We start from the raw sequence: 106,608 nt of genomic DNA, 5'->3' as shown, positions 1-106,608 counted from the left end.
AAATACAGCCTTCTGCCAGTGGCTGAGGAACAGACTGACAGATGGAGAGCACAATAATAGTAACAAGATGAATTAATAGGCTTTAGCTTTTGAGGAAAGACCTATAGAGGTATAGAGGTTTCATTCCCAAAGGGATGATTAGATGTGAGGAAATAAACAAAAGCATGTACTTCCTATCCTTCAGGTTTTAAGATGCTTATAGACCTGCAAACAGATCTAACACAAAAATATATATAGACAGAACAGTGCAGAACTATACAGACATGGTTTTATTTGACTCAGTAAATGGAAGTGATGCTTAAGCCACACATCATTGTCATCTAAGGTCCTATAAACATGAAACTAGGCTTTGAGGATTTGCTTACTCTCTTCCTCTCCTGGCAAATGCTTTCTAACACTAAATCTGTCTTTATAAAGAAAAGAAACAGAAAAACATCACATCTTGAAAAGTCATCTCAAACTGAAGGGAAGTCATACATGGAAAATGTAGAATTCAGTTTCCCAAAGAGCTTCCAATGCAGTATTTTTCTCAACATATTATTAATCAATCTGCATTAGAAAACATCCTTGATGTTGTGAAAGAGCCGGCCCCGCTCTTCTCAGGCTGATTGGCTGAGGCCCAGAGCTCTGGATGGAAAAGTCACATCACAACAGGAGCGGCCTGGCTGGCTGGCTGGCTGGATAAGGGAGCTCATAGGAGGGATGAAAGGAGCACACAGGATGAATGTGGAGGTTCTTGTCAGTGAAAAGTATCATGGCCTGTATACAATATGTTTTAAAGCACTGGGGCTTTTTGGCCCTCTGGACAAGTAAGTGCCTTTTCTGTTAGTGCTGTGTTGGTCCTTCATATAAGTGAATATTGTTTTTAACAGAAAATCTCATCTTGCTTTCTTCCAAAGTCAAAACATCTCTTTCCAGAACCTAACCAGCCTTATAAACAATAAGCTTATGTTCATATTTGCTTTTGTGGAGGCATCAGTTCTAATTCCAGTCAGTTTCGTAACCAGCTAAAAACTTCACACTGGAGCTTCAACGTATGCATTCACGGTTTAAAGGTAGAATTGACTATGACCAGACGCATTCCATATTAAACATATTGAACATATGAGACGTTTTACTAAATGCCCATTCATTTGTTTTACTATTCACACATTTTTAAAAAAAAAGTGTTTTTATGTGTTAAATACAACTGTTAAAAACAACTGTGTATACTACCTGCTTAGCACCAAACAGCACACTGGCAAAATTAGACTTTTAAGAAAATTGGTGGAGTATTGACCATCCAAGAAGCACTTTTCTTTTTAGATATCTAAGGGGATGGTGGAGACAAAAAACAAAGATGGAAAGAAAATATTGGTTTGGTATTGTGCTCTATCATAACATATGTCTTTGTATGGTATCACATCATATGGTATTGGTTAATGTTGGGTTAATGAATGTCTTAAATGGCAAATACAAAAAAAAATGTATAAATGAAGCTTTAATAGGTGTAATGGAGCAGTCTCTAATCTTTTTTTTTTTTTTTTGCCTTTTCTTGAAACCAGGCTTTGTATGTTGCAGTCTCTCAGTCTTTTACTTTACCTATCACTTTGGTAGAGAGAGTGTGCAATGGTTTCTATCAGAATGATTGAATCTGTGTTATTCAGTGTTCAAGACTGCAGGTGTGTACTCATGTGTTGACCATAACCCCTCACACAGCACTGAAGGCCTTCATGGTGATGGTTTTGGTAACACACAACGGCAGATGTGTGAGGATGAGGTCACTCACGTGCAGCCCTAAAGACTTACTGTGATGCAGAACCCTCTCACATGCACAAAGACCAGCAGAGGCAGAAGGGGGGGAGGAAGAGTGAGATAAAAGCAGGCAGTAAAGCAAAAAGGCCAGAGAATGAAACGCTGTTGAATTTGCTGTGCTGTCATGAAAAATACATCAAAGCTTTGCAAGAAATGAATTTGCATGAAATGTCTATTTAAAATATTAGTATAAAACAGCACATTTGTGGTAAAACACTAACTGCATAAAAGACAAACAGTTGAACCACAGTCTTGAGAGGAAAAGTAGCAGAACTTGACAACACACAGGCCCAGAAATTGAGTCAAATTAACAAGAGGCATCAGTGCAGTCCAGGAGACTTTATTTAAAGAAAGAATGGAAGTGAAAAAGTGGGTGAGTGTGAAATTAACTGGGACAAATGCATTGAGGGCTTATTTTTCTAAGACTTTCTTCCCGACTTCTGGAGACTGCCAATATTGCATCTGTTTCTGAATACAGCAGTGAGTGTGGAAAATCCCCTGGCAGGGAGAATCCTATCACACACAAAGACAAACACACACAAAAACACGGACATTAAAGCGGCAACTTTACCCTGACTTTATTGATATTGTGATCTCTTATATAACTGACTCTGACTTTGACCTTTTGCTCTCCAAGGCTTGCCCCTTCGTGCCACTTGATTTTATCCAGACTTCATATTCCGCCACATCTTCCCTGGCCTCACATGCCTTTTTCTTTCCTTCCCCAAGAGCGACCAACACTTCATGCCACATTTGAGGGTTTAAAAGTGATTGACATTCAAAGGCTGGTTCTTTTTTCAGAGCTGCAGTCTAGACTTTGAAACTAATCTTTGACACTCTTCTCGGTTATGTAGTCACCATTTCAAACAGGATTCAGACTCGTGAGGGCTCACGGCAGGTGAAAGAAGACGAGAAGAGGAAATGAGTTAAAAAGCCCCGTAAAGTCTACCCTTAGACTAAAAACTCATGCAGAGGCCTTCATGGAAAACTTTTTTTTTCTTTTTCAAACTACATGGACAGGACGTGAAAAATCGGCCTCTGAAAAAGTCGAGGAAGCTTTTGACCTCGAGTCTCTCTTTTCCTTCTCTCTTCAAAATACCTTCTGTTTTGACGCAGTCACTTTTTCCGTGCTGGTTTCTGCTCCTAGTTTTCCATGTGGAAATCTGTTTAGACAGACAATGAAATATAACAGACCAGGATGATGAATGGATTCTGATGGATTCTTGCAAAACTACAGACAACCTTCTCTTCTGTCCAGCATGATCTCATCATTTATGACACATGAATTCAGCTGAGAGTAGTTTTCAGATTAGAATAGCTCTCTATCATTATTGAACCTCATGGGTCATGTGATTATATGTTTTCTATCAAGATTCACAGTTATCCAAGTCAATCGATGTCAAAGGGAAATGGGCTTACTGTTTCATCAAACACATTTTTCATTAATCATCACCATTTATTTTGGTTTTGGAACTAACAAGACAACTTTAACACTTTCACTTTCGAGGCACCTGCACAATGATTCTAAAAATTTAAAGGTTGCTCATATTGAAGGCAATGTAGTGTTGTGGGGAATATAATGGTTGAAGTTGTTGTGTGAGGAATGACCGATAGATTACCGGTAGGTCAAATCTGTTTTCTCACCTCTGCACTCCCGGCCAAATGCTGCGTGTCACAGAAATTTTGAATTAAATCGGCAGTTTGAAAATGTCAAAAATGGTCCATAATGCTTTTTGATTCAAACCTTATTCATGGGAAACTAGGAGCTATCTGCAGACTTTTCTGACAGCCATGTGTTGCATTCTACAGACGTTTTGTGGACATGCATGTTAAACATAGAAATAGGCTTAAACTACTCAGGCCTATCACAGTGACCAGCCTATTGTTTTGTTTTCTAGAGCAGAAAATTATCCCGTTATCACAAGAAACTGTTTTGTCAAGATGAAAACATAAACAAGTCAAGATCTTGAGAAAACAAACAGAAATTAATTTGTTATCGCAGGAACATGGAGAAAATGCATGGCTGCATGTCTGCTGCCTTTGGCTTATGGATGAAGATTAAGTCTTTTTTCGGGAAAGCTCAGCTGCCTATTCTTTTATTTCTATTTCAAAAATCTAATATTTACTTTTTATTATGTACAAAAATACCAGACATGCATGTGGTTTTAAATTTCCAGCTATATTCCAGTAGCTCACAAATAAACTCACAATATTTTCTCAGATCCATCACAGGCTTTCTAGCCAGTCTCCATCACCCCACTTATACAGCTAGTTTTCCACAGTGTATTGTTAAAGGTTAAGAAGTGAAAAAAAAATACAGGCAAAGCTGAATGTGTTGGCTGTGTAGACCTGCTAATAGAATTTATGTCCTGTTCAACCTCATATGCACTCGCATGCAACAAGGACGAATTCACAGCTGAAACTCTGACGAAGAAATACGTTAAAATATTCACACTTTTCCCTTTTGTTGAAGGCCTGCTTGACGGTAGAAAGGTGTGTTGTTAATAGTCTCAATGATGATGGAGATCAAGGCAGCATGTCCACATTCTTACAAACAAATGAACAAACCAGAGAGTTGGTTTAAAAACTGTCTTTTTACATCATCTTATCATCAAGTAATTCTAAAAATATACACTTAAAATATATGTTATCTGATTTGACGTTTAGAATAATGCAATAGGTTTATTTTATTGTCTCTAGTATAGCAATTATAAACAATACTTAATCTCTTTGCGTTCAAGTCTCGGTTTATCGTTGGTACATTCATTATGATAAGGGTTATGTCATAATGTGTTTTTCTTGGGTGTAAGATGAATGTATATATTCTCTCCAGAAATCATTTGTATCACAGGGTAAAAAACATGTTAAATCAAGTACACTATATATGAGTCTTAGCTAGAGTTTAAAGGTGAATATTCTACCTCCTTTTTAAACAAACTCAACACATTTACATTCACTAAAGTGATCTTTTGGTGTTGTATTTTACACACATTGATAAATCTGAACTTCTCTCATCTTTTCAGCAACGTTAAAGATGAGAGACGGTCTTTTTTGTTTTTGATTGCATCTTTCTTACTCTCACCCTTCACTATTTTTCAAACTGGTGCTAAAGGCTCTGTGCACATCAGCTAACTCTTCAAAAGTCAACAAGTGATTTCTATACGAGCCAATACTTTGTCAGGATTGTTCTATATTATGTCTATTGCCAATTAGAAACAGATGCCGTATGTAGAGACAACACTGCTAACAGCCAAAGTGGAGGTAGATGGAAAAATGTTCTCCATTCCGTCTTTATAAAAGCCAGTTTCTGTCTGTTATTTTTGGAGGACTCTAAATCTTCACCTCTTCTTTCATAACAGACAAGTCTCTCTCTCTCTCTCTACGTGTTCTCACAGCTGGTAGGGCGACACATATCTCCAATTTGTCAATAATTTGTACTTTAAATTGTGTTTATATTTCAATAAATAAGCAGAAAATTGTAATTCTAACTCTTGCCAGCTTTTGAAACCAAAGAAGCTGCCTGTCTTGCATGTGTCTCTCTCTTTAACAAATGGGGTTTTTGTTGGTTTGTGGAGGGTTATTTTTTTAACATCGTTTTTGGAGTACTGTGAAGCAGGTGTGCCTTAATGCCAGGCAGAAAGAAGATCTGCTGCGCACGAAGGCCCCTTATTGCATTATAATACTCTTCACTTCTTTATAGAATTCTTCCCTCTGAAAGTGCTTGGCCAGAAAGTGCTGACTCTCTGCAAAGGATGCGCAAAGGCAGCCAAATTTTGTCTGCTCGGCTTGCCTGATGTATTCCAGTGGGAATATTGAATCAGAATTAAAAAGGCTTAATTGCAATGACGAATGATGCAGAAATTAAGACAGATGGACGTGGAAAGGGAAAATAAAGGCAACAAATGATTTCCAAACAACTTTTAAACAAGTTGTCAGTGTTACAAAGCTTCAACAGCTGCTCTGGTGTGATGTGAAAGCCTGTAAAATAAAACATGAAACAATGCTGAGGTGATGTTTATGAGTATAAACAGTTGCTATTGATATAAAGCCAATAAATAAAAGCATAACAGGTCTGCAGTTGTATCCTTGTATGAGCAACATTTGGCAAAAAGGCATGCCTATCTTTTTTTTTTTTTTTAAAGGAAAAGCAAACGATCAGCACTGTGTGGATTTGTCAGTCTTGGATCAATTCCACATAAACCGAACTGACCCCAGGCCTACAATTTTTCATCACACAGCGCTGCCTTAATAATGTCCACAAGCCTTCAAACTCTCTGGTGCGGTGACTGTTACATAACTGTGAAGAATTAACCAGACACAGTCACACCCTCTCTCTTCTCTCAAAAGCACAGACTTTCTTAAAGGGAGATTTTTCAGGTGAAAAATGAGACACTAACGCAGATAGGAGCGGCCGAATCACGTCGAGCTGATGAAATATGCTGCTTACACCTATATGTCTTTCAAGCTCCGGAGGATGCTTTTCTGTCTCTCTGGTCCTTTAAGTAGCCATGATGAATCAATCTCCCTGTCAGGATGAGGTACTAAAGCTTCCCACAAAACCCCACTCCCTCAGACCCACTGAAATGTCTGGTTGCTGGCTCTCAGCACCAGATGGAGACCTCCTTCTCCAAAGTACTCAGACTTGGGCTCTGACCAAAACGGGTTGCCCTGAATAAAGCTCCATCGCCATCTCCGCCAGGAACAACGGACAACTAATGCTGGAAAGTTTTACCTCCATAATGTTGACACTTCACTTCTTCTACTGGCTTTCCAATCCAAATGGGATAAATGACAGTGTGTGTAGGGTAAAAAGCACAAGCAGTCAACATCAGGGGAACAATGTGGGACAACTCTGTAAGGCTTAACTTAGAAACGTGATGACAAAGCTGCAACGGGTTAGAGAAGAGATTAAAGATGTTGACCTCCATACAGGAAAGAGTACGAATAGCTTGGAAATTCTTATTCACTGCATGTAAATTACCAGTATTGATACTTCAGTACAAGTTTGAATGATGAGAGTAGAGCACATATTTATGATATAATACAAGTATAACACACATATCCCTGTAAGATGAAATAAAGACCTGCATGTGATCAAGCTTTATTTCATGTAGCTTGGGGCCTAGCCCCTGAAGTCTGTTGGGATAGTCTACCTCTTCGAGATTCGAGTCCACTAGCTGCTAGCTGGTTTCCAGGTTCTCATCTTCACAGTATACAACACAGTTTCTGTGTTCAGAACCACAGCAAAGGTTTTATCGGCTGATAACAGGATTTTTTTTTTTTTTAGGTTTATGTTATTTTCGTTCTTTCCCAACATTTACATGAATTTTGAGACAACATGTGCAGAGTTATGAAAGAAAAGAAAACCCACTAATTGGCGATATCAGCCATACAGTGTGGGATAGGCCCACACTGCCCACATTTATTCTGAGAAAACAAAAGGAGGTGAAACAATCAGGTCTCAGTGTATGCCTGGACACTCCTACAGTACTGAGAAGCTTCACCAACAAGCAAAGCATGTTTATCCCACCATATGTGTATCTAAGTGTGTGTTTGAAGGCATCTAAACAAAACTGTCATACTCGTTAGAAGTTCTTAAACGTGTCTCTACAACATTATCTTGGTTTACCGTGTGAGTCCCAAAGGTATACTTGGATATGCATTCCTGGCGTGCCTGATGGAGCCTGAGAATGGGATAGGCCAGGTCCTTGAATTTGTGTGTACTTTTCATTCACAGTCTTATGCTTGAGATGTTACTTGTATTTTTTTGGGAAAAGCCCTAACAGAGAGAATCAGTGGAAAGTGAAAAAAAGAGATTTTAGAGGGTTAAACTCAGTGAATGAAACATCTCTTCACTTCCAGGAGTTAAAAAAAACATGATCTGGATCAGGCTCCATTTTTCTTTTACAAGCTATAGAAGAGGGAATTTATTTTTTGGCACACTTTTATTTTGTGAAAGTAGGCCACTTTTTGACAGAACATCAACTTATAAATCAGGAACACTTCCTTTTAAAAAAAAAGAAAAAAGAAAAAAAAGGCAAGAACAAATTAAACTTCTTTGTTTCTTAAGCTCTGAAAGCAGTTCTTTGTCATTCATTCCTAAATGTCTCTAAACTAGGTATCAATAGTTTTTATGTTCATACAGGCTTCCTGCCACATTGGTATTTTTATATATATTTGACCCACAAGGTCTGTAATTGGGTTTAACAGTCATCATCAATGTTACAATAGTCAAACTACATTCATAAATAATATTCCAGTTACGTTATTGCAAAGGGTTTACACGTGTTTTCATTTAATTGATGAATTCACTAACCTAACTGAGTCTGACAATGAAAATAATTTCATGCAACCAAAAATCTGCTGAATCCAAACCCATGATTCAAGTCTGGTCACCATGTGCTCGAACGGCTTGAACTCACAGTGTCTGCTGAAAACCTTTTCACCTTTACGTCCTAATATCACCAAGACAAAAAGGCTGAGCTCTCACGACTGTCATATAAACTGTAACTGGTCGGTCCAAGTCACAGACAGGAAACTAGCTGTATACCTTACATTCAATTGTCTTTAATATTGACTTGTCCTTAATATCATTTGGAAGGAAACATTTTTTTTTAATGTAAAACAAACTGGTAAGGTAGAGCAGATAATTGCAAAACCTTTTAAAAATCTCATTTTAAAAAACTACCTGAGAAAGGACATAACATTTCACTGTCATACATTTATTATATTGATTTCAAATGTACTTTTTTGTGAAACATCTAAAACTTGCGTACTCTGAAGAGTCAAAGACAAAATATAAACTATGGAAATACTGCCCTCTTCTGGAAACACTGCAGAATGGTAGAAAAGATGATGCAGTCCACATTAAGATGTCAGAGAACTGCACAAGCTTTTAGTAAAAGGTCCACAGGAAGAAAAAAAGAATCCCCTTTTTGTATTAATCAACAAAGAAGGGGTCATTACAAAGAGACTATGAGGTTGTGTGTGTGTGAGATAAGGATGATCAATCAGAGCACATAGAAATAGAAGAACAAACCACACACTATGAAGCTACAGTTGAAATCTTGTAATTTTATTACACTACTTCAAAAACATGGACTGCATCACATTGTGTGTTTTAGTGATTTTTTTCTGATAGAAACAGAGTTCAGTGAATATTCACTCTGATCACTGACACCAGGTTTACATGTATGGCAGACAACATTTGAATGATATTCAGGACAGGCAGCTTTGCTAGGTGTGAAAGGAGGCCAGCTTGTGTGCTTGAATAAAGTCTGAAGGTCGGGCTCAGACCTGAGATAAAAAGCACTTGCAAAAATATTTTGGTTTTACTTCCACCTGGTTATGTGCATGATGTGAAATGTGTCACATTGATCAGAATCTGAACCAATAAAGACAAAATTTACATTTGCAGCTGAAATTGGAAAATCCGAACTCTTGCAGGTCTGACGACAAAATATACCACTGCTCATAAACTCTATGCAAGCATAAACTGAACATGACTTGATCCAGGCCCAGGTCAGGGTGAAGGATGTGACTGGGGGTATTTGAGGATTTGTTTTTATTTTTTGGCAGTCTGGAGACGCTCGCTCACATTTTCCCAGTTAATGACATTCCAGATAGCCTTAACATAGTCCGGCCTCACATTTTTGTACTGAAGGTAGTAGGCATGCTCCCACACATCGATACCAAGCAGGGGGATCAGACCTGAGGGTCAAACAGATGAGACAATCACACTGATGGATCTCTTTCAAATGAGGATTTTGAAAAATAAAGAATAAAGCAGGAAGAGTTGAAAGATGTTTCAAACTGACCTGTAGTTCCCTGCAGGGGATCCTGGTTAGCACAAGCAGCAATACGCAGCCTTCCACTCTCCTTGTCGTAGCCCAGCCAGCCCCAGCCTGAGCCTTGCACAGCCACTGTGGCAGCAGACATCTTCTCCTTCATCTTCTGGAATGAGCCAAAGTCCTTCTTAATGGCCTCCATCAGCTCCCCTGTCAGGTGCGACACAGACAAGTGCTTCATCTGGGCAATATAAGAAGTTAAGAGCAAGACAAAAAAAACCCTAAAACAACACATGTTTTTAAGGCCTCATTTGAATGTGTTAAGTTTGTATTGAGTTAATCATCTGGAAACGTGTATATGGTATCTTCATTCTTTAAGGCCTTGTACAGTTTGAAGTATCTTCAAACTGTACAAGGCAGACAGACTGAAGAAAACAAAATGAGAAGATTGCACAACCTTTTAAGGTTAACACATAAGACCTCCTAAAACCTTGACCAGTCTTTACAGTTTGAAATAGTTAAATAGTTATACATTAGATTGGTGGCTGTAGAAGGTTTATGTGACAGTCAATTGTGACCAAATGGAGAAACAGAGATGGTCGAGCACTACTAGAAACTCCGACAACAGTCATGCATTGCTTAATGCAAGCCGAGGTCATCTTCAGAACAAAGCCAGAAGGGGGCATTAAGAAAGACTTTGAAGGGATTTCTTCATTACCCTGTGGCTCGCCACCACTATTTGGAGAGAGGTTTGTCCAGAAGATAGTGTGGTTAACGTGGCCACCTCCATTAAACTTCAGAGCGGGCTGGAGAGAAACCTGTGCGTTCACATCTCCTACAGGTCAAATACATTCAGGTTAATACAAAAACATCAGATTTTTTTTTTAAAGTAAATGTTGGCATGGCAATATATAACAAAAATGTACCATGATAATGATCATTCAGATAACATGGTTATATATCATTTATTTATTAATGAACGCTTCTCTATATCTCCTATTAGAAGTATTTTGCTGATTGGTTCATTTGTACTTGAACCTTTTGCTAGTGCCTCCTGATACTTCTCTTCTGTAACGTTAAGGTTGTTGACGTATGTGGCATGGTGCTTGCTGTGGTGCAGCTGCATTATCTCTGCGTTGACATGGGGCTCCAAGGCGCCATAATCATAAGTCAGGTCAGGCAGCGTGTGCTTCTGCCTTGAAGCTGCTGCCTGGTTTATGGTTTGGCTGAGACTGGCTGCACACCTGAAACAAAACAGACGAGAAAGAGCTGAGTATAACATACAGACACACACCTGTCTGAGTATTAACTGTTCAAGTTTTACAAACATAACAAGACACAAATATAACTTAAATATCACAACATTAGCCTTTTGGGGCCTTGCATGGACAGATAATCAGTTAGCGTTTCAACAGTTTGATAAGCCTTGAAATGACCCAAATTCCTAGTGTTAAAGTTGAACTAACCATGCAGTAGTTTTGGTTTGCTCCAAGTTCGCTGCTTATTGTTAAGTGTGTATAAATAATAATAATAAAAAAAACCCGGCATATTACCAAGACAGGAAGAAAGACATGACTGTGCTTTCGTCAAACAACATGTTTTATTTGGTGCGCCACAAGCTAACCTTGATAAGCTCCAAAACTAAGTTAGCATCCCTTCTAGCTAATTGTTAGCTGTGAATAAACAACTGACTCAAGTTCATGAGCAAGCCACCAATCAGCAGCTGTCTTTACTTTACTTGTTATTCCATCTGAAGTTAGTAGTCGCACTAAATCGTAAATTGGTATCAGCTTTACCTGCGTATTTGACCAACTCTGCAAAGCATGCTCATGGTAGTGCTCATTGGATAGACACACACTGCTAACACTGCCCTTGAAATGTGCAGTATGACAGCACAGCGGACCGTACCATTGTCACCGTGCGGGGGGTGGATAAGTCTGTACAGGCATTTAAATAAACTCAACCGCAACTCTTTAAGACACTTGCAATTTATTAAACATCAATTACAAATATGAATTTTACGTCTTTGATTATATTGTGATAGACTGCGACATTTTTAAAGTATTGTATTATGTACGTTATTCCCCTTCCTATTCACTACGTCTTACATTTAGCCTTCTGGTTGTTGTTTTTTTACGTGGCTTGAAATGTGCAAAGGAGCCTACCTGAAAGCGTTATTGTATATTAGATAGTTTAAAAATAATAATAATAATAATAATAATGATGATGATGATAATAATAAAAACACATGATTGTAGATACGATTTCTATATTAACACTACATCTACAGAATACATCACAAAGGAAGAAATAACTAAAACAGCTATAGTAAACTATGTATGTGGACAGTATTAAAAGGCTAACTTAATCAAAACTAAGTACATTGTAAAGTGTGACGTCTCTTCTGCCTAAACGTAAACGAACCCAGAGATCGTCTATGCTAAACCAAAATAATCACTCAGGTGTAAATCTAAACAAATGCAACCATATGACAAGTGCTAAGAAAACACGCAGCACATTGTTTCTTTAGCCAAAAAAAGGACAACGTAAATCTGAGTATCCGGGACCTTTCAAAATCTAATTCAGAGACGTTTCTCTACAAGTTGTATCTTTCGTTTTGATTATAATGGAACTGTGGTTATGAATTACAAATATTATCTCGCGAGCCATTGTACGAACATATTTAATGGACACAGCAACAGCAAAGAGCTACAACCCCTGACCATCGAAATCACTTTTACTTTAAGTGATTGCCGTAATCCATCACAAGTTGACGTAATTATGAATCATGTTCTCAATAAATAATACTTATTTATAAATAAACAGCCGCCAGTTATTTAAGTTATCGGCATTTAAGATCAGAAGCATTGTTGTCCCTAGAAGTGCTAATTCAGTCTCATTCGTGTTTTAGGATCAGAAATTCGCGCGAGGAGTGAGCGCTCTTACCCATCTCTTTCCCATCTGTGGTTATGCTCTGCAGCAAGGCGAGTGCAGCAGCAGCCGCTCGGCCTGAGAGAGAGAGCCATCCTGTCCTACCTTCAGTGACGAAGATGATGGTGACCACGCCGAAGCGAGACAACTACATATAAATTGATCGCTAACTTTTATTTTAGTTTCACCTTTCCCCCCCACCTTTAACAGCTGTAGAAGCCGATACTATCGAGAAACATCGAAAGAAGAGCGGGTCTGGTAAGTGTTTCGGATGGCTTTGGGGCCTGTTATCTGCAGCCAAGAGCCCGCTAGTTTCAGGAAAAGGAGCGCAAGGGAGGGAGTCATTTCCTTCACCGCCATTTTGTGATAACAAGGAGCCGAAAACAGATCCGAGAATTACTCGCTTGCCAGGATGTACTTAGAGCAAATGCTGTTTCATAGCTGTGTTTTTTAAATGCGTCTGTTTATTTTTGCCCCCCTCCCGGATGCTAAATGTTATTAGCCCCCGATACTTTACCTCGGGTTAGCTTATTTCTGCTGCTTGCTATCCATCGTTGCCGCCTGCCACACCAGCTATCATAAGACCAAACAGCTTTTATCACCGATAATACTAACTTCTGTGTACTCGGTGTGGTCGACCACTTAGTCCCCAGATACATTTAACTTAATTGCAGGTCAGAAAACGCACCGTTTATGTCACTTTAGTAAAGTTGTCATGCACGTTTTATTGAAGTGCGTGTGATGCAGACGCGTTAAAGACGTGATCATTGATGGATTTATCTTGTCTTTTTCTTCTAGAGGCAACAATGACTAACGAGGAGCCTCTCCCAAAGAAGGTGAGACCCATTTGTACATAGTCTCATGAGTTCCTTCAGGTATGAATATGAGCATTATTAATTTAATCTACTTGTTTATCTAACCAGCGTTTTTTTGTCTTCCTCCTTTTAAGGTTCGCCTCAGTGAATCTGACATGAAGACCCTGGCCAGAGAGGAGTTGTGCACAAGGTAAATAACAGCTCCACAGGTGCAGATTTCTATTTTTTATTTTGCAGCTGATAATCTTTTTACATGTCCTGCTCCCCTCAGATGGAAACAGCATGAAACGTATGTCCAGGTCCTGGAGGCCAAATATGCAGAGCTATGTTGTGAGTACATCTGTGCCCATATGTCCTCTTACATCTTACACATTGTCAGTTTTTTTTTTTTTTTTGGCAGCTTGTGAAAGGGATGTTTCACCTAATGCGCTTTCTCATCTCTCTCTCGCTTTACCATCTCAGCCAATGATGTGACGGGGCTGAAGGAGTCAGAGGAAAAGCTCAAGCAGCAGCAGGAGTCTGCTCGAAGGGAGAACATCTTGGTCATGCGACTTGCCACTAAGGAACAGGAAATGCAAGAGTGCACAGTGAGTGTCTATTTCCCTTCTGTTTGTCAATCCTTTGGGGTTTTTTTAATTTAGAAAACTTAAACCAACAGCGTTGGATAAAGATCGACGTATTATACCCTGTTATCTGTCATGTTGTAATATTGTGTATTCATAGCTCTATTCTATGGCGAGTCTGTGGCTGCAGCTTGTTGTTTTATTTTTGAATGGCTTTTACAGATGCTCATCAAAGGTTGCCATGGCAACTGGGTTCAAAAAGAGCACCAATGTAGACCTGGATACACTATGTGCAATGTTATGAGATTGCAACATAAATCCTTTTTATTTGGCTTGAAGAGCTCAAACAATCATTGGTTTATTCTACATGTAATCGCCAAGTTATCTCGCCGTTGACTGACATTTAATGAGACAGATCTACTCTATGCTTCACGGTGTATTCAGTCAGTCTAGTGGAATGTAGGCTAAAGGTAAATGGTGCCAGGAAGGGCATCCTTCGCTCTGATCAGACTGACAGCTCAGTGGATCACCTCGTGGCTTTAAGGCAGCGTGCGCCATTCTCTCAGGGCAGCCGAGGTGAACGCGGACAAACTGCCAGGTAGATGTTAAAAGGCTGTTTCACTCTGTTGTCACTTCGATTTTAACAGCTGAGCTATCTAAGGCGTAGGATCCTGTTTTTGACTGAACTAAGTTGATGTTCTCAGGCGTGTTAGTTTTTGGCCTTTTGCATCTTGTGAAAACATCGTCAAATAGGTTGTGTGTTAGACGTCGGGGTCATCGTGCATGTTTGCGTGTTTCAGGTGAGTTGTTGTACGATGGATATGAACTGTTCTGTCCTTCATCGAATGATGTTCGTCTGCTGGTTGTGTTCGGGAAAGCTGCTCTATTGTGAGTAGGATTCAATAGATGGCTTTGGCGTGTCATAAGATCAAACATGAGAGCTGTTATCAGTCATGCAGTGTTTTTAGTTTGCATTCATTTGAATTCAAACCAGATGCAGAGTTTTCCAGAGAGCTTGTAGGAGCTCTGCAATTACTCTGTAGCGGCTTGTTCCTTTTCTCTCGATGCTCAGGTTTAAGAAGACATGTGATAATATTGAAGATTAGATGACTTTATACCATAATATTAAATCTGATCTGGGGGAATTTGACTAATGTCATTCCATCAGCTGGAGATTGATCAAAACTTGTTACAGTAGGGAAAAAAACCCATCTCCAGTCCTTAACACTTGTTTGTTTCATCCTGCAGACCCAGATCCAGTACCTGAAGCAAGTCCAGCAGCCGAGTGCGGCCCAACTGCGGTCATCCATGGTGGACCCGGCCATCAACTTGTTTTTCCTCAAAATGAAGGCTGAACTAGAACAGACTAAAGACAAACTGGAGCAGGCCCAAAATGAACTGAGTGCCTGGAAATTTACACCTGATAGGTAAAGACAATCAAAATAACCCCCCTCCCCCTCCCCCCCAAAAAAAGTCAAGACTTCCTCATGCCCCCCACCCTCTCTCTCACTGCAGGCATGCAGGAACAATGGTGGGGGGGAAGGCTGACAAATGCTGTACTCACCACGAGACTCAGACTTTACACAAAGCTGTTGTTGTACTCTCGCACTGTGCCAGCTACATATCACATAACCTAAAGAGAAAAGACAGTTTGGTCAGGTGACACTTGTGTTTCAGCTCTCTCTCCCCTCGTATCCCCCTGACCGTCCAAAGGGCCTGAAGGAGTCCGGACTGTTCCTGAAGAGGTGGTCACTCACTTCCCAGCACGGATATGCCCTCCCCGCACCCTCAGCCCAAAAGCAGACAGTTCACATATTAAGTAGGGGGGTAACGGTGGAGGGTGAGTCAGGCAGGGAGCATCCCTAGCCTAAAAACAGCAAATTGAACATTTTAAAGACAATACCCGTACTTTGGTTTATAAAGACATTTAACTGTGGATTTACACCACACGCAGAGCCCTCTAGTGTGCCCGAGAAGCGTAAAGACTTTCTGGAAAGTCTAAAAACATGGCAGTAATATGAGGACAGTTTCTAGTATATAAAAGTAAGACTTTTGGGGGAAGAGACTCTAGAAATGATGTGGAGACTCTGAGCGGAGCCAGATCCTCGGTCCACAGAGGGCCGTGGTCGAGTCGCCAGGGTCCTGTCGCCTGTGTCTTTTGAACATGGGCCCACTCACGGTAGAGTGTATTTACATGTTTTATTTTGTGACTTATTTCTTTTTATTGGCATTTCATTTGATCTTTTCTCTTGTTTCTCAGAAACAAACACTTACTGCAGTGTGTGTGAACCCAGAAGCATGATTGGCTATGTTTGTTTGTTTGTTTTTTTTGTATAAATATTTGTACTTAAATGATAATTCTCCAGATAAATACTGAAGCACACTGCTGTAGGTGCACTGAGTCCTGTTTATAACTTGTAAATGCAAATGTCTTTTTAAAAAGTCTTGTTCTGAGTTTTTGGAGAATGTATTTACATTTATTTGTATTTCTGTGTATCTCTGTTATTGACCTCACAATCTTTCCCCCAGCCTATCATGTTAGCAACTGACGAGACTCTCCTGTGTTTTCAGAATGAAAACTATTCAGGACAGGTTTTTTTTAATACATTGCTGTTTTTTTTGTGTTTTTTTTTTTTAATCTAATTCATACTCAGAGATAGGACAGTGAGAGCTGAGCTGGTAGTGTAAAAACAGCTGTTAGCTAAAAATCTTGTTTTCCAGTCCCCTTCAAAAACTTCTAAAATAACTGCTTCTCTTCAGAGAGTGCACACATTATCTGTATTGCATTTCTTGATTACAGCCAGTAAGAGTAACATCCATGATCTTTGATCTGTTTTCTAAGCTGTTGTCACTCCTGATTGAATCCTTCAGCTTTCATGGGATCACTTCAGTTACCGTTAATGTTAAACGTTTCTTCAGGCCACTTGACCACCGTCGACATTTACACACCAAATAGATTTGCGAGTTGAGTCTAGTTTCAAACGTGTGTGTTTGTTTCTTAAATGAGGCATGTAGATTTAAAGGTTTTATACTTCATGAATACATTCACTGCTAATGGGGGGGAACAACAGTTGTGCTGGACTCTTGGAAGTGTTGCATAACCCTGTTGTGAAGTGAAATCAGCACGTGACGCTCTTTGTGATTTTAAATGTTTAAACACTTGCATCTGTGTGTTTAAATGATGACTACACAAAAAACCAGTGCTGGGTGATGGAGTGCACGTTTCTCTTTGCCAACATTCACATTGTTGATCTTTAATTGTAGGAATCCGTGGTGTGTTATTCTAATACAAGTGTCCTACGTGGTTTTTTCATTAACGTTTCCGTTAAACTCAGGGATCAAGCCAGTGTCTTTGAACTTTGGTTGATCTTGGGAGTTGCAGGATTGCTGCTTTTGTTTTGAAGTACTCTCTTTTCTGAAATACACAAGCTAGTGTGTAAAGTTAGTGTTTAAATTGATGCTTTAGTTAGAAGTGTTTTGGTAATTTTGGGGTGTTTAGGCCTTTTAGTATCTTTTGATATGATTACCTGATGAGAGAAAAGGTGTTTTGAATCTTAAACAAGAAAGCTAATCTATTTTGCCAGTGACTTCCTGGTGTTTTTATTTTCACTTGAGCTATATTGGATGTGATGAAATTCCTGTTTTTTACCTTATAGTAATTGAAGGAAGGCCAGCTTAGAGAGATACTGTTGACCCCTAGCTTGAGGATGAGGCAGTTAGAAGAGATGCGTGGCGTTTTCAGCGTTTGTGCGTGTCCCCTGGTTCACTGTGTGATGTGAGACTTGTTTCCTTTACAGCCAAACGGGAAAGAAACTGATGGCCAAGTGTCGAATGCTGATTCAGGAAAACCAGGAGTTGGGTAGGCAGCTGTCCCAGGGACGCATCGCCCAGCTGGAGGCCGAGTTGGCCCTGCAGAAGAAGTACAGCGAGGAGCTCAAGAGCAGTCAAGACGGTGAGAGCAACCCGGCTTTCATTACTGATTGAGCTTGTCGTGTTTATCCTGTCATAACGCGCCGCTGCTAATTTGATGATTGACTTAGTTTTTTTCTTTTCCCGATGGCCTCCTCTACCAGAGCTGAACGACTTTATCATCCAGCTCGACGAGGAGGTCGAGGGGATGCAGAGCACCATCCTTGTCCTGCAGCAGCAGTTGAAGGACTCTCGCCAGCAGCTGTCTCAAAACCAAGGGGCCTCAGCCGGAGCAGGACCAAGCAGGACTTCACCATCCGCTTCCTGCTCATCCGCCGAACCGTCCACCCAGCCAGAGCAGGCAAGCGCAACCCCTGATCCAATGGGCAAAGACTTCGGGAGGGTTTCCAATGGACCAAGCAATGGCAACTCATCCCAGAGGAGCGAGACCACTACACCCAGCCTGTACCGGGAGGTCAGCAGCACAGAGGAAGACTTTCCCATGTCCCCAATGGTTTCCAGCCCAGGAGAAGCTGAGACCAAACTGTCCAACCACTCCGAGGAGGCATCAGGGAGTCAGACTGCTGCTGGGCGAGTTGGAGGACCTGTGGGTTTCGGGAGCCAGTTGAGCGCAGGGTACGAGAGCGTGGACTCTCCAACTGGCAGCGAGGCATCATTGACTCAGCACTCGAATGACACAGACTCCACGACCGACCCCCATGAGGACAAGGCTGCTGTGGTGACCAAGGGCACCAGGACTGCAGGGTCACGGCACACTCAGAACGGCCTGGACTCCAGCATGAGTGACACCGCAGTTTTGTAATGTACTTTCACATCCACTGTCTATTTTTTTTTTTTTTTTTTATAATATACAAACAAGGCAACAAATGCATAGTCTGTGATGCAGCACTGCTGTCCAAGACGTTTTCTTTTCACCTACCATCCCTTACCTATCGTGACGCTTCAGTCACATTTATGTTGCTAAACAGGGATATAACAAGAATGGGTTAATGTTGAATCGAGTGGATGTATGATTAAAAAAAACTAGTACGTTTCATTCTGCTGTTAGTTTGAGCACGTCTATGCCGTTTTTGTTTTTGAGCTCTTGACACTGAAATCAGGCATCTGGTGTTGTAACTCATCGTCAGTCAGTATAATCACTGAATTACAGTAGCTTCGCAAAATTCAAGGGTCATTTTTAGATGTTGGCCTGTGTTTTTTCTTTTCATTTTTTTTTAAAAGCAATTTTAATTTTTCATTGACAAAAAAATGGTGTTCAAAAGATCCAGTTGAATTGTGAGTAGTTTCTATGCGATGTTCATATTATTCTGACTTCAGTCCTTTTCATGTACTGACCAAATACCAATAAAGATTTTTAATACTACAGTGAAACTTATCTTTACTACCCAAAAATATATCAGTATGAACATTCAATGCTCGTATAAGCCATTTACTCAGCTTAAAGTATTAAATGTCTGTTAATGTCAACTGAGTGAAGATTGAGTGGATTTTAACAAAAGAAGCACGAAACATTTGGCCTGGTTTTGAAGAGGGTTTAAGTATAATCATGTTGTGAATCTTAAATGACATAATACACTCAAACTCTTTATGTGGGGACGTATTGAATAAAAAAAAAAAAAAAAAAAAAGATACAGGGAAGTAGTACACATGCATTTTTCTAAATTTTATGTAAGAACTATGTACAACTACTATCAGCCATATCAGTGTCCCATAGTAGATACATCTGTAATGATTTTATTATGAAAATACATGGAATATAAAACGTATGAATTTATATTGGGAGTCTGTTCGTACAACATTTTATTTCAAAATTTCAGTGTACTGCAAATGAGTAGGAAGTAGAGTCCTTGTGATAGATTCAGCACTCCTCCTAAACGCACGGTGGCGCTGTGGTGCACACGACAACGACTTGAACATAACTCACAGTGACGCTGTGACAAGCAGGCAGTATCAACCTATCAACCAACAACGTAGCACACGCTGTGTGGACATTCAGGAACAAACACACTGAAGGCAAAGACTGCAACTTCAACTAGACTTCTATCCATCAAAATGAACAACGGACCTGTCGTTATCGTGTCTGCTGCGCGGACTCCAATTGGTAAGATAAATAATTCAATAAAAGCAACAAAAAAAAAATCATTTAAAACAGTTTGCAATCCCTGAAAAGTGCTTATTTAATGTGTCCTCTGCGTTGTGTTTTTATTAACTGCGATAAAAATGAATAATTATTGATGCTATCCTGTTTCTCTGCATAAACCTGGTCTTATTAATTGTTTTTTTTGTCTGTGGTTGGTGTCATTTAATCACATTTTGTCAATGTCTTGCGGAGTTCTGATTGGTTTGTTAATGTGTTCGCTGTATTCTGTGAGCACTGATTGGCTGGCTGTCATAGTTCCACGTAGCACGAGCGTGCTTCCATTGGTTACCTACCGTCTCACGGCAAGCTGGGCGTGTTTCATAGCCATGATAAAATACATTTAATTAGACAGCTCGAGCACTGTGTCTTGGTGTATTTAGAAAAGTCTACTGCAGCAGGAATATCTTATATGACATATCAGCAACTTCATCTAAGAAACGTGAATCCCAACATGCATGCATTGCAACGTCCAGTTCCAATGACCAATATGGTGTTTTTAAAATATAGTTTGTTTAAATTCTACCAATTCCCTTAAAACATGTAGACTATGATTATGGCAGCATTAGTTGCATGTATGCATTACTTTAATTAATGCCACAGAATCCAACAGTTTACAATGTACAACAATGCACAAGGTTGAATTTCCCCTCTTGTGCTCAATTGTATGTTCACTGATCATGATCTCTTTATGGCCAATCTCCCACAGGGTCCTTGAATGGAGCTCTGTCCACAGTGCCTCTCCCGGACTTATGTTCAGTGGTGATCAAGGACGTCCTGAAGCGGGCTGCAGTGAAACCAGAAGAGGTCTCTGAGGTTATCATGGGACATGTCCTAACAGCAGGTGAAAGCAGCTCTTCGTATAGAAGTGTGGCAGAGGTCCTTCATGCATGTGTATTGTTTAGTGTCATTCTGCTTTGATTTTTGAATTATTTTTTTTTTGTTTATTCATTTTTTTAATATCTATTGTATGTCTTAGGTAATGGGCAGAACCCGGCACGTCAGGCAAGTGTTGCGGCTGGTATCCCCTATCCTGTCCCTTCCTGGAGCTGCCAGATGGTGTGCGGCTCTGGACTGAAGGCCGTGTGTCTGGGAGCTCAGTCGATTCAGACTGGAGAGTCTGCCATCGTGGTGGCAGGGGGCATGGAGAGTATGAGCAGGGTAGGCTTTCACACAAGGAGTGACTGGGAGGAATATTACATGGATTTAACTGTAATTAGATTAAAGTAAAAATGAAACCTGATCTTAAGTATTGATGCTGCAGTTAGTATCTATCTGAATGTGACCAATAGGTGTCAGTAACAGACCATTGAACTTTGAATATTACTAATTTATTATTAATTACATAATTTATGCAGCCCTGATAGTGTAACATCACTGAATCTAAATTTAACATTTACAGTGATGCCTTTTGATTGTCCTTTTTATCCCCTTTTAGATTTGTACAGACTTCTTAGCTCAAGAAAGATTTTTTCAAGTATCCAATTAAGTGTCAGAATCTTAATCCTGCTACATGTATTGTTTTGGGGAAAAAATAATTTCTTAAGGGAAATAAATGTATTACCTGTGTTCCTTAAAGGCTCCTCACACACTGCAAATGAGATCCGGAGTGAAGATGGGCGATGCCTCCCTGCAGGACTCCATGGTGGCTGATGGCCTGACAGACGCCTTCCACGGCTACCACATGGGCATCACAGGTGTGCATGGCGGAGGATGTATATTTAATGTGCAATTATCACACGTCTATGTATTTATTGTAATGATATAATAACTCCCCAGCTGAGAATGTGGCGAAGCAGTGGGCAGTGACTCGAGAGGAGCAGGACCTCTTTTCTGTCCAGTCCCAGAACAAAGCAGAAGCTGCGCAGAAAGCGGGCCACTTTGACCGAGAGATTGTCCCGGTCATGGTGCCGTCCAGAAAAGGCAAGGAGCTTTAAAGCCAGTTATTTCACCATGTCACATCTGTTTCAGAAAAATGGCCTTATAAGTCTCTTATGTCTGACATCTGCAGGTCCAGTGGAGGTGAAGGTGGATGAGTTCCCCCGTCATGGCAGCAACGTTGACAGCATGTCCAAACTCAGACCCTGTTTCATCAAGGACAGCAGTGGAACAGTCACTGCTGGAAACGCCTCAGGTTTGAGCCTCAAGACACATGGAGAGATTTCTTACAAGGCTTAATCTCATCTAAACTTATAAATATGTTTTTCTCTGTACTGTAGGTATTAATGACGGAGCAGCAGCAACCGTCCTAATGAGTCAGTCGGAGGCTGCAAGGAGAGGTATTAAACCCATGGCTAGAATTGTAGCGTGGGCTCAAGCTGGCCTTGACCCTTCTATCATGGGAACTGGACCAATACCAGCCATCAGGAAAGCGGTGAGAAGTCAGAGGCACCTTCATGTAAAGAATAACTGTTGAATTCGTCCTTGTGTTTAATTACTTCTCTTTTTTTTGTCTTTGATAGGTTGATAAAGCAGGTTGGAAGCTAGACCAAGTCGACCTATTTGAGATCAATGAGGCATTCGCTGCTCAGTCTATTGCCGTGGTCAAAGAGCTCGGGCTGAATGTAGACAAGGTATGAACAAGGTTTTTGTTTTGCTAAACAGACAAGTTTCATTTTCACCTTTTATGCATTTAACTCCAGAATCAGACTACTGTACATAAAAGCTTACTGAGTTTTGCCTTCCCCAGGTGAATGTGTGTGGCGGTGCCATTTCTCTGGGCCATCCCATTGGCATGTCCGGCTGCAGAGTGCTTGTGACCTTGCTGCATGCTCTGCAGAGGACTGGAGGCCATAAGGGAGTGGCATCTCTATGCATCGGAGGAGGCATGGGCATCGCCATGTGTGTGGAGAGGGAATGAGATGGGACGTGGGTTGCACTTCAACAAGTTTAAATGGATAAGGGATACTGAAATATGCTGCAGGACGTAATATAAAATAGTTTACTAGGAGTCATTGAATCACTGTACCTGAGGCAGAGAGGATTGGACTAAATGTGATTGCTGGAACTCATCCAACAAAAGCTTTTCTCTTTTCACTGTGAAGTTATCTTAAACTCATCTTTCCTCAGGTTCTAGCTTCTTAACAGGGGACCTAATGCAAAAGGATTTGGGATGTAGGACCTGTGTATGCCGACAGCTCTTAACATAAATCAGTAGTACATGTTTTTCTTTTTGCAGTCATGTAGAAGATGTGCATAAGTCACTTTACTAAATGTGGTTTGACCTGCTTTCAGTTGTGCACAACTAAAATAAGTAAACACTAAGGGCCTGATTCCCTAACAATGGATTGCTGCAAGTATTATAAATAACAATTGCGCGTCATTAGCTCCAGCCGTCTTCTCCGTCTCAAAGTCTAATTCACAGCATTAGCGCAAAATGTATTCAGGCGCAAACACCCAAAAAGGTGTCCTTCTCCGTCCAGTGTGCTCGTTTTGAATTTGATTGACTAACAGTAACAACGTAATATTTACAGACTGTATAAACAGATCATTTACTATTTATTAGTAAACCGGAGAGATTGTTTCTGATCACTGGAGATGTTGCGAGACAGCCCTTATAAATACTGTGGAGCAGATACCACCAGTTGTCAAAAGCGGTCTTAAAACCAGTTGCTGTGAATCAACAAGTTTTTGCAGCGATTACTTGAATCACTCGGACAGTTACTCCCCAAATGGTTAAATAAAAAAGGCCCAAACATCACTAACGCACAGACGTCGATTGTCCGTTTGGCAGGATCAAAAGCTGCACATCTCAGTGAATCAGGTCCTAAATATAAGTTTGGCTTCATGGGGTCCAAGTATGGCTATATATATATATATATATATATTTTTTTTTTTTTTTTTGAGCTTGCTCAAGCTCATTTCAGTCGTTTGTTTCCATTGGTTACCCTCACCTTGTGAAAACTGATATACATTCCTCTTGTTCCGATCCATTGTGTAGAGAGCAGTCTTTAATAAAGTGCCATAAAGGTTCATTAACCTTGAGCTTCCTGTACAAAGCTAGATGTTTATGAAAATGTTCCCTGTCATGTCACTGTTCAACATATCAGTAAAGAATGATAAGCCATGAAGTCTTCTGAATTCATTCATTAATCAAAACCTGCAAAAAGGACATGTAGCCAACCTGAATTAACAAATCAACGGCCATTTACAACCATTGGAGCTTTATTAAGTGTCCAAAAGAATCTAAATCACGTACAGTTCCTCTGTGAGCAAGAGACAGGGAGTGAGAGAACAGTAAATAGGCAAAGTGCACAGCCTACAGTAAAGCAACAGTCATGAAGAGCTCCTAATGTATAAATACAGACAATGAACCTCTAGACCAATCACAGCTGCTTAGCCCTGCAGAGATCCCGACTGCACGGCATCCTGGTACGACTGTCCGCCCTCTTTCTGCTCTGGGAAAAGTTTGATGAGGTCGTCGATACGGAGGATGGTGATGGCCGCCTCTGTGGCGAACTTGAGGCTCTTTGTTTTTACCATAGTGGGCTCATACACTCCAGCCTGACGGTTGTCCCTCGGCTTTCCGTTGACCAAGTCCAGACCGATCCTGCAAGACCAAATAGTGTTCACATACAGCATGGTCCACATACCTCGAAATGTTAAGGGTTTTAAACTGGCTCAATGTCGAACAAAGTCCTTCACATGAAAAGGATTTTACATCTCAACTTTTCATACAAATAAAGAGGTCAAGACATAACTACAAACAAGAGTTGTCTTTTCTAAAGCCTATCTACCAAACGAGTCGTTTTCAACTTGGTAGCCAAGTGTATACATCGACTCACCACTTGAGATTCTTGCGTTCAGGATTCACTTGAGCCTCATTGTGGAACGCCCGAAGCTTAGCGACCAGATCAGTCGAGTCCTGTGCTGCGTTCACAGCCAGCGTCTTGGGGATGACGAGGAGCGACCGAGCAAACTCTGCAATAGCCAGCTGCTCCCGAGAACCCTGCAGCAGCAAAAGTGAAGACCAAAATGTCAGCATGGGAGACACTAGAATACAGCCATGCTTAAACAAGCACCACACGGCGCAGGTCATCAGCTCACCATGCTGGTAGCGTAATTCTCAAGGTAGATTGACAGAGCGGCCTCCACGGCGCCTCCTCCTGGCACTACAGACTTCGACTCCAGCACTCTCTTGACCACGCAGAGGGCATCATGCAGCGAACGCTCCATCTCGTCACACATGAAGTCGTTGGCACCGCGCAGGATGATGGACGCTGATGTGCGAGCTTTGGTACTGTGTCAATCCAAAAGTAACTCCGTTTAGACAAACGGATCATGCAAATCACAATTCATCACAGCTCTTAACAGAACTATAAGCGTGAATAACTAGCACCGAGACGTTTGAACCGTACGGCTGTGCTGAAGTAAGTCAAACAGAACTGTGTGCAAAGTGCAAAACATTGCAGTCCTTACTTTTTAACAAGGATGAGCTCATCATCACAGATGCGTTCCTGCACGACCTCCTCAGCCATACCGAGCATAGTGGCTTCAAACGTCTCCTCTCCCTCCAGATTGGTCAGAGACGGGCAGATGGTTGCTAAGATACAAACATAAATAATGTCAATTATAAGTTTCAACCTCTGAACAGAAAAAAAACTAGACCGAGACCTTAAAAATGGAAAAGTAAGTTTGTTCAGCCTACCTCCTGTTGCCTTTGCGATGCGTTTGAGGTCCCTCTTGAGAACCCTCCTCACTGCCATTGCGCCGACATCCACAAAGTACTTCAGACACATGTCATCAATGCCACCGGTGGTCAGGATAACGTTGGCACCTGCTGCCAGAATCTTCTGGATCCTCTCCTTGGTGATATCAGATTCTCTGGTGCAACAAACGATGATGACTCAGTTTCACTGGTAATACTACATCAAAATATAACACTTCATATACATCTATACAAGACTGTCCAGCCCACAGTACTGGTGCAGCTGCTCAGAAAGAAAAAGCTGCTGCCTTGACTCGGGCTGCTTTTGTTTTCTCCCACGCGTATCACTGTGTAAACTATTGATTCAGCATCACAGCAAATTTAAATGGGATGAAACTTGTGAGCAGGTGAAAAAGATGTTGCCACCTTTGCCTGATCTGGTCAAGCTTCTCTGGGTCGTTGATGATGATCTGGACTCCCATCTTCATCTTGGTCTTCTGCAGGCTGAAGTCCAGGCACGCAATCTTGGCGTTAACAACACGCTTCACCATGCCTTCGTATTAAGACAAAACAATTGTCAAAAGTCGAGTCAGTCGAGTGCACCGTAACATTATAATTACATTTTAAAACACATCCTTCTACTTGGTGATATTATATTGTCTGGTTAGAGAAATGCCACAGCTGATAAACTACTGTGTCTACATTCTGTTAAGCCAGTTTACTGTTTCCCACGCGTATCACTGCTCAGGCCATCAAGTGAGGCACGGCAGCAAATTTAAATGGGAGTTTAAAAAAGAACTTCTAAGGCTGTAGGAGAGACATCACAACACAATCGGGTAAAAAAAAAAAAAAAAAAAAAAAAGTCACATTTTACATTTGAAATATTCAACTTAACTAACATACCTTGTGAGCCGACAATGCAGTTCACTGCATAACCATTAACAAGGAAGCTTTCTTTCTGGCTGCGGCCGTGAGCTTTCAGCACATTGACAGAGTTGATGGGATACTTGGCCACCCCCTTGCCGTCCACAAACTTCACAGCCAAGGTAGCATCGACCACCATGTTAGCAAAGAACTCTGCATCACTGAGGGCTTGGTGTTAAGGCAGACACAGGTGTCATCATTTAAAGAAGACGTAATCAACTACTATGAATTGCATTCACAAGCAGGAAGTTGCAAGTCTTAAATCAACAATGCATGCGATGGACGTCGGAAAAAAAAAAGGATACACCCCAATGATTTTGGAGGACATGGAGGTCTTGGCTGCATTTATCAAGCACTCTCTGCCCAGGTCATCTGTTCCAATTGTGAGATTCTCATTGATGTAGCGAACTGCCTCCCTGGAAAAAAGAAAAGTTTAGTGTTTATAAAAATAAAAAAAACCTGCTTAATAAAGATCCCTGATAAAGAGTCGTTCTTAAAGTTAGCATCTTACTTGCAAGCCAGCCGATATCCACTGATGACTGATGTCGGGTGGATCTTTTGCTTCACCAACTCATCTGCACTCTTGAGCAATTCTGCTGCAATAATCACCTGGAAGAACATCAGATGTACTTAGTGAGTGAAATCTGAGATGCCATCCATATTATAACTTTTAAAATACAATATATTCATTTTCACACTGTGCCATCATTTCATTAGGGGTGACAGAAATGGTGCTGCTCCACCCCTTCAGACACTGAAGGACAATTTCTCTATCCTGTTAGCATAGCCAGACATCCGTTATAAAGGGCAGATGCATGGTACTAAAAACAGGACATCACTTCTGTATTAAAATGTAAGGTGTACAGAGGAAAACAACCAGCAAAGTTTAAAATCAACAATCATTTTCACTTTGAGTTAATAAATGGCAGTAAGTCAAAGCTCTGTCACCACATGGGGGCAGCTGTTGTCCCCCCCACTCACCACAGAAGTGGTCCCATCTCCGACCTCCTTGTCCTGCAGGTCAGCTAGTTCACACAGGACCTTGGCAGCTGGGTGCTCCACTTCCAGCAGCTTCAGGATGGTGGCTCCATCATTGGTGATGGTCACGTCCTGTTTAAAAAAAAAGTGAGAGATTAACAACTCAGACTAACATTGAAACATGTTGAAAATGGTGATGTAGCTCAGTAGTAGAGGGCATGCATGAGGTCCTGGGTTCAATCCCCAGCATCTCCAGTGATCTTTAAAACATTCTTTTATTTCCATTACAAATGCTCAAGAAAGCTCTCAACATAACATGCTCGATCAATATTCTGTTCTCTTATCCATCACAGCACTACAGTTACTTTATTATTTCAGTATTCATCTATTTATATTGCTCCAGTACACCTTTAGTCTCGTTTCATTATGTGCCTTGCGCCACTATCACTTTATTTAGTATCTGCCTATCTTAGCTCTGTTCACTGCTGCATATGTGGCTGTTTAGATCATATACTGAAGGTTTACAACTTTAGTCCAATCACTGTCCACTTATTCGATCTTTTGTATCTAACTTTGTAATTTTACATTTTTACTTTGTACTTACATCTTGACTCCTTATTCTTTTATTGACTCTTTATCTTTGGCTAAACTTTTAGTATACCTGCACTGTCGTTTATTAGCTGCTCTGTATACCTTGAATTTCCCCCCGGGGACAAATGTTTTTTTTTTTTTAAAAACTCAAAGTTAAATATGACACACACCCCAATGTCGTCAACCAGCATCTTGTCGAGGCCGACAGGTCCGAGGGAGCTCTTGACGATGTTAGCGATGGATGATGCAGCCATAACTGCAAAGACAAGAAGGCAGCTGTTGAAAAAAGAGACCATTTCTCTCCAATCACAGCCAGTTATTTAGTATTCAAATGCACTGATTTAAAACATAATACATGTCTTGTCATTTTATTTAGTGGGGTACACAACGTTTAACCACACCCTCAGACCATGACAATGTTCCTCTATCCCATTAGCATAGCCTTCCATTCAACGAGACGGGAGTGGAAGGTACTAGGACGGGATGCAAAATCAACACTTTGTTATCATTGTTGGAGTAAGATGTCGGACGTGGAAACATAGCAAAACTGGACGGTGCTTATACAGAACAGCATCGGTAGAAGAGGCGTGCTTTAAAATTAGTTTGCTAGTCTTAGCATTAGCCACACGTGCATGTCGCAGACAGTACATTAAATCAATTCATCCGTTCATCTTACGTTGCAGATAAAAACTACGCAAGGTGTAAAATAAACAAAAAGAGTAGTAGAAACTTAACTCACCATTCTGAGTACGAACAGACTCTCCAGATGTTCTCTGGCCGAGCACATTTAGCGGACCATCTAGTAGAGACATTTTTAGACCACCACACGACCAAGAAGAAAGGAAGTGGCTCGGTGCATTGTGGGTAAACCGGCATTAAGAAGAAGCGGAAAGTTCGAGAAGAAAATGTGATAAAAAAAGAAGCTAGTTTTTCAGCAATTATATGTTTGAATACATTATTCAATAATCATTTTCACCCTGAAATAGTCTTAAATAATTTCAGAATATAATGTTTTTGTTCTATTATTTGTATATATACTACATTTCCCATCATGCCTCACCCTCTTCTTCTTTGATAATACGTTTTGTTGTCTATCGAAGGCTGACATCGCTCCCTCTTCTGTTCAGTGGAAAGATGTGTAGTCCAATGACTGTAGTAGACCATAGTAGACCAGATTGTTTTGGGGATGTATATGGCATATGAAATGCATGAGGGGGGGGGGCATCACGTTAAACATAACGGTACACTAGTGGTACCGTAGTGGTACACTAGTTAATTAATGATTCTGTTGTCATGTACATTTAATTTATCTGTTAAAATGTATTCAATATAAACGCGTCCTTGATTTGGTGGCAATTATTTAAGTAACTTTAAAACAAAGATGTTTAAGATAGTATCTGATTATTTTGGTTGCATTAAATAAAATCTTTATATTTATGTAATTCTAAATTAAGAGCATTTTTAATGAATCCAATTCAATAGAATTAGCCAGTTTTTACTTGACGAGCGCCTTTTTTCTGCTTTTGAATTCAGCAGCTATTGTCTGATCACAAGACAAAGTGCGAATAATTTAACTACTTTTTTTTATACTGTAATGTTAATGACCATTTGTGGGTGTATGCTGCGCGTAATATTTACAGTCTATGATGCTACATTACAAAACAAAATTAGCAAGCAAAGTAATCCAGAGACACACTGTTGAGGTAAATGATGCATGTTATGTTAATATAGGCTATAGATAGATAGATACTTTATTGATCCCGAGGGAAATTCAAGGCATTCAGTAGCTGTATACAGACAGGCAGGACACAAGACATTAGTTACAATACACACCCGCTGTCCCCTCCCGTCTGTATGCAATAATCCCCAAACAAGATTTAGCAGCACCTATGTGACTAACAGTAAACATAATTACAGTTTGAACCTTAAACTTATGTAGCATAAATGTACATAACCTGTGAAGGAGAGAAAACGTGTGCTGGTTAAAAGAGACCTGTAAACAGTTAAAGAGCCTTAGAAACAAAGTGCTGACCTTCTAGAAACTAGTGTTGTTTGTGCATGTACAGAGGTGTTTGAGGTAGTGCCAGAAGTGTGAGTACAGTCATTAAACAGTCAATGCAGACAGTTAGGGATGCAGATTAAAGTGCAAGTTGAGCCATTATACTGCTCAGCAAGATGAAGGAGCAGTGATTAGCATTAAGTGTCCAAAACAATAAGGTGAAATCAACATTAAGTGTCCAAAACAATAAGGTGAAACCAGGAGTGATTAGGGTGATTATCATTAGAGTATTCAACTATTGAGGAGCAGATTAGCATTAAGTGTCAAAGACAATAGAGTGAAACTTGACCTAGTTAGGGTGATCATGTCAACCATTAAAGATGTAGCATAACAATACAGTAGGATGAAGCCAGACACAATTAGGGTGATTATCATTAAAGTGACCAGTGCTCAGTCAGGTGACTATCAATGTGCATTAAAGTGTCCAACTGGAGACTGACTCTGAGGTCAGCAGTGCAGATGAGGAGTGAGAAAAAAATGAAAAATGACTCCAGGATTCACCGTGAGCTTCTTCTTCATCATACTGTGTTGTACAGTATTGTACCACAATATCAGATGATATATATATATGTGTGTGTGTGTGTGTGTGTGTGCAGACACATTTTCCTCGTAGACTACCGACCTACTTTTATGTGGTTTATTTGACATAGTCATCCATTAATGCCTCCAGAGTGTGCATAAAATCAACAAAAGTGTGAGAGAGGCAACAATCACATTTGTTAAAATCCCCTAAAGCATGATGTTAAAATCCCCCTAAGCATGATTTTTACAGCTCTTGGAAAAAATCACACTGTATTGCTGTTAATTGCTGTTAATTTTAAAATACTGATTTAATAGTTAAAAAGTTAAGAACTGTAGTTGGCAATGCATTGTGGGATGCTCACCTTGAAGTAACATGACAAACGCCCTAAATAGAATAATGACGTTTTAAATTACAGGACACTACAGTATTTTTGAAAAAGTGGGTGTTGCGTGGTGAACTTGGAGCGTGGTCAGAAATGTGGTACGTTAGGCTGTTAGTCTTTTATTCATGCTACTGAAGAAACCCTCCTACTCTAAATAGGACTTCATGCATGTCTGCTCTTTTTCTCTGCTGCCAGCTCTTCACTGTTATTTTACAGTACTTACTATTTAGTGTATTGCTGGCCTGGGTAGTTGGTAGAAGACTAAATTTAACACATAATCTAATCAAAGAATTATGAAGCCCAAATGTTAGAATAATTTAAAACCAGGTGTGCTATTTAAAAAAAGTGGGGGGAACTGGTTAAGCTCAGTGGTTAGCGCATGCACACATTTAAACAGGCTTTATTGCAGTGCTCGCTTGTTATGGTTCATGTACTTTCCCATACAAAAATTCAATAGAATAGCATGGTTTGAACTCAAGTCAAGCTGCATATAGACACAACCCTGCTGTGATTTCAACTCTGAAACCTCTTGCTGTAAGTTAACTGTTCTTTTTGGGGCCATTAGAATGGACAGAAAACATTGATAGGAGAGAGTGGGGCATGGCATGCAGCAAAGCACCGAGGTCGGATTCCAAATCATGGCTGCTGCAATGACGACCTTGGCCTCTGTACATGGGGCGCCTTGAAGAGGTTAGCAGTTCTTGCACTATTCTACTTACCCGTTTCTGTATTTACACTTTCACTTCAGATCAAGTGTGATTGAGACTTGAGAGGGAGAAAGCCAAAACATTCAACACACAGAGTGAAAGACACTACCCGTGTTTTGAACCCTGAACCTCTTGCCTTCTCCTCCCTTGTTGTACTCAGTTACTTTTTAAAGCGTGGTTAAAATTCAAGCATGAGGAAGTCAAATCATTCAAGCTTCACATAAATGGTTTGACTGATTTATCCACTTATTTACTCAACTGGACTGTTCCCTTTCTCTCCAGTCAAATGATTAATATTTTATTAACCAATCAATATCAATAATAGTATAGAGAAAGTAAGTTAGTTCATTCAGCTTCTTCAATGGCCTCTGTAAACTACATCTGTAGTTACATGACCGGAAACACATTCTGGCATTTTGTGGCCTGAAAACAGTATGGAATTAATGTAAAATAAATGTCATAATCAATCCAATGGTTGAAGAAAGTTCATGAACTGGCATCAATTAATCAGTGCAGCTCGTTTATTTCTTACTGCTCAAGCTGTGAGAATATTTTTAGGTTGTGTAAAAAATAGACATCTATGCTTTAAAATAATGCAAAAAAATCTATTCAAAATAATTGTTGGATTCACTATTTCTTTTCACAACTGAGTATCTGCTCTCTGAAACACATTGTCTAATGATAAATAATAGATGACCGTCATCTTTAATTCTGGTCAAACTTCCTGGTCTCTAGTCATTAAAAGGATAAACAAAACCATGATATAAAAATATATAATAGTATAGAAACCTGTGCATTCAAATAAACAAACAAGCAGGTGTGAGTTTAATCGGCATTTATTACCTCCAATACATTGTTTTGTTGAGCAATGACAACTAGCCAGTTAAAAAAAATACACTCAACTTAAACATTAAAGCATTATAAAGCATACCTATGGCATAAAAGAATAACTTTCCTAAAATGTACATCTTTACAAAGTGTTTACAAATCAAACGTAAAAAAGACAGAAAAGTGCAAAACAGCGTCAACGAAGACAAACGATCCCCACCTGTGAAACAGAGGACACAATGTAAAATGAAAATAGAACATACTTCATATTCCTAACTTGGGTTTTATGCATATTTCCTGATGTCATCAGTAGGCCGTGATATTGTGCTTTTGTTTGTGTGTCAACTTTTCACGTGTCAGAGTGATTTGGAACTTATATTAAGCAGTGCGTGATCGGAAACCCACTTTTGAAAATATTCACAGTATTTGATTCAAATTGTGTCTTTGCCTCTTAAAACGGAATAAAACCTTCTATTAATAAATATTTTTTATTTTATTTTACATTTCTTGTGTTGCTTTATGTGAAAGCAGACATGGCTAAAAAACAAAACAATGAAACTTTAAAATAAATAGGACAACTTTAGTCATTTTTGTTTTTGAGAAAGTTGATAAATCCTTAATATGCACCAAACAAGGGGGGAAACAATTGTGTTTAATGAACCATACTGAAGTGACCGAAAACAACAATACCCTCTCTGTGAATGTGGATGTAGTAGAAGTAGTGAGACACCAGTGTCCAATAACATAAACAAACTGTTGACAATCCACTTGGGAAAAAATAAATCATATACACCAAATACAGTACTGTAACCTTTTAACCAACTCTCCCTGATCCTCTCCTCCATGGTCCCTCTGTAAAACTAATTTAGCATGATTAAAAAAAACTCCACTCTTGAGATGCACATTTTACTCGACATTGCCTCCTGATAATATTACATCATCACATGACGGATAAACTCACAGGTTGAATATAAAGGTGAATTCCTAATATTGCTGATAGATTACCTAAAATAGAAGCATCTTCTCCTGATTTTAAAGCGTGATGACACCCTGGGTGACAGGTAGAGTGAAATACAGTTGTTTCAATTTAGTCATAACTTAACCTATAAGATGTTGTTGAAGCCAATATGTATTTGTTTACAGTTGCCTCCTTTTTTTGGTACAATTAACGTTATAAGAAGCTGTTAAAAGTGACAATCCAGCCTGTGCAGAAGACTTTTAAGATAGCAGATTTAAATTGCTGCTTGTTAAAAGCTGCTTGATAGTGTAAGCACATTAATAAAAACTCTAGCCACTAACTGCTCCTTTAGAGGCTAAGATGAACTAGTGCTGAAAATGCAGTTTAAACCACCATAACAGCATATTAAAAGAAAGAGCTCAAAGAGGTGTTCCTGACATGAGGAGTTCGAGATACTCACATTTTTTCATTCTTGTTCTAGTTTGGGACATTGGGCACATAATAGATTCTGTATCTTACAATCAGTACCAGATATTCTGAACTACTGAATCTGTACAACAGTTGATTGGCACAAGTCCCACCTGCAGAATCAACTGCTTAAACTCAAATTATCCCTACAAGGCTTACACATGATGCTGTAAGATAGATCGAACTCTCTTGATTTCATTCAGCCACAGAGACTGCCTCTGCTAACAGCCGAGACCATTTTCAATTGGACCACTTTTTGCTTCCACATCCCAGCAAGATCTCTTTGATAAATACACAAGAGGAGTATTTGGACCTGGAAGTGCTAAGGCAGCTCACATGCAGATTGATGTGGCGATTTAAATGTTAGTAATACTCGTGTGTTACATTTTTAAGCCCTGTCACAGAGAGTTCAGGAGTTAAAAAACATAATTATGTCTGTGCCCGATGAAGGAAATAGCTATTGATCTTTGTTGAGAAATATTTGTGTGATATATTTAAGTGATGTGAAGAGATGAAGGGCATTCAAGGTAAAGCAGCAGTGTCCCTTGTGTTGCTATGCTTTGTGTTTGTATTTGGCTTGTAGTCGTCCGGGCTCAGGCGAAGCTGCTGGAGCTCAAACACTGAAACTTCTCTCTCAGAGACTGGACGATTTTAGGTTGGTTGTGCTGCGGCTCGCTCCAGAGATACTTCTCCAGCTGCTCCCGGTCGAGAGCACTAAGCGGGTCACAGGAGCGCACAGGTGTGCACGGCAGACTCTGGGAGTGGGCCAGACTCCGGTTCTGATTGGAAAGGACTGCAGAGCTCCCGTCTCGCTGTGTCAACCTTTCCTGCTGCTGCTCGCTCTCGTCCTCTGAGCGGATCTCTACATAGTCATCGTCATCTTCCCCGTTGTCCTTAAAATTAGCCAGGTAGTTCTGGGTGGCGTTGAGTATGCTCAGTGCAGAGGCTCGGTTCAGGACCACCACCTGTTGACCGTCGTGTAAAGTGAGGTCTGAGAGTCCTTTGGTGGAGCGCTCTGGGAGGCTACTCTGCCGACCAGCACGGCCCAGACTTGGACCATGGAGTCTGTCAGTTGATCGATCCATGGTGGGTCCGTTACATTTGAGTCCAGATTGGTTCTTCTCCTGCTGTTGGTTTCCCAAAGAGCTGACTGACTGACTGTGACCTGGCGTTGAGGACTTTGTGGACGGCAAAGACGGAGCGTTAAACGAAGGATGTCTCTTTATGGTACTGTACACATGCTCTTCTTTTTCGCTTGGTGCTGATATGCATGAGCTCCATCTCTGGGTCGGTGGGGAGTTCGGAGAGGGAGGTAAAGACTTCAGAGACGGGATGGAGGAGGAGGACGTAAGTCCGCGATGCGGGGTAGAAGACACCCGAGCATCCTCCCCTTCACTGGATGAAGAGATGAAGCTAGCCAGCTCCCCATTGCTGTATGTGGAGTGGAGCCAGTCCTCCTCCAAAGAGGTCTCAGGCATGGACGGAGAATAAGGCAGCCCTGGATGGGAATGATGTGGGGAAACAGACGCCTGACCAGCTGTACCAGAAGGGTCTTTAAACATGACCTGGTCATAGAGCTGGGAGTACTCAGCTATCCTGGCACCTAAAGAGGGAACAGAAGAATGTAAGTAAAGAAACTGTCTGTATGTATATGTATTACAAGAATTTTGCATCTGTTTTTTAAATTTGCAATCATTTCATTTTTTTTCTTGCTAACATTTCTGATCGTTCAGTTCAGTCACATAACACAGTCATGAAAAATCCACTTTTACAAGGTTTTGAACATTTATTTGGGTAACCCGAGTGTCATTTGACCCACACAATTTGAAATAAATCCATCCAGTCATTTGTGTGTGGCCTGCACACGTCTTACCATACAGAGAAAAATGCTCTGTTTCAAATTTTCCCAGTTTGTGACATCACCAGTTGTATTTCAGTAAAAGAAAAAAAAAAAAAAAAGAAAAAATCCCTTCCCTTGTTTTCTCCACCCCCAGCCTAAACTTTTGGGCAGGTCTGCCATTTTTAATCGTCTAATACAGAGGAGCGATGTCTACTGGGAAAACTCAGGCAGTCTCATTGTATTTAAAGAGACACACACCAAATAGAGCGTTCTGAGAGAGCTGGTTTCTACAGGGTCACAAACATCCTCTGGTGCTTGATTCATGTTATATTTGGACCAAAGCACAGCACAGATGTTTCATTTAGAGCACAGGGGACTGTTTGAAAAGGTGAACAAGGGGGATAATATGTACCCTTTAATAGCATCTAGAATTTGGTCCTCTGACGTCTGTAACATCATTTCAGTTGTGCAAAAAATGAGGCCACTGTAAAGAGCAAATAACTTCACGACAGCCACAGACCTTCCCTTGAAGTCTTTTCTACTCACCAATTTATGCTCAGACACCAATTTAATACAGTACTGTACATAATAAACACTGAAATACTAACACCGCATTAATCTCTATTTTGCTTTTCACAAAGTCCTGAGGGCAACACACCCCTCTTTCTTTCAATTGATGTTCTACAACTACGTTTATCTGCCTTTTGTTGGGTTACTGTAGAGAGGGTTAGATATAGTTATTATGAGAACAGTTTTTTCTTACCTATAGCAGCACCCCCTTGTTTTTTCTCTTCCAAGATGGCTGCCAGGTCTTTCTGCTTCTTCTCATTCCGGGCCCGGGTAGATGCGTCCCCAGGGTCCATGCTCCTCATGCGCAGCAGCTGGTTGGCTTTCTTAATCTTCTGGCTGTACTGACGGGCCATCAGGAACACACGGCTTTTTGATTTGTCCATCAGTTCCAAGGACAAGTCCAAAGACTCGCCCAGCAGGAGAGAGGAGTTGCTCAGGGGGGAGTCTAGACCTGCTAACTCCCCTGGAAATAAGCCATGGAGGTCCTTTCGTGTAGGAAGCTCCACCAGGTCGTCGTCCTCTAGGCGGAAGCTGCCACTGCTCAGGCGGGCCAGTCTTTTCCGGATGTTCTTCACTGTTCCTGGGAGGGGCTCAGGGGTGGCAGGGAGGGGGCGCGAGGCAGGAGGAGGACTAATATTTTCTTCGAATGCAGTGGGGTCACTTTGAAGGTCAGGGAGGTGGATGACTGGGATAGTGAAAGACTGGGTAGAAGTAAGAGGGGGAGGTTTAGGCTGATGTGCTGGGGGACTCTTGGTTGAAGGGTTGGCTGGTTGAGGACTATTTACAAGTGGGGTCTTGGTGGGACTGTTTTTGACTGAAGAAGCCTTCTTGGGCGACTCATTGGCATTAACAGGGAAGGCAGCAGGCAGTTTATCAGCCTTCTTCTCGTTGTTCTTGATGTAGTTTTCCAGATCGTTCCAGATCTCATCGACGTGTTCTGACATCTTATCCCCTTTCTGCGGGTGGTGAGAGAACGTCTCAGAGGCAGATGAGGAGGAATAGTCCGGCTCAGAGGAACATGTGACAGGGTGGGAGGTGTCATGTCCATCATCCTCTCCAAAGTGGAGGCTCTCCTCGGACACAAAAGCTCCAAGGCTTCCAGTTAGGTCTTGTTCCGATGCCATCAGACTGTCTCTCTCTTGCTTTAGCTTGTTGCCTTCACTCATTCCTTTGACCTCCGTTGATGGGGGCTCCCTGAAACAGATGGTGTCATAGATACTCTCCTCAACAATCTTGAGCTCAAATGGCCTTACAACTTGTGTTGAAGACTGGTTGTTATCAGAGGAGCTCTCAGGCTCAGTGATAGGCTTTGTGACCACTGGAACCTCAGGCTCGTTTAGAACCCCTGCTGCCTTCCCCTGGGAACCCTGTACATCTACAGAAGTTTCTTTCCCGGCCTGGTTGTCCTCAGGGTCTCTTCTGACAAGGCCCATGCTCTTAAGGTCCTCGTAGCTGATGTTGTCATATACATTTTCAATATCATCTAATGTCAGCTGCTCGGCTGAGGAGGATCCTGATAAGTCATTGCTTGATGATTCAGTGTGGATCACTTCTAATTGGCTGTGCCCAGGCTGGTCATCGTCAGGTGTCTGCCCAGCTTCTGTAGCCTTTTCCCCTGCACTGCTTGCCCTCCGCAGGACTCTGCAACCATCGGGTGGTGGGTCAATCTGCACAGTTGGAACCTGTTCAGTGTGCCAGCTACAGGGTCGAGCAGTCTTTGGAGAAGAGGTGACCTCTGACCTCTCCGCTGTCACCTCTGGCTCTGGGACACTTTGCTCGGTGGGGACAAACATCTGGTAGATGTCTTCATCCTCGTCATCGGGCTGCATGGTTCGCTGGCGGGTGGGGAACATGGCCCTGCGAGCTCGGTGGTCAGCCCAGATGTTCCGTACAGAATTGTCACTTTCTGTCACTACCACAGAGGGAATGGGGGACTCTGGAGGTTCCTCTGTAACATTGGGTGTCCTGAGTAGTGGCGGGTGGTGACTTCCTTCTCGAACGAGGGATTCTCTGGCTCTCTGGGATAACGGGAGGCAAAAATTGTTGTTTTAGTTGAAGTTAAGGTAGCGTCAAATCATCTAGATTCTCAAGAAAAAACGTCCCTGAGGGGACTAAAATGTGTATTATGAAGTATCGTATGTAATACCTGTATGTCTGAAGGACTCATGTTGAAGCTTTTCCACTGTTCTATACTGTCCACAGACGCCTGAGGGTTAAGCCTCTTCCGGCTGCTTTTTCCGGGGACTCGCAACCGCTTTCGGCCTCCCTGAATGAAGAGGTTGTAGAATTAAAAAAATGTTTGAAGCTGGTAAAACAACGCTGAAAGTGTACTTCTTTAAGTGTTAATGTTGTATTTAAACTCATAGGGCAGCTTCAAACTCACCAGGCCACTGTCATCTTCATCATCAGCATCTTGCGGATGTGGCTCCTCCTCCCTGTCACTGTGGTCATAGTGATCCCCAGGGTCGAGGGATTCCTGTGACTGGTTGATGAGGCTGCGACTGCGACCGATTGTGCCTAAAGCCAGCTGGGACACAGGTGACAGCAGGGTCGCTCCAAGACTTGTCTGTTGGAGAGAAGAACGTTTTTTTTTTTTTAAGGTGTCAAACAAATCCGTGTGAGCGCGCTTACACATGCTTCAACATGCGACTAATATGTGCGTTTTTGCTCACCTTCTCGCCATCAGTGTTGGCAGCGTTTTGCTTTGCATTTTTCAACAGTTTAGATAGAGGTTCTGAAAAGTCACAGATATGAATTATTAAAAGATGTCCAGAGTTCTGCCTTTCAAGATGTGCCATCCTTTCAAAAACAGTAAATACCTTTTCTGCGTCCTCTGCGAGGGGTCGGACCCTCCTTTGTCTGAGAGGAATCCTTCTTGTCCCCGTCAGGGCTGTAATGAAACCCTGGATGATCTGTTGGACAGGAAAATGTCCCAAGAAAGGTAATAAGATTTAGAATGCATCAAATATCAATACACCACATTTACATACAAGGACAAAAAAAAAACAAGGACATTGTGATTTCACAAGATAGTTTGAACAACATAAATGATAATTTTTTTGGTACTCACGCATTGCATCCATCTCCAAAATGGCCTGTTTAGCCTGGAATCAGAGCAACAAAAGGAGGTTCAGTCATGGATGAACAAAAGCTTCGACACTAGATGGCGCCACATTACAGTCCTGAGTCAACGGTAGCTAAGTATGGCTCATAAACAAGCAGCCCCTTTATGCATTCACAGTAAACTTTTTAAGTGACATTCACCTCTGGAGAAAAAAAGTTTCCATGAAAGTATATGAAGAAACAGAAGAGTGGCAAATAGAAAATGAATGACTTGAAGAAATCAGAGCACATGAAAGGGGGGAAAAATGGACTGAAGTTGGGATATAGAGGGGGGGGGGGGGGGGGGGGGGGGGGGGTTGGACTTGAAGGTTAAACAAAGTGGGCGAGCGGGAGTGACATTTCCAAGACATCCAACGAAAGACAGTGTGTTTTAGCCATCAGTGAACAGGGATTGAACTGTCAAGTGAAGAGCTGCTCTTACCTTGGCTGGGATTTTAGCAGGATGGTTTTCAAGTATGAGTCTCTTTAGATGTAAGATCCACATGCGCTTGTCTGGCTGGGATTTGGCCTGAAGGCACAGCACAAAACATAAAGCATTAGATAATATGTACGTTTAAAAAGGCAACTTAGAGGGTCGGGATAAACTCTCTTACATCCCATAGACCATCTTTTATATTTTAGAGCTTACACTGAACACACTGGTAAGGTAACAACAAAGGCTGTCATTAACTTCTAAACACTCAACAAGTCTGGACACTGAAGTGAGCCTAGACCCTTTCAAAAACATTCAGACACCTGCAAATAATCTTTACACTTACTGAACACAGTCTTGCTTAATGGTGCAGGTAGCTGAACAGTTCAGGCAAAACATGCACGAACATTCACAAAGACTTTTGTTAAGATGAGGGCTCTCTTATGCTACGTGCTTTACCTGGACCGTGTGCTGAAGTTTGGGGTTTTTGTAGTGAAACACACTGAAGCTCAGAGGTTCTTTAGGAATAACTTCCACCAGCATCAGGTTACAGCACTGCAAAACACAATCAGGAAAACATCTCTGTTACTCCTCAGACCTTTTTCACATTTTGTATCTCTTTGGGACGTTTCAGACTTGTAGTAGCGTCACTGACCAGTATGTGGGCCTTGTATGTATAGGTTTCTTCTCGCTTCTTTGTAATTAGCAGGAGCTTGTCAAACAGGAAGAGAGTTCTCTCATTTTTGGCTCGCTGCAGACGAAACGTTCCTTCAAGAACCAACTCTCCGTAGCCAATAAGATCCGGTCCCTTCCAGTTGGTCAGCAAGCTCTGGATTTCCTGCAGAAATGTCCGGAATACAGGGAACGGGATCAACAACATAGGAGAGGAAACACAATGGTGCAATTGCAATATAAAACTGGAAATTTAAAAGAATACTGAAAGTTAACACATTGAACAAAATAATATTATATATTATGATATGTTATTTCCCAAGGTGCCTGTAAAAATAGCGTAAAGGAAATTGATGGATTATGTGTTTCCTTGATAAATGAGGGAAGAAGGAGAATGAGTTAAATGAAGCTTAAGAGAAGGATAAAACAAAATGGGATTTTTTTTTGTTTTAAATCAAGCCCCTCCTTTCTCTAGACACTGACAGTAAACTCTTCCAAGCACATTCCTCCATTCACTTGACCCTTCTGGCTCCCAGCTGATAAAAAAAAACAAGCTCCCTTTTTATGTCTTCCTTACGCAAGGCCATCATTAGCCCGGTGGAAAATGCAGTGACTTACGTAAGACGTAGGGAGGATCAGAAGCTTGGCTGATTCAAACCTAGACTTCACATAACTTTTCTGTAGAACAATAAAATGAAGTGGCTCCTTGGAAACCTTGAAACTACTGCGGCTGTTTTAGGTATCGGTGTAATGAGAGGCATGGATGTTGTGCAGGACAGGTAGATCATGACGATATCACATGCTTAGGATTTAACAAGTCAAAAATCCTATTGCTCTTTTTGCACACCTCCACTTCGCACTTTAATAACTTGGTAGGAATTCCCTTTTTGGTTTGTGCTCTTGACTGATCTTATTACGTGGATTTATATCTTTTATATCTATCTGCTGCCTGATTTCTTTTTTTGTTTTTAATTTTTGTTTCTACAGCGATGTTTTTCGTCTTCTCTGTACTCCTGCTGCAATACCAATTTACCCTTTGTGGGACAATAAAGAATCTGAATTGTCATGTTTTCGCACAATTTGGCAGATTGTTGCTACACATTTTTTAACTTGTTATACCTGCAACCTAACGGCATGTTCATGTTTCCTCTTCATGTCGTTGATGTGCCAAGCCACTCTCTGCATGGTTTCTATGGCTTCCTGCACGACCTCGTACATCTCTGTGTCCTTCTCCATGTGGTTGGCAATCTCCTGCAAACACACACACGCACACACACAGTAAGTATTTGCACATATTGCATGCACTTGCTCCAACACAAGATGCACATGCGTGTTCATGAAGGGGTCAACCCATACAGGCTAACCATGTGTGTGTGTTCCTGCATACAAACATACAGTTACTGCACATGTAATGCAAGCAGTGTGCATATACAGGAAGATCTGTACTGGGTGCCATATGTCTAAACATTTGGCCTCTCCAGTGGAGACTGTCATTGGGAGCTGATCCAGAAATGCTGTTATTTAACCATAGTGCAAATCATGTGTATTACTAAAGATAAAAAACATTATTGTGTGCTTACAGGTTTGTGCCTGTTCTTGTATTTCAGTGGGCAAAGAGTCCTTTGTGTGCATGCGTGCGTGTGATAGATAACACACAGACAAACGTACATGTAGCAGTAGGTGGTACTTAAGGATCCTCTGCACTGGCTTGAGCAGGTAGGAGCCCAGGGGCAAGGAGTGCCTCAGAGATTCCTGGCGCTCGCGGAAAAACTTGGCCAACGCCTTGTTCCTCATGCATTCTGTTAGCACAGCCACCGACCTGTGGAGGCAAAAAAAAAAAAAAAAAAGCCCAGGAATAAGATATCAGATGAGTAATAAAGTGTAACCTGACAGTGATGACGAGAGAGAGTTGTAATGCATGTCCTGACAGACAATGCTATCATAGGCCAGAGTGCGAACAGACAAAAAAAAAAAGAACAGATTTCGGCACTATGTGTAAACATGGCGACGATTTCCATCAATCCGTCTTTAATGAAAGTAAAACATTATTTTATGATCTTAATCCAAAAATGTTCAAAACATTCACTGATATTCTCCATCCAAGCCACGGCGTTAAAACTTTTTAGTTGTGCTGCCGAAAAGAGCAAAACGCACTCTCCTGTGTGTGTCCATATACAGTACTGACTATTTTCAAATGTTACATTTATCACAGAAAACTCTTGAGTGAAGGATTGGGTCAGATATGTTTCAGGTTTTCTTCAAACAATACTCACATGCCCACATGGACATGGATTTTTATTTGCTGATGTTGGCTTTTTTTTTTTGTCAGCTGTCTGAACTTGGCGGGTATCTTCCAATCATAGCTGCTGATAAAGATAGATAGTTCTTTCACCCATCTTTGAAGGTCAGTGTGAGACTGCTGCTCAGATGGGTGTCAAAAGTGGTCAATTTGTTCTTTAATGGTCTCAGCACTTAAAATATAGAAATTCCATTGACATCATTATTTATTAAATTTCGTGCTCCAGTATATGATGCTCAACCAGAGAGCTCTTATTTTCCTCTTCAGCAGTAACTGATTATTGGTGAATATCATACAACCTCACAACCCTACCAAAAAAAAAAAAATAATGATATGGTTAAAACCTTGTAAGAACGATATTTGGTTACTCAAGGTGTTTTACAGTGTGTGGAAAAATGAGCTTTTTCACCACAAATCTAAGTGTGTGTTTGTTTGCATGTATACAGATGCACAGGGGGAAATGACAGGAAAAGACAGTTGTCTAAAACTTGCCTTTAGTCTATTTGTGTGTGTGAGAGAAACAGCGCGTGTGTGTGAGCGCATGCATGTGCATGTCTGCATGTCTAAATTCCAGTGAAGCTCCACACAGGCCTCACATTGTTCTGGAGGAAACCCGACCTCAAAGCTCAGCAAGACCACGATACATCTGCAGCCTGTGTGTGTGTGTGTGTGTGTGTGTGTGTGTGTGTGTGTGTGTGTGTGTGTGTGTGTGTGTGTGTGTTTGTGGGGGTCTGTCTGTCTGTCTGTCTGTCGTGTGTGACCTTGGTGGGGTCACCAGCTGTGGTGCGGAAGTGGTCGAAGGTCTATCTCAAACAGCTGACAATAGTCCCTTCAGAGACGCACATACAAACTCACACATACTGTAATCAGATTTCAATTAGTGAATAGCTCGTCCCCCACGTGCCTTTCTGATCATACACGGAGAGAAAAAAAAGGCAGCTTGGGGGAGTGTACAACGTGGTGTAAAGAAAAGCCTCACATTTCAGCCCATTAAATCGCACACAATGTACTCAGTGACAAACAAAAACTCCTAAGGGATCCACATAGGCGTCCCATGGGAGCAAACTCACACAGCTCCATAAAACATTATCAGTGTTAGCTATGATAAGGTGACATCTATAATGCCCCATCTGTCAGTGTGTGAGCTGTAACTCTGTCAATAGGCAACAAATAAAAGAGTTGCAGGGAAAAAATGGGGCACCAGGTGAGGAGAGAGAGAGGGAGTTGAACCCTGAGGCACATCTGAAGGTAGACACTTTGACTCCTTCTGAAGCACCGTCTGTGGAGCGCGTCAGTTTATCAGAGGAAAAAAAAAAAGAGTAGTGCATTGATCGGCACGCACAATGGAGCTATGTGAGACCCTGGGAAGACGGTGTGTGCAGGTGAGATGAAGATAAGATGACAATGATAACAGGACGAGTTCTTTTTTTCTTTTTGTACAGTAGACTGAAGACGCTCTGTCTTACCGTGGGTAGTTGGTGCAGTACTGAGTATAAATGTGGAATTCTTCACTCTGAAAAAAACACAAGAAGGGGAAATTAGTCGACACATTCAAGTAACATAAAGCAGGAGAAACTGAACTGATGACGTCATTTTAATGAGTATGTGTGTCCGCGCGGGTACATCATGACAGATAGACAGTAAATAAACTGCTGGCATCTTTAGATTTCTATCAACATTGGACTGTGAGGCCAGTGGCTTCTTATAGTATGTGATCAAGCTCTCAGACGCAAAGCTAACATGCCTGTCATCCTAATGTTCACCAACATGCTTAGGCTTTCTTCACTTCTACATTGTACATAAATGGAGATCTACATTTCAATTACAGGTGGGAAAGTGGTCCAAATGTGTTCATTCACTTTAGATACATCAATGTCTTAAAGGTCCAATATGTAAGATATGTTCAGAATGTAATCATAAAATCACCTTACTATATCATCAAATATTGAGGAACCATGCTATGTTGATGTGATGGTTTTCCTATCAACAGCTCATTTGTCAGTACGTCGTCCCTCTAAGTTCTGATTCCCGTGCTGAATTGTTTGTTTATGTTTTGACCAGAGAAGGCAGACGTTTTTTTTTAAGGCATCCCCTAATGGCCATTTTGGGACACCGCTCAGTTTTCCGTGCAAACCATCAGGTGTTGCACTGATAAAAGTGGGCAAACATACTGGCTCAGATATAACTGATTCTACAACTAAGAAGCCATGGCATTTTTTCTAATGAATTCCAGAAAGAAGAACAGAAGTGGCAAAACTAGGAGAAATATTACAGATGAAGAGACAAAAAAGTTAAAGTGAAGCTTGAGCGTCTGCGACGTGACAACCTGCGCGCACTTCGGCTCTAAGCAGGAGGGGGCGGAGGGAGACAGATCTCTTCAGCGCTTTAAATTGGGATTGCGGTGGCAATTTTCAACTCCATGAGTCAGAGTTGCATATTGTTCCTTTAAGTTGATAATTAAATGTCACAGCATTTACAGTTCCAGGTGTCCAGAAGTATAGCTAAAAGCTGAAGGTGTGTTACTTTGTCATTTTGACACATGGAGACAGACTGTTAAACATTTTGAACTTTGACCGAGGAACTTTAGGATTAGGCCTTTCTTTCACACCAAACAGACTGCAGGGTGAGGAGCAGTCAACAGACATCACTCTAAACATCAGGACAGGTCTGGATTACGTTTTGAACACTTAACACCATTTTCTTGTCATGCTGTTGATCATTTGAGCGCTCTCTTTTTCTTCCCATCAGCGTTGCTTTAAAATAATCAGAGAGCAAGCATCAAGATCCCCCGAACAATTCTTCACACCGTGGACGTCTGGGACCGAAAAATAAACATTCAAAGGCAAACAGCATGGTTTTAAAAGTCAAGCCGTGTCCTCTTCATCACTGGTTGAACACTTCACTGTATAAGCAGTGGCTCTGAGCACTTCTGATGACTGCCTCCTTATTTCATGTTTATGGCTCTGCACACTCTGAGCCCACAGACAAGGCACCCACTCTCCTCCATTCATCGCTTTTAATTGAAAGTCAACCATGTAGCTTGTGATTAGTCTGCACACCGGCCTTTAAGTCTCGGCTGGATTATATATCCCCTCATATTTCAGCTCTACCCCTTTAATTGAGACGTTTCCCACCTTGCATGCCTCTCTGAACATCAAAGACGTCCGACCAAGCTAAAATGAATCTTTTCTTCATTCTCTTTACCTTTATCTTCTTTAGTTAAAAAATGTCTACCTTCTGTAACTGTTTTTAGTATGCACTCGTTTCAGTCCTCCGTTGTGGACACTTTGCTAATTTGAATCGTTATTATTTTTGTATTTCGTCTCTATTTGTGTCCATAAACACTCGGGGGTTGCAGGATGCGGACAACTATCAGGAAGCAGCTTCGTAAACACATGGGGCAGATGGCAGAAAGTTGTCCTGGTTCAGAGTGTACACACACACACACACACACACACACACACACACACACACACAGAACATACACAAACGCACACATACACAAGCCAACAGGGTTACTGCACATTTCCCCGCATGTGATTCTCAGTAAACTTACCGTGCAGACAGAAAATATGTGTAATTGTTCTGTTTCTTGCTGCCAGTAAATATACATCAGCTGATTAAACTACTGCTAAAAATATAACCTACCTAAAGGATCCCAAGCAGTGCATTTATATGGAACATACTGAACACAAGAACACACACAGACCGTCTGATGCACAGAGACAGACTCTAGTGATTTGTTAGCCTGAGGTGCTCCGTGGGAACCATCCTAAATTGAAGAGCAGATCCCTCCTCCTCCTCGTCTCCAGCAGTCTGCAGCCACAGACCAGGCCTAAACATATCCAGATGTGCCACCATCGATTTCCAATGACACACACACACACACACACACACACACACACACACACACACACACACACACACACACACACACACACACACACACACACACACACACACACACACACACACACACACACACACACACACACACACACACACACACACACACACACACACACACACACACACACACACACACACACACACACACACACACACACACACACACACACACACACACACACACACTCTCCTAATACACAGTCTTAATATGCCTCTGGACTTTAGAAGCAAGACCACAAGATACATAGATGGTTCTACATAATAGGAATTTGTGCAGGGCACGAATGTCTGCGCTCAGTCTTTTGAACCTCGCCATGAAACCATACACCCTGAAATAGCTTCAATCTGTAATAAACTTCTCTTGTAGGAAATATATACAACTACACTCTCATCTTATAATCATCAGATTTCAACGTTGCATGTGAGTTTTAACCGTGAGCTGGCTCTTTGACATGAGGAAAATAAAACATGTCCCTTTCCAAAGCATCGAGATACAAATTATGTAGAAGATTTAAACTTTTTTTTAAAGTTGTGGCTGCTAATGAAAACACAGTGACCCAAAAGGAGAGGACACTTATCACCACCCAAAGATCATTTCAGTAAGAAAAGAGCAGTTTTGTTTGCTGCTGTGATGTGTCGAGACTGGAGTGATCACAGTGAGTCATCAGGTGAGGGGGGAGGAGGGGGAGGGGGGGGGGGGGGGGGCAGAAAGTAAAGACCTTCATGTAATTGCGCTTCAGTCAGCAAGTAGCAGCACATAAAAGTCTTTAAGGCTTACTCAACACATCGCCACATCGCACGGTTTGGATTTAGAGTTACAAAGAGGTACATGAGGATAGATAGCCAATTATCTGAGAGAGAGGAGGAGATTTACAACTAGATCGTTCTCATCTTCAAACACTGTGTGGGATGTGATTCTTGGCTACCGAGACTGCTGAAGTATTAGTTGCGCGTGCACGCCTGTGTGTCTCTGTGTGTGTGTGTGTCATAGATAGTGAAAATACATGCCTTGTGGTTCTTTCTCTGTGGATTCTTAGCAACCGTGACTAACCTGCAGCAATACAAATGATCCCTAGTTACTGTTCAGGTTACAAAACCATTTACCAGAAGTCAGCCTGTGAAAATTATAACACACACACACGCACACACATACACACTTTTGACAGAACTTTTAACCCATGGGGAACTACAGGGGGCTTCATGGTCCGGGGTGACCCACTCACTGGAAATTCTACAGAAGCCAAAATATGTACATTCACAAATACACAAGAGGACAAAAGTGCTTTCACCATCTACAGCTTCTTTGTCTTCTTCCTCACTATGTCTAATACGAGTAGATGAAGGAATTTCCTGATTTTGGATGTCTTAGCATAGAAGCATGTTTGGCAAAACAACTCACCACTGATATTCTTGAGGTCTAGATCGTATCAAACAAACTTCCTGAGCCTTTTTGAATAGAGTGATATATAATTGAAAACTCTGCAGCAGCTACTTATGGAACTTGTAGTGGGACTTTTTCATACATTTCTTGTTTTTTACAAATTGCAGGTCAAGAATGAGATTTCAAAGTTAATGGAAAGATCCTGTTTTCATGTCAAAGTGAAGCAAGTCAGTCTCTGGCTGTGTAAGACTGTTTTGTTTAAACCTGTATGCCTAATATAATAAATGCCTGGTTGGGCTAAATTGGTCTAAACAAACTGACGAAGTGAAGAGATTAACTTTAGGTCATGGGGCGGCTGTGGTTCAGATTTAAGAGTCGCTCTCCAGTAGTCCACATCTCAGTGTCCTTGGGCAAAACACAATTAAAACTAATAATAAGTTTGCATAGCACCATGTGCCATCAGTATGTGAAAGGGTGAGTGTGATACACAAAGTAAAAACAGTGAGCAGAGGACGAAATGATCATAAATAAGTACAATTCTTTTACGATTACTTTCATAGTAAATGACCTTTATGTACACAACTGACTATGGTTATTTATTGAAGATAAAGCACGTCTATGCAAATTAACTCATTTTGTTGAATTTCATTTTTCCAATACCCAAATACTGAAAAAACATGGATTCATGGATCAGCTTGAAGTGAAAGGTAGAATAAAAAGTACAGAGTCCAAGACAGAGCTGGAAAGGTTTCACAGTTGTTTATGTGTATTTGTGTGCGACTTTGATTGGAGGTCTACGACACATCCAGTAAAAGTTAAGCATGTATTTCAGTGGACATTTAGATAAAGATTCCTGCCTAATGAGGAAACAGTTGCACAATGCGATTTAATGAAGAAAAAAAAAAAAGCTTCAGCTTTAGTTTGTTTTGACCATAATTCAACCCCCAGACAAACCACACAGTAAATACCATGAGGGTGTTTTACTACATTTGTCATACTTGTTATACTTTATAAACAAACAACGAATACTTCTTCTATCAATACTAGATTATCCAAAAGCAGCTTCCTGGTGAGGAACCTTTTCTTGTGTAACATTAATCAGTCAATTACAGAAGTGTCATCGTGCTAGTTTGTTTATGGATGGAGCTAATTATGCAGAGAGCTGCTGTGGGCTGCTATAAAACTGTCGTGTTTCAACAACAGCTGCCGTATTTAGGGTGTCTGTGATGCTGACATGCCTGGGTTTTTTTATAAACATGGTCAGACAGTTGCTCTGTGGTATTGGGTGTAATTGCAGCGGGGTAGGGAGGGAATGCTAGGACTTTTAGAGGAAGTGCAGGAATGCAGCACATCATGGGACATAATCATGCGATTTCTTTTTCAAGGCATGGACTTACAAGAAGCAGGAGCAGAATTAATGCTGAAACACACATATACACACACACACACACACACACACACACACACACACACACACACACAGACTAGTGATACTGTGACCAGAATTGCTGAATCCAGCTCTTCTTGACGAAGCCCTGCCATTATACCCCTCCAGTAAAAAAAGGTGATTACATATCTGCACCGCCCTTTAAATTCCTTTAGACATGACACTCCTCCTTGCTCCCCCCCTGTTGCTCTTTAAACTCACATTCCTAGCTCCAAAATCATGATTCCAGCTTTAATAATCTTAACTGACTTCCAGCTGCGTCTTCATCTGATCTTTGTTTATTTTCGATCTTATAATAGAGCATTGCCTGTTTCTCATTTTCTGTCCAGTGTACGTCTTTGAGTGCATGTGTCACTGAAGCAGCTGTTGGGTCAAGGAGTGGAGGAGTGTGCATGTGGGCTGAGAGACAGACAGTGGTGGAAGTTGTACTCACAGAGTTTACTAAAGCCGAAGTACAAATACGACAATGCTCGCGTAGTACTAACAGTATGCTTTCCACTACCTTGGCTACATGAGGAGGTTTAGCTAAAACAGCAGAAAGGGAGGCGGTCTTCTTTACCTTTGAAACGAAGCACTCTGCAATGGCCACAAGGTCAGCGTTGCACTTCTCAAGATCATGAAGAAGGTCCCTGAAACAAACACAGAGCTCAAACAAATCAGTTTTTCATGCAAAATTGTGCACCTCATATCCCTCATGTCTATATCACACAGCATGTGTTCTTAAAAAACGTCTCTCCCACAATGCACTGTTCCAATAAACTGTGCATTTCAGCAGTAAGAGTCACCCTGGGTACAGAAATTAGGTCTAAGGTCATTTGGCTGTCAACACATGAGAAACTTCCATGAATTCAATCAGGCAGCTCCTGTGTGTATCTGTGGACAGAATGTGTGCGTGTGTGTAATAGCACAAAAAAGACCCCTGTCGGGAGTTATTGTTTCATGACTAAAGCATGAGGTCATTGTGACCACTTTAAACTGCTTTTATGCTTCCTTTAACTGGCCAGTGTGTGTGGGCGTGACAGCTGAGAAATGAATAGGTGGGAGAGACGGGTGCGAGTCTCCAGACCACCGCGGCTGATGCTCAACTAGCCGTTTTGTATAGGACGACACACACACACACACACACACACACACACACACAAACAAAAACACACAGAGTTACGAGCGGTGCCGGAGGACACAAATATGGAGACAGAGACTTATTACAAGTACACACACCTGACTGCACATCAATGTCCTTCCCACAAATCAACAGGTGGCTCGACCCAGTTTTACTATTCACAGGACTATTTTTTTTTTGGCTTGTCCAGGACACAAGGCCATTTGTTTTTGTGTAATATTTCATGAGGTTAATCACATACTACATATGATAGAAATAAAGCTTTATTTATTATTTATTTGTTTAATCATAAAAGCAGGCATGTTTCCAGTCTACCACTGATCCCATGTGACTTAAACACAGCATCACATCTGACACAGGTCTGTAGTTTGCAGCTGAGCAGTATGATGTACCTGTTAAAGTGGTAAATGTCATCGATGTTTCCGAACAGAGAGCATTTATCTTCAGAGCTCAACGCCAGACGAGACTGGTTACTGATGCACTCCAAGTAATCCTGGGGAGGGAGAGAGGGAGAGGGAGAGAGAGGGAGAGAGAGAGAGAGAGAGAGAGAGAGAGAGAGATGCAGTTATGTTAGAGCAACATAATTCATTGCTTGTGATTTTCCTTTTAATTTGAATGTCAATGAAAGCATAATAGTCATTATTTTAGGCTGCTTCACTGACATTTCTTTTCAGTATGACTCATAGCACTTAAGCATTAGCAATGTGACTTCTGGCAACTCTCCTGCATACTTTTGATCAATATTCTAAATTATCCCAGCGAGGTGATCTTTAATAATGTATTTATTGAAGAATGACTTATTCATCAAATCTAGTTTGGTTTGATTGTATTTTTTACTTTTAATTGCACTAAGAATATTTTGTGACACTAAAATTCACTCTGGTTGTGTAAAAATGTGCTTTAATGCTTTTATTTCATACATCAATGAAGCTCTAGAATTAAAGAGAGACAAAGGCAACACTATGTATGAGATGATCTGTCATAGCTTTGTATAATCTAGATAAAGAAAGCTCATTTGGCCAATCCCTCCATTGCTGTTTTATGTCAACAGCTGGATAAGGAAATAAGACAGGTCATCAGGTTTAGTGTAAATAAACCCCTGAGTGAAAGAATGCTGAGGATACAGGTTTTCACATGGCTCTGAAAAATGTCAGATATAAGTCTATTGGAGCAGATTTTAGTCTGGTTCTTATCTCTCCCTCTATCCTCTATAATGTTGTTAGCAGGGAGTGCTGACACAGCAGAGGCCTCAGGTCTCCATGTAGCCCGCAGCAAGAAAGTGAAAGCTGGAGCGAGGAAGACAGGTAGACGAGCAGAAACTCAGCATGGAGGTGTTGCTTTCTGTTGAGTAGTTCCAGTACCAATGCCAGTTTGAGAAATACCTCTAATACAGACCTAAAGGCAAAATTGGTTATCTGCTAATTTATCAGTCGACACATAGTTTCAGTACTTTATTTTTTACCCCACCCTAAATCTTATTCTCTAAAACTGTATCTTACAAAGAAGCATTAGCATTTGAGCGGCAGCAAAAGCTGATTTAGGGTTTTATATGATAACAGCACAAAGCAACAGTGCACTGCTAGCAAGAAGGAAACGTAAGCTAGCAAAAACTGTCATCCCTGCACTTTTCTCCTTCATCAGTCTGTTTGCTTCACTTCCAGTGTTTGACATGCTGATTTCTGTTCCAGATAATGTATTTACAATCATTAACGTTAATAATAATATCAATAATAATAATAATTTAGCCTAAGTTTGAGTCAGGGAGGGGATGGATGTAAAAAGGGACTATGATTTCATCTAAATTAAAGAATGGAGAAGAAGACAGACATCTTGAAAGTTAAGAGTTTCAAGGTTATACAAGAGCTTCCGGCCAAGATTTATTTGTATGTTTTCTTCTTTTAGAATTTTACTTTCACCGCACGACTGAAGGGCAGGTTGGTGGTTTTGGCAGGGGTCACATCATAGGAATGTGTTAAGATGTGTTGACTATCGGAGGTTATGTGTAATTTGATGCTGTATTAGCCATGGGCCATGGATCTGACCCGGCCTGAGACCTTCAGTCATCATACCAAACAAACAAGGAACACACACACCTACACACACACACACACACACCAACCTGCACACACACGCACACACAGCTAAGCATCAGTCATAACATGTACAAACTTGATACCTTCTGGTGTTAACCATTAACCTCAGCAAGTACACACTAAAAACATCCCTCACTCGGAGTCTGACCGCAGTAGGAAGTCATTCCTCCAGACAAAGCCGAGTGCAAACATTCAGAACCTTCATCAAGCAATGCTCTCAGTTTATCTCCAAACTTATGGTCAACTTCAATTTGCAGTGGCCATGTGGTGCAGCTCTCGGGGCGGAAAAAAAGGGGAGAAGACAGGAAGAGGGACGGAAAGATCAGAGCTCTGTGTGTTTGAGGCTGTTTGTGGATGACAGGCCTCATTACACGCACTGATCGAGCCAAAGGGAGGAGTGGGGGTTGGTTGGGATGGTCACACCCAACAAACAACAAACAAATTCAACTCTGCACAAAAATATGATCAGGTGCCCAAAAAGGAAAAATGCAAACAAATGAACTGTTAAACTTATTTGAGAAAAAAAGTTGAAGAATTACAATTAGAAATGGCACAAATGGCTCAGAACAGAATGGAATCTAGTTAGAAAACAACAGATGTTGAAATGGGGAAGACAAAAGTGAACATGCCATATGTTGTTTGGTTTGTTGTTTTCCTTTCGCACTTGTTTTCGTTTCCTGTTGTGCCTCAATCTTTACATTGGTGAAGATATTTTCTGGATCTAATTTTTATCTGTCGGTTTAAAAAATAATAATTATGATACATTAGTTTTATATAGCGCTTTTCTAAATACTCAAAGACCTTGTTTTCTTAAGTTGAAGAACTTTGAGCTCTCAGGGCCAGTAAAATATTACATTCACTGGCAAAAGGTATGATGCTGATATATACTGTACTCACATACAGGCAGGCACAGTGTGGGTGCGATGTGTGGATCACTACCCCGCGTTGACAGATGAAACACAGGTGAGCCCAGGGGGAGTCTGGGTAAATATTTGTGTTAGGGCTGTCACACCCTCTTCCATTGCAGGAAGCAGCATGGACTAAAAGATTATTGAAACAGGGGTTGCAGGAGCGGCTCCCACAGGACAGTGCTGATAACAGACAGGTCAGTGCTGGACTAAACCGCCATGTTAAAAGCTCTATTCATACAGATACAATCAGTGCAATCCATCCTCTGTGCACTCACTGGAACTGTCATTAAAGGGGTGAGGAAAGCCTTAATGCATGTGTCTTTTCCCTGCTGAAGAATATGCTGGCCTACCCTGTAAGTGGGGTCTTCCAGGAGTGGGTGGTCTGCAGAGTGTTAGAGGCAGCAGAGGGTTATTAAGTCAAGCTCCTAAGCACTGTTCTGGGTTTTTCTAACCTACTTTAGACATTGTTATCTCAGAGATAAATCCGTCAAAACTACCTTCCTCTCCCTTTTCCTTTCTTCCTCACCTAAAGAGGGGAGGAGAGGGAGGAGGAGCAGACGAGGATGGGACATAGATCAGGAGTGACAAGCCAAAACTAAAAAATCTACAACTCCCTTCCAACCCCTCTTCTGGAGAAATGAGTTTCTCGCTCTCCACTGACAACACAATTAACCTTTTTTAACCCTAAATAACAGACGCATAAAAGCGCGCACACACACACACACATTAACCAACAGCCTTAAATAGGGGGAGGATGCACTGTGAAGAGGGAGGATATGGGAAAAATGGGCCAAGCTCCGGCACATGCATGCATCGCAAACCCTACAACACATGCAGAAGAAAGCCATTTTCTGAACTCAAATGCAAAACATGCATAACATGTGTGCACCACATTTGAGCACTGATGATGTGAATTTTCAGTTCCATAGAGAACAAAAAACAGCTGAATAAGAAAACAAAGAGAAAGGAGAGCAACCTTTGAAGTAAACCACTTCACCCAATCCTTAACAAAGCAGCTAAAGCTCTACCCAGAGGCAATGTGTATCCTCTCAGTTCAAAGCCAACCTCAGAAAAAGGAGCACATGTATCTGAGTGTGTGCATACAGTTTTGTGTATAAAAAACAACAAAAAAACATAAAGGTTTTGAATGTGGGCCTGTGCCTGCAGCACAAAGGCACTGGTGTCGTGTATCTTGGCCAAACCCCGCCTGTTAGCGCAGGTGATCTTATTGTGTCAGGCAACGAAGCAGTGTGTGTCACGTGTGTAAGGAAAACCACAAAGACATGAAGTATGCGTGTGTTATCTGGTGATTTAAAGCACCTGTATTCCCCCCTGCAAAGACCAAGGTCAAACCAGCTGGAATGAAGCACTTTTATGACTTTCCACTTCAGCTTGGATATCAACTGTACTTTAAGTCAAACTTTTGCTGAGAAAAAATTGAAACTAGATAAAAAGGAGTAAAGCTCTTATTTCAAGTCTCATTTCATTGACTTGGAACAGTCAGTAAGGTCATCCTAAGGTTTTTATATTTACAATGTTGGACTTCTATTTTGAAGCATTCCTTTCAATCTGAGTAATGTTATTTCTCAAATCGAATTTTTATTCAGTTTTAAACATGGTGATTCCCTGATGTTTACTTTGTCGTTTTTCACTTTACAGAGATTTTTTTTTTTTTTCATAACATAGTGTTGTTTTTACTGCAAATTTCACGAAAATAGCAAAATCTTATCTGTTGCAGTCATTTTTTATTCTTTTTCCTTCTCTTTGTACTTGAAGTACTTTGTGCTGCATGTTCATTTAACAGGTGCTGTGTAATTAATCCAGCAGTCTGAAAAATACTTCATTAATTCAACTGTACTTGTTACTTTCACCTCCTTACATTGCTTTAATGTAAACAAGTCCAGATAATAAGATGGGAACAAATAAAAGTTATTCCCTATTAATCATGTTTGTTAGTAACACACTTTGTGGATGAATACAAGTCATACAATCTCCAAAAGCACACATTTGTACAAGGCCTCATTCAACATTTGATGATCTGCCAAATATGCTCATATAAGGTTGAACTCCTGCCAACTTCTTTTGCTCCTACATTCTTTCACTGGTTGTGTTTGGTTAAGATAAGACTTTGGCTGAGGTTCCTTACCTCTACAATGCTGCGCAAGTCTTGGACATAGGTTCTCTCTGTGTCCAGTATTTCCTGCACCACCCTGTCCACATATGTCTTGGGTCCCTGCACCTGCCCTGTCCTCTCTCCTCCATCTGTGCCGAGTCCTGGCTCTGAATGTTCTGTCGGTGTCTGTGCACTGCCTTGTCTCCTCTGTCCCTTCCCTGCATCTACCCCCGTGTCATTCCTGTGATCTTCTTCCCGGCATCCCAGCTGCCGGGCCGGGACCAGTTCCAGCCGAATTGCCCCGGAGTCCCGGTCTGAGGTTACTGGGTTACAGTGAGGGGCAGAGACGAGGGTCGAGCGGCTTCCCAGTGAGCAGTGACTGTCTCGGGAGGAAGCAGAGGAAGACGTGGAGCTGTAGCTGACGGGTCTCTCTGCGCTGTCAGGAGAGGAGTCCATGCTGAGGGCGGAGCAGTAGCGCGAGGAAGTGTGGAGGAACGCTGGGTTGCGAAGGCAGCGGGCTGGTAAGTCAACGGAGCTCAGGACCGAGCCAGAGTCCGGAACCTCAGGAAGAGGAGGCAACACTTCCGGCAGGTAATTATAGTCATCTAGTGAGGAAAATAAGAGAAAGAAAGAGTCTCATTAACACACTTTTTTTTTGTTTTTTTCAAATATATTGCCAGTCTTTTAAATACAATTCTTCCATTGTACAGTTCACTTTGAGGTCCTACTTTACTGTTAGGGTCTCTGAAAGGCAAGAATGGCATAAACACATGCGCACAAGCTTTCTAATTAATTGCAATGAAACCACTGACTTTCGTAAAAAAGGCCGACACCAGGGCAGCAATGTAGGTCAAATATACCAACGTATCGACAATCTGCATGTCCAAGGCATGCCAAGGCAATTGCTTTCAAAATTCAAGCATTTTTTACAACTAAATGAACAACAACCACCCTACTTTGTGCTATCAAGAACCACGCATGAAACGCGTTCAAGATGATGTTTAAATCTTACAAGATAGACAGGTAATCAGTGCCATTAATGGCTGTTAGCACACAATTCTACTGGATTATTAATTACATATCACATTTAATGAGTTGCGTTTGTTTAAAGGAAATAGCATGGCTTTTCAGACTAAAGTCATTATTTAGTCATACTGGAAAGTCCAAACAGGAACTTAACCAAGTCCAAATGATATTTGCACATTCGACAGACCTTCTATTTTTCTCTTTCAAACTAAGTGCTAAAAGACTCCTTGTGTGTGACTTCCAACATGTTCAATGCCACTTCTAAATTCACACAGTCTCTACCTGTTTAGGGCTGCAATTCCTGACATTCTGTCCGACCAAAGTTCAACTGACCCAACAGCATGTAAGGACTAGTAACCCTCACAGGCTGTCTTCAGTTCCAACCAAAGAAATGTTTTATGTGCATTGACACAAAAAAACAACACACAAATGTTCAAGTTGTAAATTTGTTTGTCAGTACGCGAGTATTTCTACTGCAGACTGATGAAAAGATCTAGTTTAATGACTGGATTAACAGTGTAATACCGAGAACTCTCCACTCTGAAGCAATGAATGAAAGCCCTATTTACATGGAGGAGAGACGAGTTTGTGTGTGCAACTGCAGGAGTCTGTTTGGCACGAAGCCTGTGCCAAACTGGCTCTCAACCTTGTGTCTGTGGAGAGATCCATTAAGATAAGATTACCGTCCCTCAGAAGGTCCCACAGTTAGGCCAGCTAAAGTAAAACCACACATGAAGTCATTCAGACTGAAGCTTTCCAACTTTTTCCAATTTTGCTTTTTAGAGAGGCTAAAATAGAGTAACTACCTAAAACACAGTGAACGAGCAAGGGAAGTACATTAGACAGCATCATACTAGCCCAGTGGGAGTTTGACACCAGTCTTTATCATCAAAGCTTGATACACCAGTGACCTCGGCAGCTCTAGTGTTGTGGCAACACAGAGACCCAGTGCCCTATAGGACAAAGCCGTGCTTGCTGCCAGCAGCACCAGCTCAGCCTGAGCTCGTTTCACTTCAAAGCTCTGAAGATCACAGACTCAGAAGTTCAAAAACATGAAACGTGATGCTGAGAACAAGTACAAAGAATCCCTGTACATAGTCTCTCACCTTTCAAATAGGTACCTCAGAGGTCTTTTTGCTAAGGTGACACCTCTTTTTAAGAGTGTAAAGCAGCAGGCATGCTTGTAAGACTTGTCTCTGGTGGAAAGATCACAGGTTTGGTTTTGGCAGCCATCAGGTCTTTATTGATACTGAGTTCACAAACTGAAATGTCATGTTTCCACTTTAGCTTCATATAAAGTATCTCACACAGTTAAAAATAGGTTTTTAACCACATCACAATTGACCAATTATCACTCTATAAATATGTGATGGTAAAAGGGTATCGGCAGATGACTGGAAGCAATTAAACTGAGTAGGTTTCAGAAAAAGGGCTTAATTATCTTCTGACCAAGAGTAACGTGAGATCACTTTACATCACTTTCATTTCTGCGTGTTTGGTGCAAAGCAGATCTCATGTTCCCTTAGCTTAGTGTGAAGATTTGTAAAGGAGAAACAACAAGTTAAACAGTGCTTTGCTACACCTTTAAAGTACTTAACAGGTTGAATCTAATTGTTTTATTACAAAAATAAAAAACAAAAAAATTGAGATATGTGCTAGAACTTGTTCTTATTTCTTCACTCTGCTTCAGAGGTGTAAGTAAATATTTCTCTTAGCCAGGCTAGCTGTTTACCTCTGCTTTCAGTTTATGCTATATGTTGGGCTTATCTAGCAACTAACCAACTCACTGATGATTCATCTCCTCTTACTGTTGATGAGAAAGCAATGAAGTCTATTTTCATAAATTTACATTGTTTAACTGTAGTTATTAATGTTCTTTAATCTATCTTTTGTTCACCAAATCCTGAGCGTATAAGAAGCCTTTATGCTAGCAGCTCCACTTTCTTTGCTGACAGCTAACTTTGCTTCATCTGCTCTTTGATGTTGGACAGGGCAAACAATTATCATTACATGCTAGACAGATAATAAGGGAATGCGGGAACTGCAATGTTTTTGGGACTTCAATTTGATTCCAAAAGTTTGATAAGGGCCCTCGTATCAAGCTCTTGTCAATGTGAATATCCGATGTGCTGAATAACAGTTTTCTCATAATTTAATTTTGCTCCACTGCTGTGCCAAGGAAAACTAAAAAGGAATAGAGCATCCAAAAACTGAGGCGGCATGAAAACGTTTCCTCAGAAAAGTTTGGAACTGATTCACTGCTTGTCCATGTCAATGGTGCGTGTCCATTCAGATGTTTGTACTCCCAAGACTGACCTACTTTTGATTAATTACAGATCAGACAGGATGTGGTGAATGAAAATCCTTAAACTTAATAGCCTTGACATTTTAATAAGCAACACTGCTTTCAAGTTAGTTAAAATGAGCAAAGGATTATATTACATTTCACACCAAGGCATTAATAGCTAACTGACCATTTTATTAGCTCTTTGACAAATCTATGGTTTATTCTTCCTTATCTTTGAAAGTTATGTAACTTTATCTTTATTTATTGTGTGTGCACGTTTCACACGAAATGCATTAAGCTTATCACTACAGAGATAACATTAACCAAGCTAATAACCTGAAGGTCCTCACACCTGCCTTTTCAACTAGATATGGTGAAAAAGCAGAGTATGCACACACGCACAAATGCACACACACACACACACACACACACACACACACACACACACACACACACACACACACACACACACACACACGCAAGTAGAGCAAATACAAAGGAGCCATGTGTTTCCGTTTGCAGTGAGACTCAAACATCACAGAGGCGAATTGCTCCATCTTGTATTTGCCCAAGCCCTCCTTCCCACCTTCCAAACTTCATGTTTTGGGCACACCCTGACGGTTTCCTGGGTGAACTGGCTCCAGTACACGTGTGCGCACACATACACACACACAACAAGCTCAACCCCCTCCTCTACACACACACAGACAGAGATGGCCAAGCTTTAGTTACCTCCCGTCCACATTATGTTCAACCTGATCCTTGTAAATGATCTCTAATTATGCTCCTTAGCATGCAGGTTGGGACTGTTTCTCCTCTGTGCATGTGTGTGTGTTTGTGTGTGTGTGTGTGTGTTACAGGTCCGTGCATGCGAGAGGATTAGGATAGTGTGTGAGAGCTTTGTTTCCTGCCAAACTAGAAAGGGACTGAACCAGCGAGTGCTTAAATAACCTGGCTTCAATATCTGGCTTTCATTTGACTTTAAGATGACAAAAGAGCTGGGGCTCTTTCACAGCCAAGTTTAATAATGTTGAACATCAGGCCTGTCTGGAAGGCAAACAGCGAGAAGCAGTCTGAGGCCTGGGCAGACTATGTACACAGAGAGAACACAAAACACTGGCAAAATTGCTAGTCACATGTGGTGGGGTTTTTTGTGTAATGCACAAATCTTGTTTTATTTTAAGACATGAAGATACCTGTGCAGTTTGATTATTAGATTATTGATTGTTTGATTATTATGAAAAGGGTTTTAATTTTCAAAAATATCAATATCAATAAAGCAACTGATCCATGTTAAATCTACACTCTTGTCACTTTTGATCATTTGCTGCATTTCCAGAAATAAAGACAGACTCAAATTACATAAGTGAGTGATTTTTTTGTAACAGGGATTTTTGTTTTTGTTTTCAAATAACATAGGAGTGGATCTTCCAGTGACCTGTTTTGTGCAAATGAGGGAAAACTTGTTTTAACATTTTGTTAACTTTAAAAGACAAAACGACTGATCTGGAGACCATGTATTGTACCTTTCTTATTTTCATTTGCAATAAAAGCTTCCCAAACAACTTAAAATTAGCATTATTGGTGCTAAAGATAAGACACTATCAGCCAAAAGTGAGACATGATAACTCCTCTCTCCACTGATGAAGTCAACTTAAAGCCTCACTACCTGTCCAGCCAAGTTTAATGACTCATACTAAACTTAACCCGTCCACTTCAGTTGCACACTTTACGGCCACCTGAAGTGCTCTTTGCTCTGGAGAGGTCAGCAAACCCTCGTCTCTTTACAGCCATATGACCTTCACATTTTTTTTCCTGATAGACGTGAACATCCTGTGTGGACATTTAGGTGAACAATTCGGCCATATGCATATTTGCATGAAGTACAGATACAAAAACATCACGGTATACATTTTGATTTCAGGGGTACTGGGTGTAAAACACATTTTACAAACTGAAAATGTGATGTGTGCTGGTTCAAGTAAGACAGCTTACACATGGCTAGCAGGGAGTATCCCTCAGCAACAAAACACAATGAAGGCAAGGACGGGATCTCGTGGGGAAAAGAATCTAAATTTGGAAAATACACACTTGGTTTGGCTAGATCTGAAGGCTGACATTGGACTTGGCTGACTGCATCGAGCAAGTTGAGCACCAGTTTGGCGTAACGCATTATTACAGTGACCAGCATATGCTGAGGATTAGACCTCCAAAACCACAGACTTGAATTAAGTTCTTCTGTTGCAACATTGGAAGTCTGTACTGGGGTTCGTGAGAGTCCATTAGAGTCCAACAATTTAGGCTGCTGTGCGATATCTTCAGACACATAAATAACAACAATTATTTCATGCGTGTGTGAACACTCATCTTGGATTTAGAGAGTACAAAAATGTTTTTTATGAAATCAAGTAAGAAGAAAAGGCACTTTTCAAAAACTACAAATGGTTTGCAGAAGAACCTTGCAGCACATTTCCAACCACAATTAATCACTTTTCAAAAAGAAACCACACACAGTGGATTTGCTTATTGGGGAAGAAAAAAAAAAGCAAAAATCTTTTATGTTTATTTATGATTTCTACCAACAACTTTCCCTCCTTCAGTTACTACTTTCCCATTGGTGTGGACACTGAAGAAATCTCTTTCTACACTGTTGAATGAGACGAAATGACAAAAAGGAGCCATTTGCAATGGACACAATCAGCCACAACATCACTTTTTTGTTTCCACTTTTTCATTGATCATTCCGGCCATTTTCCTTCTCCCTTCCTGCCATTCTTCTTCTCCCTTTTCCTCTAATACATTCAGCCACACAGCATACGTTTGACTGATCTTGTAGTAACTGTTCTCTGTCTCCATATGAGCTCCAGGAAATTCCTCTTAGCTCGGACCATCCTTCTCTGAGCATGTACTTTACTATATAAAAATACACACAGGCGGGTCAGTGTGTATCTATGGCTGCAGACCTCCTGGGCTTATATTTGCATTTGGTGCACACTGCACATGTGTTCATAACGCTCCCTATTCAAATGACTGGACCTCATCGGAGAGGAAATCACAGTGGGCGTAGACTTTCTGGAGATGCCTTCATTCGAGTTGAAATGCAGATTTCTGCATTCACACACTGAACAACAGACCTTTCCTAATCCTTTTAAAACAAGATGATGTCCATCTAAAACCAGGTTATTGTAGGTTTATGTTTCAATATTTCCTTAACAGAAGTTTGTCTCCGCAAACATGCAGGATTTGAATGTCAGGAAACACACAGCAGGACAATCTCTGGAATAATTTACACAGGGTAACACTGAATCATCATTTTACTCTCAAGAGCACAATTTTGTGTTAATTGGTAACTTGCTGGTCTCGTGCAAGCAGGAAGACATTTAATACACCACACTTACAGGTTCAAAGTTTAACTTCATAGGAGTAGTTTGAAAAAAGAGATAGCTTTAATTTTAACCAGACATGATCTGTATTTAGGGTTAAAGAGATTTCCTCCCCCGGTGAGAGGACCAGACAATCAACCGTGTTTGTCCGTGTGTGTTCCTGTTTATTCTGCACCAGGGCTACCAGATGGCAAAAGAGTTCAATGCCAGGCAGATAATTGCTGACTCTGCAGTCCCAGGGAACCCAAGTGCATTGAACAGAATGCAGAGGGGGTTTGATGTAAACAATAAAGAGTTGTTGGTTTTTTTTATGCAAGCAACAGTTTAAAGTGACAGTATTCAGTCTGGCCGCTTTTGTCTTTAATTTCGCTGCATCTTGGTAAACTTTTAGCTGCACTTTTTAAACGTAGAAGAATGGGGAAACATGATGACAAGGGGACATGTGCGTCAGTGGGAGAGTGAGAAATGAGGAGGAGATGACCCAAAGGAATGAAAGTAGGAAGAAGAGATGAGATGAAAGGCCAAAGGTCAAACACCACCCACTCCCTTCCCTTTTCTCTCTTTCCTCCTGGCTCTGCCTCCTGTTGAATCCCGCCTTTAATGGTCCTTTAACCTTTGAGAACTGGACTTCTCCATCGAAATTCTACTGGAAACAAAGCTTCTATCTTTCACAGCATTATGTACAACCTTCAGACAGCCTTAATCCGGTTTCTGCCCATTTCGTTACGGCACCACACCTTGCGCCTGCTCTCCGTTTCTGATAGAGACGCAGGCTTGATCACAACTGACGCTGAGGACCTTAAAGTGTCACTCAGGATTTCACACCACCGACCAACAACCGTGGAGGAGCAAGGGGCGGAAGAAGAGAGAGGGCAGAGGTGGGAGAGAGACGGAGAGAGGCGAGGGATGGGATTGGAGACAAGAGGCGGGGTTTAAACCTGGGCAAATTCAACAATGAAAGAACAGAGAGCTGAGCAGGCTTAGGGCCCACATTAAAATGCAGATGTATGGGAGGATGGATGGAGAAAGAAAATGCGATTAATAAGACGGCTTCAAATATCTGAACACAGCACAACTGGCAGGGACAGAAGTTTAAAATTGACAGTGCATCTTTATGGACTTCTGTGGCTTTCATTGGCTCGCAAAACACAGCTCGAGTAAATACACCAACAGCTGCAAACGCGAAGAAGCAACAAATGGCTTTTTCTCCAGGTTTTTCCCCTTCAAAAACACAAACATTCATCATTTACAGGCACATTCACACACGTTGACACCTTCTTATTTTCAGAAATGGCAAATTAAAGGCTTAAGTCCTTGAGAAGCACACCTCTGTTTGTCACTGTGGACATCATGGAGGAATGTGCGTGGAGCTCTTTTCGCTGACAGCACCGGTGTTTAGCCTCTGCGGGACAGAAATGTCCAACAGCAAACTTACACCTCCCTATTTTCAGACACATCTCACACCCACCCATGTGACCCCTCACTGCTCACACCCTTTGCTCACTCCTCCCAAGTGTGACACACTAGCCTCATTCTCGGGATTTCGGCACCGAGGAAAACATCGCCACTGGACATTCCTGCATCCATGTCTTTAATATGTAATGTTAGAACATGACTGGTTTGTTTTCCTAAAACTCCAATGAGAACTCTCCCCCCTCTCTGCAAAGTGCCCTCCCCTCCGCAGAGCTGCAGCTTCTTGCACGTGAGCGTGCTCAGGATGGGGGGCAGATGTCCTCCCCGAGGACTGAGCCAGCTAGCAGGGTGGGAGGAGGAGGAGGAGGACGGAGGGGTCCATTGTCTCCAGCACCTCTAAACCAAAGAGTTTGCTCTAAACAGTAATTACACCCCCCTCTTTCTCTCCTCTCCTCTATCCCATTTGTGGCCACCCCCCAAACTGCTGCCCTGAAGGCTCTAATTTGGGTCACAGGATGCAGAATGGCATCTTAACACCCGGTCAAACCTAACGCCAGCAAGAGGAGACTGGCACATATGCTGGATTGAAGAGATATTAGGTGTAAAAAATTGAATAGAAAGAATTGTAGAGTATGACGTCTCTATTGTTTTGTAGAGTAAAAAGTCTCGAGGCAGATGAACACTAACAGACCAATATGCCACACGTTCTGTGAGTGTCCTGCAGTGCCGACATTTGTATTAATTCATTAAAGTTACACTTCTATCCAGCAGAAACTTGAAAGAATAGCGACATGCTGCGCACACATCTTCTCAGCATCATTAGGACTTTAACCCCAAATGTCTGCGAGAAAGCAAACACGCTTCATTCAACACCAGGGCTGAGAAAACAACCAGAGGACGCTGTTCATACAACCTTGCTGCTGAGGGACGAACACTGCTGGGACACTTCACACAGCGCTGTCAGCTGAGGGGAAAATATCACACACAGAGCTCACAAAAGAGCCGCTAAAACAAACAGCCCAGGCCATCAAGAACTTGTAAAGAGAGGTTGTATTTAAAAGGTTGCTGTTTGAAGTTGGACCACTTGAAAACCAGCCTCAGTTCATCTTTTTTTTTTGTGTGTGCTCTTATGATAGTTCAAACTAGTGCTCATCACATGAAGAAAACTCAAAGACTGTATTCTACATGTGGTGGATGTAAGCCTCTTTGATGGGGTTTTAAGACATGTTTGCCAGAGAAATCCGATCACCACGCAACAAGACATCGCTTTTCATCTCCAAAAGGCGAGAATCCAAACAAGTTCAGAAGACACACACACACAAAAAAAGGATGAATTGAAGAGCGTATGCTTACCAGTAGGCATTGTGTTTTTGCTTTTACTCCACAAGTTCAGCAAATGAAGCCAAGTTTTGAAAAAAATAAAATAAAAATGTAGGTGCAACTTCAGGGTTTCCTCAGCAGGTCACATCTCCAAAAGATTCCAAACAGTACTTCCAGCAAAGCCTTAAAAAAAAATTAAAAAAAAAAATCCTTCAGATTTCCCAGATACTCCCGGTCATTGTGATTCCTGTCTGCAAGCAGTCTGCACCTCCATAACATACACAGGAGCACACACTCCACCACTTTGTTTTCCTCTACATACACACACATACACACACAAGTCTTTGTGCCTGATGTTCTGTCTTCTTCCTCACACTTCACTTTGCTGAGGATCTCCTCTTCTCCTCCTCCTGAATGCCTCTCTCCCTCCCTCTCTGTTGCTGCAACACATCCACAGCCTGCATGTGTGCATCTAAAAGTGTTCATATGTGTATTTGCGTGTGCGTGTATGTGTGTGTGTGTCAGAGTGAATGGCCTCTGCTCCCTCCCTGCTGGGTTTTCCCCTCCCCCTGACTCCTCCTCTCTCTCTCTCTCTCTCTCTCTCTCTCTCTCTCTCTCTCTCTCTCTCTCTCTCTAACGCAGCAAATTACAAGGAGCTGGGAGTTCCACATACAGAACCTCCTCTGCTTTTTCCTCTCTTTTATCTTTTCTTCTCTTTTTCATCTTTTCCTCCTCTTCGCTGGTTCCCTCATCAAACTTTTAGTTTGGCTCTGTAACGCTGGGCCAGCACGTCAGTTCGTGTGTGTGTGTGTGTGTGTGTGTGTGTGTGTGTGTGTGTGTGTGTGTGTGTGTGTCTGCTGCTTGCTCAGCAGGCAGCTGAACTGCTGGTGTTGTGCTCAGACTCCAAAGATCACACACACGCACACGCACACACGCACACGCACACACACACACACACACACACACACACACACACACACTTTACAAGGACGGTGGTGGTGTGTCTGGTTGTGTGTGTGCATGTGTAGGGAGTGTTGGTCGCGGCTGATCAATAGCCGGGAGCCAGCTCAAACAAAAGCTCCTCGTCCACTGCGAGACACTGCAGCGCTCATTGTGTCCCAGATCAGAGTGAGAGAGGGAAGCCGGGCAGAATGAGCGCACAGAATGTCAGAAGTGGGATTCAAGATGTAAATGAGCAGCAGGGAAAACGGACACAGGCAGCAGTGTCTCAGAGTGCAGTTCATCAAGTCTTTTGCCTGTGACCCTCTGCAGACCCCCAAAGGACACTTATCATTATCACTGTCACAGTTAGCACTTTTTTTTAGCGTCTTTACTAGAATGTAAAGGCCTATGACCACCATCAGCATTTTTTCGCACTGGAAGCTCCTGTTTTTCATACAAACCAACAAACCAGTTCAACATTTTCAGCACTCAGCGACCTGAGCAAACAAACACAATAGCATCAGCTATTTTCTTATCACTGCTCTCCGACTACGGTCATCAACACGTGACACACTACTGTGCTCAAATCAATTAAAGCCAAGAGGGGACGGAGCATCAGATATCATCTTTGTCAACATGATGGAGAAGAATTCTTTTTCCTCACATGTCTGACTTAATGTACCAAGACTCGTTTTTGGAAGGGTTCAATCTACAGGTCTGATTGACAGAGCTGCTGCTCATGCCAGGACATGATAATACATGTATTTACATGATATTCCTTTCCATTGCGTTTTAAGGTTTTCTTGTCCTTGGATAAAAGCAAATATCAGGCACAGAGAGCAACTTAAACTCAGCACTGTCAGAGGCCCTCACTCTGTTCTCCCTTACTTTGGAAAACCACCTGTTGCAACGTCCTCCATCCTTCATTCAGTAAAACGTGCTAAACTTACACCAACTTCTCTCTTCATCACCAGGGTTGTTTTGTTGCCAGCTTGAGAGACCATTTTTTCATCAAAGGCCTGAATGATAAGATGAAGGCTTGGGGCAATAAGAAGCAGCTTTAATTAAGCCCCCCTCCCCCTTTGGAGTTGCACCGTCTTAGTTTCATAGTAATTTAGGTGCTTGACTTGTGAGATGAAATCAGGACTTGTTGTTCTTGGATACTTTTTATTGTGACACATTTCTTGTTTTTAAATATCTTGTAAATCCAAATCAAAACGTGATACCAAGACCTACATGTACCTACTTGTGACGAGTTGCATTATGGCTTCAGGGTGGGACCAGTTCAACCAAGAAGAACATTTAATTCCTCTTTTCCAAAAGGAATGTATTGTAAAAAAAAAAGAAAGAAATTTTAAATCAAAGGAAATGTTGGTAAAATTAACCAAACTTCTTCTTAGCAGATATATGATTACCTAAATTCAGTTTGTTGCCAGGTCAGGAACCTCAGCGCTATAATGTGTAATGTCAGACATCACTTACAGTAACAGACATGTCGGGCCATGTGTCCCATACGGAGGACACACAAGAGACAATGGACCCTCAGTCTCACACACTAAAGCCAATGTGTTGACTATTTGTTGTGGCTCTTTAAAGACAGGGACTGGTCCCAGCAGCATGGGGTCCTGCTTACACCACCCCCTTGTCTTCACCTATACAATAATAGAGACCCCCTGGACTATCCCCTCTCTTTCTCAATCACACTTTTACGAACAAGACCGCAAGAAGCACGACCCTTCTCTCTAATGGTCTGAGGGTCCGTTGACCCACGAAGCCCCTGAACCTCTGCTCCCCAATCCATGCCCCCCCCACCCCCACCCCAAAAACACACATGGACCATCCATAATGAGCACCTCTGGCTCAGCAAACACACCGAGAACGTCTCAGCTCCTCGGTTCAGTCAAGCACGACCTGTTGATGACAGAAAACTACAGCAGCAGTCCAGCTTATCTGATGCCCCCTGTGCAGTCCACAACACTCCCTGCAGGACGACACTCACAGGAACAATTTGTTATCCTCTTGTGCACTGGATATATAATAACTGTTATGTGGACTAACGTGTGTGTAGAAAAAATGATTTTAATTGGGAATGACTGACGAGACGAGATCAGGCTGAAGAACACGATGCAATTAAAAAATACATTTGATGATTTCGCCGCAGATTGTATCCCAAAGAAAAATTTGCAACAGCAGATTGTCATAATGTTTTTGACACGAGAAGGACTAGTCAATGCTGAATGGCGATTAATTTACAAATAGTTTAGTCTTAATAATGACTGCAGTAAGATCTGGGCTGATGTAGGGTTGCATCCAAAAAGTGAATCTCAATGGACATTTGCCATGTGTGAAAATCTTCATACAAGTCAAAACTTGGAACTCTTGAGCTTTTCTAGATTTCCACTTGAGTGGTTTTAAACACCACAAGAAGGAGGGAAATTCTTGTTATCTTTTGACGAAGACACATTGTTTAGTTCTCTTGAGTGGGTTTTTACAAGTACTTATCAATATCAACTGTACTATGAACAGTAGATAACATCAGCATTGGTTTCTGTTGGCAAAATTCAGCTGGAGTTTCTATTGCGAAGCTAAGCAATGTGCTGCTGCTGCTGAAAAAAACAACAACAAAAACATGTAAAAAAGCATATTAGTTTGAGTGTACGTTTGTTTTAAAATGCACCTATGATTTATAAATAACTTGTACAACCCCACTTCAAATATTCCTAACTATCCGCTTGACAAGCCGAAGTCTGAAAGCACCATTTATCTGGCATATAGGACCGAATGGACATAACACACGCACACACACAGAGCAGATTTCCCAACAGACCCCCCCTCTTTCACAGCTAACAACAAGCTCTAACAAGGCAGTAACACTTTAGGACCCTACACACAGACAGACACTCTGTTTTTGCACCCACAGTCAGAAGTGATAGTTTGAGAGATGGCAGGGGCCATAGTGCTGTGGTGGTCACTATGACGACTAAAGGCATTCATCTCCATGGCATTTGGATAGACGCTGAGAGAGAGCGGAAGAGAGAGGAAGAAAGAGATGAAAATGCTTGTTGTCAATAAAGCCCTCGATTTCTTATAACACTTGGACGGAGCAAACAAGGAATCGGGGCAAAGAGTTCATAGAAACTCTATTCAACTTTTACTGGGGCACCAATGCACACACACCATCACTTGTTTTTATGCAGCATTGTAAATACTGCCTTTAGAGACCACAGCCTCTTGAAAAGGATTAAGTTTATGTGTGTGCAATCAGAACTTAAAACTGACCCCAACCACTCGAGCACGTCCTGCAGGAGAGGTGGAGAACTTATTTAACGTGTGTTATTGCAGCAGGCATTGTGTGTTTTTGCAACTGTGCATGTGTGTCCGATCTCTTGCTCCGACAGCCTGACAGCCCCTTCATTTTCTCAGAGGGAAATACACTCAGACGGAGAGGGACTGTGACTAATGACAAGAGGGTTTTGTGAGTGGCGGGGGCCCATGATTCATATACAGTTTCCCCCTCCCTCTGTGACTCTATCTGTCTCTGTCGCTGCTGAGATGGATCACCTGCAGACACACTTTCTTTCTGTCTCTCTCGCGCACAGATTCTTCAAGTGTCACAGGCCTTTAAGCTTTTTGTTCTTGCCGACCGAGCTCTTAATCAACTCCTCCACCCCCACCCCGCATTTCTGTCGCTTTTGAACCCTTAAGTGACATCAAGCCTGGCAAAACATCCTCCTCCCTTTCTTGCATTTTCAAATCTATTCTATATCCAAAACATCCCACACATTAAAATGATTCAATCTTAGCCTTCTAAAAGACACAGGAGTTTTTTAACGTTTTCCAGGAAATCATTTGTCTTGACAAAAAAGCAAGTCACTGATAAATGTTTCAAGATGTAAGGGAGTTTTTTTAGGTAAAGAGATGGAGCAGAAAAATTAAATGAACTGTGCTGTTTAAAAAAATCTTGTTGGTTAAGGTTTGGGATAAATGTCCTTAAAGGGACCTTGTTTTGTCAAGATACAGTAATAACCTATTTAATGCTAGGGTTCAGTCACGTTTAATGACTTTTATGTTCAGTGTGCTGCATCCCAATGCTGGGATGACCAATATACCAGTAAACAAATGCTCAACCATGCCTTCATGACCTTAAGTGCAGCCACTACCATCATCGGCTACCAATGCAGAAGATAACGACATGGTTATTCTTTTGTTTTTCTTATGTTTTGCCAGCTAAATAACAGCCCTTGTTGGCAACCAAACTTGGGCGTGGTCCTTCTGGGGACAGGGTGTTTGGTCTGTCTCATTTATCTCCAAGTCCACTGACAACATCACCTGTTCTTCTTTTTGCTCATAACAATTAAAGCAGGAAAGGAGGCTTTGCTTTAATATTATTACAATTTGTAGGCTGTTGATCAACAGCTAAAGCTGTTATCACATACTGTATGCGGGACTGCCCCTGAATTCTTGGTTTGTCGCACATTCACCTCACAGTAACTGTCCTGGTCAGATGGAGAAGAGGTCTCAGATATGCCCTAAAGTTTAAACAAAACAAGACAGGAGTAGCAGGCAAAGCAACAGAGTCCAACGCTATGTGGGAACGTTTGTCTTGATATTAATGCTACCTGCTGTTGGACATAATCACACTATTAATCAAAGAGCAGAGAAGAACACATGGCAAACATAAATTAAATAAATGAAGCAGTTTCATTACATGCCACACATAACTTATCAGATTTTTGTTTTAGATTTTGGAACACATGATTGTTCACTTTCAGTCAGAGAGAGAGAGAAAACAAATTAACAATTATAATCTGGTTAGCTTAGTTTAGCAAAAATACTCAAAACAGCTAGCTTTAAAACAACACTAGTGGACTTTTTTTTTTTTAAATTAGGCTACAATCAACTCAACTTGAAAAGCTTTCATTAATTTTACAAGGCAGCTAGTTAGTTAGCTAGCTAGCTAGCTAGGTGAGGATGAAGTCCCCTCTCTCCATCCTGCCTATTGAGATACCTGGTTAGTATTTATCAAATGATGGATGGGGAAAATTTGTTAATATTTGTCAGCTTCCCTTGTAGGAATGAACACACTGAATGAAACTGAGAATTTGGTGGCTTCCTTAATGAGGTGGTTCTTCACAGAAAATGCTCTAAACAATGATATCAATGATGACTAATTTCATTTAGCAGATGGTTATCATGGTATTGTGCTGCAGATGCTGACTCACTGTGACTGTCATGGCTAACTGGGACACATAGGACTTCAAAGTCCCCATTAAAAAACACAGTATGGCTGTTTGATTCCACATACTTGGTTATATCCTGTATAATGACTGGTCATGGGTATTATTGATGTTTTCTGCAGCCAATAATTCTGGAGTGGTTACCATCCCAAATCTACCATTCCACCGCAGGTCAACTTCAACCAAAACACAGCAACAACTTTACTGGTTGTTTTATCTTTACTCTTTTCTTATCAAATAGAGATGAAAACTTTTGTCATGTAAGTGGGTTATCTTGAACAAATAAAAGCTATAGTAGAAAAATCAGAAGAGAGGACAAGACAAGAAAACATAAAGGTTAGCAAGCACGGGATGATAAACCTGCTGGCTAGCTAGCAAGTCCTGGACTCCAGACAAAGCAAAAAATAAAAGCAGCTATATTTAGTTATTAAAACCTTTGAGTCATTATCATTTTATCTTTTATGTAAGAATAAATAAAAGATAACCATAGAAAAATAGTATTCCTCTGTGATTGAATATAGACATTTTGAGAATATAATTTACATCTGTACAGTAATTTTCCTACTACACGGACTTTCTAAATAAAAAACAAGTAAGCTGATTTTTAACAATGAACAACATGTCTTGTCGGGTAGTTTCCGGGGGTCTGCTTCTCTTTTTGTAGGGGCACATGTATTATAAGAAAGTGGTCTTTCTGTTAGAAGCTTTCAACAGTCTTTGAGCAGAAGCTAATTACAGATGTCTGCAATCCTGATGTGTTGAATAATAGTCTCAATGATTTTCCCATTCCCAGATTTATGAGTTTTCCAGACAGTTTTCCCTTGAGCGGCAACAGTCTGCTTGCAGCGCCAGGACAAGTCCAGGAATTTCTGCCTTCTGCCGGCCAGAAAACATTTGACTAAAGCACCAGTTTCAGCTTATATAAGAGTAGGATTCCCTCGAAAATTGGCTGAAGAAGCTCAAGGGAGATCATCCAGGAAAACAAGGATTGTCTTCGCCATTCCAGCAGACTAAACAACAGCGACACAGAAATAACTTCAGCTGCTACGTCAACAACAATAAGGTCAACAGCCGCAGCTAATGATAGAGCGGGGTGGCAACCCGGCCAGAGCAGAACCCCGGAGAAGAATTTACGAAAGAGGATAATGTTAGTATTCAACAATGCAGTGAGTTTGTATCCACATGAGCAGAGGAAGAGAGGAAGCCAATCATAAGGAGGACGAGAGAGGGGGCGAAAGAGCTGAAAAACAGGTGGTTTAAGAAATAATAGCTGTCAGAACCTTAAGATAATTTATTTTGGTAGAGATTGTAGAAAGATGTTTCTTTTTCTTTAAAAAGAAAAGTGTGTGTAATAGAAAAGTCTAATTTTTCAGTAAAGCTTCACACAAAGTCATATTTTGGACCGTGCCTGCACAGAAGCTCTGAAGTCAGTATCTGAACAAAAACACAATCACACTATATTTCATTATAATAATCCATAATAAATTATAATAATATGATTGTGTGTTTCTGTTTGTGTATGCAGAGTTATTGAATGTTCAGATGGTATGTGAGCATGTGTGGCGGACACAGGGAGGAAGCTGTGTTTGGCCTCAGATTAAAAATGCAGGACGGGGGTCTCGCTCCAGGAAAGGAGACCAGCAGAGCCAAGGGACTTTTCTCACATTAGGGAAACATATGACACGTACCAAAATAATAGACAGAGCTGATAGAGAATGCATCAATGCATAATACTGATGTGCTATATGGAAGTGCCAGAGACTTAAGGACCTGAATACTCCACAATAGACAGACATCAGTTTAAATACATAAATCAGTACTGTGCAACCATTAAATACATGGTTTACTAAGGGGACGAGATGTAAAAGTCTTGTCTAACATGCAACCAAAATATCAATATTAAATCACAGTAAGGTCCAACAGTGCAAGTCATTGCTGCGTCATTAAGAAGTCAGGTAACAAAGGATCAAGGGACAAAAAAACCCCCAAAAAAACCTAAATGCTTAAAGTAGCAAAGTAGCACATGACACCTAATGAGTTCATCCCAGTTTGTCCGAAAGTCTGTGTCCCTCAGAAGCTGGGTGCTCCAGTTAAAGCTCCCAGAATGAGGACACACCACAAAGGAGAACACACAGATACGCAGTTATTTGAGCACACACACAGTTTGAAATAACTTGATTTCTGTTTCTGTACAAATTTCTTGTGTCCAAGGAGGGCATTCAAAATGAAGATGTTGCTAATGGAGGTAAACAAAGTAAAAATTAGAATAAAAACAACCAAATTACGTAACACACACTCTAAAAAATATTTGATCATCCTCTCATAAACACAAAGGTGAAAGAAATAATATTGTTCTGTCCAGCAACGACTGCAAGCCATGACCCCTAAACTGGTAGTCATGGTAACTAATTAGACATATGGTCAAATGTGCCCTTAGAGTCACACTTGGGACAGAGTAATTGGAGGTCAGGCTGTGTTTGGAGGAATCAACCTCTGCTATTATGATTTAATAAAAGCTTTCAAGAAGGAAAATAACTGAGCACTGAGAGCAAAGCCATTTACAGCAAATTAAACCACATCAATTAGAGGCCACCGTCAGTGTCCCGGCCACACAAAAACAACAACAACCAGCCACTCACCTCACAGAGACAATTCCCACTATTAGCCTTTTCCCAGCTGCTGGTATCCCAGAATCCCGTCACAGGTTAGATCCATGTCCAACACTCAAAAGGTTTGGTGTAAAGTTGAAGAGACGCTAAGTGACTAAAAGGTATGTTTGGCTCGTGTCAAGGCAGCCCGGTCCGCGGTCCACCCCTCTATGAGGTCAGTTCAGAGAGAAAAAGAGAGGATAGAGAGAGAGAGAGAGGGAGAGGAGGGGACCAGATGGAAGCAACTCAACTGGAGCCTACTGGTAGGAGAGGGGGGAGGGGGGAGGGGGGGGGTGAAGAGCTTGCACATTCACTTCCTGACCAATTACTGCTGCGAGTCCAGCCTCTCTTCCTCTATCCAAACTGGGACCTCTCTCCCTCGCTGCTTCTCTCTCCCTCTCTCCTTCTCTCTCTCTCTCTCTCTCTCTCCCCCTCTCTCTCTCTCTCTCTCAAGCTCGGCAGTGGGGAATCACCTCACAGATCTGGAGGGCGGCCGGTGCTGCAGGTGGCACTAGTGTCAGAAATTACAGGGGATGAAAAGCAAGAAGAGCTGTAATCTAATCTGTGACAGGAGACCGAGGAGAGGACAGTGATGAAGAAGTAATGTGAGGTAATAGTGATTGACAGGAGATGAGTGTGGGTGGGTGAGACAGAAAGAGAGGAGCTGACGCAGATGAGGAAAGAAAAAGAGGGCAGCGCAAGGACGAGCTGTCTCTTTAACCTCAAAAAAACATAACAAGTGGGTCACTTTAATACTGTACAGCTCAACTAAAATTCATTTACTGAAGCCCTTTCATAGTAGGGCCACAATGCTACATACAGTAGGAACAACAGACGGTAAATAGGGAAAATAAAATAACAAACAAAATGTTTGAAATTGATCATTTAAAGACAAAATTAACATCAGAGATGAAGATATCATAGAACATCAAATACGTTTTGCTCAGCCTCAATTAACAGTTATATTCCACTGTCTTGATTTAACTCTAAAGTGTCTCACTCCTGGATAGGGGAGGTCAAGTCATCACAGGGACTACAACTACTAGTAAGAACCAGAGAGCAGAGATAACAGAGCTCAGACCTGCAGTGAGCGCACATAGAAAATATCCAAATCCACAAGCCATTGTGTGTGTGAGTCATTCGGTCATTGTTCTGCATCCTAACAGAGCAGGATGGAGGAAAGTCCCCTCTCTCTGAGCCAGTGGCTGCTGTTCCTGCCTCCTGGTAGCAAGGCTTCCTGGGATTGATAAAGCAGCTCCCTGGCCCCGTCAGCACACACACTTTCTCACTTCCATGTTTTCACCACAGTTAAGATTTTTCCAGGGAAAACAAAACTGCACGTGGTGGCAGACATTGACCTTTGATAAGAAGCCATTTAAGATACACTTAAGTAAAAATAAATGACCTAAATCTTCTTAAAAACAAACACCACAATAGAGCCAGCTGTGACTTTATACTAAGTGTCAACTTGAGCTTTCAGCAGGAGTGAGCACACAAACACTTCTGATGTGGGTCAGCGACTACATCTGCTATCATAACCTGAATAAACAACACACAAAAGGCTGAGCCTTTGTAACCAAACACCACACCTTGCACTTTAAAACGTGCAGACACAATGGCAGAAGATAGCACTGTGTCTGAGGGAAAACAGGCTGCCAACTTATCTTTGCTTCTAGTCTGCTTCAGCGACACGATGGGTGGAGTTTTGAAGAAGAGTTTTTTGAAGAAGTGTCAGGTTGCTTGTCAAGCAAAGAAACAAAAAAAAAAAAAACCTAAATGGACTTTTCAACAGTTTCCTGTTCTTGTTAGACAGTAACACAACATTGTATACCCTATCCTGTGCAGACTGAGATTCAATGACGTGATGTATATTCATACAGCCAGAGACACTTAAGGAGAGTTTCAGATAAGCTATATAGACAAGAACCCTCAGAGAGGTAATAAGAATTTTACCTGAAGCCAGTTTCAGATCAGTTTGTTTTCCATTTGTCTGAAAAAAATGTGCTGTCATGATTATCAAAAAAATTAACAATAGCAGAGGTTCAATCATAAAGACGATTAGACAATGTATCAATTACTTGGTTGTCAGAGAGTTAAAACGTATCTTTTTATTCTTTCAATTATAATGTAAAATATTAAAGGTTTTGTGGTTCAACTCATTAAAAGTGTGATCCTTTTATTTCAATTGTTTGCTATTTTGGTAATAATCAATGTTTGACAAATTATGTAAAGGTTTCTTTGTTAAGAACCTGTTAAACTTCTCCATATCCTCACTAGATCTCAGTCAGCTAACTTAGGAAGTAATTTGAAGATCGACTGCTAAAGGTCATGTTTGTATATTAGCCTTACAAAATGTCCAGGAAACCCAAGTAAGTCAAGCCACCAGTCACATCCCACGCTGCATGTCAACAGAAGCCTGGATCACAGAATAAAACACCTAAAAAAAGAAAGTAGTGGAAACAATAACTAGGTCAATGTATTTTTGTGTTGCACCTGGTGGATACTGTGGGATCATCTACGTATTGAAAGACGAATATTTCCAACAGGAAAAACTAAAATGGAATTAGTGAACTCGAAAAGTAGGTTATCCCAGGCAAACATCAGGAAAAGAACCGACCGTTGCCTCACTATCATTTCCTGCCTGTCTTGAATTGCTCATTGACAGAGGAGCCAAACAGGATGAGACATCATCAGGCAGGTGAATCATACTCATGGAAGCAGCCTCGTCATTCCAGCATCACCAAACGTTACAATCTTTTATCTCCTCCACCCAGTGATTTCCTGGTGGCCTCAAATTGAAATTAAAGGGAAATGTTAATTAGTATTTCTGCTTTGTTTAGTCTCTCGAAGTGATCTTCATTTCCCTGATGTCATTAGGGTTTAAAAAAGGATATCCACGTGATAAACAAATACGGCAAAATTCTTTAATGTATTGCAATAAATAGGAAAAATACTTCATGTCGCTATCTCACTCAGCTTGTGTGCATTTTACAACCTGGATGGAGGAGTAGAGCGGCCATGATTTCATGCTATTTTGATGCAGTCATGTGAAGTTCAAGCTAACTACACACTAAGATCAGGTGACTAATCCCCCCCCCCCCCCCCATCCTATCCTTCTTTCTGCATCTTATCCCATCTCCCCCATCCCATTTTCAATCCCAGCACAGTTTAGCAGGTCATGAGCCCGGGTCTTCTGAAGATTTCTTTTTTTTTTATTTGTTTCAGGAGGGACATGTTGCAAACAGGTTTTACAGCAGAAACAAAGATCACGGCTTATATGATCTAAAAAAAAACAATTGTTTATTGAAATAATCAAAAAAGTAATCGCACAACTCTTGTTGAGAATGCGATTGACATTCTTGTTGGCCTAGAAGAAATACATTTATAACCAAACTTCACTACAATAAAAACACAATCTAAAATCTGGCCTGATATTAAATCATGGGGGTGGCTAACTTGTTTCTCAAGGCTATATTTGGGGCCTTTTTGCCTTTATTAGATGGCACAGCTGAAGAGAGACGTGCTGGTAATGTTAACTTTTTTAAAAAAGGTAAACCTGCTGAGCATAAAGACCATGACATCATCGACATGAAGTCAAACTGGTAAATGAGTCATAACCCTTTCCACCATCAGCTCTGAAGTTTACACACTCTTGGATTAAAATAATACATCTTGGTGTGGTTTGAAGAGTGTAACTGATACCGCCAGCGCTATAAATATGGACGGGGCATCTGAAGGGGCGCATGTGTTTGGCATTAAGATTAAAAACTTTACATTAAACTCAGAAACAGAGACAAAACCACAACTGAACCGCTGGGCTGCTCTCCACAGAAGCAGGAGCCAGAGCACATTATTACTCCGACTCAGATAAAGCACACACACACACACACAGCAAGTCTGTGTGTGTGCGAATATGCCTGCATGTACGCTTATGTGGCTTTGAGCGGGATAAAGAGCCAGGAGTGCGTGTTGGCAGGTTCCCTTTGACCTGTGGAGGCTTTATTTTCCCTCATATTCATATCAGGCTAATGCTCAGTCTTTCCCATGCCAGTGAAAACCCTGGAAGCTGAGCCCTCGCCTCTCTTTAGGGAACCTAAGATGTCACTGCACACAAAAGGAGCCGTGAAAGGCTTCCAACTCAAGCAGGGGCTATTATTTACAGTACCAAAAGAAAAATCGCTCTTCTCCCAAACAGTAACCCCCGCCCCCCCCCCCCCCGTTTGTCTCCTTGTAATTCTTCTCATTTTGCCCTTTTTCCAATCCCTTCCATTCACTTTTTTCTCGAGCCTCACTTTCCTTCAATCATGACTCTCTCTCCTTCTCTCCCTCCCCCTCTCGCCCCTTGATAATAAAGTAAATAGTGGGTTTTGTAACCAGTAAGCCTAAAATTAGGAGTAAGCCCTATACCGAGGTTTTGCCGATCGTCAGTTATCCGTTCATAACAGGCAGGGAAATCCAAGCAGGTCGTCCAAGTCTTTGTGAGGAGAATCTGTATTGAGTGAACCTCACATATACACAAATAAACTTTACCAAACAGTTCGGAATGTGTGCACACGAGACAGCGTACATAAAACGATTGCAAAAATCAAATGCAGACATGACATCTTAAATAAAGGGGAAGACTAAAAGTAAAACCTCCAAGTCTTCTACTGTTTCTGAGAGTTTCAGTTGTGTGCACTTATATTGATGGTGAAGCCAAATCCCGCAGCTTTGCCTTGCTTTCACTGGCACGCTCAGGTTTTTTGTGGTGTATATATTTTAATAATAAAACAAACACATCTTGCAAAAGAAAACACTAACACAAAAAGGTTTTAGTTCCAATAATAGAGAATCACACTATTCTATGAAGTGTTTCAAACATGAAGTATTACTCATACACAGACTAATTAAACTGCAGACAGTTTCGTTTAGGTATTAGCATAACAGGTTTTTGATGCAGTAGTTGCCAAGCAACATGATCCAAAGCCAATAATTTTATAAGACTCTGTTGTTTGATGGACATGTGGGCCATGTGGTTCAGCTGCCTGTCTTTTAGAAGTGTCATGAACAGCAATCTAAACTGTGATCCAGTTTATGGCTTTAAGTCACATGAAATATCTCCCCTGTCTGTCTATATTAAGTGTTTTGAGGCACAGGAACTAGAAAAAAATCCCCGTCTGTTGTTTACAGTAAATACAGATGTTAGTTACAGGTCCTAACTCGACCCAGATGTTACCAAGAGGAAGATGAGCCCCATAAATACGTCTTCTACCACAAATACGAAGACACAGCAGTTTCTGAAACCAGCAGATAATAGCCAGTGATTTCAGACACTCCAGCTCAAAAGACTGAACATGTTAAAGGTCAACGTCAATAAAAAAGAGAAGAAGAAACTCTCAGAGAAGTTTTTAAAAAGTTAGAGAGATAATATTTAAAACATACTTAAAACCTCTTATCAAGGTTCTTGTCCTTAATAACTTTAGCAAGGAAACGTCAGACTTAAGGACCCAAGAATTGGAGAAAAAATTAGCAAAGAGATTCTTCTGCTCAGGATACATGTTGAAAACCTCTTTCAGTTTTCACAGGGCTTCAGCAATAAAGAATTATGGAGTATACCAGCCTGACAAAGTCAGAAGAGTTCACAGATGTACATTAGTCGGGGATAATAAATAAACGTTGCTGATTGGCCGACCTGAATCAGATCTGATGAAGGTCTGTCTGAGCAGGAAGAGAGGAACCAGAGACGCATCCTGCGAAGCAAAAAAAAAAACGTGAACTCTCAGTTTCTAACAAGGCTTCAGTGCTTACACTGTGACTCCTTCTTTGACACAAGGGGTTAAAGTATTTAAAGTACATCTTCAGACTGCAGGGACATAAAAACTGCTTGCCAGCTTCAAAAATAAAAACCTATTACATATTCCTGTGCTGAGATTAGGCTACTGTTAAACAATTTAGCAACACTGGTGAAATGGAAAACACAGTGCAACTTCCCAATGTACAATTCATTCACATCAAACCGGATCTCTCTCTCTCACACACACACACACACACACACACACACACACAAGAACTCTGCTCATGCAGACGTAAGAGGCTATTTATACACCACTTCCTTTTATTTACCCTCATTGTTCAGATCACATCTGTTGAGGGCCACAGGCACAATGGCCAGTCCATATAGCTGACCACACACACACACAGTAGCAGTCCGAGCAACAAACCCCCGAAGCTGATACCACCTGTTACATGGGCTGACATTTTTGCACTCATCTCATCTGAGACATCTTCACTGATTTCTCACACACACACACACACACACACACACACACACACACACACACACACACACACACACACACACACACACACACACACACACACACACACACACACACACACACACACACACACACACACACACACACACACACACACACACACACACACACACACACACACACACACACACACACACACACACACACACACACACACACACACACACACACACACACACACACAATAAATCAAAACAGAAAAACAAAAGGTACTATGACTTTAAATCCACAGCATTGTAAGTGTCCCTTTCATTCATTTTCTTTGAGTTATTTCCTCTGCAGTACAGGAGCTGTGGCCAAACTGGCCCTGTGGGCTAAATAGCTCGGATCATTATCTTCTCAGCTCTCTATAGAGAGCCACAGGGGCACTGTGGTGGGACAGACCTGGGGTGCAGGAAACCAGTGTGGTTAAGTTTTCAGACCACAAACCAAGCCATCCCAACTCCAACATCCCGAAATCAGATCCAGGTACTAACGTGCTGTAAAAGCCTGCAATTTAAGGTTTACATCTTCTTCTACAAGTCAAACATTTAAACTGCAGAAAAAAATATGACTTTCCTTAAGACTCAGTTTTAGAATTATAATAAAAGCTCCAACATAATAAACATTTTTAAACCTGGCTATTTACATTTTCTTTTCTTTTTTTTTTTTTAATTTTTACGTAAAAATGGGATTTATTTGGGGGCTTTTTTTTTTTTTTTAAAGGCTGATATTTAATGCACATTTTAGAGAAACACAACTACATGAAATGTTGGCAAAAGTCCAGTTAAAAGTAGCTTCAAATCAACTGTATAAACTAATAAAGTATTAAAAAACACGCAAATGAACACTGAAACATCCATGCTCAAACGTATTTTTCCTCAGCAAACAACAACCCGCGGCTCTTCCTGTATATTCCTGCTGATTGGTGGTTACAATGTAAACACGCATGCCTCTTGTTTTTATAAGGTTGCTGCTCATGCAGAAATAGAGGCTGCTCCTGATTCCTTTGCTCCCTCTACATATTTTCTCCTCTGAACAGGAAACAGTCATTTGTCAACACCACAAATAAATGTTGTTTGTTTCCTGTCTTTGGCTGGGGATTTTTCAGCTCATTTAGAAGCGACATGACAGATCTCTGGATCTGAGTATGGAGCTGACATGTGATACATGTTTTGCTTTTTTTAAGTCTAGGGAAACACAAAAACAAGAGTCAGCTTCAACTGGATTTTTTCCCAACTAGCAGGAACAAACAGAAGTGGGTTATAAATAGGTGTGAAAAACGCCAACTTTGCATTAAAAATTTAGATTATTTTTTTTTGACACAGTTGAGCAAATCAAAGGGATTTTAATCCTTGTGAAAGCACTGAGCGGTTTCAACATCTCAAACAGATGTTAAAATGAGTTCCAGTGGGTTGAGCCGAACGCGACAGCTTTGAAAACATTACAAAACTCATTAAGGAACCAAACATCCAACCGCCTCTCTTAATCCTCCCCCTGTCCCTGCGTCCACACCGCTACACCCCAGCGTTTGGAAGTAGTTGGACCCCTGCCCCTTGCACCCCAGACGGGGGTTTTCCCTGCAAAACGCTGCACAACAATAAAACAAAGCCTTCATACTGGGGCTTTTGGGGGGGGCATGCAGGGGTGCAGAGAAGGGCGGAAAGTGAGAGGAACAGCTGCTGAGTGGGAGAGTTAGATGGGGGGGGGGGGGGGGGGGGAGGGGGGGGCAGTATGGAGAAAAAGAAAACTGGAGGGTGGAGGGGGGGGGGGGGGGGAGTTCTGTCTTTTCTCTGTCAGTGAAATAAATTACTTTAATGTTTGCGGCCTGTTCAGACGATGCCATCGTTAGAGTGTGCCCCCCACCCCCCGGACCACCTCCAACTTATACCCCCCTCTGGTCTCTTTAGGAGTTCACAAATTGACGAGTGCACAATGAAACAGCTTATGGCTATACTATTCCTTTTAGAGCATTGGGTCCCAACCTAGGGTCTGGGGCCCCCTAAGGGCCGAACTAAAGATCTCAGGCTTTGTCTGCTCCGAGGCTGTCAAAACTAAACATATTTACTGGAGTTTATACAAAGGGGTCTGGTTGAAAACAAGTGTGTGTATTCCTATTTTGCTTCAATTATATCAATGAAAACATTAAAATTGATGTCAATTTTTGACAGCAATATATCACCTTTGTTTCTTGTATGCGTCCTTGGAGGGGCTCAGCTTTTCAGGTACAAAAAGTGGGAAAGGATTGGGAACCCCTTTCAGAATGAATCTCCAGTATTGAATTCTGAAAAAAGCTGAATTTGTCATCATGAAACCATTTGTCATTATAACCTTCACAGTCTGAATGTCTGCCTTACAGATACTCCTGCAGTCTCTGAGGAATTCTCCTCATTAGACTCAGTTTATCCCTCCATGGTCTAACATGCAGGGCGCTGACAGATCTGCTCAGCACAGGTCTGTCCAGGTGTGTGTACACGTGTGTGTGGGAAGAAGGTTCTACAGGTCAGGCCATTTATCCCCGTTTCATACCCAGGTTTAATGTCAAGGTACCTGCTGGAGCATTGTTTGGAGGACTAGGTCCCCGTTTGGTTCATGCTGACATATGACACAAAATGGATTTATTTTTCAAGTGATTTTTTGCAAGTGCAACGATCAATCATTGTTGGTTTTACTGCATCAATTAACACCCCGGTGCATCAGCAGACGCCAGGAAAGCATGTCAAAAGCAAAACTCCCTTTGAACAGTTTTTAAAGGATTCTTTACTACAATTTTTGAGAGGTTAAAAAAATTAACACGTTTCCAAGATTTCAACATCAATTTTTCAGCTGCTTTTCTCCATAACGCGATCAGTTACTAAATGTATTTAACTGCACATCCAGTTGTTGTTATTACTCGTCTGTTTCTCTACCAAGGGGAAATGTCTGACTATTTAACTGCTGTAATCCCAATCACATTACCAACTGGCCATGAGAAGGTTATTTAACATGTTTTAGAACTAAAAACTATTTCTTGTCACAGCTTACAAGAAGGCTGTAAGAATGGTGAGAGTGAGAGTCAGCAATTTTGCTATACTAGTAAATATTAAAGAGGGATACCCTGAAGGCCTGAATTCATGTTTGAAACATTACTATTGCAAATATCCAGTGTGATGCAAGTCAAAAGTCTCAGGAATTGTCTACCACACACACTAACAACATTATCATTACTGTTATGACTTTGAATATTAACAAGTCATACAACGATATTCCACTGATCCAACAAACTTCAATGACAACTCTGACAGTTGACCTGTTCTTGGTTACGGGACTGTTCCTAAACAACGCAAAGTACAAAGTATGCAAGCTAAACTGATGAAAAGGCATGTAAGCCACACTTAGTATACCCCTCCATACAGACAGTTGGACTAACCCGTGGGTCACACGCCCCGTGTCTGAGTTGGTATGGCCTGAATACAGCTGTTCACACCGCTCAGACAACCGCTATGAAACACCACTGAGCAAATAACTGATTCTTTTGCGACAGGAAGCTCAAAATAAAATGTGTTTTGGATATTTTTAGTCACATGAAGGCAGCTGGTTAGTCTCTATTTTAATACAAGACCTAAATAAAGTTTGTTAGCTGCAACTTCCTCACCACCATACTTTATTTTTGTCACTTAGAAGAAGCTGCCCGCCTCTCACCCGCTTTGTCCCTCTTTCACTCCTCTTCTAAAGGCCTGTGCCTCTTATACTTGGCAGCACCTTTCACGTGTACATTGGAATAAATGGGTTCCAGAAATAGTGCATGGTGAACTTGTTGGGGGGGCATAGACATAACAAAACGAGGGAGGAAAGAAGCCAGCCTCATATATGGGACCTTGGGGAGTACACTGAGAGGAGGGAGGCGCCGAGGCCAACAATGGCACACATTCACATTCTGGTTCAACCAACAAGTTACTGCTGGCCTCATTATTTAGCAGACCTATAAGTGGAACAGGACTGACAGAAAGTATTCGTCCAATACTGATTAGATGAAAAGGTGCTGTGGCTATAGAAAAAAAATCTCATGCAAAGTAACTGTAGAGAGTAAATCTGTTAACAGAAATGTGACTGCATGGTTGGATTCATTGAAAACAAGTGAAGTGAACTGTACAAGTCAGTGTAGCAGTCTTTAAGCTACTTCAACTGGATAGTATATGCTGATATAACTAGGTTTACTCAATTCATGTTTATTGTTGATTTGAACATTGTTTTTAATTTAATTGTTAATTTCCAAGCAAAAACATATTGTTTCAGTGCACTGTTGTTATTCTGGCCAATAAACTGTCGTCTTGATTTTGAATACTTTTCAGAAATGTTTGAGAACTTGAATTCAGGAATCAATGTAATCCGTTCTAAATAATCAAGTGTTCGGACTTGGATTGTTAAAGGGTTAAAAAAAAAACAAAAAAAAAAACTTTCATTCCCAGCATTTCATCTTTAATCTCTTTCATTTATAACTGACGACATATCAGTTTTTAACAGACCGATCCGACCTAAAACAGGAACACAACAGGAATTCAGACGTTCGCATAAATGTTAAATTATAAATCACTTAAAAGATCGAGCCTGCATAACTTACAAGTTACAAACATGAAACAAAAGGGTCCCACATGCATTATCTGACGCAATACAAACAGTCATGAAATAATAAAAATGATGAAAATCCTTTGATTCCAGCCTAAGCTCTATATACATTATGCAGCTACTGTGGGGATAAACTACCAATCTCTGGGGCTCACTAATGCATACTTTATTATCCACCCACAGAGTCCTGGTGTGCTGAGGGAATATTTAAATAAAGCGAGAGGAATGTTTCTTCCACCGCAACATCCAGCTCCACATAGTTTCCCACTCTGACGACTCACCAACCTGATAAACTTAGCCAGGAATCCCCCTCAGACTGGCGTAAAAATGTCTCCGGTTGTCATGGGACATGTTCTAGCTCTGATGTGCTGCTGACTCCCTGACCCATCCTGGCACATTCCCTTTTTGCTTCTTCCCCAGGAAACATCATCACAGGATGATGTTGACTGATCAACATGATGCGCAGTGAAGCCCACCTGAAACAAAGAGATAACGCAGTTCTTTCTATACTTAATGCATTTAAGCTAGTGGGTAGCTTCATCATTAGCATTGATGCACACACAATTAACTTAAATGTATGATGGGTTATTTCTACATTTTTGCATCTATAATGGAGTTGAGGGATCCCTGAAACCACCTATTTCCCAACCTTCTTTTTAAAGCCAATTGTCGCGTTATATCCCATAATGCTTTGAGAAGAGCAGTGTGGCTTTATAGCTTCTCTTCTATAATAGCTTGGAAATAATTCATTGTCTAGTTCTTTCTTATGAATGGTGGGGCAGAGTCCTTCAGCCCTTGCTCCTTCAGACAAAGTCGTGACAGAGACAGTAGCAAAGGCAGCGCTGTGTGTGCGTATGTATCTCTCAGTGTCAGTACGTGAAGCTCTCTGGGAGTGTTTACATGCTGTGCGTCAACGTGTTGAAGTGCAGTGTGAAATCACACACTGGAACACTAATAGTACACTGCTGCTGATGCAATGATTAGGACAAAAGCGTATTGACAGATGAGCTATGTTATGGCACTGTTGCAGAATCATAATTTAAAAAGGACTCGAGATTTTATGGATGAATCCACGAGCCATATACCACCTGCAAAAACACAAACACACACACACACACACACACACTCAAAGAACAGAGTGCAGCATGTAGCCACAATAAAAGCAGATAGAAAGAATGCCCTTCAGAATGAACTCACTTATGTACATGTACTGTGTGGTACAAGATTTCTGACAAAAGTTTAGACACAGGACCACATTCTGCTTCCTCTTGTTTACTTACAATTTCACTGATAGAGTCACTGTACAACATATGAACATGTCAACCTGCACTCCCTTATGTAGCCAATACCATTAGGATTCCTTTCATACTATCTGGAAAATGCCTGCTGCAGAGTATTTCAGTCTCACCCTGCCCCTGACCTCTGACCTTTTGGCCTTTAGTTTACACAGACACAACCTGCAGGGAGCAGGGAGAGGCAAGTGCACCAGCAAACACTTTCTAATTCTGGTGCTGCAAATACAGTACAACAAGCAACCTGCAACTTTTGATTTCAGACGCTAGCGTTTTCATTTGGAAGAACGTGATTTCAGAGTTACAAAAAGGCTTTAAAGAAGTATTACACAAACCTATGATGCTGTGAATCACTGGCTTTTGTATTTGTCCTTTTACGGCTGAATATCAAAACACTGACGTGTTGTGATGTAAATATACTCAACAAAAATATAAACGCAACACTTTTGTTTTTGCTCCCATTTGTCATGAGATGGACTCAAAGATCTAAAATTCATTCCAGATACACAATATTACCATTTCTCTCAAACATTGTTCACAAATCTGTCTAAATGTGTGATAGTGAGCACTTTTGCTTTGCTGAGATAATCCATCCCACCTCACAGGTGTGCCACATCAAGATGCTCATCAGACACCATGATTAGTGCACAGGTGTACCTTATACTGCCCACAATAAAAGGCCACTCTGAAATGTGCAGTTTTGTCTCACAGCAAAATGCCACAGATGGCGCAAGCATTGAGGGAGCGTGCAATTGGCATGCTGACAGCAGGAATGTCAACCAGATCTGTTGCTCGGGCATTGAATGTTCATTTCTCCACCATAAGCCGTCTCCAAAGGCGTTTCAGAGAATATGGCAGTACATCCAACCGGCCTCACAACCGCAGACCACGTGTAACCACACCAGCCCAGGACCTCCACATCCAGCAGGTTCACCTCCAAGATCGTCTGAGACCAGCTACTCAGACAGCTGCTGAAACAATTGGTTTGCATAACCAAAGAATTTCTGCACAAACTGTCAGAAACCGTCTCAGGGAAGCTCAACTGCATGCTCGTCGTCCTCATCGGGGTCTTAACCTGACTCCAGATCGTCGCCGTAACAGACTTGAGTGGGCAAATGCTCACATTCGATGGCGTCTGGCACGTTGGAGAGGTGTTCTCTTCACGGATGAATCTCGGTTTACATTGTTCAGGGCAGATGGCAGACAGCGTGTGTGGCGTCGTGTGGGTGAGCGCTTTGCTGATGTCAATGTTGTGGATCGAGTGGCCCATGGTGGTGGTGGGGTTATGGTATGGGCAGGCATCTGTTATGGACGAAGAACACAGGTGCATTTTATTGATGGCATTTTGAATGCACAGAGATACCGTGATGAGATCCTGAGGCCCATTGTTGTGCCATACATCCATGAACATCACCTCATGTTTCAGCAAGATAATGCACGGCCCCATGTTGCAAGGATCTGTACACAATTCTTGGAAGCTGAAAATGTCCCAGTTCTTGCATGGCCAGCATACTCACCGGACATGTCACCCATTGAGCATGTTTGGGATGTGCTTGACCGGCGTATACGACAGCGCGTACCAGTTCCCACTAATATCCAGCAACTTCGCACAGCCATTGAAGAGGAGTGGACCAACATTCCACAGGCCACAATTGACAATCTGATAAACTCTATGCGAAGAAGATGTGTTGCACTGCATGAGGCAAATGGTGGTCACACCAGATACTGACTGGTTCTGAGTCCCCAGACCCTCAATAAAGCAAAAACTGCACATTTCAGGGTGGCCTTTTATTGTGGACAGTCTAAGGTACACCTATGCACTAATCATGGTGTCTGATGAGCATCTTGATGTGGCACACCTGTGAGGTGGGATGGATTATCTCAGCAAAGCAAAAGTGCTCACTATCACACATTTAGACAGATTTGTGAACAATGTTTGAGAGAAATGGTAATATTGTGTATCTGGAATGAATTTTAGATCTTTGAGTCCATCTCATGACAAATGGGAGCAAAAACAAAAGTGTTGCGTTTATATTTTTGTTGAGTGTACATTAAAAAAAATTAGCTAAATGACAGGAATATGTCAGAAGACAAATAAAAAAAGGATATACTTACATAGTCAGGACATTAAAAGCTTTGTCTATTCTGTCACCGTGTATTACATGATTGAGTGGTGACCAGTATTCTGAGCACTTGAGTTAATAGTTAATTCTCTGTAACTCCACAATCTTAGCAGCAGCTCTTGTAATACCAGGTGGGTATTAAAGCTACTCTGTAAGCATGCATTAAAATATTTTCTAAGGTTACACTTCAAGTGTTAAAGTGGGCCAAACTTTCCCTCGCCTCGTCTCAAACCGTGTAATTAGGCGAAACATGTTTTCACAGCAGATCTCTAAAGTACTTTAAGTAGTGGTTAGCGATGCAGAAAAAGCATGTGCACTAAAATCACAGACGACAGGTATGTCTGCTGGAATGCTTTTCTCCGCCGTGCTAATACACCCACCAGTGTGTTATCAGACGCACAGAATGGGTTTCGACATACAGTACATAATCACTAATAGGCCCACACACGCTTCATTTCACATTCAAACAGGTATGTGTGAAATCAGCGGGTTTCATACAAGCTCCTCTGGTGGTTCAAGTCGAATCCATTGTGCCCCGAAGTAATCCAAATGTCTCATCTCATCTGAGACATCTTCACTGATTTAAAACACACACATCAGTGACAGACCGAGAACAGAACAGACCTAAAAACCGGAGACAAGCTGAGTCTGAGCCAAAATATTAAAGTGCTGCGATTATTAAGTTCTCTTAGCTGCACATTAGCTGTCTCCATACACATACAACTCTTTTCCATGTTGTTGTTTTTTTTCTATATTTCTATATTTTTTTATAAGGAATAGCAGCAGGTTCAATATAACCTCCTGATACAAGGATGTCGACATTCAAGTCAGGAAGTGTAGACGACTTAAAGAAGAAGTTGAAAACCATGCAGGAGATGTGAGAAAACAAATCGCTATGACAACAAAAACACAAAAAATGAAACATGAGAGTCAAACATGTTAAAGGTTTAAACACTGTACAGATTGCAAAGACTTCAAAAAGAAACCAGGAAAAAGACTGCTGCAGCAAAGCTTTGAAAATACCACCAACATTAAAGTTATGAGTCACATCTGTTTGGTGGAACCGAAGGTGAGAAAGAAATCAGAAATGTTCGTGTTCACAGCGGTACAGCCGAGAACCTTACAGGGAAACCAAATGTATTGGTATGTAAGGCAACTTGGGGATGTCAGGATCAACAACCAACTATTGATTCCCAGTTTTGCCTAAAATGGGATAGCCTGGCACTAAATAAACTAACAAAAGGCTATTCGTTTCAATGGAAAATTCCCAACATTCCTCATTCTTTATGTTTGTGTTGATTCTTCATCAACATAAACATTCTGCATCCAACCAGAAATTTCTTCCTGGTCCATTAGCAATGGTCAATGTAAAAAAAAAAAAAAAAGAAAGAAAAAAAACAGTTATTTAAAGATTTTGTGTGCACGTTAGCCACAACTCTGTGATATAGGTTATCACTAGTCCCATCAACTTTATCCCCAAGGTGAGTACACTACTACATTTCACATCAAGTTCATCAGAAGGTTTCAAGCTTTTGTTAAATTACATGAACTCCTGTAGAATTAAATAATGTACTGTCGCAGAAACCGCCAATGTTGGAAAAAAAATTAAGCCAATGCGATCGTGCAAACAACCACAGTTCATCGAGTGTCCACTTACAGTCAGGCTGACACCAGAAGACCAAGAAGTCCCACACACAGAGACCATATTAAAATGTCCATTTTGGCAGCAGAAATAAGCACGTGTGCAGCATGATACAAAAAAAAGACTAGTCTTATCTGATTGGTTCACATCTTCATTGACACAAACTGTATGGGCGTGACATTTTTAGGAAAATTAAACGATTTGTCTCATTAAAGTGTGTTTTTTTTTTTTTCAGGAGATTTCAACTTTTTGCCTCCAGCTCTTTGCCTGTTGTTAGGTTGACCGAAGGTTTTGATAGCTTTAGCTTTTCAATAAGGCCACCCCAGTGGGTGGGCTTCTAAACCGCTCATTGAAACCAAAGGGTGGGTTAAGTCTTTGCATTATTAGTTAAACACTTAAAAAAAAGTGAGCAGCCTTTCGCTTCAGCCCCTCGGACCTGGAAAAGGGAAATTATTTGGTTTTAAGTAGTTAACCAACAGCCTGTCTCACAAACAGTCCAGAAATATCTCTGTGCAGCATGGAGCAGGTCTGTGCATGTCAGTCTGCTGCTGCTGCTGCTGCTGCAGTCAAGGCCACGGAAATATGGGCTGGACCAGAGAACAGGAGCAGCCACAGACATGAACACATACACACACACACACACACACACACACACCCGAGTTTAACAGGAAACACATGGTGATATCCATCAAATGTGCGTCCTTTTGACATGCACACACATACACACAGGTGAGGACAAACTCTGTTGTCTCGGTGTCTTTTGATTACAACAGGAAACAGCAGTCACAGCAGTTCAAACACATCTATCAAGCTAAAAGGGTGACAATCCTTACACAAATAAACATACAGTAATTATTAGAACCTACGTAAACAGAACACACGCTTGCTGACCCAAAATGTATTCTGTATACGTTAATGAAAAGGATCAGAATGGCGCTCAAACACAGTGATCTTGTCTTTACAATCTAAAGTCAGACTTTACCTTGTGTTGCCGGCTGCCACACAGCTTTGCATGCGAGGGCACGGTTTGCATGTTAGCCCTGATTTGTGGTATTCTTTGCATCTTCACTCACGGCAGGTATAGAGAAAATGACGGGGCTTTTATCCCCTGATAGAGATGTCAGTACATGTCATTGGAATAGAAAACTTAATTCTAGGTGTGTGGTGCTGAAGCTCGACAGTTTTCACTAAAGGTCGTCAACCGGTGCTTCAAAGAAAAATGTTGTGCCACACACAATACAGGGATTTTGGGAAGAAGTGAGCTCCCCGATTGTATCTGTCAGGAAGCTACATATTAAAGATGGATGCACTGCTTGTTAGCACAGCTCACTTCCCGTTCCTGTAAGCACAGCAGGAATAGGTCATATAGATGCACAGCTGCATCCAGAGCTTCGTGGTGATACATGTGGGATTATCTCGCGTCTCAATTCTCATCTATTTAATTCTGATTTATGACCTATGAACCCTAAACCAACTACGCATTTACTTTATAAGCTACACCTTAGGAATTCATGAGCTGTATTAGCCTTTACATTTTAAACTTTGGTGGACTAAATATTCACAGACGTTTCCGTTGTTTTGAACAAGCTTCGGCAATTCTACAATTCACTTATCAGACACTTTTATCCAAAGCGACGTACAGTACATGAAAAAGACAACACAAGCAAGGATCTTTTGAGGAGAAAACAACGTCAGTAAATGCAGCTTTAAGCATCTGCAAGTAGGATGTTTAAGATTATTTTGATAGGAAACATGGGTCTTCAAAAGCCACTAATGCAGAACACCTGTCAGAGTATCGCCAGTTAATTCAGTACAGTGACACCTTGTTTAACTTTCTCTAATAAGGACGTTCTCAATAAAAACAGTTCAAAGACGACAGCCTGCAGAACAAATATGTCCGTTAATCTCAATCCTTCTTGACCAGGATGAGAACGTTTCATATCCTCCAACAACATTGAAAACTTAAAAAAAAGGAAGCTTCATAAAAGTGAGCTTCATGGAAGAGACGCTGTAATGGATCACATTATGTACAGGTGTGATAATAAAGCCACCAGTGTTGAAGGTAGAAAACGCTGGAAAATAACTCAACTCGTTTCTTTCCATCAATTCTTCTTCTGTGACTTTTCCTCGCTCCCTCTCTTCCCATCCTCCTTCGCTACCAACCACTTGTCGTCAACTCCTTCACGCCTCAGCTCCTACATGTGACCTCTCAGCAGGGAATACTGCCAGCAGCAGGTGAAAGGTTGTGACCCTCAATACAAAGAGTGCCGTCCTCCTGCAGGCGGAGAGCTCAGCGGCAGCCCCAAGCAGAGATAAGGAAAACAGGGGGATATCACATCACTCAACACATCTGGTTAATCAGGGAGGATTTAAAAACAATGGCTAAAGATCACTCATCATCGAGAAAAAAAAAAAAGAAAAAAAAAAAGAATGGCAAAGAATTTAAACAGAAGTACTGATGGGAAAAGAATAGAAAACAAATTCACCACAAGTTTATCTCTAGAAATAAATCCTTACTATCATGATGTCTTCAGGACATACTTTTAAAGTTTGGCTGACACATTATTCCACAGAGATGTTCATCATAAAATAGTATTCATCATATCACAGGCGAGATTCTATGGCCCATGTCGCTGCTTATTCACACTAAGTGATGTTTTTCTCAACCAATCACAATCGGAGCTGCTCTGGAAGTCACTACAAAGCTAGGACACTAGCAATTTTTAGGCTAGGCTAGCTCTCTGTTTACATCTGTATTTCTCCTCGCCGCACACAGCCTTCTCTGAAACAAAGCTTGATTGAGTTCTTGTAATAAAAAGCCACATGACAGTGACAGAGGAGATGAATTGATGGATGTCTTCCATCGTTGGATTTTTTTGTGTCACCGTTTATCTCCTTTGCGGTTAGCTGTTAGCTGTGATCATGTGATGCTATTACGTAGCGGTTATCAGCATCCGGCTTACATGCCGCCTACCAAATAGGGCACGGGTGGCTGTGGAAACACAAACAGGATGAGGCTTAATCTAACCAAACCGTACCGATCCGTACCGGACTGCTGTGTGGAAACGGGGCTAGAATCTCTCATTGAAGCCCATTAGGGTCTCCTCAGCCTGCAGTGTGCTTGAACCTTGCAAGCTTTCTGGATCTGCTTCAGGGCAGAGAAGAGTGTCACCAACATAGCAGGTACATAATCATTAAACGCAGATGTACACACACATAAACACTAAAGTGTTTTCCCTAAAAAAACATCCTCGTCAAACACACGTGCTGTACACTTTCATACACACCACCTGGACTAAAATACAAAGAGGGCAGGTTGTGGAGTGATTTAAGATCATCTTCAAGGGAGAGAAACGTGATCCAGCGAAGGACCAAAGACATCCTGTGGAGCCATCCGGCAGAGAGAGCTCCAGTAAAAAACATCAATCAAGAGACAGATAGGGAGAGAGAAAGCTACCTGACAGCTGCAGAGCATCATAAACTTGACCAGACGTCACTACGGGATTATTTACATGCTACAAAGACAAAGAGTATATGGGGCCACTAATAGGTTAAGATGTACCAGGGCGATTGTCAACTCTTCTCAACAGAGAGAAATCTTGTTAGAAATGGGAACACTTGAATATATGTGTTTGGTGTGAATTTCTATTTCAGTCATTTTAGACTTACTTGAAATCAAAGTGGAGACACAAACAGCAATTAGCTGTTGTCCAAAATGCAGCATTTAGCTATACTGATGAGCCAAAAATGTTCCACTTGATTGGAAAAAGAGCAGACTGAATAAAACAAAGCACAAGAGAGAGCGAATCACAATATAAACCCAACCCCAGCTAATCTAATTATATGAAATACCGACCGTGCTGAACCTCTTAGATAACAGTATAAGCAAGCAAACATTGTGTTAATTAAGGCCTCGACACAGGGTACAGCTTATGCTGAAGGGAATGTTAGAAGAAGATATCCTTGATTCATCCCGTGAGGGGAAATTCAATTTAAAACTCTGTTGTTGAACAACGCAACACACACGCATAGACTGAGATACACACACATGCACTAGGAGGATCCTATGGATAAGCACTAATGAAGAGAGTTCAGGAGAGGGGGATGCCACAGTGAGTGCTCCTGAGCTGTTTGAGTTCATTGCCTTGCTCAAGGGCACCTCGGAAGTCCCCACGGACTGAGCTACTGATACCACCATGTAGTTAGTTTTGCTGCTCTTATTCTTCTTTTTCCCAAATCAGAATATAACACTAATGATGGGAGGAAAAGAAAAGATAAGAAATGAAAGATGTTAAACTTCATCCTGACTATCTTCACCCACTCTGATGTCAACACATCCAAAAGTGAAACCAGAAACGTAAAGCTCACGTCAGCACTGAAGACAAAGTCAGTGTTTTACCCAAGTCATTAGAATCTGTCAGCATGAATGTTCATTGAAGAATCCAACACCATACTATCTGACGCATGCGAAGGTATTTAGTGTGGACCAAAGAGGAGGCACAAACAGAAAGACCAACGTTACCATCCAGAGAGCTACGCTGCTAAAAGTGGACCCTACAGCCACCTGCTATAAAAACCTGAGGTCACAAGGTCATCAGAAGACAAGCGGAAGACAGTAAATCACCAAACTGCCGACAAGACATGAGAAGGGAGAGACTGGTCTTTCCTGGGTTTAACGTTACAGGGTGGCACAGCAGGAGGTGAAGGTGCGAAGGTCGTTCAATCTCAGATTACGTTCTCACGAGATTTAGAAGTGAGAAGAACACCTGCCATCCCACTCTTAACTGCATGCAAGTGATTTGCCATCCAGCCTACCTCTTCCTTCTGATCGGCGGGGATGTAGATGCCTTACAAAGATTGAAGGAATTCGAGGAATTTAAGAAAAGAAGGATGGCCTAAAAACAATTATATTTAGCTCAGTGTTACAGTTACAACCTTTCTCACCCTAAAACTGTGTAGCAGAACCTACGGTGGCCCACAAAACCAGCGCAAAAAAAACAAGCAAAAGGACATCATTAGGTTCACTAATTAAGGTCACTTGTAGCAGTATGTTTGTTATATCTATACAAAAACTAAAGGGTTAAAACCAAAAAGTGTTAGCCTTGTTTCTTCAGTTTCCATAGCAACTAGATTCCCCATTTCCTTTATGCTTAACAATCTACCTGGCTTCTTACTGACATGTGAGTGCTAACAACCTTTTTATCAAACTCTCAAAAAAAAAAAAAAAAAAAAAGAAAAGTAAAACACGTTATTTCTCAAAATGTCAAATTTTGTTAAATTCAGTTTGCAACAGCAGGAGGAAATGCAAAGGTGGAAAATGGGCCTTGTCAATCCGACACAAGATGTTATTATAGTCCATAATGTTGAGTATTTATCGTCACTCATGAAGACAGAGTTGAATCAGTGTGAAAGTCACCTGTGATTGCGAAAAAAAAGCTGAGCAGTTCCACCCACTTCTCCCATCTGCTGCTCTTGCATAACAGCCTGTATGACCATGCAAAAAACAAAAACAAAAACATAAAAAAAATCATGGTTGATTTGAAACTGTTGACTTCACTGTCCAGAGACAACGTCAGTCATTGGCTACACTTTCTCTTTGGTAAAATTATTCACAAGTTATGCAACATCAATTTCTAAAACGGTCAGAGTTCATCATAATAAGAGCAGGCCTTCATGTTCTTTCTGTCTTTCAAACATTTTCACACACATGCCATCTCATAATAAACTGTGCATCTCACTGCCCCATGCTCGTCATTATGCAACCTGTTCCACCCATAGACTGCAAATCTCTCTCTTATCTTCGATAAGCTTTCATCTGTCGGTGATTGTCTCTCACTTTGGCCTGCAGGCTGCTCGCACGCGCGCACTGGCTCCACCTGTTTTACACCGTTTCACCAGCCTGTACGCGTTAGAAAGGCTACTTGATATTAGACCATTGTTAACTCACTGTTTTTCTTTGTAGATGTCTTTGGAGATAGCGCCCGAGTGAATCTTCGGCGCCCTGCTGCTCTTGGAGACCGGTCGATCTTCATGAAAGCGCCTAAAAGCCCCTCTTTACCCTTCAATAAACGTGATTTCACGCTGACCCAGTTGGCAAGTTAGCGAGTTCAATGACAGAGCTGATGTGTCCTTGTCTGTCCGCTCATAAAGTCACAATAAACGGGTGCACCACTCTGTCGCGTTTCCTCATCACTTATGGACGTCTCACCTGTTGGAAGTTGAGGTTCTGCAGTTTCACTGTGGTGGCATTTAAAGACTATTAGAACCTAAAATAGCAAGCTTGTAATTGACAATAAAGGCCATGAGGCTTTAGACTACAAACACAATTTGAAAACTGCAATTTAGTGTTTGTCTGTGTTTTTACTTATAGGCTACTTATCAAAAAAGTAAAATAAATTGTAGATTTCCTCCAGCTGAAACAAAGTGACTAATAGTATATCTTACAAAACATCACTTCCAAATTATTTATTTGTATGTATTTTATTTAGACATGTCTAATCACAAAGATGACAAAGAAAAGCCCTTACAGCTGGTTTATTGGTATGAGTGGAATTCCCTCTTCAAAAATTTCATCACAAACGTTTCTGCAGCCGTCAAATGACCGACATTTTTCCTTAAATAATTTAGCTGAATTTGACATTTAGACAAAATGTGAGTATGTGTTGCATCCTTTTAGTCTTGTGTGCTTTGAACATGATTTATGTGGTCATCTTTGTGGTTAACTATTCTGTTTGTGCTTGAGCGGTCTCAGTAACTTGTGATGGTCAATGTAGGACTTAAAGACTGAAGCTGAGGTCACACTTTTGCTTTAAGGCTTTTGGTTTGACCTTTTGGAAGAAATTGTGTTTTTATTATGTAAAATATTATTATGAACTCAATGGATGATGCATAAATGGTAAATGGACTTGAGCTTGTGTAGCACTTTTCTAGGTAACATTTTCTCCTCAAAGTGCTTTTACACTGCATGTCACACCAACCCATTCACACACTGATGGCAGCGGTTACTATGTAGTGAGACCATTAGAAGTAACGAATCACATCATCATACACATTATTACGCTGTTGGCAAAGCAGCGGGAGCAATTCTGGGTTAAGTTTCTTGCCCAAGGACACATTGGACATGTTGCTACAAGAGCTGGGGATCAAACCCTCAACAACAACCTTCCTTTCTGTTTAATGATGATCATCATTTAGAGAGGCTGATCTAAATGTCACTCATCCTTTTTGCAACAAATCGTTCAACTTCTTTAAATGTTTCAAATCTTGCAGAAAAGAACAACTGTAGGCCATGTGGGAAATTACCTGGAATGAGTGAGCTTGGAAATACAGTAAGAAGGCTTTTTAGCATGTCTCAGACATTTCAAAACATGTCTATAATGAGATTATGTTGCTAACACTGTTTTTGTGACGCCCATACTGACATTTACAGATCCAGTAACTGATTTCTACGGTGGCCCTGAAGGTCAACTGTCAAAATATTTACTGGAAAGTGGGTCATTGTGAGGAACCCAGTAGGAATTAGCAGCAGAGTCCTGTACTTAATTCTCATATTGCTGCCCCTCCCAAATTTAACTCCACATTTTAAAGCAATTTTCATGACAAATCATGGAAACAGTTTTCTCAGCAACAGTTTGAAGCTTGTGCTTTTAAAAAGAAAGGTTATGTTTGCAAATTGGGATTTAAGGGTGTCATTTTTTTCAGCAAACTTGTGAGTATTACATTTTACACTGATGAGCTCACAGCCTAAATCATTAACCCACAGGGATTAGGGTTTGGCCTCAGAGCCTTTTTCATACAATATCATCTTTCTCACAGCAGGATGACTTCATTGTCAACTGAAACTGCCATAATCCTGAGAGTGATAAGGACTTCCCCTCAGGTAGCAGCCGAGAAGACAAACAATACCAGAGCTGTCTTTTAACGCTGCTGCCCTCTTAACATGTCAGTGTCTTGTCCTGCAGAGAAAGAAATTACAGCTCGCTAATAACTGTTTCTTTTCTCCCCATACATGTACAGCCATGCCAGGCTTTTTTCAGTTAGGAGGAAGTCCCATAGTCCAAATAGTTTTGAGTTCAAGGAAGAAGGTCATAGTCATGAACCTAAAGCAGCATGAAAACTGACTTTCCTATGGTTGAAGTGGTTAGCTCGACCTTTAAGTAAAAATGTAAATACCTAGCTAAGCAGTTTACCATTGAATAAAACAAATGATGTATGTTTTTTATTCACCTAAGCGTCTGAGTTCCAGATCCTCAGTTGTGTCCTGTTCACTCTGAGGAAGTGTTGTGGTGTAAAAAACAAGCATTTATCTCTGATGACTTGGACCATGGGACACACAAAATGACTTCCTGACCTCAAGATAAAAGTTTCCTGTGTTTAACGATGTGATTATGTGTGCAAATGAGTTTTTGTGGGGTTTTTGACGTTAACATATTTCCTGACATAGTCATCACTTGTGCCCTCTATGGAAGAATAATGTGAATGAAGATTGCTGCCACTTAATTAAACATTCAGTTCACCACTTTCCCTTTCCTTCGTTTAACACCAACACTTATAGTGGTTCATCAACCCTGACATTAAATATATCAAGGTTTCAATTGCCACTTAAAAAACGACTAACCCCGTGGCCTTGGTTAGTCACTTTTACCCTCTATGCTACACTCGTGGTTTAGGCTGTCAAATGTGTCCCAAACAAGGCACACCCCATGTACAGAGGCTGTTGTCCTCCAGGCAGGTGGCCCAGATTCAATTCTGACCTGTGGCTCCCTTCCCACGTCATACACAACATTTTCTACTCTGTCCGCTGTCCTGTCAAGCAAAGGTATAAAAAACTCTGAATCAAAAACATGTTCAACTTTTGGGTGAAGTGTCCTTAGCACTCTGTTGAAACATGCTTACAAAAACATAAAATCACTAGTAGGTTAAGTTAAGGAGCTGTATCCGTTCATATGTTTTCATGATGCATTAGTTATTATATTTTACAGTGTAATTTAGTGACACACATAATGTCATCTTGTCGCCCCTGGTCTAATCATTACCATTCCTCTTGTGAGGAAAATACTGCCAATCAGGAATTCCAAAACATAATCCTGTTTTAATTATTGGTTGTATTCATTATAAAGAAAATGGAGGAAACATGTTTTTTTATGTTATTCCATTATTTCATACCCTTTACATATTTCTGCTATAGGGTTCATCGAAAAAGGAGAGATGTGAGTACAGTATATGGTTACAGATCTGATCACTACATAAGGGTGTGACTAAACTGATGAGTGTAAAACTGTGTGATTAGTTAATGACGAGTGTATCTGTTGCAGACTGAGAGGCAGAAATCGTACTTATGCTGAACTTTGTCCCACTCTAGATTATTTTTCTTTGGTGTCAAAGGGCAATCTGTAAGATAAGAAGCCAAAAAACCCCAAGAGTTTCATCTATTTCAAACAACAGCAGTATCCGAAAGAAAAAGATGAGGGCAGCCATAATAATGATTCAAGATCTGGCTCATGTCTTGAACCTTAGTCTATCCATTCGGATAATTATCTAATAGCCAGCTTTTTTTAAATGGTTTTTGTATACCTCAGCATCACTTTAACAATTTCCCAGACAGTTTTCCCTCAGGATAAGCTGTACTATGGATATGTTTTGTCCCTCCCAACATGCAGACACAAGCATGTATGAATGTACATTTACAGGCATTAGGAAGCTTATCTCTGCCATCGGCTGTGAAAAACTCTGAGCCGTCTGCTGCTTTCAGTTCAGAGCAACAACCGTGTGTGAGTGTCTGTGTGTGTGTGTGTGTGTGTGTGTGTGTGTGTGTGTGTGTGTGTGTGTGTGTGTGTGTGTGTGTGAGAGAGAGAGAGAGAGAGAGAGAGAGAGAGAGAGAGAGAGAGAGAGAGAGAGAGAAGAGAGAGAGAGAGAGAGAGAAGAGAGAGAGAGCCTTTGTGATATCAGAGCACGAGACAGAAAAAGAGCTGTCGAGACTTTGACAGGATTAATGCACATTAGCACATGAAGTCATGAAAAAAGCAGGAAAGGCCACAGGAAATGCCTAAGAGGGTGTGTAATGCTATCTCTGATCACTGCCCATGTGGCACCCACATAATGTATGCTGATGTGGTGGGAAAAAAGAGTGACGGCTTTCGTATAATCAGAACACAAGTGAGATGCTGACTATACACACATATACTGTGGTTGTATTGTTGCTGTAAGACCTGAGGACACCAGAGAGCAAAACACATCTTGAGGGGTCAATAGGACAACTGGATTATATTTTCACTACTTATAAGATTTTGAAAGGCTCTATTTGTACCCTGAATTATTCATTAGTGCTGCAAAGCATGGCTATTCTGAAACAGATGGTGCCTTCGGCAGAACAGGAATAACACGTGAAAGCATTTGTTCAGAATACTTTTATAATCTAATTTTACACATTAGTCTAAAGTTATGTTGTGAAAGCATCAATCAGCTTCATAAGACTTCATCTTTTTCTCAAAAAAATAAAATAAGCCAATTAAATAAACTATTTTATCTAAAGTTTATTTAATGTTGACATAGCAATTACATTGGACAAACCAGGTGCGTTGATTTGAGTGTTTTAGCGTGTGCTAATTTGCAACACTTGTCCACAGGAGGCTTTTAAAAAGATAAATCAATTAAAACAGTAATTGAACTCTGTGTATTACTTTGTTTGTTTTATGCTTTATTAATAGGTCTATGAATTAATTAATTAATCTAACTAAAGTTAGCTACCTGAACCCAGCCTGGCTTCTTATCTCCATTTCACTCTCAGTGTGCTGAGTTATCTAATCAGCACAGGAGGAAACTACGCTGTGTCTGTCATCGCCCTCGATGAGCTCATTTCAAATCCTTGGGAAAAGCCGTTTGCCCTGTTATTTCACTAAGTTAACTGATTGTCAATGAAACATTTATTTTATTTTTGGCTCAGCGGTTCTGAAAGGAAAAACATAATAGAGCTGCACACACAAGCAGCCTGTTGGTATCTGTAAGTGTTACGGAAAAAAGTGTATGATCAGATAACATTGAAACTTGTTTTATCAAGCCATCACACACAGTTTGTCCTTCCTCACAGGCAACACCTATTCCAATTAGAGACAGTAACCATGTTCCCCGCATGTCACTACAGCACAGAGCTGACAATAGCTCAGGTTGAATAAGAAATTAAAGATCCCCGTGAGGCAATACTTTGTTACATAAAAGAGACAAGAGTAAGAGGAGCAAGGACAAAATCCATTAGTGTATGACCTTCAATGAGAAGACTTCCGTGTAACAAGTCCAGTGTCCTGGGTCTCTTTTTGTTCTATTTTTGACACCTTTTTTGTTACATCACTACTTGGTAGGCCTATCATGTTGTCCACAAAACAATGATGTCATCCCAGGAACTGTTGTGCTTATGTGCTCCATACCCACACACACACACACACACACACACACACACACACACACACACACACACACACACACACACACACACACACACACACACACACACACACACGTCTTATACTTCTAGACATGTTATTGATTTCTTTTACTTTAGGTCTCACAGAAAAAAACAGAACGTCATCAACACAACATCATTGTGAATGTTTTTTTCTCTGCTGCAGCAGAACACAGCCTTACCTCTGATATCACGAGCCTTGCACTTTGCACCTGATCCGGACATTTCTAGACCAGGTGCAGCTTAATCACAGCCTCTTGTGACAGACTCTTTTACTTGATCGCTTTAACAAGCAAGTGAAACATCAGCTCCCACTGTGCTGCATCTCCTTCACTGTGCAATCCTCAGCTCAATTTCCCAGAAACATGATCTACTGCTTTCTACTTCTTCTGTCTTTAAATCCATCCCTTATAAACCTGCTTTATCTTCTTCTCCTGTCATCTGTTGCATGTTGGGTGCATTACATATCATATCTGTGTCTAAGGGGGATACGTTGTTCCGCCAACTCAACCTCAAGTGCAGTTTAAGGTTAAGTGAGTGGCAGGTGGGGCATCTGATGGAAATGGGTGTCTTTTTTACTCCATCAGGGGAAGTTTAAGTCATCAAACCACAATGGCCTCAGGCTCACCTCAGACAAACTTTGGTTTCATCTGCAACAAAGGGAGCTATGTCTGAAGCGCTAAACAAGGGACATTATTATTAAACTCTGAAAGTAAAAACCTGTGAAATCTTGTAATCTTAAGATCTGCAAGCAGAAATCTATCTCCAATCCAGTACAATGAGGAAGATGAGACAATGTAAAAAGAAAATTAAAAAACATTTTTTTAGGCAAAAGTGTTTTGTTAAGTCATGTTGTAAGACACAGGATTTATGTAAATATATGCTTTGTGATACTGAACCAGAGGCATGGTTATGTTCAATTGCAAAAAGGTCTATTGCCAAAAAGACAAAAGATCACTGGACTTATGGTGGCTAGTAGGGGTCAAATGCTCCGCAACTAATGAAACGACAAAGATTTAGAAAAATGTGCAACATAATATGCAGAAACGCTACACATTCAAAAGCAAATGCAAACTTTCAATACAAATGCGAAGACGTGCGGAAAAACACAAACGGTCTGCAAAACAAACAAACGCTGCAAAAAGGCACAAACAAAAAACTGAATAAGCATCAAACAAGCGTCAAAGTACAGAAACGAAAGTCAAAAACACACACATTCAGAACACAACAGAAAACTCAGAAACGCGCTGCAACTTCAGCCACAACGGAAATGCTCCAGGCCTATAGTAGCAATCTGTGGATGTTTATACATGGGAGAGAGAGTGAAAGAGACACGGACATGAGCGAGTTCAAACTCGCTGCTCTTCTCTTTCTACAGTTTGAACATAACTCCCTGTCACCAAACAATGACACTATGGAGAGTCCTCTGCCCCGGGCCTGACAAGTTCAAAATCCTGAATGGACTTCAGACCTGTATCAAGCCGGCCAACAGTGCCGATAGCAGGGCAGCCAATTTAACAAAGCTACCTCTCAACCACACCTCTTTTCCAGGTGAGAAATATATTTCACCTGCTGCGAAACAGGAAAGGGCATGCCCATGCTACTTGTTTGTGATTGGTCTGAAGTCCTGTCAGTACAAACGTGACTCTCTTCTGCTCTATTGTCTCCAGTGTGTCTCTACAAGTGTTGACTGTTGGCAGAAGAGATTTAGTGGGGAAAGACAGGGTGCTTTAAAGTAAATTTTCCAACATGTAACTATACGGTAAAATATGTTTAATAATCATTTTTGCTGCAATATTACTGCACATAAACCTTCATAGTATGTGTAAACCGCTTCTCTGATCTTTAAAGTTAAGAAGACCTTCATACAGTGATACAAAACAATGAATTAACAAGATGACAAGCTTGCACATTTTAGTATATTAATGTATTGATTATATGGCTCTGGGCTTTAACAATATCACAGTTGACAAATGGCAGTTATCTGCTGGCCAATAACACTTAGCCTACTGGCCCACTGCTTACTGAGGGTCCACACCATAATTTACAATACGGTCCACACAAATACTCGTTTTGGACATTTGGTCATTTCTTTCCTTCATCGTGTTTTTATTGGGTTATATTGTGTCCAACAGTGAAGGGTCTTGAAGGTCCCTATTTTTGCCTTTTTGCAATGGCTTGTTTGTTTTGCAGAGCGTTTGTGTCTCTGTATTTGTTTTGGGAGTTTTCATTTGCTCTTGAATGTGCAGCATCTCTGAATATCCGGCGCATTTTTCTAATTTTTTTTTTCTTATCGGTTGCTAAGCGTTTGACCCTTATCGGCTACCGTATGGACCAGATTTTAGACTCCCAAGGTCAAAGTTCTTGCTAGAATATCTTAAAAGGAGCTTGGAAGTAACCAGAAGGCTCTACTTCATCTTCCTCTCTTTAATATAGAAAGCGAGCAGATGGAACTAGGCTGTTGCTTTGCTAAAGTTAGCTATGCAATTAGCTCACACACTAATTAGCTGTGAGAGGACCAGAGGCATACTAGATTTCCCCAGAGTCTAAAACCCGCTTCCCGGCCCAGAATAAGAGTAAACGAGGTCTTGGCAGCAGCAGCATAAAATATCTATGAGTTAAACTGTTTTTTTAAGGATTCTAAAGGGTTTATCAAACAGCTGATTTTGTATAGTTTATTAGACAACATGTTATAGAAAAAAAGAGCAAGACAAACATGTTTAAAAATTGCTTGACTTCTTTACCCTTTTTTTTCCAAAGCACACATTCAGGACCACTGGGTCCCACTTTTGGTCCCTGAGTTCTGACCCACCAGTTGAGAAACACTGATATTTAGGATTATTATGATTGAGAGGAAACAGTTTTCTGAAACGATCATTTAAGTTGCTTTATCAAACACAAATACATTATCCAGGATTGTAGAAGTCTTCGGAGTGTCTCTCAAACGTCCCTCTTTACTCCACCTTCCAAGGAAAAAATGTGGTTTCACTTTAGGGGCGTGGAGATTGACATCCATATGAATGAATTTGTTAGTACTGCTAGCCAAGCATAGCATGTCATTTGAAAGAACAAATAATGTTTGAGGATACTGCTTCAATCTGTTGTGGTTTGTGTGTAACACATGTGTGAGCGAGTACTGGGGTGAGACTGAGAGCCCAAGAATGTGGAGGGGAAACAAAACAATTAAAGCTCTGTTAAGGCAGTACTGTGCTGGGAGCTATCTTACATCAGGTGCAACAGAACCGAGACCTAACAATAGAGCTTTCTGGGCAGGTGGGAAGATCAGTGTTATATGTATCATGAACTGGGCAAAATGTTCCACACTGTGGGCACACATTCACATTCACAATGGACACGAGTCATAAGAAGGTCAGTCTGAGGCATTCTTTTACATCTCTGTCATCTGGAAAACATATTCTTTCTTACCTTTTTTACAAGATTATTTCATAGGTATTTTTTAGCCTTCATGTGATAGGACAGCTTTGGAGAGGCAGGAAATGTGGGGAGAGAGAGTGATGGACTTGCACTATACTGCATCTGGATCAGATCTTGAGCCTTCGACTAATGCAATGAGGATTGCGGCCTCTATACAAGGGATGCCTGCTCCACCGCCTCAGCCAAACCAGCGCCATCTGCTTGTATTTTAAGGCGTTCGACCAGGATCCCCATTGTTAGCTATTATTTGTACCCAACTTCTCTGCCGTCATCCACTGATCTGACACAGTTTTATCGGCTTGAGCTACGCAAAAGCATCCAGGAAATGCTACAGTTTCATTCCCTTAAGATGAATAATTTTTAGTTGCTTTCAACAGGTGCAAATAGGAACATAAATCAACCCTTTTTTCCACAATCTGTTCTTGTTCTTCTAGAGAAGTCTGAAGGGAAATATTTAAACTTCCCGTCTGACTCAGACAACTAGAGTTTCATAAGAACTGGGTTACAGACAAAAACACAATGACTTCTGCTTGTTGTTTCTCTAACAGTGGAGAGAGAAATGTTCTGGCATAAAATAAAAGCAGGGGAGGTCTCGTTGGATCATTAGCTATTCATGCACTTGTACTCCCCTGAAGGGACAGGATCAGGAATCCCACCCATTTACCAGAAAGAGGCAACATCTCAAGGAAACTGATCCACGTCTGAGAGCTGTGGGTGGAGTGCAGATTAGCTGCTTTTCTTTCACTTTTTTTCCCCACTAAATCTTGCGATTCTATGGTGTTTTTAAAAATGTTCTCAAAGAAAAAATCATTTTCTTTTCAGAGATTTAAATGTCACTCTGAAATGATGTTTGAAGGAAATGACGGTTGATAAAGAAATGCCACTCAAATGTTGAATGTTAAAAGACAACACTGTTTTTCATATTCTCACATATTTATTGTTCTACAGAAAAAAAAAGTGTCTTATTTTTCTGTAGTCACTGATTGGCTACAGTTCATCTGATGTCCTCCTGTTTTCTTTTCATATGTTCTTATATAGTTATATCTTTTAAACATCTTTTTGTTAATGAAAATGTGTTATTAAAGGTTCCTTGTCTTTGCTGTACAAAGCCTGTTGTGCGCATCTGGTCCTAACAGTGATATAACATGCTTTGATATTCTACATGTTCATGTTTGTACGATAATAACCTTTAGATGTGACACCTTTTCGCCAGTAAAGATTTATTTAGTCTTTGTTTAGATGGGACAGTGGCTAGGGTAGAAACCAGGGAGACAGAGTGGGGAATGAGGTGCAGAAAAAGGAGCCAGGTCGTACATGTTCTCGGGGGCCATCTGCATGGATCACAAGCTTACAGCAAGGCCATCAGCCTCCTCTCCATTAAATATATATTTAAATAAAATATATATTTTGATGGAGTTTTTTACAAGCGTATTTAGTGAGAAGGTGTTAAATGTTGAATGTGAAACTCTTCTCGGGAGATTTTAAGGCCATAAAGTGTAACTGACCTGACTTACCTCAATTTATTTTTCTACTGCTGGTCTGTGGCTTGCCCAAGAATACTTTGACATGTGACCACAGGTGCTGGGGATTGA

The 106,608-nt window shown here is 41.1% G+C and overlaps 5 protein-coding genes across 11 annotated transcripts; 2 read left to right on the top strand and 3 right to left on the bottom strand.

Moving 5' to 3' along the window:
* Nucleotides 1-8,848: 8,848 nt before the first annotated feature.
* On the bottom strand, nt 8,849-11,504 carry sod2 (superoxide dismutase 2, mitochondrial). Of its 2 annotated transcripts, none has more exons than XM_079367273.1 (5): nt 11,378-11,504; nt 10,620-10,825; nt 10,300-10,416; nt 9,612-9,791; nt 8,849-9,504 (listed from the first exon to the last, which is right to left on the bottom strand). In XM_079367273.1, the coding sequence occupies exons 1-5, from the start codon at nt 11,422-11,424 to the stop codon at nt 9,359-9,361; spliced, it is 696 nt and encodes a 231-aa protein (XP_079223399.1). In that variant the 5' UTR covers nt 11,425-11,504; the 3' UTR covers nt 8,849-9,358. The 2 variants fall into 2 exon arrangements, with proteins under 2 accessions (XP_079223399.1, XP_079223400.1); XM_079367274.1 differs by lacking the exon at nt 11,378-11,504 and adding an exon at nt 11,135-11,332.
* Nucleotides 11,505-12,485: 981 nt separating this feature from the next.
* wtap (WT1 associated protein) lies at nt 12,486-19,183 on the top strand (the record flags this gene model as incomplete). 4 transcript variants are annotated; one of them, XM_079367232.1, is made up of 8 exons in its annotated part: nt 12,486-12,770; nt 13,311-13,348; nt 13,462-13,517; nt 13,599-13,657; nt 13,790-13,914; nt 15,139-15,317; nt 17,688-17,842; nt 17,964-19,183. In XM_079367232.1, exons 2-8 carry the CDS (start codon nt 13,319-13,321, stop codon nt 18,620-18,622), a joined length of 1,263 nt encoding a protein of 420 aa, XP_079223358.1. In that variant the 5' UTR covers nt 12,486-12,770; nt 13,311-13,318. The 4 variants fall into 4 exon arrangements, with proteins under 4 accessions (XP_079223358.1, XP_079223361.1, XP_079223359.1 ...); XM_079367233.1 differs by lacking the exon at nt 12,486-12,770 and adding an exon at nt 12,865-13,186; XM_079367235.1 differs by lacking the exons at nt 17,688-17,842; nt 17,964-19,183 and having other exon boundaries at nt 12,488-12,770; nt 15,139-15,321.
* A 558-nt stretch (nt 19,184-19,741) lies between these two features.
* acat2 (acetyl-CoA acetyltransferase 2) lies at nt 19,742-24,023 on the top strand. Its single transcript, XM_079365277.1, has 9 exons — nt 19,742-19,921; nt 20,667-20,801; nt 20,937-21,118; nt 21,537-21,654; nt 21,737-21,880; nt 21,969-22,091; nt 22,177-22,331; nt 22,420-22,530; nt 22,647-24,023. The coding sequence occupies exons 1-9, from the start codon at nt 19,873-19,875 to the stop codon at nt 22,815-22,817; spliced, it is 1,188 nt and encodes a 395-aa protein (XP_079221403.1). The 5' UTR covers nt 19,742-19,872; the 3' UTR covers nt 22,818-24,023.
* A 58-nt stretch (nt 24,024-24,081) lies between these two features.
* Nucleotides 24,082-28,965, bottom strand: tcp1 (t-complex 1). The gene is made up of 12 exons (XM_079365261.1): nt 28,837-28,965; nt 28,268-28,353; nt 27,510-27,638; nt 27,040-27,137; nt 26,834-26,944; nt 26,508-26,689; nt 26,031-26,157; nt 25,605-25,780; nt 25,376-25,499; nt 25,004-25,196; nt 24,742-24,905; nt 24,082-24,506 (listed from the first exon to the last, which is right to left on the bottom strand). The coding sequence occupies exons 1-12, from the start codon at nt 28,907-28,909 to the stop codon at nt 24,293-24,295; spliced, it is 1,677 nt and encodes a 558-aa protein (XP_079221387.1). The 5' UTR covers nt 28,910-28,965; the 3' UTR covers nt 24,082-24,292.
* Nucleotides 28,966-32,586: 3,621 nt separating this feature from the next.
* On the bottom strand, nt 32,587-96,330 carry LOC306832873 (pleckstrin homology domain-containing family G member 1). Of its 3 annotated transcripts, none has more exons than XM_079357893.1 (17): nt 96,074-96,330; nt 55,946-56,517; nt 51,188-51,288; nt 50,235-50,304; nt 44,405-44,451; nt 42,308-42,458; nt 41,759-41,890; nt 40,623-40,805; nt 40,427-40,522; nt 39,977-40,063; nt 39,503-39,536; nt 39,252-39,344; nt 39,105-39,166; nt 38,816-38,998; nt 38,579-38,698; nt 36,626-38,450; nt 32,587-35,625 (listed from the first exon to the last, which is right to left on the bottom strand). In XM_079357893.1, exons 1-17 carry the CDS (start codon nt 96,156-96,158, stop codon nt 34,616-34,618), a joined length of 4,851 nt encoding a protein of 1,616 aa, XP_079214019.1. In that variant the 5' UTR covers nt 96,159-96,330; the 3' UTR covers nt 32,587-34,615. The 3 variants fall into 3 exon arrangements, with proteins under 3 accessions (XP_079214019.1, XP_079214021.1, XP_079214020.1); XM_079357895.1 differs by lacking the exon at nt 96,074-96,330 and adding an exon at nt 74,160-74,706; XM_079357894.1 differs by lacking the exon at nt 96,074-96,330 and adding an exon at nt 65,375-65,862.
* Between the last annotated feature and the right edge of the window lie 10,278 nt (nt 96,331-106,608).

Source organism: Symphodus melops, assembly GCF_947650265.1.
Source record: "Symphodus melops genome assembly, chromosome: 1".
Taxonomy (NCBI): domain Eukaryota; kingdom Metazoa; phylum Chordata; class Actinopteri; order Labriformes; family Labridae; genus Symphodus; species Symphodus melops.
Note: the sequence above shows the minus strand (reverse complement) of the source record. Positions and strands in the feature narration are given on the sequence as shown.

Bases quoted from the DNA above. Each gene is read 5' to 3' on its own strand.
- sod2 (XM_079367273.1), bottom strand. From the start codon at position 11,424: ATGAGCACTACCATGAGCATGCTTTGCAGAGTTGGTCAAATACGCAG. The intron at 10,417-10,619 runs GTTCAAGTACAA...TTTGACCTGTAG, and splicing joins TCAGGAGGCACTAGCAAAAG to GAGATGTGAACGCACAGGTT. The intron at 9,792-10,299 runs GTAATGAAGAAA...CGCACCTGACAG, and splicing joins TAGTGGTGGCGAGCCACAGG to GGGAGCTGATGGAGGCCATT.
- acat2 (XM_079365277.1), top strand. From the start codon at position 19,873: ATGAACAACGGACCTGTCGTTATCGTGTCTGCTGCGCGGACTCCAATT. The intron at 20,802-20,936 runs GTGAAAGCAGCT...TGTATGTCTTAG, and splicing joins GGGACATGTCCTAACAGCAG to GTAATGGGCAGAACCCGGCA. The intron at 21,655-21,736 runs GTGTGCATGGCG...ATAACTCCCCAG, and splicing joins CTACCACATGGGCATCACAG to CTGAGAATGTGGCGAAGCAG.
- tcp1 (XM_079365261.1), bottom strand. From the start codon at position 28,909: ATGTCTCTACTAGATGGTCCGCTAAATGTGCTCGGCCAGAGAACATCT. The intron at 26,690-26,833 runs GTATCCTTTTTT...CCAAGCCCTCAG, and splicing joins TCCTCCAAAATCATTGGGGT to TGATGCAGAGTTCTTTGCTA. The intron at 26,158-26,507 runs GTATGTTAGTTA...CTTAATACGAAG, and splicing joins CTGCATTGTCGGCTCACAAG to GCATGGTGAAGCGTGTTGTT.
- LOC306832873 (XM_079357893.1), bottom strand. From the start codon at position 96,158: ATGAAGATCGACCGGTCTCCAAGAGCAGCAGGGCGCCGAAGATTCACT. The intron at 44,452-50,234 runs GTAAAGAAGACC...TGTTTTTTTCAG, and splicing joins CAGAGTGCTTCGTTTCAAAG to AGTGAAGAATTCCACATTTA. The intron at 39,167-39,251 runs GTATTTACTGTT...GTGACTTTTCAG, and splicing joins TCGCAGAGGACGCAGAAAAG to AACCTCTATCTAAACTGTTG.